Source organism: Haliotis cracherodii, unplaced genomic scaffold, assembly GCF_022045235.1.
Source record: "Haliotis cracherodii isolate W230 unplaced genomic scaffold, xgHalCrac1.p SCAF_12, whole genome shotgun sequence".
NCBI lineage: Eukaryota > Metazoa > Mollusca > Gastropoda > Lepetellida > Haliotidae > Haliotis > Haliotis cracherodii.
In genome coordinates this window covers 38,618,845-38,763,023 of record NW_027266267.1, presented here as the reverse complement: position 1 = coordinate 38,763,023, position 144,179 = coordinate 38,618,845, and the positions used below count along the sequence as shown (strand labels likewise).

The 144,179-nt window shown below is 40.2% G+C and overlaps 7 protein-coding genes and 1 pseudogene across 7 annotated transcripts; 2 read left to right on the top strand and 6 right to left on the bottom strand.

Annotated features, from left to right (window-relative positions):
* Window positions 1-6,142: 6,142 nt before the first annotated feature.
* LOC139457881 (uncharacterized) lies at window positions 6,143-9,680 on the bottom strand. Its single transcript, XM_071239230.1, has 5 exons — window positions 9,579-9,680; window positions 8,497-8,571; window positions 8,052-8,120; window positions 6,898-7,113; window positions 6,143-6,286 (listed from the first exon to the last, which is right to left on the bottom strand). The coding sequence occupies exons 1-5, from the start codon at window positions 9,678-9,680 to the stop codon at window positions 6,143-6,145; spliced, it is 606 nt and encodes a 201-aa protein (XP_071095331.1).
* Window positions 9,681-16,543: 6,863 nt separating this feature from the next.
* On the top strand, window positions 16,544-18,018 carry LOC139457367 (uncharacterized). The gene is made up of 2 exons (XM_071238773.1): window positions 16,544-16,658; window positions 17,204-18,018. The coding sequence occupies exons 1-2, from the start codon at window positions 16,544-16,546 to the stop codon at window positions 18,016-18,018; spliced, it is 930 nt and encodes a 309-aa protein (XP_071094874.1).
* A 16,266-nt stretch (window positions 18,019-34,284) lies between these two features.
* On the bottom strand, window positions 34,285-54,398 carry LOC139457366 (uncharacterized). The gene is given in 12 exon segments (XM_071238772.1): window positions 34,285-34,574; window positions 36,334-36,540; window positions 44,309-44,371; window positions 45,533-45,595; window positions 46,389-46,451; window positions 47,075-47,137; window positions 47,460-47,522; window positions 48,146-48,208; window positions 49,036-49,098; window positions 51,094-51,156; window positions 51,375-51,443; window positions 54,269-54,398. Coding segments are annotated over 12 exon segments (1,200 nt in total).
* A 5,791-nt stretch (window positions 54,399-60,189) lies between these two features.
* Window positions 60,190-78,789, top strand: LOC139457365 (uncharacterized). The gene is made up of 5 exons (XM_071238771.1): window positions 60,190-60,313; window positions 74,647-74,709; window positions 75,759-75,821; window positions 77,352-77,558; window positions 78,500-78,789. The coding sequence occupies exons 1-5, from the start codon at window positions 60,190-60,192 to the stop codon at window positions 78,787-78,789; spliced, it is 747 nt and encodes a 248-aa protein (XP_071094872.1).
* Window positions 78,790-82,710: 3,921 nt separating this feature from the next.
* LOC139457880 (cell adhesion molecule CEACAM5-like) lies at window positions 82,711-91,739 on the bottom strand. Its single transcript, XM_071239229.1, has 12 exons — window positions 91,688-91,739; window positions 91,280-91,358; window positions 90,464-90,602; window positions 89,854-90,014; window positions 88,284-88,538; window positions 87,405-87,674; window positions 86,235-86,531; window positions 85,736-85,891; window positions 85,530-85,545; window positions 85,008-85,045; window positions 84,616-84,680; window positions 82,711-84,184 (listed from the first exon to the last, which is right to left on the bottom strand). Exons 2-11 carry the CDS (start codon window positions 91,353-91,355, stop codon window positions 84,649-84,651), a joined length of 1,440 nt encoding a protein of 479 aa, XP_071095330.1. The 5' UTR covers window positions 91,356-91,358; window positions 91,688-91,739; the 3' UTR covers window positions 82,711-84,184; window positions 84,616-84,648.
* Window positions 91,740-99,184: 7,445 nt separating this feature from the next.
* LOC139457878 (opioid-binding protein/cell adhesion molecule homolog) lies at window positions 99,185-106,301 on the bottom strand (annotated as a pseudogene).
* Window positions 106,302-114,153: 7,852 nt separating this feature from the next.
* On the bottom strand, window positions 114,154-121,575 carry LOC139457877 (uncharacterized). The gene is made up of 11 exons (XM_071239227.1): window positions 121,500-121,575; window positions 120,689-120,824; window positions 119,946-120,106; window positions 118,421-118,672; window positions 117,555-117,824; window positions 116,388-116,684; window positions 115,908-116,063; window positions 115,699-115,717; window positions 115,164-115,201; window positions 114,773-114,837; window positions 114,154-114,341 (listed from the first exon to the last, which is right to left on the bottom strand). Exons 1-10 carry the CDS (start codon window positions 121,573-121,575, stop codon window positions 114,806-114,808), a joined length of 1,437 nt encoding a protein of 478 aa, XP_071095328.1. The 3' UTR covers window positions 114,154-114,341; window positions 114,773-114,805.
* Window positions 121,576-131,094: 9,519 nt separating this feature from the next.
* On the bottom strand, window positions 131,095-136,578 carry LOC139457879 (opioid-binding protein/cell adhesion molecule homolog). The gene is made up of 10 exons (XM_071239228.1): window positions 136,503-136,578; window positions 135,995-136,151; window positions 135,226-135,395; window positions 134,177-134,431; window positions 133,642-133,938; window positions 132,838-133,137; window positions 132,240-132,389; window positions 132,042-132,054; window positions 131,792-131,847; window positions 131,095-131,605 (listed from the first exon to the last, which is right to left on the bottom strand). Exons 1-10 carry the CDS (start codon window positions 136,576-136,578, stop codon window positions 131,565-131,567), a joined length of 1,515 nt encoding a protein of 504 aa, XP_071095329.1. The 3' UTR covers window positions 131,095-131,564.
* Between the last annotated feature and the right edge of the window lie 7,601 nt (window positions 136,579-144,179).

The window sequence follows — 144,179 nt, the reverse complement described above, 5'->3', positions numbered from 1 at the left end:
AGACTCGAATATTTACAGAGCGCCGTCATATAGCTGGAATATTGCTGAGTGCGGCCTTAAACAACAAACCAACCAACCCTATATGTGCTCCTGCACACGTCCAAAAAAAGAAGACTGAAATTGTAAGTGTTCTGTTCGTTTTTGTGGAGCGAGTGTCGCTATCTGAATTCTTTTACTCTGTATTATGCCACTTACGACGATAGTCAGGTGCCTTTCTGATCCGTGCCCTTGATAATTACCCTTCGAATCCAGCATGTAACTATAATAAGGTAAAAATCCCATTGCCCCAGCTCAGACACATGAAAATGTCCTTACACAAACACTTTATTGACGGCAAAAGAATATATGTGACCCACCAGGAGAAAGGGGACCTTATGGGTGCTGGGATACAATTGTGCTGTGACGTCATAAAGACGTGTGACGTAAAGTCGCCATGTATGCGGACTGTACAGAAATATCTTATTTTTCTCTCGTTAGTTCGTAATGTAATACAAACTTTATTCTAAACATTTCAGCATACATGCCTACTTTCAATTTTCAAAAACTTTAATCATTACATAACAGCTACGAGTCTCAAAATGGGACTTTGCTGAAAATTAGTCCAAATGTTGGATGCCATGTATCTCTGTAATAAATAGGAATTGAAGCTTATGTCTTTGCGGTCCCAGGATACTGTAGTATTAAAATACAATAAGAAGTCATAAAGATATTTTTCATCTATAAGGTCCCTTAATGGTGGTTGTTCACGTATATTTTCCTGACTTAACAAAAAGATAGCGACCAAGTAAGTACAATCTGTCCAAACATGTAATATTTGATATAATTCAGTATTCAACATGTTTTCATTTTATCTATACGGTGTAGCCCGGTGTCACCATTCACATACCTGGTCTTGAGAACCGCGCGACCTTGTCCGTGTTTTACCTGTTTATCGGAACTTTCCCTGTACACAGTTTATCGTCGGCCATTATTTGAACGAAATTCTGAACACAGTCGCGGGTTTTATATTCTTCCTTAGGCTCAATAAAATGTCATTGCTGCGTTGTGGTCACAATTACTACAGCCATTTGCTACATTTGTATGGAGCCTGTAAAACTGAACGTTCTGTGCGGCATCACACACACACACAAAACACATACACACACCCTCATACATACACACACACAAACACACACATACACACACATAAACACACACACACATACAGACACACACATACACACAAAACACATACATATACACACACACACAAAAAAACAACATACATACACACACAAACACACACACACACAACACACACACACAACACACAAAGATATACATATATATATATACCGTGCTTAGGATCATTAAATGAACAGTGGACGACAAATGCAAGGTCACTATAACTTTCCCACGCTATATCAGTGACAAAGAGTCCTTTCACACTCAACACTAATATTGTTGCAGAAAATATCGACCTTGACAGCTGAATGTAGAAGATTTCAGCTGTTGTGTATTTGTTTTATTGTATGGTTCTTGTACGCAATACACAGGACCAAAAGTGGTGATTTTCTGACTTGTGTACACGTTGTATATATATATATCGCAAATACAAATGCATTCAAAGTAAAGTTGGCGGCAGTTGCAAGGCTACTTTAACCTTCCCCCGTTCTATCAGTGACCAAGAGTCCTTTCATACTCAACACTAAAGATAAATAAATCCAAAAGGAACAGACCTTGCAAAGACGATATATGTCAACAAAGATGTACATGCAATTGTGTGTCCGTATATCCAAAGACCCGTGAAGATCCGGGGTAGAATAGGTCTTTAGCAACCCATGCTTGCCATAAAAGGCGACTATGCTTGTCGTAAAAGGCGACTAACGGGATCGCGTGGTCAGGTTCGCTGACTTGGTTGATGCAGGTCATCGATCCCAATTGCGTTGATCGATGCTCATGATATCAATCACTTGATTAACCGGTCCAGACTCGATTATTTACAGACCGCCGTCATATAGCTGGAATATTGCTGATTGCGGCGTAAAACAACACACCAACCAACCAAACAACCGTATACCCAAAGGGAGACAAATTACATTTGAAATTTGGTTTGGGTATTTATTGAGGTTATCAATTGCTTTATTGGGAAAGGGTCATCATATTCTGAACCAACTGACCGTGTTAATGGAAAATAGAAATTGAAATTAAGGTACGTTGTGAAAGTGAAAGTTTCAGTCAGCTACTTTATAGATTATGTGATTACTGCAGGAGAATGGTATCAGTTTGAAATGAAATAATTAAATATGTGTTTAATTCTACAGACACTCTCATCACGATTATACAGTGTATAACACAATGTTGACCTGAAGTTTTTGTCATCGGTTTGGCAGCATTATGTGTGTAGGTGTTCTAACTGTTACGTATTAATCAGGGACATAGGATAGCTTGGTGGTTGAGGCGTTCGCTCGTCACGATGAAATTCTGGGTTCGATGTTCCAAATGGATAGTGTTTTCAACACTAATTGTGTTACTCGTTTTAATTATTCTGAAATGTCAGGCATAATGTCTGAGTGAGTGAGTGAGTATGGTTTTACGCCGTTTTTAGCAATATTCCAGCAATATCACGGGGGGGACACCAGAAATGGGCTTCACACATTGTACTCATGTCGGGAATCGAACCCGGGTCTTCGGCGTGACGAGCTAACGCTTTAACCACTAGGCTACCCGTCCGCCCCCATAAAGTCTGGGTCTCTCACACATCGCTGTCCCCATTTTACATTGTTCGGCTTTCTAGGTGTATCAATTAATTTGCTTTTCAGAAAGTCTGAGGTAAATTAGTTGTTGTAGATACGATACCGTTATCAAATGATTATTTCAATGCAGTCCATGGTTTCTGTCACGACTTTCTGACCTGCCTTTCGCCCTAAATGTATTGACAACTTTAAATATTACAAATAAAAAGGTGTTTCACAATAATCTGTAAATGTCACTGCTTCCGATGCCTAGGGATGATGAATAATTTTGGATATCAGGTTCCGCACTGATGTGAGTGTCTAATTAGTTGTTTTAATCAGAAGTGGTTACTGTGAGTTAAAAAGCTGATCGACCAATCCAGATGGTGGCATGTTATGTAAGCAGCTTGGGTCCCCATGTCCTTACTGGTCTGTTACCAACTGGTGGGAAACACATTCATGTTCAGCATTTCGTCAAACACTCCGCCCCTTCAGCCCTTCAGAGTCGTGAGTGTAGAATTATTATCATCTAAGAATTATTACCCCTTCTCATTGTTTAATTTTATGTTTGCTGTAGGACGGCGGTATATACAGTAAACTACGGTTATAACGAACTCAAAGGGACCACGAACTTTAGTTTGTTATAACTGTAGTTCGTTATAGGCATATATACAGCATAACTATAGCAAATAGTCGGGACAAAAAAATCAGTTCGTTATGTCCGTCAGTTCGTTATAAGCGTATTCGTTATAAACGTATTTTACAGTATATATATATATATTATATATAATAGGGTCTGGACCAGACAATCCAGCGATTTACATCCTGATCATCGTTCTACACAATTGGAATACAACGACATGCATCCACCACGTCAGCGATTCAGACCACACGTTCCCGTTAGTCGCCACATTTACGAAAAAACATGTGTTGAAGACCATTTGTCACCCGGTTCTTCTCGGGCCAGACACCGCGTAGGACTACTATGCCACATGTAGAGTGAACTGTCTAATTTATCACATGAGATTACGTGACGTGCAACCAATGGTTGTATACAAAAACGACAACAGTTCGAAACATAAACCCCCGTCCAATCTTATAATGAACGAAAGGCAATATTTTGCGAATACGTCGATGTTTTGATTTTATTAAAGACATGCCTGTATTGCATCGAAAAAACTATCTCTTACTGGATAATGCGTTTCACCTTTTTCAAACAAGATGTGCATTCATCAAATCTTGTCAGGATGGACAATCAGGGACTCTACTGGCCCTGTCCATGTTGTAGGCGAGCTACATTTTGTCTTGCATCTCCTGGGTCGTTTAACACTGTCTTTGTAGTACCCATACAATTGTACGTGAGACATTTTCAAATACAGGCAGGTAAATAACACTCAACGGTTTCTCGGACGTACACTGAGATAACAGAAGTATCGCTGACACCTCGTGTATGTATAATATAGAAGTTGTTTGATAGGCATTACTTAGAAGTTGACGGATGACAAGATAGACACAATTTTTATGGATAACAACTTCTTTAATACTGTGAAAAGCGACGTACATGTATAAGGATCTATACCGAAACGTCGCTTTTCACAGTATTAAAGAAGTTGTTATCCATAAAAATTGTGCCTATCTTGTAATATAGAAGTTGTTGTCCATAATACTCCTTGTGATGAACTTACAAAGTGCACCAACTACTTTCATGAAATAAATACGTCGAACTGTCCTTTTCCGAACCAAAGTTTCAGTTCTTGCTTCAATATACCTACACGTTTTTGTAGGTGAGTGAATGTTGTTTTAAGTCCAAGTCAGCAATACTCCAGCGTTACACAGCCTCTGACAAACCGTGAAATCAAATCAGATTCGAGTATTTGGGTGTTTCGTGCAGTCCTCTAAATATTCAGAAGCGGACAAAGCAGAGATTGATTAAAGGACCATGGTGTCATCACCACTATCACTTGTACGTCTTTGAAAAAGATGTGACTGATGAAATCATAAACTGCATTGGAATAATCGATCAATTGGCAACCTTATCGTATCGACAACAATTAATTTACCTCAGACATTTTTGTAAAGCAACTCAGTTGATAACCCAGAAAACCGATCGATTTGAATGGGGACATCGTGTGCGAGAGACCCATACGTTATGCTTGTCGCAAAAGTTGTTGAAAATGATCAGGTGGTCATGGTGTGTCCATGCTATCAAACACTGGTTTACCTGGCTCTAGCATGATAATTTACAGGCTGCCCTGTAATTGTATTTGCTGACTGTGAAACAGCATTAACTTCATTCACCATAATGATAAACGACCCTCCCTTTCATGATACAGAAACACACAATCAGGTTGACTAGTAACCAACCGATCCTCTGTCATCACCACAAATTAAGCAAACGCAACCGGACACGTATGAGAACCCAAACTTGTATCGTTTATTAAACGGGACATGCTGAAACATATATTTCATTACAAATATATGTTACAGGAATATCTTACAATTATGTTTGTCTCTTTTTTTTGGAGTGTGTGTAAGCAACGAAAAGAGACGAATGGCAGTGTATACTACTAAAACAGTTAAGGACAGATTAGCTACAGATGGTCCTTAAAAAGTATATGCATGTCAGTGCAAACCAATTCGAAGTTTTTGAATATGTCCGGTGCAATAATCACTTGATATGCATCATGGTCCATAACTATGACAAATGTTAACACAGAAAGGATAATTGTCTATTTTTTTATTGCTCAAAGACTATTAAATATGAACGTTCATGGTCGTGATGAACATAGACGAACACAAATGTACATCATTGACTATGCCGTTCAGCAGTCAGTCGCCATGGTAATGGTAACGTCACACTGCAAATACTAAACACACGAATGAAGGCAGGCCAATGTGCAACAAACTAGTCATACGCAGTTTCAAATCCAGGTAAAATTGAGGTTGTTTGAAGTCAAGTTCCGGGGACAGGTCCTTTGAAGCTATATAAACACGCTACATATCGCCTTCTAAACTTCCCTTGGTTAGGGGTATGCATAATCTGATTGTAAAACTGAAGAGCACAGACATAGGCTGCCAAATATTTGTTACTGATGTGTACCAAACAAAAGCGCCACTGATAGGAATTACAAGTACATTGTGTAATTGACATTACCAACTAACAGTAATTTGTAATCATCGGGTGCATATGAATACAGATAGTAGTAGTTCAAAAATTAACCATTAAGAGTTGACGCATATAGATGTAGCTTTTCAAGAGTCGACCAAGGCTGAGATAAAGAGATTTGTATCTAACATGTTTTGTCATATTCAATTGATTGCTTTGAAGAAGTTCATATTTTAGCTTCCGAATGACAGTGGATACGTAGGACGTTTATATAACGTTCTTATATTTCTTGAAAGTGGCATACCAGACCAGGTGCCATGTCTTACGCCAGGCATTGTTTAAGAACAAGGAATGGAACGAAGGTCAAGGCCGTGAACGTGGCTTTTGATTGGCCCGAGTACATCGGGAAGCGCGGGTTGTTGTTCGGCTCCCCCATGTTGTCGATGTAGTACCACATGTCCATGCCCTGCAGAGGGAGAGAAAGACGTTCAAGCATGTTTCAGAATGTTCAAGCGTGGGAAGTCAGATAATGCTCTCTTAGGCGTTATTTCAGTTGCTTGCTATTTACATTTCACAAACCAACATCCTACAAACGTAAAGTAAACTGAATTGAATTGAGAACAGTTGTTTTTTCAATTAGTCTTTAAACTGACGTCAAACCAAAACAGAAGGGAACTGCAGGATGCGACGTTACCCTTCACATGTTCATTCTTATTATAGGTTTGTTTTAAATGCACGGGGCCGATGAGGTTCTATAATCTACTTAAAATATTTCTGAATGTTGTTTTCCTTTCATTTCGACCATCGAACATACGTTTTAGCACCAAACAATCTTGATACATATTTTAACATTTCAGGGACCAACATCCAGGAATAGTTCGATGAGGATGAGGAAGGGTTAATACACCAACAAGCATGGAACAGCGAACGGTGTGCCAGATTAATGATTCTCACACCCATCATGTCATAGACTATTTGGTAGCCACAAAGCACAGCGATGCATACTATTTTAAGAAAAGTGACATGAACTTTTCGTTAGAAGAACCTGATAAAATGGTATAAAAGTGTGATACGTACCGAAATTCCGTTCATTGTGCCACATCTGTTGGCCACCACGTACCACATCATACCACGATCGACGTTGAAGGTAACGCGGCCGTTACAGGTGACGCTGTCCCCCATGGTGGAGTCGTAACGCTGCATACAGCCGGCTTGGGTCATTCCAACGTCAAGGTTCAGGATTTGCTGACCGGTGGCCGCGAATTGTAGAACTGACAACTTCTCGTCGCAAGACTGTGACAAAAAGCAAACATACATCTGTGAGTGTGTTGGGTTTAACACCGATTTTAGGGGTATTAGCTTGATGTGGGAGGAAAGCCCAATTTGATGCATGTTCTAACTGTCAACACTTTGGTGTGAGCCTCTGGTACGTTGCTGATGACAAACCTAATTCATGAAGGGGATGAACGGAGATTCGAATCCACTACCATAGTTTCTGGCAAGCATCTCTGTACAAGGAAAGGAGACACCCATGTTCCAGCAAACATAATCAGTGATATTAGTTTGAGCTTTGTGGTATTTATATAATTGTTTCCCTAAATAATTGTATACGTTATATTCGACCATCGGTCTAAAGCTAACACATTGTACGACCTGATATGTCACGTGACCACTAAAAGGTCTGGTTTTAGAAAAAAACCCAAATGCAACAATATTTCTCATCAACTTTGTGTAAGGGAGACTTTCTCAAAGTTCAAATGGAGAGGGGTATATTTGGAATCATCATTTTGAACACTAAACTGAGAGGACAAACACATTGTATTTTAATATGTACAGCCAATAAGGTGTTGTTCGTATATAAACCATTGGCTTACATTGCATTTAATAGTGCTCCATTAAACATGATCTACCCGTAAACTCAGCTCATTGCAAATTCACCTCAGTCCGGACTAGTACAAGTAATCACACACACGCACACACACACACACACACACACACACACACACACACACACACACACACACACACACACACACACACACACACACACACACACGTCGCTATATAAATGCAACAATCTTGGACGCGACGTTAAACCCAATTTCACCTCACCTCACCTCTTCATTTTTTAGGGTCCCAAAGTCCCTTTCTGGTGTCCCCGCCGCATTACTGCTGAAATATTGCTAAAGGTGGCGTTCAACCCAACTCACTCACCCACTGATCTCCCTCACCTTAGAACCTTCGTTAGCCTGGAAGTACTGGTCTTGTTTGTAGAAGAGCAGTTTCATGGGGGAATAACTCTGGAAGAAGAGAGGATAATGTTTTACAGCCGGCACAAACACATCTCTGTTGAAGACATCTCTGTTTTATATCGATGCCTGACGTTTCGGTAAAGATGTTTTTACCTTTATCAAGAGGATTCATCCATTAGTTAAGTCATAACTAAAATGTAGACTTCAATGATACCAGTGATGTATCAAATGTAACTATTTCTATAAATTTAGAAGAAATAATAATTTTATCAGCTTCATAAATGTCCTGAAAGAGTGGTATTATATCCCCGTCCTTTAGAGTCAACGTATATCTTTCAACAAATGACACAGTTGCACATTTGATAGGAGATTTGCGAGAACACCTTTGACACAAAAATGCTGATATAAATTGATGCGTTCTTACCCGAGGAAAGGTGATGTTGAAGTTGAAGCGAACGTAGCCTGATTCGAACGTCCACGAGTCGATCAACTGCCATTCCTGGAAGGGACATAATGTTTTTATACGTTACAGATGTATTACGATAAAAGTTTTAATTTACTTCGTAGTAAAGATTGAAGGCAACTGTTGTACAGGTATAAGATATTGGAACGCTTTACGAAACAATACGAAAAAAGTTATAGCTAATATTTGAACGCCAAATGTTTTTTGTCATTTCTGTCATGTAAGGTTGAAGTCAAATATAATTGTTTGTTGCTTATCTCCTCACTCAGCAATATTCCAGCTATTTTACAGCTGTCTGTAAATAATCCGGAGCACCCAATCCGGTGATTGATATCATGAGCATCGATCCACGCACTTGGGATACAATGACATGCATCAAGCAAGCGGCTGAAGACCCATTCTAAGCCGGATCATCAAGGGTATGAAGACAAATAGAGAAATATAAGAAGATGTAAATATGTTAATAACATTACAAAACTAGAGTGGGGAAATATAAGAAAATGTAAATATGTTAATAATATTACAAAACTAGAGTGGGGAAATATTAGAAAATGTTAATGTCAGACTAGGTGACGTGTTATATTACCCCATTCATAATATGATACCTAGGGCACGGGTGGCCTAGTCGTCTTAGGCGCCGCGATTCGCTGTGCGTCCCTTTGGTTCGAATCCCGGTTCGCCCAGATTATGTTTCTAGGTTTGTCAGCACCATACCCGTGCTCGTGGGTTTCACCGAAGCGGTACACGTCAGAGACCTGCATCACTTCGGGCTTTCCTCCCACATTAAACTGACACGCCGTGATATAACTGGATAACTGTTAAAAGCGGCGTTAAACCCAACTCACTCTCAAGTATAATACCTGAAGCATTGGTTTGTATGGTCCAGACTGCATTATTTACAAACAGGCGGTATACCGTTCGCATGTTGCTGAACGCGGCTTTGTACCCATGTGGGGAATCGATCTCGGGTCTTCGGCATGACGAGTAAAGGCTTTAATCTTCCCCTACGGCCCGTATCAATGATAAAATACTATTCTACTTACATTAGATGTTTGAAGCCTCCTCTGGGCGACTTTGAAGGTAGCTGATGTGTAGGACGAGAAAACAAAGACGACGCATAGCACGGAAAGGAACGTGGCGGCCATCTTGACGGTACGACGTCGAAGAATTGTAGTGCTTTTCCGTAAATCATGCTTTATAAAGGCACCGCTCGGACAGCATATGCAGCCTTAGTAGCGACTAGTCCTACGTTCCCACAACTAGTGGGGTAAACAACTAAATTAGACTACCGCATGAGAGCATTCATGTCAAATTAGTTTCACCCAAATCGGCTCCATGACGTTAAAACGTCACATTTGTTTCAGTAGTCTCGTTATTTTCGGATTGTCATGTCAGCCTGTCGAATTAAGGAAACGGGTGTGGTCAAATTAAAGAAATAACCAAGCTTGCTGTGCTTGTTACTACTGACGGTCCTCCTGACTTTGCGAGTACGACTGTCAAGTGTTTGTATACGCGTCCCCGTCGGAACACGTCTCCCAGTAGTCCATGCTTGTCACCTGGGCTGTGAAATGGCAACGAGGTGGTCAGGCTCGTTGACGTGCCCGTTGACGTGCCCCGTTGACGTAGGTCCGTATCATTCTGTAATTGTTGTGACTGGTGTTTTCTCAATTATTTATCGGCTTTTGTGATATAGCAAGAATATTGTTGAGTGCGATTTACTCAATGATATGTATGTACATATTGTTCAGTATATACAATTTCATGAGGTTGTATTTATGTATGCAAACTCGTATTGCTGTTGTACATATGAAATCTTTCAAATTTTAAAGGAACATGCATTTGGCTTTTTAGCAGTAAGGGTGTATTATTCTTTGTGATGTTTGTTTTGTGTTGCTTGTTTGTTTGTTGTTTAACGCCGAACTCAGCAATATTCAAGCTATATGTCGGCGGTCTGTAAATAATCGAGTCTGGACCAGACAATCCAGTGACTGATATCATAAGCGTCGATCCACGCAATTGGGATCGATGACAACCAAGTCGATGCATCAACCAAGTCAGCAAGCCTGACCACCTGATCCCTTTAGACGCCTCCTACGACATGCATGTGATGTATTTTAATCCATTTCTTGTCATGTAGTACACAGACACATTTTGGTTTTATGTCACGAATCAAATTTTATCTAAAGCTGTAACATCATGTGCCGCTTGCAATTTATTTGATTCTGTAAAATTCTGGAAGTATACTCAGCAACAAAAGTTCCTGTTCGTGCTGACAACCATTCAGAAAAACAACAAAATTACGCAATTATACAACATTACGAAATGCCACGCCTGTCCGAAAATGAGCGTCTGCGGGCCATTGATTTGCTTGAAGCAGGGTCGAGTCAACGTGATGTTGCAAGACAATTTTACGTCCACAGAAACACCATTGCTATTGATTTGTAAATTGACATTTTGGCATGTTCATGTTTTATTATGAAATCACACATTTTTTGAAGTCAGTATGGCAAATTAAACCATTTGAACACTTACAGGAGTCTTTTATCTGTTGCAAACCGAAATTGTTTCAGATTTGGTAAAAAAAACATAACTATGCATTGAATCTTATTCAATGTCACAGAAACTTTTGTTGTTCAGTATATTTATTTTATTTGAATCGGACGCATTCAAATGATCTAACTTATGGATACATGAAGTGTCGCTTGGAGGCAACCGTATTCGGCAGCAAAATGCGTCAAAAATGCGCCCTCGCTGTTGGAAACATATCTGTCTTTATCGTTTTTGGTTTCAACAAAATGAGTAAACGCGTTATCGTGTGACTGAATTGTCTGGTTACAAACAATTTATGTGTCCATCGTAGAGATATATGTCTATAGGTGAAACTGGCCTAAAATTCAGCTCATCAATACAGGTATTGTAATTTGTATCAACATTAACCTGCACACAACGTGAGTATCTTGCCTTGGATGCGTCTCTCGATAAATCGTAACATTGTCAAGATCCAAATGCTGAATCACGATCTTCACGATCAAGCCATGCAGAGTTATGCCCCTTATGTCGTCACCAGCGGCATCCATGCGCCGATGTAGGGTAGGCCTTGTTTTCATACAGTGTTACTTGTCTCAAGGGCGGCATGTTTGGTTTAGTTTGTTGTTAAACGCCGCACTCATCCATATTCCAGCTATGAAAACAATCGACAGTCCAGTGATCCACATCATAAGCATCAATAAACGCAATTGGGATCGATAACATGCATCTAACAAGTCAGCGAGCCTGACCAACCGATCCCGTTAGTCGCCTAGGCATGGGTTGCTGAAGACCCAGATCTACCCCGTATCTCTACGGAACCAAAAGCGGCATGAACGACATGTGATGTACATATATATTCGCTGAACCCTGTTCAAAAGCAGCATGTACGTCATGTGATGTACATATATATTCGCTGAACCCTGTACAAAAGCAGCATGTACGTCTTGTGATGTACATATATATTCGCTGAACCCTGTACAAAAGCAGCATGTACGTCTTGTGATGTACATATATATTCGCTGAACCCTGTACAAAAGCAGCATGAACGTCTTGTGATGTACATATATATTCGCTGAACCCTGTACAAAAGCAGCATGTACGTCTTGTGATGTACATATATATTCGCTGAACCCTGTACAAAAGCAGCATGTACGTCATGTGATGTACATATATATTCGCTGAACCCTGTACAAAAGCAGCATGTACGTCATGTGATGTACATATATATTCGCTGAACCCTGTACAAAAGCAGCATGTACTTCTTGTGATGTACATATATATTCGCTGAACCCTGTACAAAAGCAGCATGTACGTCTTGTGATGTACATATATATTCGCTGAACCCTGTACAAAAGTGGCATGTAGAGTGTTCAGCGAATATATTTGTACATCACAAGATCGCAAGTTACAAAAAAATATTCTGGAGTGTTTGTTGTGATGGACAATATTGCATCTATCTCGTGACAGCCAGTGTACTCTATATTGTAACTCAAAGTGCTATCAACCAATTGTGGCACCATGCTTGCCGTAAAAGGTGACTGTGCTTGTCGTATAAGGCAACTAACAGGATCGTGTGGTCAGGCTCGCTGACTTGGTTGATGCATGTCATTGACCCCAATTGCGTGGATCGATGCTCATGATATTAATCACTGGATTGTCTGGTCCAGACTCCATTATTTACAGACCGCTGTCATATAGCTGGAATATTGCTGAGTGCGGCGTTAAACAACCAACCAACCAACCAACCTCAAACCTGATGACCTTCCAGGCTAGCCAGGGCAGTCGATCTGAGGTTTCTTCCTATGGGGACGGTGAACAACATAAAGTGTTATACCAGGGAACATGTTGCATTCGTGACCGTGGTATGGCTCCATCAGTTTTGGGTTTTAATGAACTATATTCACGATTGTGTTCCTAAGTTAATGATTTTGGAAGTATTTGAATTGACAATCATCCAAATGCACTGATAGGTATCTGCACGTCAGCATGCTTTTTCTTCCACGATTTTAAAGAGCGTCATACGACTCTTGCTCAGAAGTTGTTTGATCAAGGTTACAACATTCAAGGCCCCAGTAAAGCTTTCAAAAATGTTATGGTAGTCATATAGAGGATATTTCTAAATTTGACGTATTAGTGACAAAAATTATGTCCGATGCAATTCCCTATTTGACTTGTGTTCCCGTTTTTTTCCAGATGAACATTGATTTGCCTTTGTATGTGTTTATGACGGGTGCCACCGGCGGGGCAGGATACGCTCACCTTTTCGCGAACACCTGGTATCATCTCTAGTTGATAGTAATTCATAAACACATGCTCATGATATAGTCGGAATTGAACAATCGAGATTTCTATTAAATATGGAAAGGGTTTTGTCGCTTGTATTTATTCGTGCATTCTAACTGAGCCACAGTGACATATGCATGTACTATGTTTCCCCTCAAACCCAAACGTCAGCATACGTACGTGCTGTGTGTGTATAATGCGTGCTCCATCCTTCCATACACTCGTCACACAAGGCAACATCACTACACACAGGAGAAGAGGGACACTAGATGACTTGGAAGGTATTTATACAGAAATTACTTGACCAAAACTTCTTGCATGATTGATTTTTATCTCACATAAAGATGTTCTAAGACGACGAACATCCAACCGAGAACCAGCGCGGATGCATTTGTAGGTAGATCACTGTTTATATGGCATTGTTTGTATATTCATGATGCTATCGCAGGCGTCTTTGGGTTACATTGTTTGTAAATTCATGACGCTATCGCAGACGTCTTTAGGTTACATTGTTTGTATATTCAGGATGCTATCGCAGGCGTCTTTAGGTTACATTGTTTGTAAATTCATGATGCTATCGCAGACGTTTTTAGGTTACATTGTTTGTAAATTCATGATGCTATCGCAGACGTCTCTAGGTTACATTGTTTGTACATTCATGATGCTATCGCAGACGTCTTTAGGTTACATTGTTTGTATATTCATGATGCTATCGCAGACGTCTTTAGGTTACATTGTTTGTATATTCAGGATGCTATCGCAGGCGTCTTTAGGTTACATTGTTTGTAAATTCATGATGCTATCGCAGAAGTCTTTAGGTTACATTGTTTGTATATTCAGGATGCTATCGCAGACGTCTTTAGGTTACATTGTTTGTACATTCATGATGCTATCGCAGAAGTCTTTAGGTTACATTGTTTGTATATTCATGATGCTATCGCAGACGTCTTTAGGTTGCATTGTTTGTATATTCATGATGCTATCGCAGACGTCTTTAGGCTACATTGTTTGTAAATTCATGATGCTATCGCAGACGTCTTTAGGTTACATTGTTTGTATATTCAGGATGCTATCGCAGACGTCTTTAGGTTACATTGTTTGTATATTCATGATGCTATCGCAGGCGTCTTTAGGTTACATTGTTTGTACATTCATGATGCTATCGCAGACGTCTTTAGGTTACATTGTTTGTACATTCATGATGTTATCGCAGACGTCTTTAGGTTACATTGTTTGTATATTCATGATGCTATCGCAGACGTCTTTAGGTTACATTGTTTGTATATTCATGATGCTATCGCAGACGTCTTTAGGTTATATTGTTTGTAAATTCATGACGCTATCGCAGACGTCTTTAGGTTACATTGTTTGTACATTCATGATGCTATCACAGAGGTCTTTAGGTTACATTGTTTGTATATTCATGATGCTATCGCAGACGTCTTTAGGTTATATTGTTTGTAAATTCATGACGCTATCGCAGACGTCTTTAGGTTACATTGTTTGTACATTCATGATGCTATCACAGAGGTCTTTAGGTTGCATTGTTTGTATATTCATGATGCTATCGCAGACGTCTTTAGGTTACATTGTTTGTATATTCATGATGCTATCGCAGACGTCTTTAGGTTACATTGTTTGTACATTCATGATGCTATCACAGAGGTCTTTAGGTTACATTGTTTGTAAATTCATGATGCTATCGCAGACGTCTTTAGGTTACATTGTTTGTATATTCATGATGCTATCGCAGACGTCTTTAGGTTACATTGTTTGTACATTCATGATGCTATCACAGAGGTCTTTAGGTTACATTGTTTGTATATTCAGGATGCTATCGCAGACGTCATTAGGTTACATTGTTTGTATATCCATGATGCTATCGCAGACGTCTTTAGGTTACATTGTTTGTAAATTCATGATGCTATCGCAGACGTCTTTAGGTTACATTGTTTGTATATTCATGATGCTATCGCAGACGTCTTTGGGTCACATTGTTTGTATATTCATGATGCTATCGCAGACGTCTTTAGGTTACATTGTTTGTACATTCATGATGCTATCGCAGACGTCTTTAGGTTACATTGTTTGTATATTCAGGATGCTATCGCAGACTTCTTTAGGTTACATTGTTTGTATATTCATGATGCTATCGCAGAAGTCTTTAGGTTACATTGTTTGTATATTCATGACACTATCGCAGACGTCTTTAGGTTACATTGTTTGTAAATCCATAACGCTATCGCAGACGTCTTTAGGTTACATTGTTTGCAACTGAACACACCAACCGCAACTGTAGGAACATGACTTTTTCAGTATGATTAAGTCTTCTTGAGGAATATTTAATGCATGACGATGACACGAATGCCCAATAATATGTCAACTTTTTGTAATCTGTGTAGAAACAACTATCAATTTGAAACATGTCCTAGTTGGATGGTCAGTTTGTATGTTTCTTGACGGCGGCCACACACCAATATTTCAATTGTTTGACAATCGCCTGTAAATAATGGAATATGGGGCTTGATGTTACGATCAACGTTTCACACACAAAAAGGTCACCAGATCAACACACGATGTATTTATTCGCCTAGTACAACAAGCATAGGGTATTCATGTCCCATTGTTACGGGATAGGCCCGTGGTGCGTGTCCTACTTTGATCATGAATTCTATCTGCGTACATAACACAAACTGACACCTAATTCGTATATGAAATGGCACGCCCATCATAAACAGATACAGGGGAAGAGTGTATTCTACATTAACACAGCGATTTATCTAGTGTGTACTCGTGATTCGTAAAGTGACGAAGGCCTGGGTTCGATTCCGCATATGGGCAAAATGTGTGAAGCTTATTACTGGTGTCACCAGCCAGTATATAGCTCGGATATTGCTTAAACTGACATAAACCTCTACAGCTTACTCACCCACACACCACCCACTCACTTACTCTTTAAGGAAGGCTCTTGTATTGTAAGTTACACAGAAAATTAATAACATTATATAAATAACAAAAACGTCCTGACAAGCAAGTATAAAGTGAAAGGTTTCTTGAATGCTAGGAAATATGCTGAGTTAGCATAAAATATAACATGAATCTCAAATCGAACTTTATGCAGTGAAGTAATAATGGCTTGTTCTTGTTGTGTTGTTGTTTGCATATTCCGTATATTTCAGACACGGACATATATACAATGGCGAAGTACTACAATTTGGTAGCGCTGAACATCGTCATCATTTTCCTGTTATTCACGTTGCCCATTCTGTCAGCCCTGTTCATTGTCCTATTGTCCCCGCTTGTAAACACAGGTAAGCATCGTTGATAATTCGTCGGAATCAAAGGTCATTGGAACTTAACTGTACATCCCTTAATGGGCCAGTATGCCCCTAACGTAATATCGTAATTATACGTATACCCAATGGTTTCATATAAAGGTCCATGCACGTGTTGATTCATCAGGTGACTGTGTTCAGTGTTGTACGAGTCTCGCTTGTGATCACACCACACTTGATAACCGTCATTGGCATATCTGTAACAGGTTGGTCTATGCCCCAGGTTAGCAAAGATGCTGTAGTGTCAGACATACAAGTACCCTTGTGATTGTTCGGTTTATCGTTAATCAGGACGGTAGGGTAGCCTCGTGCTAAATGCGTTCGATCGTCACTTCACAGGCCCGGGTTTGATTCCTTACCTGGCACAATGTGTCGTATCCAACTCTTGTGTTTCTGGAATATTGGCAAGAAGCGACGTAAAACCTTATCAACTAACGACTTCTAATGTTAAATGCGCTACATTATCTTTTCCTCATTAAGGTCATATAAAATGGTTCCTAATGTGTTTTTTGTAATTGCAGTTTTTCTCCTGAGTATCACCGATGCTATCACCTACACGTACCCCACCGAGGTCAGCCCAAGTTTTTGGGTCTTCTTCATCTGGGCCTTCATCTTCATCTGGCAGATCATCTGGATCTTCTACTCCATGAACTTGAGCTACCGGGTAGTGCGTGGAGGACCACCAGTCCTCCTCACCTCAGTCTTCCTCGGCATCTTCATCCTCAGCCTCCTGTTACACGTAGCCTTGAACATCGCCGCCGTTTTCCTGCTAGTGTTAGCCTTCGTCTTCCTGATGCTTCTCTCTGTAAGCCTCTTTGTCTGCCTAGCACTGTCTTACAAATCCCTGTATGACAATAGACAGATACTGGCTGATCAACGCCGTGGACTGGATGACTCCCTTGTCAGAGGTTTGGTCCACAACGGTCTAGGCCTGTACGCTACCTGGACCTTGATTGCTGCTCTGATAAACATCGCGGTCCTCATGACCTATAGATCTAATCCACCGATTGACCAGAGCACTGCCTCCACTGTAAGCCTGGCCTTCATAGCCGCGTTTTTGGTCCTCTACTTCATCACTGACCTTACCGTGTTTGACAAATATTCCCGCTACACCTTCACACCCTACGCTGCTCTTTTATGGGCGCTTGTTGCTATCCTGGTCAACAACGTTGATTTCAGAAAGCACAACACCATCTTCACCGCCGTGTTGCTTGGGCTGACTGGTTTGAGCTTAATTGTCAAGATTGTTGTGGTGTGTGTCAAGAAGAAAACCAAGCCCTTGTTTCCTGACCCAACTGTTGTCAGGGACACTGTAGTTGGACACAGTGGACTTTAGTCAGTAAGTGAGTGAGTTTGGTTTAACGCCGCTTTTAACAGTATTCCAGTTATATCGCGGCGTGTCAGTTTAAGGTGGGAGGAAAGCTCGAAGTGATGCAGGTCTGAGACGTTTACCTCTTCGGTGAAACCCACGGGCACGGGTATGGTGCTGACAAACCTAGAAACATAATCGGTGCGAACCGGGATTCGAACCCACAATCATAGGTTCCTGGCGTGCCCAAGGGACGCATCTCTGCACAGCGAATCGCGGCGCCTTAGACGACTGGGCCACCCGTGCCCCCCGGACTTTAGTCAGGGATCATTGCAGTGGTACAAACTGTTACAAGCTTCACTACTTCCATAAGAGTTTCAGTTCACAGACCTATTTGGATGATTAGAAATAGTTGTAGTGGTAAAGGGTGAAGCTAGCCATGTTTTAAATGCAGGATGTTTTCAAACGGGATGTGCCCGCTCCCCCTCACAATATTAAATTGTCGGTTCTCGTTGGCCCAGTTGGTGAAGTTTTTACTAATGAACTGGCGATAACTTACAACTTTTAACCCAGTCATCTGCAGGTTCCTCCATGCCCTGCTACATACTGACCCCGTCAACGGAAGCTACGTTTCGGGTCGCATACTATGGTACTCCGACTTACTGTGCTCAAATGTGATACGCACGTATTCATCAACACGTTGGGCGTCAATGTAGCGGCCGTAAAATGTCCCAGTCCGTTAACGAGATTTGAAACACGGACCTTCTGGTCCAAAGTACATGTTCAACCAGCAGTGAATGGGTACCCGGTAGGATGAGATGGCAATGTGGTTGTTAACTTACTAGCGCCTAACAGGCAGCGTGGGTTGTATTCTCCCCAGGGAGGTGAGAATGATTCTTGGGTGCACGTTGTTCCAGTCTGGCACCTTGTCCGTCTGTGGGGAGACTCCACACCCTGCTACACCAGCATCATAGCAACAACCGGATGTCCTAGAACAATTCGTCTTTGTACATGTACATATATGTTCCTTCTTTTACACAGTTTCAGTAGAGGTATCTTGGTTTAGGTTTATTTTGCACGTTTTTCAACCACATGCTAACGGCTACACAAAGTAGTCGATTTATTTGCAGGGGGCAGTTTCGAAATCTACACTATATTGTACACACGCTTTGGGTTTAGCACTCACATTGTGATTAAAGTATGTTCTGAAATAAATACGTGTTGTCTGAAGTGTGATGTATACTGTCTTACGAACAAAGCACATACCAGAGTGCTCCTTGTTTAAATAGGACGACCACATTATTAAGCGTTTTTTTCCGATGAGGTGAAAAGGGGTTTAACGTCGCGTCCAAGAACATTGCACTTTTATAGCGACTTAAATGCACATTTGTGTGTGTGGCTACTTGTACTAGTCAGGACTGTTGCTGATTTATAGTGCCAGCCCTCTGAGATACCATGCCGCAGTTTAACATAAATACCCCACTCAGACACAGTATACTGACTCCGAGCCGACCAATCCTTGTTTAGACCCTTAATGCCGAGCGCTAAGCAGTGTAACACCAAGTTACGTCTTTTGGTATGACGCAGCCGGGGATCGAACCTCGGACCTTTTCACCCTTCATAGAAATGCGTCATATCATGACAAGAAGAGGGCACAGGACGTCCAGTCGTCTACGGCTCCGCAGTTTGTTATGCTGCAAACTCGGATTGGCTGCTCGAATCTCACAATTGCCTTGATTATGTGACCCTGTTTGTCAGCAAGCCAAACTGTATCCCTAATCCAACCACATCAAGCTGACCCACTCAACCTTTGACAGCGAGACTGATATATTCAATTTACAAAAGCAACAGCTTAAGGGGGTCATATAATATGAATCACTTGCTACAAAATGAGTCAGTTTCAAGGCAACAGTAATGCTTTTTGTATCGCAAAGTCATCCAGCGTCCAATGACACTTAGACTCAGAATCATAATTAATATAAAGTTAAACACGGCGTTAAACCAAAATTTCTAACCCATTGCAAGTTAATTCCATATCACCAAAATATATCGCACTCATTGCTGGGGCTGGGACGAGTCCAAATTTACTACTACCTACAGTCATAGTCGCCTTTTGCGGCAAGCATAGGTTGCTGAAGACCTATTCTACCCCGGGTGGGAACAAAGTGTATCATAGTACATACGTGATATGACATGTAATGGTACATATTGGCTGGGACGAGTCCAAATTTACTACCTAAGTGTACCCACCTCCCTATTACCCGACCCTTCCCGGGTACCAACTGTAGGTCTCAGGAGATGTCTCAAAATGTCCGATTGGGAACATTTTTAGCATAGCACTGGCAAAACGTATGTAGATACATGTATTAAACAATCTGGTCATTCATACACTGAAGTTGAAAGTTCTATCTTTATTCAACCATATGACAAATCAGAAGGAATGGGTGCATAGTGAGAAAGAAATGCGAACATTAGTGACCTGTAGTGTTATCATAGAGTTCTAGATAAGTTTTGTCATTAAACATTATATCACGTGACTAACCACGGGTCCGGGTAGTCCTGTGGGTACCCGGGTCCTACTCAGTACCCACCCGTCCCGGGTACCCGACTTACCCGTCCCAGCCATGCTTTTGGAAGGGTTTCTACTATTGTCACAGCAACTGATAACGAACGCAACTTTACGCTACAATTTCAAAACGCATATTTTTTTGCAACACATACCAGTTGTGTAAAACAAATGCATCACAAATTCGTTTCTGATTTATGATCTTTGGAAACATTTTGTAGAATCTTCCTATTTCAGTTAAAATTAAAAGTAACTGAAAGCCTCCCATGAAAGACATTATATTACCAGGATCACATGAACCATCGCTTGAAAAGTATCGGTTATTATTCATAAATCTATGAACTCGACCTCGCACGTTATTTGAATACAAGGTAAGTCGAAAGGGGCATTAGCCATTCCGCTCAGCAGTCGGTCGCCATGGCAATCATAACGTCCCACTGAATAAACTTTACCTGTCAGCCACATACTGAGGTCATGCGAGTTGTGGATATTCGATGTTTTGTTAGTTTGTTTGTTTTGTTGTTTAACGCCGCACTCAGCAATATCCCACCTATATGACGGCGGTCTGTAAATAATCCAGTCTGGGCCGTGTACTATGTAAGGAGAAAGGTGTACCAGTTGACTTCTTTGGTTCACTGCGTTATAGGGACTGACCATTCATGTTTTCTGGGGATATTGGTATTTTTTTTAAAACCCTTATCAGTTCCCCCAATGCTTGAAACATCACTTGTTCACTGGCTATACTGGGTGTTTGGGACAAAAATCTGCAGTGGCGCCCCAAGAAGTCCACAGACATGGAAACTTGGATGTCAAACAACATGCAAAGCCAAGTAACAGTATATTCTTTGGGGGTTTTCGAAACAACAATTCTTTAAATCTTATCATTATTTTGTCAAAACGAATAATTTTCAACTTCCGAAATAACTATCCACCAACATTCCAATATATACAGAAGGACCGCACTGAATTGTATAAGTTAAAGTATACATCCGTCATCAATTGTAATAGAGATTACCTCAATAAGCTTTGGTGAAGCTGTCGGGCTTTATTTCTTTGAATATATTGTTTTGCAAAACCGTGTAAATGTTTAGAAAAATAACACATCATTTAAAAAAAATCTTTCACTAGACATGATCGATGTTCGGGACTATAATTTACTGTGGCGCCCCCCAAATTGTTTTGACTCGACCTTTCAGATCAAACGTATACAATAAGGTAATCAAATATTTTGTCGCAAAACTACTAAAACTACTCGATGATGGGAACTATACAATAACTGGATGGTGGGAAGAATACAATAACTGAATGGTGGGAAGTATACAATAACTGGATGGTGGGAAATATACAATAACTGAATGGTGGGAAGTATACAATAACTGGATGGTGGGAAGTATACAATAACTGAATGGTGGGAAGTATACAATAACTGGATGGTGGGAAGTATACAATAACTGAATGGTGGGAAGTATACAATAACTGGATGGTGGGAAGTATACAATAACTGAATGGTGGGAAGTATACAATAACTGAATGGTGGGAAGTACACAATAACTGGATGGTGGGAAGTATACAATAACTGAATGGTGGGAAGTATACAATAACTGGATGGTGGGAAGAATACACTAACTGAATGGTGGGAAGTATACAATAACTGGATGGTGGGAAGTATAAATAATTGGATGGTGGGAAGTATACACTAACTGGATGGTGGGAAGTATACAATAACTCGATGGTGGGAAGTATACAATAACTGGATGGTGGGAAGTATACAATAACTGAATGGTGGGAAGTATACAATAACTGGATGGTGGGAAGTATACAATAACTGGATGTTGGGAAGAATACAATAACTGGATGGTGGGAAGTATAAATAATTGGATGGTGGGAAGTATACACTAACTGGATGGTGGGAAGTATACAATAACTCGATGGTGGGAAGTATACAATAACTGGATGGTGGGAAGTATACAATAACTGGATGGTGGGAAGAATACAATAACTGGATGGTGGGAAGTATAAATAACTGGATGGTGGGAAGTATACACTAACTGGATGGTGGGAAGTATACAATAACTCGATGGTGGGAAGTATACAATAACTGGATGGTGGGAAGTATACAATAACTGAATGGTGGGAAGTACACAATAACTGGATGGTGGGAAGTATACAATAACTGAATGGTGGGAAGTATACAATAACTGAATGGTGGGAAGAATACAATAACTGGATGGTGGGAAGTATACAATAACTGGATGGTGGGAAGTATACAATAACTGGATGGTGGAGAAGTACACAATAACTCGAAGGTGGGAAGTATACAATAACTGGATTGTGGGAAGTATACAATAACTGGATGGTGGGAAGTATACAATAACTGGATGGTGGGAAGTATACAATAACTGGATGGTGGGAAGTATACAATAACTGGATGGTGGGAAGTACACAATAACTCGAAGGTGGGAAGTATACAATAACTGGATGGTGGGAAGAATACAATAACTGAATGGTAGGAAGAATACAATAACTGGATGGTGGGAAGTATACAATAACTGGATGGTGGGAAGTATACAATAACTGGATGGTGGGAAGTATACAATAACTGGATGGTGGGAAGTATACAATAACTGGATGGTGGGAAGTATACAATAACTGGATGGTGGGAAGTATACAATAACTGGATGGTGGGAAGTATACAATAACTGGATGTTGGGAAGAATACAATAACTGGATGGTGGGAAGTATAAATAATTGGATGGTGGGAAGTATACACTAACTGGATGGTGGGAAGTATACAATAACTCGATGGTGGGAAGTATACAATAACTGGATGGTGGGAAGAATACAATAACTGGATGGTGGGAAGTATACAATAACTGGATGGTGGGAAGTATACAATAACTGGATGGTGGGAAGTATACAATAACTGGATGGTGGGAAGTATACAATAACTGGATGGTGGGAAGTATACAATAACTGGATGGTGGGAAGTATACAATAACTGGATGGTGGAGAAGTATACAATAACTGGATGGTAGGAAGAATACAATAACTGGATGGTGGGAAGAATACAATAACTGGATGGTGGGAAGAATACAATAACTGGATGGTGGGAAGTATACAATAACTGGATGGTGGAGAAGTACACAATAACTCGAAGGTGGGAAGTATACAATAACTGGATGGTGGGAAGTATACAATAACTGGATGGTGGGAAGTATACAATAACTGGATGGTGGGAAGTACACAATAACTGGATGGTGGGAAGTATACAATAACTGGATTGTGGGAAGTACACAATAACTCGAAGGTGGGAAGTACACAATAACTGGATGGTGGGGAGAATACAATAACTGGATGGTGGGAAGCATAGGTTAAAATGGATTGTCGTTTATAATATATACGGGACATTCGTCACGCAATGAAATCGTGAACAAAACATAACTCTCGACCAGGCCAGCATTGTCATGTCACTGTATAGCTGTCCTGAATCATGTAATCAGAAGCTTTGATGAAGAAAGTACGGTCGTAGCTGTTGTGAGTAGCAACACAATGGTAGTGTGCACACCAATGTACTTCTAGCACACTATAGCGTAAACTCATTGTGTGCACCCGCATATATATGCACAAAAACTTAAAGAAAAACTACACTCCATGTAGCGGTATGACTGTGTACAGCGTGTGTGCAATCTGTGTCTGGCAGCTTATGGCTGGGAGTGCAGGAATGGCATTTGAGGTGCCTCCTACTGTCATACGTTTTCCGGGTGCCCTCAAATTAGTGGTACCATTCAGTAAGTGTTACTTTCTCATGTTATCAAATATAACTAACATCAAATATACTTCCTAAGAATATGTTGAGTGATATATTTTACATATAGAAAACTTTTTTTACCGTCAATACTGATGAAGATGATGAAGGTCATGGCACTGCAACTCGCTGCCCGAAGTTGCTGCCTTTAGGCTATCAGAACCCAGTGACCGCTGGTTCGAATCTCAGATAATGTTTTTAGGTTTTTCACTACCAGATATGGTTTCACCAAAGTGGTGAACATCTACAACTTGCAACAGGCTTTCTTCCATCACAAAGCTGACACACAATAATATAACAGAAATACAGCCTGCCCAATTTATGCAATGGACGGTGACGTGTATGGGTTTTAAATTCTTATTCAAAGAAGTCAAAAGGACAAAGTTAATTTACAAGGATCTTTTCACCAAGTTATTTTACAAATATATGTTCACTGATTTGTTTTCACACTCGGATGCATCAATAATGCATAAAATACAGCTCTAAAATAATACGTCTGACGAAATATAGATTTTGATGCGCACCAAATAAATGCGACCAACCACTATTTTATATTTTTATTTATATTTTTAATTACTAAACGATTACCTTCGCTTAACTATATCTACTCACAGAATTGTATTTTCTGCTTACAAGTATGCAAGCATGGGATGGGTTATGTATAACTGACATACAGTATATCAATCTGATATCAATTAACGTGAATAAATGAAACAAGTTATCCAATTAAAAGATGCAGTTGGACAGATGGGGTGTAACATATACTGAAGAGAAACGTCACCCCAAATAACATGAGAAGTTGTCATTTAAATATCTGGGTAATTTTTTTCAAAGTTACTGTAATTTAACATTGCCTTGTCCGGAAAAATGAAATGTGATGATAAAAAAACAAACAGATGACAATAAAACCGATCGCGGCAACGGCCAAGGTAACCCGATGCACGTGAGTTTCGTGCAAATTGAAATGCACATGCGTTCCTCCATTTCTTGCCCTATAAAAATCCACCCAGATCGGATAACATTCATTCGTTATTGAATTGCTACCACATGCCAAGATTGACAAGAAATCAGCGACACCAAGCCCTTGGACGATTGCAAGCTGGACAAACCGCCCTGCAAGTAGCCAATGCATTTCAAGTCCACGTAAGGACAATATACAGGCTCCAGCAATGGTATCAGACCACCAAGACTACAGATGACCGACCACGTAGTGGAAGACCAAGGGTCACCACCCGACGTCAGGATCGTCAGATTGTGCGACAGCATCTTCAAGATTGCCTTGTTACTGCTGCGGAAACTGTTCGACAGACCATGGGGACACACCAGCGACACATTAGTGCGGACACCGTGCTTCCACGACTGACGAGCAGACACCTCCAATGTCACAGGCCACACCGAGGACCCTATCTAACACCAAGTCATCGCCGGGACCGTGGGCAACACAGCACCAGCATTGGCGCCACCAGCAGTGGAGAAGAGTCCTTTTCTCAGACGAGAGCCGTTACTGTATCTCAACAGCAGAAGAATCTGGCGACGCCGTGGGCATCGTTATTCGGATGCTTGTGTTGTTGAGGAGACTCGTGGGGTGGTCCGTGCATCATGGTGTGGGGTGGAATTGTGAGGGTCGGCACTGTGGTCTTCCAGAACATCGATGAAGGGAGAGGCAATGGTGTCACAGCAGTTCGGTACCTTGATCAAGTCTTGAGACCACACGACATACCTCATTTGGCACGTCCCCTCAACCACGAGTTTCAGCATGATAACGCCCGTGCCCACACTGCAAGAGCAACAAGAGACTTCCTCCAGCAGAATGGCATCAGAACCATGCAGTGACCTGCCCTCAGTCCCGATTCAAATCCCATTGAGCACCTGTTGGACGAGATTCAAAGACGGCTGAATGACGTCCGACCAAGGCCGACAACTGCAGCTGAACTGCGTCAGGCGTTCCTCAGAGTGTGGGCTCAAGTATATATGGCCTTCATCAACCGCCTCATCCATTCCATGTATCGACGTTGCACGGCAGTCATCAATGCACATGGTGGACACACTAGATACTGACTTGTGATGCCATTTTTTCAGAGACTAGTGTTGTGTTTCACTTTCAGAACATTTGACACTTTAATTTCAACCTTGATGATCAGTTTTGTCAAGTTTCATCCTTTTTAATATGTCTCAAAGTATGTTTTCAGTGTTTGGACAAATAAGGTTTCTCATATATCTATCCATGGTGACGTTTCTTTTGCGGTTCAGTATATGTGTGTATTCTTCTAAAATATGTTATACACTGTACATGTTATCTGTGAGCTCTTGTATATATTGTGTACATGCTATATGTAAGATCGTGTACATAGTTTACGTTTTATCTGTGGGCACGTGTCTAGTTTAGTTAATGTTTTCTGTGAGGTCTTGTAAATATTTTATACGTTTTATCTGCGAGCACGCGTCTAGTTTAATTAATGTTTTCTGTGAGGTCTCGTATATATTTTATACGTTTTAACTGTGGGGACGCGTCTAGTTTAATTAATGTTTTCTGTGAGGTCTCGTATATATTTTATACGTTTTATCTGTGAGCACGCGTCTAGTTTAATTAATGTTTGCTGTGAGGTCTCGTACATATTTCATACGTTTTATCCGTGAGCTCGTGTATATATTCAGTACATATTATCTATATGGATAACTTGTTGCTGTCTACTTCTTTGCCTCTGTTTATGGCAAACATGGGTTACGGGTACCCATTCTAATCCGAAATCTCCACATGCAGCAGTCGATAGGATTCTTGCTGTTTTACAGAATCCCAAATTCCATTTTCAGAAAGCAAGGCATCAGACCAAGAAAAGATGGACAAGCGTGTAAACGACCTCGAGTGATTGTCCTTGAATCAAATAGCATATATTCGCACACTGTCCTGCGGTCGTCTCAGTGATGTGGTGTATAGCGGGTCTGCCTGGAGAGCCTGTTTCAGTCCCCTGACCGCTTCATACCAAGAGACAATAAACGATGGTACTTGTTATTCTCTGCTGGGCGTTCGGCATAAAGGGATAAAATTCGCACTGACCTGGTCGGAGATGTCCCGTGGGTGTCCGTGTTTACCTCTGGCATCGTATCTCCATGTGCTAGCACGATAAAACCGTAACGTCCAGATTGGAACAAACAGGCACGTCGCTATATGAGTACACTAATCTTTAACGGTAATTTAAATTCCATTTTAGCTCACCTCAACCCATATTGACCGAAAATGGAAAAAAACTTCTCAAAACTCAAATGCAGGAATTGTTGTTATCATGTTGTTTTTAATCTTATTACTTTTCCCAAAAGGATCACATATGCAGTTCACATGTTTCTTTTTATTTTTAAAGCCAGTAAAAGGTTTTAAATATGTTATTCTGAACAATGCTTGTCTCTACAAAAGCTTTATTTACATTGTTCATCATCTTGAGAGGGAACGAAAATCGGAGGTTTAACTTCAACTGGAATTAACGCCTCCTAAAAATGAACTGATTTGTTCTGAAACGTGGTTAGTTCTTCACACAGTTGATAAGACTATCACGACAAAGTCATGATCATCAATATGAATATCAATTTTAAGTTATCAACGATTTGGACCACAGTTACTGTGGGTAGAAACATTTGGTTATGTAACTGCACAATACCAGATGGCATGTTAAGGCATGTTCAAATAGCTAATTCTCACTGATTTACAACATCTGAACTAAAAATAGGTGTGTTAGTGTTAGTGTTAGTCTCTCTCCCTCTGTGTGTGTGTGTGTGTGTGTGTGTGTGTGTGTGTGTGTGTGTGTGTGTGTGTGTGTGTGTGTGTGTGTGTGTGTGTGTGTGTGTGTGTGTGTGTGTGTGTGTGTGTGCGACAAAATGCCGGTTTTTATCAAGCTTGTTAACTGAAATACCTTGCCGCAGGTTTGACATGGATACCCTTTTCAGGCACAGAGTAGCCGACAAGGATATGCGAATGATCGTTCGATGATCCATATGTTCAGCAGAGATTTTGTGATTCTCGAAAGGGTATTGTCGCTTTTATTTATCAAAATAAAGAATACCAATAATTACAATTACAGATCATACCAGGTATGTAATTATATCTCTTTTGTTCTAGAGAATATGTTGCATGGCAACGAAAACAAGGAGGACCGTCTTGGTTACAGCAATAGGTAATCCATTTTGTCAATTTAGTCTTTTTTCATAAAAAAAATCTGATTATCTTCTTAAATCTATTAAAGGTTATATGCAACATCAGTAAGTCAGCACAAAGTGATGATGGTCCCTAAAGATCGATACAACAATATCAACGCGGATCGTTCGTATCCGCAGTTCTCGCAGAACGCACATTTGTTACACGTCAATGGATAGCTGAGCCTGGTATCTAAGTTACATTTCGAAAGCGAGGTCCGCATATTTGCCAAGTTTTTCCTCAATCTTGTCAATCACATTAATGTCAAAGGGGACTGAAAATTCAGTGATATAAATGATTTCATTGGATTGATAAAAAAGGACAAGATCAGGTATGTTGGTCTGGATGGACCTCTGTGTCAAAACCACAAGCAATGCGAAGACGGTAATAAAATGATCGAGCTACACCATCATGTTGCTTAAAATACCGTGTCGGTGCCAAAGCTGGGCAACCACTGACAATGTGTTGGACAGTCTCATTAAATTCATTCCAAAATCTACGTTTCATATTTACATTTTGATGCAAAATCACACATTGACGGTTTCGAGTGAGTGACAGGTCCTGAGCAACGAACAGAAAACCTTCTGTTTCACTTTTCAGGCTAGCCGACTTCATCCAACCGATCTGCACTCTATGGCTCAACATTAAAAAATGCTTGACAAAGAGTTGGCTTAAAACACTTGTAAATAACAGTTACAGCCATTATGCTAAGACGTACAATGGACGTGACGTTTGACGTACTTTAACGTCCTGGGCAGACCCTTCAATAACTCTGCTGATAAGTATCGCATCAAATGTAAGAAACAAGCAATATAATACTATGTTCGTACAGACTTATCTTTTACGATCATATTCCATCTCGCACCGGAAAACAGATCTTTACGATTTAATTTTGATAATATTTCTTCCTTGCTATGTCCATGACAAATGTCATTGGATTACAATCTCCCTAGGGGGCACGGGTGGCCCAGTCGTTTATTGCGCCGCGATTCGCTGTGCAGAGTTCCGTCCCTTGGGCACGCCAGAAACCTATGAGTGTGGGTTCGAATACGGGTTCGTCCCGACTATGTTTCTAGGTTTGTCAGCGCCATACCCGTGCTCGTGGGTTTCACCAAAGTGGTAAACGTCTGAGACCTGCATCACTTCGGGCTTTCCTCCCACATTAAGCAGACACGCCGCGATATTACTGGAATAATGTTAAAAGCTGCGTTAAACCCAACTCACTCACTCACATATAATCTCCCTGTATCTGATATCCACATATACAATTCATTTCAGCGTCGCCTCGTGATTTAATATTTCATAGCTTAGAACATGTTATTCTCTACTTTGATCACTGATTTTGCGTTTGAAATTTCGTGACAAAATTCGTGTGTAACACTATGAACACAAATGCCTTACAATGCTCTAGAAATCTCAACACCTATCAAACACATAGCGGACAAAGAAGGTATTTCTTACATGCGTGTTTGTGTTCGTTTGATGCCGTTTTATGGTGCCAGCCCACTGAGATACCATGCCGCAGAGTGACATGGATATCTGCCAATAATCGGGTCTGTACCGCCGTCGGGTGTGGTGAGGTGAAATTGGGTTTAACGTCGCGTCCAAGATTATTGCATTTCTATAGCGACCTGCATGCAAGCATGTGTGTGTGTGTATTTTTGTGTGTGTGTGTGTATTTTTGTGTGTGTGTGTGTGTGTGTGTGTGTGTGTGTGTTTTTGTGTGTGTGTGTGTATTTTGTGTGTGTGTGTGTGTGTGTGTGTGTGTGTGTGTATTTTTTTTTGTGTGTGTGTGTGTGTGTGTGTGTGTGTGTGTGTGTGTGTGTGTGTGTGTGTGTGTGTGTGTGTGTGTGTGTGTGTGTGTGTGTGTATTTTTGTGTGTGTGTGTACTGCTTGTGGCTGCCTGTACTAGACCGGACTGATGCCGATTTATAGTGCTAGCTCACTGAGATGTGCATCTATTTTTACTTCAATGATCTTTGATTACTGCATTCAGCGGACATATTTTAAATAATAATTGATGTTTTTTTCTTCAAAATTTAAATGCACCTTTACACGTTTTATGTTCAAAAAGGGGCACGGGTGGCCCAGTCGTTGAAGGCGCCGCGACTCGCTGTGCACGCCAGAAACCTGCGATTGTTGGTTCGAATCCCGGTTCATCCCGATTATGTTTCTAGGTTTGTCAGCACCATACCCGTGCTCGTGGGTTTCACCGAAGTGGTAAACGACCGAGACCTCCATCACTTCGGACTTTCCCCCCACATTAAGCTGACACGCCGCGATATAACTGGAATACTGTTAAAAGCGGCTATAAAACCATCTCACTCAATCACGTTATGTTTAAAAAGGTAGAGATACTATAGGGACCATTCAGACAATAAATGACCCTTTGTCACACTGTCCGACTGCAGTATCCAAACGGAATGAAAGACACTTCTCTCAGGGATTTTCTCATAGTAACACCATCCCAAGGAGATGTCTAGAGGTACCAGTCAGTTTTTTGTGTGGAAATGGCCATTGGTTTGAGTCTTACGCTGAATAAGACTTCTTTTTTGTGTTTTCTCACATCGATTCAAAACCTCATTTCTGTTCTATCAATGTAAAAACCCATAGAACAATATGAATGACCCTCCGGTGTGAAGTGTGTTTGAAAGGTAACAGTTGGATACTGTTTATTTTTCTTCAATCATACTTTGTATATTTGTTATATAATTTCAAAATTAAGTGCGTGGTTAAATTATGAAAGATATGAATTCGACAGTTTAACAAGCAATTCATGCATTTCATAGCTGTTAAGTATGTGTGAACGCTAGGTAAGGGTAATGTTTTTCCCTTCTCGCTCGTGTTTTACAGACATACTACTGACCACAAATAGGGGAACTTATGAAATGATAGTGAAGCTTTAATAACTATAAATGTCTGTAAAAATAATTTAGGGCGTGTAAATGAATATCTGGTGTCCACCATGTTGGGCGATACATGCACGACACTTTGATGACATACTTTTGATTAACTTGCGTGTATTGGCTAAGATTCCGCCTGAAGAGCTACCTCACGCTGATCCATGTTGGCGAGTGCTGGATCTCTGGAGTAAACTCTCGGTCTGAGAATATCCAAAAATGCTCTATTAGGGCAGTCCAATTACGATGGAGAGAATCCGTGACCACCTGGGCACGGTGCGGTCTGGCATTGCCATCTTGCATTTTGAAAATTATTGCGATAATTCAAGCTATTGGAACAACGACAGTACGCAAAATGTCAGCATTTTGCTATCCATTAAAATGTCCATCCACAAGAGAGAAATCGGTTCACTTTTCATGTGTGACACTGCACCAAACCAATACTCTACCGTCTCCATACAGATCATGGTCAAGAACTATTGTATACCGCTCACCGCAAACAAAGTTCTGCAATCTGTCTGTGGCAAAACCTTGATTCGTCTGTGAGCATGGCGCACAGCCCGTCCGCGGTGTTGCCTGGACCACCCCAATCTTTGTCGCCTATTGTAAACTGTTAGGAAATTCGCCTTGCTCTTAATTTACGGATTTCTTCTCTATTGATGACAGGAGCAGAGTTGTATAAATTATTCAATTTTTTTTTTCATTTTTTTTTGCCATGTACTGCTGTTGTGTGTCTCGCAATCATTGGTTTATTCACAGTAATATGGCCAGAGGCTCAAGCACATATACATATAAAAGGTAGGTTTACATTGTAACAGGAGACAAATGTAACATGATATTACTGTGTCTCGCATTTGTGTCAAACCCTTGAGTATACCCGCCACGCCCTCATTGCAACCCGCTACACGTTACCCATCCCACAGTCGAGAAATTGCACTTGATTTGTCAATTATTCGTGAAACTTGAGATATTGACGTCCACCCCCTATATCGTACCCACAATTCGCCATTTTGTCCTTTCATTGAGATACTGTCTCAGAGTCTTTTCAGCATGAACTTAGCTCAAACACATCAGTGATTGTGAGATCCCCTAAAGGCGCACACGCGATAGTTTCTGGTGCATGTGCATCACGTGCTGTTCATGAATGATGTGAAATTCCTTTGTGATGAGATGTTGCTTTCCGATGTCGGTAGTATGTATACAAAAATCTTTAACACGTGAGGCAGTCAAACGTCTTTGAATATTGCGCGTGTGTGTGTGTGTCTGATTGCTTTTCCACTAAGATATCATGCCGCAGATAAACATGGATACCTCAACATATGGTGTTTGAGCAGGGGCACATTGTACTGACTCCAGATCCAATCTGACAGTAATTGTTTTATGCTCAGAATGCCGAGGGTCAGGCAGGGTATCAACAAGTAACACCTTTTAACGTATTTTGGTATGACGTGGCCAGGTGATAGAACCACCAGGTTTCCACTCTCTAGGCAGACGTTGTACCCACTACACCATTTTATGACCTCGTCTTTTCGCTGACCTATCTATTCTATTAAAATCTGCAGAAACAGAATACTGTTCAAAACGTTTCCTTACGTTTTTTGTCTGTTGTCTCTGAGCCTAACCGCCCGACCCATGAATTCGCCTCCTGCGACAGGTCAGGGTTGCAGGGGACTTAAACCAACCCTGAATCCTTACGGTTTGCCTATAGGATTTGAGTGAGTGAGTTGGGTTTTACGCCGCTTTTAACAGTATTCCAGTTTTGTCGCGGCGTGTCAGCTTAATGTGAGAGGAAAGCCCAAATTGATGCAGGTGTCAGACGTTTACCACTTTGGTGAAACCAACAAGCATGGGTATGTTACTGACAAACCCTAGAAACATAATCGGGGCGAACCGGGATTCGAACCCACAATCATAGATTTCTGGCGTGCCCAAGGGACGCAACTCTGCACAGCGAATAGGATTTGAAAGACAATACTACTATGTACTTTGGTTGTAAGTGTACATTAAGCAAGATATTATCTTGGATAGATTTAGTCATGGGGTCATTTTAACCGTATCACATAATCATGAACCATCGACGACGACCCCCACACAATGAATGAAAAATACAGTTTAAAGTACTTCTAAGCAATATTACAGGACCATTCTGGCAGGTACGATGTTTGAAATCGATATCGGTACAGTAGGATTGAATCCCTTGTGTAAGGTTCCTAAAATACTTGTCGAGAGTGTGTGTGTAAGTTGGACTTTACCCCTCTTTTACCAATATTCAAGTAGTAGCTCGGCGGGTTACAGGAGAAATGGACTGTACACCTGTGGCAAGACTGACCCAAAATGGTGATTGTGGATGGCTGTGGTTTAGCTGATTGTAAGACATCGTATTGTGATGGCGAGGGCCATGGCAAGATCACCCCATCAGCCATAAAGTTGATGTTTACAGGACGCAGTAATGTAGACGTAAACCAACAAACAGATTGAGTGATTGACATTCACCTCCTTGTGTAGTGTCATCAATACCACACCCTATCCATATAATCCATTAAATAGTTGTCCTCAAAAACGACACTCAAATATATAACAAGACAAGACATTGGAGCAACCTAAAGAGGACATAAAACACCCACATGACCATACTAATTATATGACAAGACAGAATAAAACATGAATACATTGTCACTGAGATAGTTTAATGTTGCAATATCACGAAATAAGAGGTCTTCCATCAATACCATCATCACATCTCGCCACAGAAAAATCCAGAGAACACGGTTCCACTTCCGTTAGGAGGAGATGAGGGAAGAAGGGATCCATTTGGGACAGTATCGTACTTGTAATCAAATCAATTTTCTATTTAACACCGAGGCACGTCACACTTTCCCCAGCGGTCGTCTTTATTCGTAGTGTAACACCACAAATACTTGCCTTGTGATGGGTCACGGCAGTAGTTAGCAGATCCTGTGACAGTTTGGGGCGTATCAAAGCCCGGGATAGTAAACAAGGTGTCTACATCGTAGCTGTGGGAGTGTGGCTTCTTAGTATCCCATCGCTGGCAGATGTGGCCGGATGTTGTTGTTGATTGAGTTCCTGTATATAACGCCCTTCCTTGAGATACCGTCCAACAACCAGATACTGTCAAGGACAACATGATCAAATTCGTCAATAATCTGATAAACTGGCACATTTTTTTCCATTGTTATTCAGACAAATATTATTTATAAAAAACGGTTGCAACTTTCGCCTCTTTTCATGCATTTTCGCTTGGGTTGTATCTTCCCCAGGGAGTGCACTGATCATGAGACCTGGGTGATCATAAATGAGCAGTGAACACGGTGTAGAAGTAGTAGTAGTAGTAGTAGTAGTAATATTGGTGGTAGTAGTAGTTATAGTGGTGGTGGTAGTAGTAGTAGTAGTAGTAGTAGTAGTAGTAGTAATAGTGGTGGTGGTAGTAGTAGTAGTAGTAGTAGTAGTAGTAGTGGTGGTGGTAGTAGTAGTTATAGTGGTGGTGGTAGTAGTAGTAGTAGTAATAGTGGTGGTGGTGGTGGTAGTAGTAGTAGTAGTAATAGTGGTGGTGGTGGTGGTAGTAGTAGTAGTAGTAATAGTGGTGATGGTGGTGGTAGTAGTAGTAGTAGTGGTGGTGGTAGTAGTAGTAGTGGTGGTGGAGGTAGTAGTAGTAGGAGTAATAGTAGTGGTGGTGGTAGTAGTAGTAGTGGTAGTGGTAGTGGTGGTGGTGGTGGTAGTGGTGGTGGTGGTAGTAGTAGTGGTGGTAGTGGTAGTAGTAGTAGGAGTAATAGTAGTGGTGGTGGTAGTAGTAGTAGTAGTAGTAGTGGTAGTGGTGGTGGTGGTGGTGGTAGTAGTAGTGGTGGTGGTGGTGGTGGTAGTGGTGGTGGTGGTAGTAGTAGTAGTAGTTGTAGTAGTAACAGTGGTGGTAGTGGTAGTAGTAGTAGTAGTAGTAGTAGTAGTTACAAATTAAAAAAATAAATGCAGCCAATGCGAATTGGACTTCTCTCAGGAAGCGCTGCCTTGTCGAACCTACCCAGAACCTTTCGAAGAATGTAAAGGCTCCTCAACACTGCAGCCTTCTATACATTACCCAGATTGACAGAAGGAGTGTGTTGCTTGCAACTAGCCAGGGTACTCTCCCAATGTCTGTCATCTGATTTGGGAGGTACCAAACATAAGGCACCGAGAACAATGGGGAGTGGGACAACTTGGTACTTGTGATGCTGGTGTGACATTTCGAAAGCGAGGTCTGCATACTTGCCATGTTTTTCCTGAATGTTGTCAATGAGTTTTATACGCATCATTTCCCATGACATATTCTGTGGCGTACGTGGATGGACCTCTGTGTCCAAACCACAAGCCTGGCAAAGACAGCAACACAAGGATTGAGCCAATCCACCATGACGCTTAAGATACCGTGTTTTTGTCAAAGCTGGGCATCCACTGACAGTTGGACATTACATACATTTCATTTACATTTCAATGCAAAACCACACATTGATGGTTTCGAGTGGGAAATGAGTGGTCCTGAGCAGCAAACAGAAAGCTCACTTTTCAGCCAAGCCGACTTCATCGAAGTGAAAGGCTCTGCAGGGTTTCTGATCCTCTCAACAGGCTGAACATAATCTCGGTCATTCAGAAAAAAATGTAAATTACGGCTCAAATAATATTTCTCTGTTGCTGAAATACTTCATATTTCTCTCTGCAAGGGCCTCAGTTGAAGTTAATTTCTTATCTTTTTTGTTTATTTTTAATATAAATCGAATTAGGGGTAATTTGCAATCGAGATATTGACCAGAACTAAGCAGGGGAGATCAGTCCGTAAAAACTCATACTTTCAACAAAGTGTCAGTTTTCATATATGCATTGAAGTAGTTTATATCCTTACTGTTGGCACACTTCAGGCTGACCTCCGTCCACAGCCCGTCTTCCTTGCAGTAGCTCGTCACCATCTCACCAAGAGAGAGTTTAAGGAAACCCTTTTTGCATCTGTACTGTGCGATATCGTGTATCTTTGTTGAATTGTAGTCAACGTCTGTGCCTTCTACAGGAGTCGGTGAGCCACAATCTCCATTCAGCATAGACGCCAGGTTGGCTGTAATGAAGATGTAAAGGATATACGCGATGTTTTGCTTGACATAGCACTATTTGAGGGAAGCAGTAAGCTGTGACCGAGCTAGTAAAAAGCGAGGGTGTTCCCCTGAAGTTATTCTGCCCGGTCACTGCTGCCGAGGAGCGTGTTTTCTGAAACATATGAAACGTCCAAAAAACATTACCGTATTCGACATAATAAGCGCCCAGGACGCTCTCAAACTTAGAAATAGGCGGCTCATATTAGAATATAGTTTTGGTGAAAAAAAGTGAGTTGAAAGATAAATTTCGTGGTTTATGTTAACAGCCTGAAATTTTCATATACGACACATATATTTTTCCAGAATTTAATTGCCCATAATTAAGGGTGCATATAACAGACGAGGGCTTATTATACGCGAATAAATAAGTTTTGTGTACATTGATCAATCGGAAGGTGTGCTAATTGGAACTGTTCACTCGCCAATATATTAGCAAATATCGCCGTGAGCGCTTATTACATCGAATACGGTAAAAAATAGTTGTTTAATATACCATTTTGGGCCTGTGGCCTTACATTACTGAAATAAATCTACGTCAATGTCTATGTCTAAAACAAGTCGGAGATCATGAAATATCAATGTTAATACCAAGAATTAGAACACAGAGTGTTGACAACAAATACCCTATGCAAGAACATTTATGTTTGTAACTCTTTACATTAAGACACACATCCTATAAGTTGCTTGTTCCCCCAGCAGTAGCGGTTGGTTGGTTTGTTGTTTAACGCCGCACTCGACAAAATGTCAGCTATATGACGGCGGTCTGTAACTAATCGAGTCTGGACGTGCATAGGGTGTCATTCATGACATACACAGAAGGCCGAGTAATCTCTGTCGACCATTATTCTGGTCGATCTTTTTCAATCTGCTCATCAAAATAGTGTGATTTACTTGGTTTCCTTCATTGTTTGTATGTGAACTAGCGATGCGGGGTCTGTACGGAACGTCTACGGCTATTGGCATGCTGGAGTCTGGGAGAAGTCAGCGTGCAGTGGCCATTACCGTCAATATTCAACAGTCTGTGATTAGGAGACTATGGAACAGATACTAACAAACCCAAAATGTTGACGATTGACACCGTTCAGGGTGTGCCAATTCAACGATAAGATTACAGGATGGATTTGTCCAAAATTCAGCTCGTGGAAAACGAGCACAAACGTCGAATTAAATTCTTGCAAACTTTCATCAGGCTACTGGAGTACGAGTTACGATTTGTAATCGACAACAGGCAACTCATACCGACGGCCACGTGTTGTGCCGCCCCTCACAAATCGTCATATTGCCAACAGACGTCATCTGTGTACGTCTACTGGGGTAATCGTGGCTTGTGACGTGTCAAGTTTTCACATGAGTTCCAACTCACTTTGCCCTTCCAGGAAAGGCGTGGTCGTATCTGGCGACGTCGAAATGAACGTCAAGCCAATGTGAACCTGAGACCTCGTGACAGACTTTTCGAGGAAGGGTCAATGGACAGCACTATTGGGTCAACATTGACGCCCTTTGTTGTCCCGTTATGAGTGAGTGAGTGAGTTGGGTTTAACGCCGCTTTTAACAGTATTCCAGTTATATCATGGCGTGTGAGCTTAATGTGGGAGGAAGCCCAAAGTGATGCAGGTTTCGGACGTTTACCACTTCGGTGAAACCCACGAGCATGGGTATGGGGCTGACAAACCTAGAAACATAATCGGGGCGAACCGGGATTCGAACACACAATCATAGGTTTCTGGCGTGCCCAAGGGACAGAGCTCTGCACAGCGAATTGCGGCGCCTTAGACGACTGGGCTGTCCCTTTATGAAGGTGTGTGGGTCGGTAATTTTTCTTTCAGGGCGTCAACGCCCGTGCTCACCATGAACGCAACGTCAATGCCCACCTTCAGCCGCCCCACATCCATAGAATGCCAAGGCCACCAATGGGTATAGATCTGACCCCTGTTGAACACGTGTGTGCGTCAACGTCATAGACCGCCGACCACGTTGGCTGAACTTGGGCAGGCGCTGCAAGAGGTTTGGGCCAGACAACCTCAAATCGCCATTTGGAGATTCATACCAGTATATCTCGTCGAGTGTATGAATGTTTTACAAATCGTGGCTGTATTTCGCACTACAGTTTCAAAAATGTCAACATTCAAATTTCCCATCTTAGCCCCAACGTTCTCCATGATCCTTGACGGCCACAGCATCTACCGTCATACTTAACGTATGTTACCAACTCGTTCATAACATTCAACCATTACCTAACCTTTTTGTATAATTTTGGAAATGTATAATCTAAATAAACGATCGTTAAATGTACCTGGCAAAGAAATATATGTGCCAGGTACAGTGCCAAAGTTCTCATCATGAAGATGTGGGTTCGATTCCTGTCAGCCTTTATTGTCTTCGATTTTAGAAAATTGGATACACGTCTAATAAAGTCTTATGACGTCATTCATTTATCAACTGGCACCAATGACGTCATAATGCAAGGGGCATAATCCATGGTGTGTTTATTATGGAAATAGAACTCTCTGTAAATGTGAAAAATATGAACAGATTTTATTAATGAAATACATTTTATACGTGTGATATTTTAATTGTTTTGCCTCCGCAACTACTAGGTAAATACTTTTCATGATGAAAAAGTACAAGAAAAATAGGTTTATTTTCGTGTGAACAAGGAAAATGTCAAACTGCATACCCTGGATGAGGACTTACTGAGTAAAACCTCCAAAGAGGTTATTTCGAAAACCCAAGTAACGTCCAAAACCATTGTCAATATCCGTGATAGCTTTATGATATACATGTAATCATGACGTTTTTTACGAATGTGCTTTTCTATTCAGGCGTTGATTCGCCATAAAGAGTGAGTGAGTGAGTGAGTTGGGTTTAACGCCGCTTTTAACATTATTCCAGTTATATCGCGGCGTGTCAGCTTTTTGTGGGAGGAAAGCCAGAAGTGATGCAGGTCTGACGTGCTCTGGTATGGTGCTGACGAACCTAGAAACATAATCGGAGCGAACCGGGATTCGAAACCACAATCATAGGTTTCTGGCGTGCCCAAGGGATGGCCACAAAGAGAATCGGGTACGATTCTCTATACGGGTACTGTGTGTGAAGCCGATTGCTGTCGTGCTTTCATTGTCATAGTATTGGAATATTGCTAAATGCGGCGTAAAACTCCTCTTTACCACACGCAGAACATTTTGTTTGGAGAACAATATGTAGACATATGTGCAGAAGTATAGATAAAACATGTTGCGTTGTTAATAGTCTCTGAAATATTAATTACTTTTAAGACAATATTAATTACTGCATTCAGGTACACATGTATACATAATGCAACTGTTTGTATCGGTGTTTGTTTCATTGAAGCACGTGTAATGTAAAGAAGATATTTCTTTCATGGAAAATAGATTTTGTGCCACTACATTCGCCAGATTTACTTTTATTCTGTGAAACATGTTCTTGTATCTTGAGTATTCATTCTCATTTTGTAGTCGAACGCCTCCGTGGTCTAGTGGTAGAGCGCCCGCCCGGATAGCGAAAGATCCGGGGTTCGATCCCCGGCTGCGTCATAACAAAAAACGATAAAGTATGGTACTTGTTGTTACCCTGTTTGGCGCTCGGCATATAGGGGCTAAAACAAGGACTGGTCGGCTCGGTGTCAGTATACTGTGTCTGAGTGGGGTATTCATGTTAAACTGCGGCATGGTATCTCAGTGAGCTAGCACTATAAATCGATGTATGTCCGGACTAGTACAAACAGTCACACACACACACGTGCATGCACGTCGTTATATAATTGCGTAATCTTTGACGCGACGTTAAACCCGATTTCACCTCGACTCACCTCATTTGAGCCATTATTGACATAATATGTTTTTTTACTTTGTGATAAGGGACTAATTGCCGGCAATTTGACGTGCAGAGCTGCGTACCAAAGTCGTGTCAAGATCTGATGTTTTCTATGCTCAAAATAGAACAAAAGCCAATCCACTCACTTCTCAATTCGTTTCACACTCCTTGGATTACAATCTCATATCTGATATTCGCGTATGTACACAATTCATTCTTTGATCTTTGATTTGTCATAGCCTAGAACATGACATTCTTCAAAGTTGATGTGAATATGCGTTTGACGTTTCGTGATGAACACAAATGCCTTACAATGCTCCACATATCTCTACTGCGATACACTTGATAGGGAAGTTGTTTGTCCGATCAAAGCAGGTGGGAGCACGGATGGCAGAAACCTATGATTGAGGGTTCGAACCCCGGTTCACCCCGATTATGTTTCTAGGTTTGTCAGCACCATACCCGTGCTCGTGGGTTTCACCTAAGTGGTAAACGTCTGCAACACTTCGGTCTTTCCTCCCACATCAAGCTGAAACTGTAATATTGTTCAAAGCGGCATTAACCTAACACACTCACTCACTCTAATTAACGACGGGGTAATTTACTTCCATTGTGAAGTGTACATTTGTTTTGCTGCTGGTGCAATTTTCATGTTTCAAATACACAAGTGGCTAAGTCGTCTAATGACCTTTTTTTAGTTGCCCCCCTCAATATCGCCAGGATCCGATGATTCTTCTTGATTATTAGGGGCGGTCGGGTAGTGGTTACAGCGTTCACTCGTCACGCAGAAAACCCGGGTTCGATTCCCGACATGGAAAATCATTTCTGGTGTCCCCCGCAATGATATTGCTGGAATATTGGAATAAAAGCGGCGTAAAACCATACTCACCCATTCACTCTTGATTATTATACTTGAAAAATCAACACCATGTACGTGCTTAGGATTTTCACCAATATATAAAAGTTAATGTCTTTGACCCATCAAAATGACACACCGTGATGTGTCTAGCATGCTGTTCAAAGCAGCATTTACCAGCCTCACTCACTCACTCACTCACTCACTCACCCTTTCACTCACTCACTCACTCACTAGGAGACAAATACACACATAAATAAAAAAAAAATCTTTAGACATTTCAGTATGAACACTCGGGACCGCGTCATTAGTCAGAAACAGGGGACCTTCAAAGCGTTGCTCAGACCTTGGATAAACGCCGCATGTGCACATATCATAAATCGTCATAAAAGTCGATTTACCTCGTGATGTTATTAGAATCCATTCTTTGTCGCGGGGATGATGTCGTGATGCATCGAACTCATCTCGGACCCACATCACGACAGGTACTCATGCTTCATGTGCTTCTTGTTTCCGTACGACTGAGTACGGGCGAGTACGGACAGATCACGATGTCTCAACCGTGCTTCGCGTCAGCTCAAGTATCGAGTGACGCAGAAAACGCATCGAATGCAAGCACATCACATACCCAACTGTTGCCACGGACAAGACCTTCTTGGAGATTACCTCAGGGTCGACGTCAGACACGTCGAAAAACGTCCACGACCATTTCCTCATTGGTTATTATGCTGTTCTGTTTCTATGACGGGTAGATTTCAGCGGGTATTATGGTCTTGACTCTGTCAGACGGGGCAATGACAAACACGTTACACAATTTTTATTTTCAGTATCATTTGTGTTTGTCTGTTGCTTAACGCCGCACTCCAATATTCCAGCTATTGGACGGCGGTCTGTACATAATCGAGTCTGAACTAGACAATCCAGTGATTGACATCATGAGCATCGATCTACGCAATTGGGATGCACCGACCAAGTCAGCGAGCCTGACTACCCGATTTTAATATGTATCATATCGGAATGTCCCTGACACAAGAAGTAAAACATCTCACCCCAAATATACCTTTGTCTAGAAATTCACCCGGGCATGCATCCTTCACATTACAACATGTCTAAACTACCTATCTTTAACGTTGTAACAAACATGTGTGTGACATGCAACTGGAATGCCTACGGATCAATCGTATATAACTAATATGGACCAACTTGTCTGGAGGTTAGGAGGTAAGAGAACATGAGGAACACCAACTCTAAAAAATGCAGTTGTCATCAGCGGTGGCTGCGTGGAGAAGCATCTTCCCGAGCCAAGTGAATTAACTGACTATAAAAGGCCCGTTTCCACCCTTGCCGAACTAGGCTGGTATTATGGAGTTTGGCTGGACTTAACGAGTGTGTGCATAGTCCAATCAAAATCGCGCACCAAAATCGAAATCCGGTTTGTAAACTGTAGTGCAGATTTCGGTCGATTGCAGGATTTGCAAAGCATGCGCACCGCCAACTCGTTGTCAACAGATATTTTCCAAATCTTTTCACGTTTTTAATCAAGATGCTCACATGAGTTGATGCACTTCGCGATGTAAGACCTGTTTTATCACAATATAGATCTTGATTGTTGATCAGATCGCCTTGTCTAGGCGCCGCCATTTTGTTTGAAGCAAATGCAAGTGATACGAGAGGTGGAATCTGATTGGTATAGGGCATAGAAGGGACATAACTCGTAACAGCCACTGGTGGCGCTACGATCGAGCCCAGGAATACCAGCCTATTTCGGCAAGGGTGGAAACTCGACTTTTAAAGTCAGTTAACTCTCTTGCCTCGGGAAGATGGTGGGGAAGTAGGCTGAGCGAGCGAGTTTAGAAAAGTGTTATCCCAAACAAACAGTAATTATTGTCACGGCAATATGTCCATATATTACAGGTGTATTTTTTCGGGTGAACGAGAGAATGTGTAAATCGGTAGACGAGTAAGCGAAAGAGTGCTTGTAGGACTTATCAGATAGGTAATTGAGAATAGCTGTTATGCTGTTATCGGAACATTGCCTTTGTTCCGATTCCCATTTAAAAATAGTTCTTCTGCCAGAATAAAACTGTTTGCAAAATAATAAAAGCCGTAATGTTTCTCATTCTACGTCAAAAGGTTCTAATTGTGTGCCACAACGTGTAAAATTACACGAGGAAGCCCTCGTCACTGTCGTCACTTTGTCACGTGACATGACGGAGTGTAACATTTCATCCGTTTTGAACCACTAATTCAGCATCACGATGTGACAGATGGCACTGCTACAAAATGCAGGAACACCAACGACGGCCGGATGAAGGAAATGATTAACTTCACAAGATGTCTCCCATAGTGGCAGAACAAAAGCTTCAAATCACGCACGGCTTAGTTGCTTCAACGACGGGAGTATAAAGAAGCAACGGAAACGTTGGCTCCGCATCTTTGTTCCGCGAACGCATTCGTGACCAACTCGTGTTATTCCGGGACAAGCCGAATAGCGACTCGTGCCCCTCTCATGGCCATTTCTGCGACCTGGCTCCGTCTTAGCGCAAACGGGCATACCTAAAACGAATGTCAACTCGTTGCGTAATGGTTCACATATATTTCCCCATATATTATATATATTTCAATGCAATTTAAAGCACATCTGGACATGCGGAATTATGCAGTATGATTGAACACATTTAACTGTGTATTGGGTATATTTTAGATGCAAGATGTATGTAAAATCATAAATTATTTCCGAGGGATTCTTTGACGAAGAACTTGAAATAATACGTGCATTCTAATTGGTTTGTCGTATTTTCGCATATAACATGCATCGATAGGGGGACGAGTCTTCTTGCATGTAACGGAAAGGGGCGAGTGATGACGAATGCCGCGACCGCTGCGGATCCAAAAGGGCCACGTTGTTATTGTTGTATCAATCCACTGGGATCATGTAACTTTGTCACGACTTTCTGAAGTTTTAGAAACCTTGGAGAGACCTGAGAGGATGGTGAATCATTAATATAATAAACTTCAAGTGGAGGATAAAAACTCATTACCCACTGTTTTCTCCAGGTCACCAAGACGAACCACTGTGTTTTCACTGTCATGTGACAGGTTCTCTGGAACAAAAAGGATCATATTACAAACATATTATATTATATTTAAATGACACGATACTAGCTGTTTAAAAAAAGGTGAACTTTTCCTAATCCACAACAGCCACACGGAGAAGCAGGTCAAGTGTTCATCTGATAAAACACGAGAACATGTGGTAAAAATAATAAATTGCTTCGGGCATCACCGATGCGTCCAACATTTGAAAAAGTCTTCCATCAAACCTTCTGAGAGCTGTACTAAGGGCTTGAAGGATGTAACCCTGTTGAAATAACTTTTGAGCAAGTCCAACTCAGACGAAAGGCTTATTCTGTAACCCGGTTGACAAACCCTATCCGACTGTACATATATACTGGCTGAGTGACTGACTGACTAGCACTGTTCAAAAAATGGCTGTTTGTCTGCGCAACACCCTCACTCACAACAAACACCTACCCACCCTCTCACGCTCTGGTCATGTGACGCCCACGTTCCACGAACACATGATCACTGGGTCTAACTTTACCATTTGGTCGCTACAAGTCTTATGGCGCTTTTTTGACATCCAGTAGCCTCTGATCGAAGCGACTTTATACCACATCCCCCCTCACATCAACATTTATTTAATGTTTGTAGAACGAGTGTGATCTGAATCTTTAAGCAAAGATCTAAATATGAAACAGGTGAGGCTGTTTCATTGGACTCTTTTATTTCTGCCTGCAGTTATTAATAATATTGTTCATTATTATGACTTTGACAGGGCAGGTTGATTGAAAATGTATTTTTTTAATGTTCTCAACTAGTTTTAAAATCGAAACTGTGATACTTAAGTTATTTTACTGTCCTTCGCTGACAGATATCTATTCGATTCAAACCTATGTATTATATGTCAGTTCTCGTCACGATATGGCTGAAATACTGCCGATGTGATGTTAAATCATAACTCACGCACTCACTAAAGTCTATTAGAGTACAAAACTAAAATTACACCTTGGATTCTCTTCTCATACTGATGTAAAGTGCAAATATATATATTGGGAAACCAAAAAATCACCATTGGTTGTGTAAAGAGCCAAGATCATTGATAGGCCAACATTTTCAAAATTTCGAATACTTTTGTTGGTGAGGTGAGGTGAAGCCAGGCGGGGTAAAAACAAGTACCGTCTGTTTGAGAAAAGACCTCTCACCAAATTTCTTCTCGAGATCATTAGCACGCTTGTCAGCAGCCACTTGGTGTGATGACGTGTTTTCTGAAAATATAATTTCCGGTGAAGTTTAACAACAGTTATACTAATGAACACTGCCCATGGAGATTCCGCATTAGATTTGCTTGTCGGCAGAAGAGGCAACTTAGTGGTTAGCAACAGATAAGCCTGCACTAAGAAGAGATTTAAGAGAATGGTATTACAGGTCTACATCCAAATTAGAACAATAAGACAACGTAAAATGATTTGGTCTGAAACCAACAAACAGCAAATATATGCTATTTAAATTGTATTTAAAATTAACTAGGTTTACAAATCAATACACATTACGTCACATCAATTACAAAAGGCAGTATACATTAGAGCGGAGTATAAACAGTATACTGGCAGTATTAAATGTAACAGAAGTGGTAATAATATTCACCTAGCAGCAACAGTGGTCAAGCATCCAAAATAGGCCTAGGCTGTATATAATGAGTGACAACAATGATCCTCACAAATCCGCTGGTCTTGATGTAATGTCAGATTATAGAGGCACGCTAATGTTCACTTATATAGTCTAAACCCCTTCTAGAAGGTACTATAAGGACTGGATTAGTCTAACTGTTCATGAAGATTCCTGATTACATTTGACTCCAAAAGAATCTAAATACAGAAACTTCCACACCACGGCTTACAGTAGATAGTACTACATTCGCGACAACTAATTGTCTCAACACAAATCTACTGAATCATAACAATGGCAACATTGTTTAACAATACATAATACTACCATTTAACAATAGTAAATAATAAATAACAGTAAAAAATCAGGTTAATACAAAAAAACATGCATTACCCTTTGCTGTCTCCAGTTCACCAAGTCGAACCTCTTTGTTTTCATTGTCATTTAGCAGATTTTCTGGAACAAAAGGCATCACATGTTTTGCCCGGTATTACATGTAATTATATGTATTTACATTCTGTACTTTTCTTCAATATAATGACAAAAATATTTCCCTAATTATTAGAAGTCGCTCCTCAAAAAAGAGACCATGTACAATCCTGACTATGTCAAGAGCATGTCTGAAAGCATCTCTGTAAAGTAAGGATGACACCCCGTGTTCATGAACCTAATCCGCAACAGCAGCACAAAGAAGCATGTCAAGTGTTCACCAGATGAAGCACGGGAACATATGGTACAAGTGAAAACAGGGAATTGCATCGGACATCACATATGTGTCAAACTTTTGGAACTGTCCACCACATGGGTACCATGTTTATTTTTAGAAAGATGTTCTGAGGGCTTGGATGATGTGACCCTTATCAAACAACTTTCGTTCAGTCAGAGTTTAACAAGGCTTTTTGACTTCTTGTTTATAACGCATATGGTCTGGGAGTGTAAGGTTGACTGTTGGATTCCCATACATGTTATAACGAACCTTCCATTCTCTGATCAGACGCCATATCTACTACAATACTGAAGCGATATTAGGACATTTCAAACGACTATAACACAATGTTGTTTGAGAAAAGACCACTTACCCAATTTCTTCTCGAGATCATTAACACGCTTGTCAGAAGCCACTTGGTGAGATGACGTGTTTTCTGAAAATATAATTTCCGATGCAGTTAAACAACAGTTGTATTAATGGTTCCTGCCCATGGCGATTCCGGATTCAGTTTGATTCCCCCGTAACCTATGCTTGTCGTCAGAAGCGGCAATTTAGTGGTTAGCAACAGATAAGCCTGCACTAAGAAGAGATTTAAGAGAATGGTACTACTTTCGCGACAACTAATTGTCATAACACAATTCTACTGAATCATAACAATTGCAACAGTATTTAACAATACATAATACTACCATTTAACAAAAGTAAATCATAAATAACAGTAAAAAATCAGGTTAATACAAAAAAACATGAATTACCCTGTGCTGTCTCCAGTTCACCAAGACGAACCTCATTGTTTTCATTGTCATTTAGCAGATTCTCTGGAACAAAAGGCATCACATGTTATGGCCGGTATTACATGTAATTATATGTATTTACATTCTGTACTTTTCTTCAATATAATGACAAAAATATTTCCCTAATTATTAGAAGTCGCTCCTCAAAAAAGAGACCATGTACAATCCTGACTATGTCCAGAGCATGTCTGAAAGCATCTCTGTAAAGTAAGGATGACACCCCGTGTTCATGAACCTAATCCGCAACAGCAGCACGAAGAAGCATGTCAAGTGTTCACCAGAAGAAGCACGGGAACATATGGTACAAGTGAAAACAGGGAATTGCATCGGACATCACATATGTGTCAAACTTTTGGAACTGTCCACCACATGGGTACCATGTTTATTTTTAGAAAGATGTTCTGAGGGCTTGGATGATGTGACCCTTATCAAACAACTTTCTTTCAGTCAGAGTTTTACGAGGCTTTTTGACTTCTTGTTTATAACGCATATGGTCGGGGAGCGTAAGGTTGACTGTTGGATTCCCATACATGTTATAACGAACCTTCCATTCTCTGATCAGACGCCATATCTACTACAATACTGAAGCGATATTAGGACATTTCAAACGACTATAACACAATGTTGTTTGAGAAAAGACCACTTACCCAATTTCTTCTCGAGATCATTAACACGCTTGTCAGTAGCCTCCAGATATGATGACTTGCTTTCTGAAAATATAAATTCCGATGCAGATAAACGATAGTAATTCTAATGGTAACTGCCCATGGAGATTCCAGATTCCATTGGATTCCCCGTAACCCGTGCTTGTCGTCAGAAGTGGCAACTTTGCCGATAACTACAATTAAGCCCGCATTTATAAGAGTTTAAAGAGAATAGTGCTATGAGTCGTCTTCAAAACAATAAGATGAAGTAAAATAACTCAGTGTGAAATCAACAAATAATAAAGAAATGGTATACAATCTATAATTGTGTTCTAAAATTTACTAGGTTACAAATCAATACACATTACTTCACATCAATTACAAAGGCAGTACACAATAGACTGGTAGTACAGTTTTCAATGACAGTGTAAAATATAAAAGCAGTGGTAATAATATTCACCTAACAGCAACAGTGGTCAAGCTTCCAAAATAGGCCTAGTCTGTATATACTGAGTGGCAACAATGATTTTCACAAATCCGCTGGTCTTGATGTAATGTGAGATTATTGAGGGAACCCCTGTTCACTTGTATAGTCTAAACCCCTTCTAGAAGGTACTATACAGGGCTGGATCAGTCTAGGTGTTCTAGAAGACTCCAGATTACACTTGACTCCAAAAGTATCTAAATATAGTAACTTCCACACCACTGCTTACGATAGATATCATTAGTACTACATTCGCGACAACTAATTGTCACAACACAGTCCTACTAAATCTAAACAGAAACAACGTAATACAGTTGCAACAGTGTTTAACAATACATAATACTACCATTTAACAACAGTACATAATAATTATCAGTAAAAAAGCCAGTTAATAAAAAACAGGCATTACTCTTTGCTGTCTCCAGTTCACCGAGACGAACCTCTTTGTTTTCATTGTCATTTAGCAGATTCTCTGGAACAAAAGAAAACATATTGCATACCATGACAAGTGCTCACGTGATGAAGCTCACCGATGCAATAAAACTTTCGGAAATGTACTCCACCTTGTAACCATATTTATTTTTATAAAGACTTTCTAAGGGCTTGAATGATGTATCCATTATCAAACAACTTTTGTGGCAGAGTTGTATGACGCTTTGTTGTAATCTAGTGGATAAAGCATATTTAGGGTCGGAGAGCATCCCCGTACACGTTTTTACGAAAAAATGTTATAAGATGGTACGTATTGCTGCCCTGGCAGGCCTTCGGCATTGAGGGTATACAAAAGGTTATTTGGCGCATAGCTACTACACTTTGTCTGAGTGTTAAAATTGTGGCATGGTATATCAGAGGAACAGCACCTTAAAACCGGTTTTAATCCGGACTAGTATAAGCACACACACACACGCACGCACGCACGCACACACACACACTCACTCACCCATGCACGCACGCACGCTCACACACGCGATGAGCATGTGTTCATGAATCACTATCAACTGGAGATGGAGGTGTTCGTGAAAAGGTCAGCGTACCCTGCCCGACCGGTCGCACCGGTCCCAAACACATGCAAAGGCAAATCCGTTTTCCACCTTGATAAACCAAGGGAACAAGGGTACATGACAATTGAGGGAATTGCATCAGACTGGTACTGGACGCTGGTACGTCTAATTTGGAAATGTCATCAACATGTTGGTTGGTTGGTTTGTTGTTTAACGCCGAACTCAGCAATATTCCAGCTATATAACGGCGGTCTGGAAATAATCGAGTCTGGACCAGACAATCCAGTGATAAATATCATGAGCATCGATCCACGCAATTGGGATCGATGACATGCATCATCCAAGCGAGCCTGACCACCCGATCCCATTAGTCGCCTCCTACGACAAGCATAGTCACCTTTTACGGCAAGCCTGGGTTGCTGAAGACCTATTCTGACCCGGATCTTCACGGATCCTTCAACATGTCTACCACGAGCAAGAGCTGTTTGAACTCTTGATAGAAAGAGCATGTCCCTGTCTCAGAATATAAACGCCAAAGACTGGAGCTGCTGGAACATTGCTTGACATGAAGGGAAAGTTCAGTATTGGAATCTCGATGTCATCCCTCTTGTCATACAGCCTTGTGGAGAGTGAATGTCACTCTGAATAATTATGAAATTATCTAAATAGGGATCAAATGAGGCGGTCTCACTGGTCTTTATTCCTGGTTCAGGTGGGTAAATCAGTGGAAAGGAATTGGCTATTTGATTGTTATTGAACAATATCAGATCATCAATATACCAAAAATGTAAACATTATCTTGGTTAAACATTAATTATCTTTTTGTATATAACCTCAATATTCCACATTTCTGCACATCACTTGCATAAGAACGGTGTTCGTTTCTACACCAAATCGTCGCACCCATTGTAATAAAGACGCTGCATATCTAAAGATATCCCTTGTTCATCATATACCAACTTCTTAACGCCACGTAACGAAGCTGTGGTTAAGTTTATCCATGAATTCACATTTTATATCAATTTTAATAATAATGATTATGGCCTGATAGTCTAACAGTTCTTTAAGTGTGTAGTTCACTAAATACATTAAAGGACCGATCGGTACATGTTTATGCGTGTTAATACCCGTTAAGGTAAGAAATACAATTATACCGCGGATTTTCCTTTCATACTCATGTAAAATGTACAAAAAGGAAATAGGGATTAAAACTACACAAATATTTCACGTAGCTTGTGTAAAGAGCCAAAACATTGTCAGGATAACTGAAATTATGAATGTTTTTGTTGGTGAGGTGATGTGAAGGCCAGGCCAGGTAACAAGAAGTACCATCTTTCGTTTGACGTGGCCTGAGGATTGAACCAAACGAATTCCGTTTTCCGATCAGATGTCATATCTACTTTAAAACTGAAGCGATCTTGGGACAGTACGATCGAATATGACGTGATGGATAAAAGACCAGTTACCGACTTTCCTCTCGAGTTCATTTACACGTTTGTCCGTATCTTCTTTGTATGGTGACTTGCTCTCTGAAAAAAAATAATTTGCGATGCAGTTAAATAAACAACAATAATACCATCGATTATTGTCCATGGAGATTCTGGACTAGATTTGATCCCCTAACCTATAATTGTCGTCAACAGAAGCAACTATGTAGATCAACAATTAGGCCTGCACTTGAAAGACATTTAAAATGATAGTAAATAAATATCAGTTATAAACGATTTAATTAAAAGAAATACATTACCCTTTGCTGTCTCCAGGTTACCAAGACGAACCTCTTTGTTCCCATTGCCATTTAACAGGTTCTCTGGAACTAAACGGAACATATTGCATACCTGGTACGTTGTCAATATTTCCATTCTGAACTTTGTAAAATTAAGTGACAAAACTCATTCCGTAATCATCAGAACTAACTCTTCAAAATAGAGTGAGTGAGTGAGTTGGGTTTAACGCCGTTTTTGGCAGTATTCCAGTTATATCACGGCGTGCCAGCACGGGTATGGTGCTGATAAACCTAGAAACATAATCGGGGCGAACCGGGATTCGAACCAACAATGATAGGTTTCTGGCGTGCCCAAGGGACGCAACTCTGTACAGCGAATCGCGGCGCCTTAGACGACTGGGCCACCCATGCCACCTCTTCAAAATAGAGGCCATTTACAATTCCTTCTGTGTTTTGAGCATGTGTTTATGATAGCAGGTGTGTGCGAAAAGGTGACCTAGCCTGACCCTCAATAACCATATATAGAAGCAGGCCAAGTCTTCACCTAATCAAAGGTGAGGTGAGGTGAAATGGGGTTTAACGTCGCGTCCAGGATTGTTTTACGAACAAAGCACATACCAGAGTGCTCCTTGTTTAAATATGACGACCACATTATTAAGCGTTTTTTTTTCCGATGAGGTGAAATGGGGTTTAACGTCGTGTTCAAGAACATTGCATTTATAGTGCTTTCACATTGTGATACCATGCCGCAGTTTAACATGAATACCCCACTCAAACACAGTATACTGACTCCGAGCCGACCAGTCCGTGTTTTAGCCCTTAATGCCGAGCGCCAGACAAGGTAACAACAAGTACCATCTTTAAACGTCTTTTGGTATGACGCGGCCGGAGATCAGACCACGGACCTTCCGCTCTCCGGGCGGACGCTCTACCACTAGACCACGGAGGCGGTCGCACCTGATCAGACACGGGAACATATGTCTCAAGGTTTACTGAAGGCCTTCATCAAATAACTTTTGAGCAAGATTTTAATGCAGCTTTCTGACATCTAGTGGACAAATCATCTGATCAGAGAGAATACGGTTGACGGTTCGATCACCGTACGGGAAATGGTAAACAATCAACAACTGTATCATAAAATAAACTAGGTTTACAAATGAACACAAACTACTGCACAACAGACGCTGGGTCTCTAATACAAGCAAGGTCTCTTATACACGTCGGGTCAACGACTCTCGCGCTATGACTAGACAGCTGCGCGCCTTCTCGAGTATATACGTAACGCTTGATATCGAATGGGTATTTGGCGACGATTTTGACGTTCTAGTACGTAACCCGTACTGAGTCGATGATGATATAACAAGACTTAACGAAGGATAATATTTCGCGTACAGATGATAGCGTTTTTGAACAAATATTAATGAAAGTACAATATTACATTATTAAAATGTTTTAACAAAGTGATCGATATTCATTGCCTTCTCCTTAAACAACCGACGTTAAGATTTAGCAGGAGGGGGATTTGAAAATCCACCAGAAAACACTCCTCCTTTCGATAGGCCACGGAAACTCACTCGTTAACAAATGTCCCGACATCACTGAAGTCACAGCACAAACACTTGATCACAACAGCTTATTAAACATTATGAAATTAATTCAGCACATGCTCAATTTAGCAAACGAATCAGTGTGTCGAGTCTGCAACTGTCCATTTCCTTCACATACTGGCGTCGAAATCTTGAAAATTGAGGTCACATCGTGTCATAAAGTGCTCCCCCGCCTGCAGCCTAAAAGGCAGCTGTTCTGTCCATCTCCAGTTCAATTGGCAGGCTCATTCTCAGTAAATCTACAGGTTAATGTTAAACCATATAAAAGACCGGGGTTGTCATCTATCTTCGTGCACGGAGACTGTAAACAACTAAAAGCTCGGAGGTTCGCACAGTTTAACCAGCGCTTTCACACTTCAGTGAATCCATCCAAACTAACGTTCAATTCTTAATTGAATATGTTTACCAGATCACAGATTACATGTATTAAATATGTATATGAGTTCACAGACAGCATGTATAAAATAACATTCACGAGTTCACAGAAAACATGTATTAAATATGTAAATGAGCTCACAGAAAACATGTATTAAATATGTAAATGAGCTCACAGAAAACATGTATTAAATATGTAAATGAGCTCACAGATTACATGCATTAAATATGTAAATGAGCTCACAGATAACGTGTTAGATATGTATATGAGTTCACAGATTACATGTGTTAAATATGTATATGAGCCCACAGATAACATGCATTAAATATGTACACGAGCTCCCAGACAGCATGTATAAATATGTACGCTGATTGATAACACATAACGACATCAGCAACAGATATGCATGAGCTTACAGAGTACACATTATTCACAGAAAAAACAACACATAAACAATATCAGTCTGGACCAGATAATCCAGTGATTAATATAATGAGCATCGATCCACGCAATTGGGTTACGATGATATGCATCAACAAAGTCAGCAAGCCTGACCACCCGATCCCGTTAGTCGTCTCTTGAGACAAGCATAGTCGCCGTTTACGGCAAGCATGGGTTGCTGAAGACCTATTTTACACCGACTCTTCACGGATCATAAGACATTAATATCATCAGAAGCTATACATGATATTAGCGAAGGACTTCAACTTTATCAGTCATAGGTACAAATTGTTTATGGGAGAATAGGCATAAAACATATTAGCAACACTTTGAATTCACACAGAAAGGAAACAAAACATTACACATTACTTTTTCTTCATTTCGGCCTATTGTCGGTAAAATATCTATATATTTGTAAACTATCTCACTCAACTTGTTCACAAACAATGTCAATTATATTTGATTCAAAAGGAATTAGAATTACCACTTACCATGTGATAGTGGAAAACTGTGGGCACCTATAAAACCCGAGAAATCATTCGACTTCAGCACAAAAGCCTTTACTGCATTTCCAGCCATAAGTACCCAGAAACAGATAACACACACACGACACGCGGCCATACTGCCTAAGTGGGGTGTTTACTGAACCTCTTGTATATATACATATTTGAAGGGTGTACACCATGTGTTCACAATGAAGTGTATTTGAAAAATATTACCATTGTGTAACATATTACATAGGCTAGGCCTATATTTTCCTCATTAAAGCTTGTAATTACAGTTATTAGAAGAGCTATCCATTGTACAACATTCAACATACTATCTGATTAGGTCATATTGGCCTTGAAGGAAAATTGAGTTGTTTGCTCTTTTCATGTTCATTGCGTGATGGTTGTAAGGTGTAAACGTTAGATGACAATCACATTCATACTGGCATTGTTATACTTAACAATCCCAAATTTCTTACCATCGATTATTGTTGTACTTTTGTTTGAGACATAACATTTTACTCTGAAATGTCGAGACAAAATATCTCACATCACTAGATTATTTTCCCGAAGATCCGGGATGTCCAGTGAACGATTTCTGTCTTTTTTGTAATACGCGAGGACATGTTATTTTTTAAGCATTTTTCGTTGACTATCCCAGGGCCGCCATAAAATCAAACGGTCATAACGCAGCGAACCAAGGACCAACAGCTACAACTTTCTCCTTGAATAGTTATGTATAGGAGACATTCGTACAAGAGTTGCTGTGATCATCTTATCTCTATTTGTATAGGAATGTCACACACAATTTGTCCTGTTTACTTGAGATCAACTGTTTCAAGATTTGGATGTAACAAACATGGACAAGCAGATAAAATGAATTTCATTCGTTTCCATCTTCCCGGGGCAAGAGAGTTAACTGACTATAAAAGTCCAGTCTTCACCTTTGCCGAACTAGGCTGGAATTATGACGTTTTATTTTGGCTGGACGAACGAGTATATGCTTTGTCCAATCAAAATCGCATTATACAATCTATATCCGGTTTGTAAACTGCCGTTCAGATTTCAGTCGATTGCAGGATTAACAAAGCATGGGTACCTCCAACTAGGCTCACGTGATCGGATTCAGTTCGAGAAGTAAGATCCTTTATATTACAAAAACGAGTTCGATTATCGATCAGATGGTCTTGTCTGGGCGCCACCATTTTGTTTGAAACAAATGCAAGCGATGCGAGAAGTGAAATGTGATTGGTCAATAGAAGGGATGAAGAAGGGACATAACTCTTAATACCTCGTACTTGAATGGATTCATGCGATAGGGATGTTGTGACACAGGCAATTTATTACTACGCCAGTACGACTGCGTTCATCTGAAAAGATATGGACAAACTTATGATTCAGATCTGCCAACTGCCTCTGTTGACTCGGAGTAAGATGAACTGTTCATGAAGATAGTGAACAATTCAGAAATTGTAAGCCTCTCACTCACGTCATCATACTTCATGTTTCTTGTAAACTCAGAACTCCAATCATCTGATTCAAAAGACAAAATCGCAATACATTTTGGTGGAACATTTTCAGATCCATCATAATATTCTTTGATCATATTAAAATGACTCAACCGTTTCTGTTAATGGCAGCCTGGAGTTGTAGTATATGGTCAGTTTCTTGTTATCAGATAAGGACATTCGTACGAGTAAAACTCAAGAGGCATATCGCCTGGTCTGAAATTTCAATCTATAGTTTTTGTCAAAGTTGGCTTTCACGCTGCCTTACGATAACTTCAAACCTTTCCTGGCAGAGACACAGTCATTGTCAAATCTGATTACTCCTAAAGCTACTATTCTTACGTATGCTTAAGTGGTCCTCTGGCGTTGACCAATCTCTAAATCGAAGGGACTTCCGTAACAAAAATCATTAACAAATGATTGTCTTCATCCAACTCCTTCCCAATTTCAAAGCAGGAAATTCTGATTATATTTCTAAAAGTGTGACGACATCTCTCTAATGCACTAAGAGTGATAAGCACTAGATTTGACCTGTCTAATTCCTACATGGACTTCAGAAACACCCCTGAAATAATATTCGGTCCTTGATCAGACTGAACGTCTTCCGGGAAAGCCAAGCATAGTAACAAACTTGATAGAAGCCTTGGCGCTGTAATTTCCCTAAAAGAGTTCTTCTGGGAATCTGGTTGAAGCGCACATAATGCGCATAAGACTTTGCTTTTAGCAAGTGAACAACAAAATAATCAATCGACTGAACGGATCTTCAAATGCTGGTATGGGTTTCAAAAGGGCAGGGAGTTATCTGATTAGGTTGTCCACCCCATTGAAATGCATGGCAAATCTTACAAAACAAAATCATTTCACAAGTTTTGTTAATACTAAGGAGTATTGTGAGCCAAAGTCATTGCTGGTTGACGGAATCTCAGAAGAACAACACTCTGGTGCAATAAAATGAAAATGAGCAGTAGTACTCGAAACAGAAGTGAGTGAGTATGGTTTTATGCCGCTATTAGCCATATACCAGCAATATTGTGGTGGGGGACACCAGAAATTGGCTTCAGACATTCAATACAGAAGTACTCACAGTTGAAGAAACGGTATCCTGGGAAGAATGATCCACTGAAGTACCAATAAGATCATAAGTGACATACTATTTGTCTGACACTTCATGGGAAATTTTGACAGCCACATAACGAGTAACAGCATATTAAGGAAAGGTCCCTGGAATTTGTGCTTACACATGAATTAGCCAAAACACTGGACCCTGCTGAGTCATTACCAACAAGCAAGTCAACACCTGGCTATGTGAGAGTTTCGTTGACATCAACTTTCACCAAATCTGAAACTAAATTTCATTTTAAATCAACAAACGGGAGAAGTGCACCAGGAACTCAACAAATGTCCTCTGCTAAAACGTCCGAATTCCGAAAAAGGCAGGACATCCTTAAACGTGCAACTATGTCCCTTGGAATAGGTATGCGTCGCAATGTTGATTAATCACCTTTAGTACCACAGGTAATCGGCAAATTCTCCTCCCTAACAACAAACTTTAGTTGGCTGGTTGGTTGGTTTGTTGTTTAACGCCGCACTCAGCAATATTCCAGCTATATGATGGCGGTAAGTAAATAATCGAGTCTGGACCAGACAATCCAGTAATTAATATCATGAGCATCGATCCATTCAATTGGGATCGATGACATGTATAAACCAAGTCAGCGAACCAGACCTCCCGATCCTGTTAGTCACCTTTAGGACAAGCATAGTCGCCTTTTGCGGCAAGCATGGGTTGCTGAAGACCTATTCTACCCCCTATTCTTCACGGGTCCAGGCTTTAGTAGCTGACCTTGACCTTGACATATTCATCGTCGGTGTAAATGACATGACAAATGGGCTGGGACTAGACCTCACAAAAGACCGTGGGCAGTTTTAGAGTCAGCATCACAGTAGCGATTAATCACCTTCAAGTGACAAAAAAACTTTTGAAGTAATTCACAAGCACTCCTCCCGAACCACAACCTACTTTGGTAGCTGACTAGGACTAACATATTCATCCTCGGTCTTAATGCCATAAGATGGGCTCGGACTGGACATTCACAAAAGAACGGGGAGTGATTTGTGAGTGAGTATATGACAATCTGAAATATATTTGTTGCAATATCTACATCTTGCACCCTTTTACAAATATTTTCTTTTTCGAACCAACTGGGGTTTATGATTTCTTAGGGAATGGATGGATAGACTTGCTAGGATTCAAACCAATCTGACATGAAAAAGCTGACCGGTCCTTCATTTAATTAATTACCCTACTGACCTGAAAGAACCCTAACCATTCCTGGGAGAGACACCATAGTGCCTGAAAGTACTCTTGTGTGTGACCGCACACTCATCTGCCAAGGTTTCAGTCTGATGTAACCATCTACCTTCTGTTCACCCAAATAAGTCGTAATGTGCACGTTACTTCAAAATCTTCAAATAAAATCAGCTGCCTCAGCTTGTTAAAGTCATGGCCATAATCCTTCGACAAACACCACCTCTCAAACACTTTTCCCAGCATACTCCACATCATTATCATCACCCATTTTCTTTGATTGTCAAACCCTTAGCCTGTATATGTCTGTGACCAATTCACACATGTAGTCCTATAAAATAACATTTGTTTACTTCATCATAGTTTGAATTAACCTCCATTGGTGGTGCTGAATAAACTGCTTTATCTTTCCCATTTAGTGTCAACATTACCCAATGCTCTTGAAGCTATTTCAAATTTGCTGTACTCTTCGAAACCAAATTGTCAACCTCCTGTTCTCGAAAATGAGGGACTGATCTGTCATTCTATGTCGCATCTAAGTAGTGAGAAGAATTATTTCTGATTGATATTTTCATCTCTCTCTCTCTTTAGAATTCTAATGCAAGGATCTTCAATTCCAAACTTTCTGACTTTTCATCCATAAACAATGCCAAAGCGGATTCACCTAAACGTTTCTCCTTGATCAAATGTTCCACAACCCGTTTCTTAATTTCACCTGTTCTCATTGAAGGCTTGTCATGAAGGCGACTTAACAACAGCTTACATTTCTTATTTCTTCCAAACTCTGACTTACCCTTACGTTTGGAGACTAAATAAATGTTTCAAACTTAAGGTCCATGTTTTCATTTATGATTTCACAATAATCCCGTGAAAAGCCATAAGGATAGAATGAAAACTGGAAAATTTAGGCATAAATAATAGATTGTGTACAAATTAAAACTTCTCAGTAAATAGCAGTAGAACAGATTCCGCCAAACCCCCAAATTCTCCAGGTCAACTCAGAAATCAATTCGCACAGAACTAAATTGTAAAAAGTGAGTGAGTTGGGTTTAACGCCGTGTTTAACAGTATTCCAGTTATATCACAGCGTGTCAGCTTAATGTGGAAGGAAATCTCGAAGTGACGCAGGTCTCAGACGTTTACCACTTCGGTGAAACTAACGAGCACGGGTATGGTGCTGACAATGGTGCTAGAAATCGGGGCGAACCGGGATTCGAACCCACAATCATAATTTTCTTGCGTGCCCAAAGGACGCAGCTCTGCACAGCGAATCGCGGCGCCTTAGACGACTGGGCAATATTCCAGCTATATGACGGCGGTCTGTAAATAATCCAGTCTGGACCAGACAATCAATTTATTGACATCATGAGCATCGATCCATGCAATTGGGATACGATCAAATGCATCAACCAAGTCAGCGGTCCTGACCACCAGATCCCGTTAGTCGCCTTTTACGACCAGCATAGTCGCCTTTCACGGCAAGCATGGGTTGCTGAAGACCTATTCTACCCCGGATCTTCACGGATCCTTGGCTCTGTGATATTGGGCTGGCCATTTGGTTGTTGGGGAGATCCTCGCTGTTTTTAGAGTATATTTGTCCAATAAGAGCAATAACTCGTCCTCAGGTACTATTATAGACATGCTGAATGTTCGGGCGAAAATATTGTTGTCGGGCCCCAAAATAACATAAAACAAATGTAATACAAAATTCTGTCTCAAACAAAAACACCCAATAAAGCCTATGCCAGTAAGTATGGGTGTATTTGGTGTAACGTCGCCAGTATGAATAGATTGTCATCTAACGTATAAACCATTAAGTCATCACGCAGTAAAGCCGTGAAAAGTACAAAGAACTCGACTTTCCTTCAAGGTGAATTACCTACTCAGATAGTATGTTGAATGTGCATAATGTATAGCTTTCCTGATAAAGGCAGTTCGAAGCTTTAATCATGAAAGTTTAACCACAGCCTCTGTAAGAAGTAACACATCGGTAGGCAAGATAAGAAGACATCAATATACTTCTAACACACTTCATTGTGAGCTCATTGTGCATACGTTTTATATATATACAGGAATGAACGGATAGAAAATACTACTCATCATTCAGCATGGCCGCTTGCAATGTTTGTGTGATCTGTTTCTGGGTACTCATGGCTGAGAATGCAGTTAGGGCATTTGAGACCAATGTTGTCCCAAGTTTTCTACCTTCAAATCACTTTGCAGATCTACTTAGTAAGTACTAATTCTAATTCTGTTCACTTGCCTTTTCATGAATATTTTGATTGTGAGATTAGTAGTATAGGTAATAGGGGTTCTGGACCACTTCCACTGGAGCTTGATTTATTTACCTATACTGCTACTACAGGTGGCATTTTTTATGCCAAAATGATTATGCGATTCAACGATAGTCATGAGTTGTATTAAAAGAAACATCAATATTAATTAATAATGAATAAAATTTACTATAGTCCACAAGGAAATTGGCAAGGTATAGGAGCAATAAAAAAATTAGCCACCGCGGCTAAGGTATCTAAAGATGTGGCCAAGGATTGGTTAAAGAAACAAGCGTTGTGGCAAATATATTTACCGGCACCGCGTTATATACCAAGGAAGAAGTTTGATATTTTTACAACGAATGAAGTTCATCAGGCTGACCTCTTGTTTCTTCCCCATGATAAGGTAAAACGCAAAACGTATTAATATGCTTTAACAGTAGTGGATGTGGCTAGTCAATACAAAGAGGCTGAGCCATTAACCTTGAAAGATTCAACAGAAGTAGCTAATGCACTGAGTCGCATATATAAACGTGGACCGCTAAAATGGCCTAAGCTATTTCAAGTAGATCCAGGTCGCGAGTTTATGGGATCGATAACAAAACTGTAAACGAAGCACGATGTCGAAATCGTCCGTGGTGAAAGAGAGGCCCACCGCAGTCAAGCTATCGTCGAAAGATTTAACAGGACATTAGCGGAACGTTTGTTTGGCTATCAGTATGGGATTGAAATGAAATCCGAGCGATTGAGATCAAACCGAATGGGTGACACGATTATCAGGCGTTGTATCAGCCCTGAATAATGAAGTAATGAGATTAATAGGGAAGAAACCATCCGATGCTATCAAAATGAAATCCGTGACTTCCGAATCTTCAGCACCGAGGAGAGGCAAAGAACGAAAACTTCCGGATAGAGTAAGGGTAAGATATTTATACCAGCCCGGTGAACTCGAGGGAGGCCTACGTCACGCAACCGATCCCATATGGTCCCTTAAGACGTATAACATTAGTCAATTGGTTATGAAAGAAGGAGAGCCTATTCTTTATAATCTTCAAAATGGACCGGGTAGGGCATTTGTACGAGAAGAGTTGTTCATAGTTCCTGACGGTACGGTATTACCACCATAACCATATGCATAGGTAGTTACACCATCATTATCAATCCATCTATTTGTATCTAAGGGGGATAATGATGTCTTGTTCATTCTTAATCCATATATCCTATGATTGTAACTTCTTAAAGAGTTCATCTCGTGTTTGAACGTTCTACCATTGAATAATGATTCTTCGTGTTTGATATGCTTTTTTACAACATACTTCTTAACGCCCTTAGCTTTTCTTATCTCCCCACTATCGGACTTTTTTATAGAATACATCTTAGGTCTTAATCCTACATACTCTGCTATAGGGGTCCCAGCACATTCATCCTTCATCTTACCTAACACCTTTTTATTTACTACGCTGTGCAGTGGATTATCTTTAAGGTAATCGCTCGTGTCGTACATATCTATTTTTTCTGCCATATCTTTATACACATCCTCGGTTCGTATTTCCATCAACAAAGAATCTGTGTGGGTATATAACACCTCGCATCTATCACCGTATTGCTTCTTAAGTTTGTTGTAATAAAAGTCATACATTAAGTGTTTTGACAAGTCAAGAATACTCATACCAACGTACACCGGTCTGTTGAATTTTATACTACTCTTCTGCATATGCAACGCGGCTAAGTCGTTATCGAATATCTTGCTTCTGTTAAAAGCCGGACTGGCTATGAGTTTCCTGAGTCTTTCTTCCTCATTAGATCTGACTAATTTAACATCAACACGCTTCCTGAGATTCTCCATAGTTTTACCAAATACCGAGTTATTCATGAGCTTATATAGATTCTTTTCGAAATCGCTGGTAGCTATCTTTCTTAAATCTGTGTTCAGACTTATATAGGTCTCCATCCAAGGGCTTTGATCAAACTTTAGAACTCTGTGTATTTTCTTAAGTTTCATTACTAACGATAGATACAACTGGAGATTTCTGTAGTGAACTATATATTTTGTCTTATCCATCAAATTTGGTACGAGTTTTTCTACGTTAGCTAACCTACTATTACCCATCAAGGAGAGTTGATATTCCGACATCCAATCTTTATTAACCATTAATCTTTCGGGAGCTAGCGGATAACTGTTATGGTCTTTATGTAACGAACTTGGATATTCCAAGTCAACTTCTAGTATGTACCCTTTATTCGCATCATTATTATGGATATCAACCCATTGATATCATCGACCCACTCAAAATCACCCGTGGGTAAAGGTTGACTCATAGCCCATCCGTACAAATTATTAGCATCGAGATATAATATATGCGTGTCGGGTTTACTCGGATCGTATCCTTCCACTAAATTTATTATTAGCCTTAGAATACCTTTTCGCTGTCATCGATATACCACCTCTAAATCCTTTCTCAATAAACGAGTGCATATCGTAATCTGTGAGTAGTTTTAGTTCTACGCCGGTCTTCTTCAACAATGCATCCCACGATAGTCCGGGACTGGAATAGTACCATGCCGGGTCCAAGCCGTATTGTTTTCAACACGTATTTCTAAATATCTCGAATATATCGGCGAGTAACAGTACATCGGTTTTTAAGTACAGATCGTAATCGTGTTCATAATCGGCATCTGTTATTTTAGATTCTGTTCAGTTACTATAGAATGATTCGAGGGGTGAAAATTCAGTTTCTTCGAATCTAGACCAATCATCCATATATTCGTAAATGACGAGTTATCTTATCTGTATATTGATTTGTTATCGCAAAGTCAACGGGATTGTTCGCATTAGCTTAATTGTCCAGGGAAGATAACAGAAACTGTACGGAGTCTATGAATCTAAGCCCATTAATTTGCTTTATTCTAGATTTCCCATCCTTGTCCCTATAATGTATAGGTTTAGTCAACGAGAACGATATGTATTTTTCCATATTATTAGGAATGCACGTTAAACCACCGTCAGTCTTTGAGATAGCTTGCATAATGAGATGTGAATCGGGGATTGGTATTGTTTGAGAATTCATTTTTTGTTTCAAGTTACACTCGTTATGACCGGCTCCCCGATAATTACCCGTGACGTGGCAATGATCTCTTACGGAATCCCCATCCAGGGGTTTATTACAAACGTGACAACTCATTGACTTCTTATGAACCCTCCAATCATCCCTCGTCATACGCATGGGTTTCTTACACGATAATTTTTCCCTGATTATTCTCTCTTCGTTTTGTAGATGTTCTAGGAACTTTCCCGCTGCATCGGGACCTCTGTAAATCACGGGAGTGTTTGTTTTCCTACATATCCAAACCCACAAGGAATATGTTCTTGAGTTTTGTACGTAAAACTGCTATCAGTATTGCGTTCAGTTTTTTCTATGGCTTTGATAAGCGCTTCGAAGTCGGCGTAAATTACGTACGGTACTGGCATTTGATTACAATAATGTTCAAATTTTAATATATTTTTTCCCTCTTTAGACATATCGATCCTAATAGCGTTCTGTCCAACACCTCTACAGTCTTCTTTATGCGCTTCTATTAGATCTTGTCTGCTGTACCCATGTAGGCATCTTTCGCAGAAATATTTCTTTCCCTTATATTTAGTTTGATCGTATAATAGCATGTTTAAACTCTTTATCCACGTATAATGATATTTTCCATCTTTTTCAATCAGAAATGAATTGATTCTGGGGATATGTTCTGGAGCGGAGCTTATCCTGTGTACAACAATTCCTTTAGAATGTCCGAAAACATTTATAGCTAAATTTTTTTGCTTTTCCACCTTATCAATTTGTGATATTGGTGTAGGTTCGTCTATACCATCGATGTTGAGTCCATCATTTTGGGGATAGCTAGAAGGTCTATCCGGATGCTTGTCTACGGGGAACAATGCAGATCTTATCATCATTCTAAAACAGTCATCAGATTTATTTTTTACGTTAATTATGGCTTTTTTCTTCTTATAATACGGGGGTAAATCTTTATAAGATCCACCTTTGAAGGGTATATAATTTGCTTTATCAAAATATAGACTATCGATTTTATCCACACCCCAACTCGAACCTCTATTAGTCCAACGTTCTAAAGTTTCCTGTATCCTCTGAATTGATGTATCTAATGATGCGTTTATAATAACGGATTCGGTTATAACTTCTTGATTGCTACGGAAATATGGTTTGGTATATTCGGTGCTATTTGTGTTACTTTTACTCAATAACATTTTAATCGTCAGCTGGTATTTTATACTATGTAAATCATCTAACTCCTCGTTAATTTTACTCGATATGATGGGCTTAATATTGTTAACATCCATGTTGGAATTAATATCCATCTTCCAACCTCTTAGATATTTACCAACGCTGGCGGATATGGGTACAAATATTAATTCTTGTTGTTGTTGATTATTATCAACAACATCATTATTATCTAGTAAAGCGATCAATTCAGCCCTTCTCATTCGAGAATAACCTCTCAGCACATTGTTTCTCGCTCGAGCTTTGAGTTCTCTAACAGTCTGGGGTTTGTTGTATTCCAAACCGAGTAAGGTAATCAATTCAGCTTTTCTCATTCGACAATATCCACGTAGACCACGTTGCTTTGCCATAGCTTTTAACTCTCTGACAAAAACCATTGTGGTTGAATGGTATATGCAAAATGAGACAAATGTCTAATTGGTTGTTTTCATATATCTAAATTCGTATTCTCCCCAACCTATTTTTCTCATTGATGTAATCTTTCTTCCTAGCATAAATAATCTGGTTCCTGTACCTATCAGCACCGTGTTCCTTACATAAACAATAACGACCTTTGACCCCTATCCCGCATACAGAACACGTATAGTTTATGTTTCCGCGCCTGTGTGTAATAATTGTGTATGCCGCAGTAAATTTCAACACAGCGTCGGTTACATAGAGTCTTCTTACCTATGAGTGTAAATTTGCAATTATTCATGGTTATACATCTATCATATCATTTGTCTAAATGCAAATCACATCTACACTGGTGAGATATTGATTAGGCTATTTATAGATTAGCTAACTAGGTCATGGTTTATGCATAGCCACAGCTGTGGTTATTTATGCGTAATTGTAGAGCTGAAAATAAATACAGCAGTCAATCCCATAATCACAAATTTTACCTCGCGGTCTTTCTGAGCCTCTGATGGTGTATAAAACTGACTCATTGTTGGTATCGGTATTGGGTCGAGTTTTTTCCCATAAACGAGGAAGTATTCGTGCATGGCAGATTCGACATCCTTAAACGTTTGAATTGAATGTCCTTCCTTAAGCAGTTTTTCATGATTAAAGTCTAATCTCTTCATTCTCTACCGCATATATTGTGACTGGGCTGCTTCGAGTTGTTCCATTGCTTCGTTATGTCGTTTACGCTCCTCTTCAACTTCTTTAGCGTTTGATTCCTTCATACTAGAAAATAAATAATTACTCCCTGAAAAAGCTAGAGCATTAACAATAGCTCCACCGACCATCATTGCAATTGTTGCCATGGTTTAATAATATAAAATATTCAAATGTTTAATTACTTCATTATGTCTTCCGGGATAAGCCCTTGTTTGATGAGCATATCCTTCGTTGCCATTGCTAATCCAATATCCAGAACCATCATACCGATGTCAAAACTATTAAAATCTAGCTTGGGAGTTGTGGCTTTACTAATCATTTTAGCCATACGAGCATAGCCAATGGCCAAGCAGGTGACCACCGCTGAATGATACATTGCGTTTACCAACATTTTACCGTCTGTAGCTGGAGTAGTCATGCTTCTTATAGCATTATATGAGGGCTAACCTCTAACTGAACTTGTTGTTGCATTGGGGGTGACGTTTTCTCTTCTCCGGTCTTATAAAAGAACCATATAGCCGCTATACCAGCAACTCCTACTAGTGCCCATGTTTTAATCGGATTAATATTTGAATTATTTATTAATTTCGCTTTGCGTGCCGGTCCTCCCTTCCTCCCAGCTACTATTTTTGGGGGGTTCTCTGGGTTGTTTTTGTGTTTGTGGTGGTGTTTTCTAATTCACTAGTTGTTCTTCATTCACATGTTGTTGCGTTTCCGCAATCTGTTGTGCAGTTTCGTTCACAATCTGTGGTGTCTGTTGTGATTGTGTTTCCGCAATCTGTTGAGTCTCCATTATTTATTTGAACTTCGTTCTTTATTTTATTAAGTGGGCACCTATGTTTAAATTGACAATACCTAGCCGTTATTAAAGCTGTGGTGAGTGGAGCTAAAAACATTCCATATCTATGATAAAACTCACAGCTCACTGAGCTTATAGCGTGTTCGATGAATGGGTCTTTCTCGAGAGATTCGCATAAATACATGTGATGTTCAGCCGGGATAGGGAGAAACGTACCAGCTACGACTGTGTATAGTTGTAACATAGCCGACCCTATCATTTTAGTCATGGTAGCTCCCAGTCTAGACTCGTAACACGCGTACAGTTTTTTAATCTCTTCGTCGGTCATGTTATCAATGTTTTCGATGGTATAATTTTCTCCCAAATATTGGGAACATTTTCCACCGGCTACCAAAGCCGCGAGTCTTTCTCTTTGTTTATCTAAAGATTTATCTGTAATTTGTTGATCAACATCAGATTCTTTGAGCATTTGTTCGATGAGTTCGTCGCATTCCATAATGTAATACCTATTTAAGTCTAACATAATATAGTATGACATATCCAATACATCCCGTAATAATGAACTGCTGCGAAAGAATGGTGATTTCGAACCACATTATGTCATATTAACTGCTAATGTTCAATTTGCTACATTTAGCTACATTTTGCTCCAATTTTACTATAATTTTGCTATTTTTGCTACATTTTGCTAAGCAATTGCATAAGCAGCTGGTTGATCAGTTTTTAATACGAGTTTACAGTGCTTCGTTGCCGGTAACAGTTTTCTGACTTTATCTCATTCGAGCTTGGTATAAATGACATCATTTTCGCGTAAACATTCCTCGAATGAATCTCGATCTTTGCAATGAAACAGTGCTACCCATTTGGTCTGCTCTCTGAGATCTTTCAGGACAGAGTTGTATTTTTGAGTAAGAACCCAAACGCTATGTTGAGTATGCCGACCGGAGAATGCTAAATACAAAAGCATATCTTTCTTTTTTGTTAATTCTTTACTAGCGCTGCAGTCGTCTATTACGAAAAGAGTTGATTCTCCTTCGTATCTTTCGTGACATACTCGGAGACAGTCTTGTAAACTATCGCCCGGATCGACTCTGTGTACCCCGGTCATCATTCATTACCCAATCTCTCGATAGGTAGATTTTATTAACACTTATAGTCGGACACAGAATAATAATATGATCGAAAACGTCCCGATAATGACTTTGTAAAATATCTAGAATAAAAGCTGTTTTTCCGCAGTCCGTTTGCCTGCATATGATAGCGCAGTGCGGATCTTTAGGTAAAAGATTATTAGTAGATTGCTTGCAAGAATCGCTCATTCTGTATATTAAGTTGCGCATCCATAATCACGTACAAATATATGTTTAATTTACCAGCCGATTCCTGAAGCTTTGTTATCTGTATGGTGGCACCCTCGCTAGCATTTTCTATTCTCCTCCCACTGCCGTGTAATTGGTCATCGTCCGCTGTTCGCATGTCGAGCCATAGCGCGTACTTCGTGGTGAGGTATTCACCCATCGATACACTCCCGAGAGACAGATCTTTCACGACCGCGTTAACTTCGGGAGAACGTTTTATAGAAGGAAGTTTTTTAATCTCATCCCGCTGGTGATACGCTAGCATTCCTTGACTATATAGTTGATTAGGAACGCCCTCGATAGTCAATTCTACTTTTGTAATCTTGGGATTGTAGAACTTCTCGGTATTTCTTTTAAATGCATCGGAGGGGCCCTCGAACAACATTAAAATACTCGTGGGGACGTTTAGGTTTATATTCCACATCAAATCTTTTCTGTCCCTCGTGATCTTTCGGTGTCGAAGCACGCGATCGTACAAAATGGCTAAACTTCCAGTATAATGGTTACGAACTTGTCTAGCTACTTCGGGATCCGTTATCATATCGTACTCCAGCGAGATATTGTCAATGGAATAGCTAGCATCTTCAGCAGCTCTGATTACTCTACCGTAGTCATTAAAAGTGAGTTCGTATTCTAACCTATCAGCTAGGGATGCTTAATAAAAGGGCATGTGGGAATCTAGTAATTCAAAGTCTAGGGGAACATAGAATCGGTTACCTAATGCGTCGGCAACGGCCTTATCTTTTTCGTTGGTATCAACACCATTTTCAGCGCCCACGCGCAGTCTCAATGTGTTCTTATTACAAATACCTTGGTACTGTAAGTTTTCCCGCTCTTTATCTGTTCTCCAGAGATCCATGTAACAATAGTATACATTGCTATCGTAGATACTCAAAACCTCATTACCGCTAATTTTAATGGCGATTTTCTTAACGATAGCACGACCTATGTTCTGAACGGGCTCCCTGTTAACGTCGGTAGAAGTCAAACTAATCGTAAATGCTAGTCAGACAGTTCCTGGAACTAACACATCGTGTGCGCCGAGATTAGGAAAGCGAACCAGAATCGTTTGATTCTGATCGATGGTACTAGGGTTATTAGTTATAGTTACAGACTGACAAATTGCCTTGACCCCTAATGGATCTCGAAGCCTAAGTTGTGGGTTTAACTTGCGTCCGTATTGCGAAGACATTGTTATATTGAAAACATGTACCCTATGTTTAATATAAAAATGACTGATTTTGATCTTAATGACTTTGATCTAAGTACCTTAGATGATCCGAATCCAATCGAAGAGGGTACTGATGAAACCAGGTTTAGTAGTCTTAAAGATGAACTTTTAAATCAAACGTCAATGATTATTACGATGCCTTAAAAGAAGATAAAAATTATGTTACCCCAATAGGTCGTGACTATTCAAAGTTTACAATAGATGGTAAAGGAATATTGCGAATACACGATGAACCCGATATTGATGTTATGCTTTCTCGTACTCGTAAACCCCTAGCCTTGTCTATGATAGCCAATAAACACGGCATCAGCACTGTTCGTGAAATATTAGGTTTTGTGGACTACGGACGAGCAAAACTTCCCGCGAAGACTACTAAGGTTCTTCAAACCATGCGTGATGAACTCGGTAACACACATGATTTGGAAGCTTCCTCGATGGTGGCCTCAAACGGACTCGAAGAAATCTTGGGTACCTTTTACGATAATTCCACGTTACAGGTACCGGAGTTTAGTATTAGGGAATTACGAGGTCTTGACAAGGCAATGCAAACTATGTGGGGAGAGCTGATAAATAATATAGCCAAGCTATCCAAACTCGACAAACATATAGCTCAAGAGAAAACAAAACTTGAACAGGCGGGCGGTGAGTTTAGTAGACGCCACGTAGCGGAAAGATTACGTAACTTAGAATATGAAAGATCGGCCCGCATCGAAGCAGCTTCCAGTAATAGAAAGGCACTTTGTTCGCAAATCAGTCGAATTCGAGAAACTATCGATCAAGTCCTCAACGATGACACTACACTGGCCGATAAAATTAAAACATTGTTCAGAGAACAGGGAAAAACAATTGCCAGTATTTTAACGGCCATTTATTATATCGACTTTGACTCTCGCGTTAACAGGTGGCACAGGTGGTACAGGTGGTGGTACACCACCCAGTGATAAAAACGGTATAAAAGAGTGGATAAAAAAGCATTTAAAAGCATTAGGTTCAGCACTGGGAAAGCTCGCTGAGAAAGCCGCGGCCGCACTTCCTGGTATAATAGGGAGTGTTGTTTCCTGGCTATTGAATTTATTAGCTAAGACCACAACTTGGCTTAGTCAAAACTTGTTGGGGCTGATCGTAGCAATCGCAGGGCTGTTGTACGTATTCGCTAAGAACTATTTAACCAAATCATGAGTAAACCAACGGCGACTCCACCTAATACAAGCGCTGTTTTTTCAACGATATGTTGTTGATTTTTAGCCGCAATATGCGGTGGTACTTGTGCGTCAGTAGATGGTTGAGCAATAGTTGGTGTTTGTGGCTTGACTATTCCCTTTTCGCCTGTGATTGTTTGCGTTATTAATTCGACATTCATATCTGAATTTATACCTGGTTTTTGTTGATCGGTAGCGATAACAATTTTATTATTACAGCCTATCACTTGACCGATATTAAGTTCCATATTACTCGGAGACATGTATAGTCCTGGCGCATAAACGTAGTCCACTTTGGATTGGGCGTACTGTAATTCATCTTGAAAAGGTTTTATAGACGATCGTATGTCAACTGGTGAATTAATGGCGTCCTCCATATTTGAAACAAACTGTTTTTGCGCATCGAGCGCCGTCCCAGAACCGATAATGGACGTTCGTGTTTGCGATTGTGCTCCGAGAATTGTCCATACATAAGTTCTTATCGATTCATTAACTCTTACAAATCCTGGGTTAGTAAAATTATTTTCCGTTTTATCATTAAGGAATTCATTCCAAGCGTTTGCGGTATCGTTCATTTGTATAAATATTTTAACAATATAGGGCAAGCCACTCTTAAAACTCATAATATCCCCCCTCCAATCATTATTAAAAATTTTCCAGTTGTTATCCCAATAATTAGTTTTTAAGAAAATATTATGTTAACTTATATAAAGTTTGCTGGTACTCCCCAACTTACTAAAATCAACTTTATATTTATTAAGTTCTTTATATAAATAATCACTTTCTTCTTTGACGGTTATTTCCCCTGTGTAAGGAACACCTAGACCATGGTTTGCTCCTTTAATACGCCAATCTTTACTCGTAGAAACATTAAATTCCTGACAAATACGCTCATACGCGGACCTATCATAATTATCATTTGTGGTATTCCAAGCTCGATCCTGCGGTAATGGAGCACTAATTTCTTTAAGTATACGTTTAATCTGATAGTACACGTTAAATGTTATAACAGACTTATTCAGTTCAAATCCTGGAGCGTAAAGAGATACGCCACATCCCGTTGTGGATAAGATATCGGGGAATTTAACGACAAATTCAGCACCAGAGGCAGTTACTATAATCGATTGATAGGTAATGTATCTCGATTTCATATTTAAGTTATGATATAGTATCATTGTATATTTAATATGTATGTTACACTCCCGGGAATAACAAATGGTCAGTCTATTGAACTGCTTCATACTATCGATAACTCGGATGGACAACTCGAAGTCGCCCTCTGTGACGCAACGTATTACCCGCTGTGGATCAATATAAGTGCTGCAAGAGGTAATAATGGGGTAAATTTATTAGGTGAACACTATGAAATTACTAGCGAAATTTTTATACCATTTTTTATACCTTAATTTTTATGGGTATTAAAGCATATGCTCACTCAATGATGAATTTCTTAAGCCTAATGAAGCTAGTCTCACACAAAATGAGTCGAATGGGACAGTGAAAATAGAAACTGGAGAAAAAAAATTATTTCTTTTCGGTGACTTATCAATTACACTTGGAATTACACCACTCCAAGAACATATAGAACTCAACATAACAATACATGGAGATACATTGCCCGATTTAGTTCCCTATAAAGAGTTGTGCATCCATCTTGATCAAATAAGCACGACGGATAATATTCAACTAGAAAGTCCTTCAACTCTGCTCAGATCTGTTCCAGTGAAAAACGTAAAATACAATAGTGGCAGAACGGAATCTTTCTCGTTATTACAATATAAAAAATAGAAGCGGGGTATTAGTTCAGACCTCAAAATTTCTGTATTAGATGTAAAACACCAACCTGTACATATAGGATACTTAAGTGTAACACTCCATATTATAAATAATGGTTGATGCATCAGGCTCTGGAACGCTCAGACAATGTATATACAATTGCGCTTCCCGATCTCGGAGACACAGAAGGATTCGATAAACCCGGTAACAATGGTAAGTTATACGCTTTACACTTATATGATAATGTATACAAGCGGAAAGAAGTTACATTCCCAGAAAATCTAGAAGATTTAAGCAATGTCGACGTTAGTAGACTCCTTAAAAACACTCCGAACAATATTATTCTCAACGGCGAGAATAAATGGACTATGGTCGAAGCAAACATCGAGTGGCTACTGAATATCGTCATTACCCCACATTATGTGATGATGGGTAAGGGACATAATTTAACTAAGATAATAAATAGTGGTATCGTACTCGCAGCCTATATCCCATCAAAACGAAAAAGTGTGTTAGTCACTCCCCTGCCAGAAAAACCAGGTCATATGTTATATAGTCGTCCGGCCTTAAAAAATGTTAGTTTAAATTTGGTTACAGAATTCGATGATATTAAAGTTAACTTGAGTGCAATACCTAATATTTCTACGCTTATTATTGAAGTCTTGTTCGGAGATGTAACGGTAGATGCCTTCGAAATATTACCAGGTCTATCGATTAAATGGCTCAAGAAACACGAGCGTCAACGTTGCAGTATTATTCATGTCGGAGCATCACCCGTTGCAACCCTCGAGGGGGTTCAAATTATTAAAAGTGGTAGTATTTCTCTTTCTAAGATATTCTTGCCGTATAATATACATTTGATAAGGTTGATGTATACTCTCAAAACATTTAAGCAAGACCAATTAAAGACTATTATGAATTCGTAATATACACTATGAGTTTATATCCAGCGCTCGATGAAGCAATTGAAAAGATGGAAACTGTTGATGGATTTCGATTACATCAAATAAGCGACATAAAACATCGAAAAGAGAAGGATAGGGAGTTGAGACTTGGATTGTATAAAAAGTATCGCAGAGCCGTGAATGCTCTGGACGGAGTTGACACCACTCTTGTAGCAGCTGGCATGGGACTCAGTGTAGCCGGTGTCGGTTTACTATCAACTATAATCGCCGCGCCTATCGTACACGGCATGGAAATAGCCGCTGGAGTCTCAGGACTGGCAGGAATAGCGATAAAATTCATTTCTTGTAGGTTACAAAAGAAAGCATTAAAACACGATAGTATTCGAATACTCGCCGAAGCAAAGTTGAACAGCATTGAGGATCATATTTCAACAGCAATGGTCGATTGTAAGATATCCGAGGATGAGTTTCGTTTAGTGATGTCGGAACTCACTAAATACAACGAAATGAAGCAGGAGATTCGATCAAAATCTCATAAGACCAGTGGTATTAGCGAGGATGAGAAAAAAAAGTTCATAGAACAGGGGAGGCAACAAGCGGGTCAATTATTCCGTGCCAAAACCAAAGAACTGGTTGGAGATTAAAAATAGATTGCTTACTATCGTTTGATCAGATTTAGTCAAATGCTTACATATATATATATATAATAATGGAGATCGAAAAAGCTATTAAATGGAGAGAATTACCACAAGGTTTTTATTATATCAGTGATGTCAAACCAACCAAATACGGTTATCAATTGTTTCTTATCAATTTACAAGAAGAGTGTAGTTATATAGTCTGGTCTCCTAGTAAAATGAACGAAGAACTTAATAAAAATGTTGAATATCGCTTTATCAATAAAAATAATGAAGAATATTTTTATTACCATTTAGACTCATCTAAAGCAATGATTGGCCCCAGGTATTGGTGAGCTAGAGCCAATTTAACTTAATCTCATGATTATCGTTGAATCGCATAATCATTTTGGCATAAAGAATGCCACCTGTAGTAGCAGTATAGGTAATAAATCCGGCTCTACTGGAAGTGGTCCAGAACCCCTATTACCTATACTACTAGATTTTATATGCTGAACAACAAAAGTTCCTGTGACATTGAATAAGATTTAACGCAAAGTTATGTTTTTTACCAAATCTGAAACAATTTCGGTTTACAACAGACAAAAGAATCCTGTAAGTGTTCAAATGGTTTAATTTGCCATACTGACTTCAGAAAATGCGTGATTTCATAAAAAAAACATGAACATGCCAAAATGTCAATTTACAAATCAAAAGCGTGTGTGTCCACCTCTGGTTGCGATGCAAGCAACACATCTTCGTATCATGGAATGGACCAGGCGTCACACAAAGTGATATCTGTCCATATCTGCTGGAGCATGTTTCGAAGTTCCTGGAGTGTCTAAGGAACACGTGGTTAACGTCGAAAGCGCCGATCCATCTCATCCCACATGTGCTCGAATGGTGAGAGATCAGGGGAGCGAGCCGACCAGGGGACGACAAAAACGGTAGAACAACAGGGCAGCAATCGTTAGGATTGTTGTTTTAGTACATCCCACATTCTATTTTCAGAAGGCAAGGCATCACAACAAGAAAAGATGGAGAAGCGTGTACAGGACCTCGAGAAGACAGTCGGTAACTGGTCTTGTCTCGTATAGCATAAGGCCGTATCCATGGTCTAGTGGAAGAGAGCGGAAGGTCATGGGTTCGATCCCCGGCCGCGTCATACCAAACGACGTTAAATGATGGTGCTTGTTGTTATCCTGCCTGGTGCTGGTTGGCTCGGAGTATATTGTGTCTCAGTGGGGAATTAATGTTAAACTGAGGCATGGTATCTCAGCATCATAAAAGCGGCATCAGTCCGAACTAGTGCAAGCAGCAACACACACGTGCATGAACGTAGCTCTATAAGTGAAATAATGAATGACGCGACGTTAAACCCCATTTCACATCACCCCACCTCACATAGCATTGTGTCATATTCGTTCACACTGTCCTAAGACCGTCTAGAGGACAGAAAGTCTGGGGAGCGGAATGATGGTGGTTCAATCCACTGGCTGCGTCATTACAAGAGACGCTAAAAGATGTTACTTGTTGTTACCTGGTCTGGGGCTCGGCATTAAGGGGACAAAATCTTCCTTACCTCAACTCACCCCACTTCACACTGTCCCGAGAGGTCCAGATACTTTTCAAATTCCAAATGTAGAAATGGATGTTACCATGTTCTTCATGTTTTATTACAACAATATTATCACCAAGAACGACCACATTGGCATTGGCATAATTGTAAAATAACCTATACAACTACACACACATCTCAAGCCAATACCATTAGCTTCATTATGCCACATCGATGAACACAAAAGACCTACGTTGGGAGCTAGGGTCTTCAGATCCTCATAGTATCGGACCCGTGAAGATTCCGGGGTAAAATAGGTCTTCAGCAATCCATGCTTGCCATAAAAGGCGACTGTGCCTGTCGTAAGAGGCGACTAACGGGATCGGTTGATCAGGCTCACTGACTTGGTTGATGCATGTCATCGATCCCAATTGCGTGGATTGATGCTCATGATATCAATCACTGGATTGTCTGGTCCAGACTCGATTCCTCACAGACCGCCGTCATATAGCTGGAATATTGCTGAGTGCGGCGTTAAACAACAAACCAAACCATTTTGTTCCAGAGAGTCTCTTACAGCTCAACGAAAACAAAGAGGGTCGTCTTGGATACCTGGAGACCGCAATAGGTAATCCATTGTTTAATTAATTTTTACTGATATTTATCATTTACTGTCTTCTTAACTTATACAACATCAGCAAGGCATTACAAAGTGATATGGCCTTCAGCAACCCATGCTCTCCGTAAAATGTGACTATGCTTGTCGTAAAAGGCGACTAACGGGATCGGGTGGTCAGACTCGCTGACTTGGTTGGTGCATGTCATCGATCCCAATTGCGTGGATCGATGCTCATGATATCAATCACTGGATTGTCTGGCCCAGACTCGATTATTTACAGACCGCCGTCATATAGATGGAATATTGCTGAGTTCGGCGTTGAACAACAAACCAACCAACTACAAAGTGATTTGATCCCTTTGACCGATACACCAATATCAACGCGGCACTTTGGAATCCGGATCGGTCGTGGAACATGCACCTGTCACACGTCATTGGATAGCTGAACCCGTCGTTGAAGCAATTAAGATGAACGTGATTTAAACTGTTTTTTCTTCCACGTTGTCTCCGAAGGGAGAAATCGGGTGAATTTAAAACTTTTCTTTTACCAGCCACCGTATGTGTTATTGCAGTTGGTCACCTTGTCATCTAAACATCTAGGTGTGTTATATTTTTTTATAAAGGCCTCTTTTTATACATGTAAAGATGAACAGCCTGTCACGTGTAGTTAAAAACACAGAGAAGGCACGATAGAAATATACTGTTACAGCTCTGTACCCGTCATGCATCGTCATTTAATTCAAACAACATAGGCACACCTTGCATATTGTCGTAATGCTGAAACTACTGGTGTCACAACGAGGTGGAATATTACACTCTTTCATATCAGGGTTGTCTTTTACTCCATTAACTGCAGTTATATCCTTGTGGGGGACACGGGTGGCCTAGTCGTCTAAGGCTCCGCGATTCGCTGTGCAGAGTTGCGTCCCTTGGGCACGCCAGAAACCTATGATTGTGGGTTCGAATCCCTGTTCGCCCCGATTATGTTTCTAGGTTTGTCAGCACCGTACCCGTGTTCGTGGGTTTCACCGAAGCGGTAAACGTCTGAGACCTGCATCACTTCGGGCTTTCCTCCCACATTAAGGGGGTGGTCGGGTAGCCTGGTGGTTAAAGCGTTAGTTCGCCACGCCGAAGACTCGGGTTCGATTCCCGACATGGGTACAATGTGTGAAGCCCATTTCTTGTGTCCCCCACCGTGATATTGCTGGAATATTGCTAAAAGCGGCGTAAAAACATATTCACTCACTCACTCGTACCAGCACAACTAACTTTGGCGCTACTCCTATTGCCTATTTCTTTGCTTGTGAACACATTCGAGATTGAACAAATACTTAAGACACTAGTAACAATAAGCAGAATACGTTTCATACAGTAAAAGCCTATCCCTGGGGTATGCAGTTAAGCTGACACGCCGTGATATAACAAGAATACTGCTAAAAGCGGCGTTAAACCCAACTCACTCACTCGTTGTGACCAGTCAACGTCTCAGCTGAAACGCTAACCGCGCCTTCGTGAAACAGGTGTATATATACTTTACAGCCAATCTGACGTCCAGGCTTGATGTAGACTGTGGTTCACCGACTCCTTATGACGACACAGACGTTGTCTACAGTTCAACAGGTCTATATGCCGTCGCAAACTACAAGTGCAAGAAGGGTTTGCTGACCATCACTCCAGGGCAGGAGGTGATGAGCTTCTGTGAGACAGACGGGTCCTGGACGAAGGTCAATATGAAGTGTGCAAACAGTAAGGGTATAAACTACTTTGAACAATGTCTGTATGAAAACGTCCCGAACAATGCTGGACTCTTTGTGAGCTATTTCCTCTTCACGTATCCATTTCCCCTGCTCATGTCTGTCTAATAATCACACCTGCATATTTCTCTAATTCCTTATTCCGATATATACTATTTGCATATGTAATAATAATAATAATACCCGGGTTTTCTACCAGGACTACAGCCCTTCTGACAATCTGGGTAATGCACTTTATCACTGTGCGCTCAAAAATCATTCTCAGCTCCCTGGGGAGTTTACAACCCAAACTACCTGTTAGGTGCAAGCAGATTAACCACCACAATGCCAGCTCATCCTAGCGAGTAGCCATTCACTGCCAAGGTGAACATTGAACAAAGTCCCACTCACAAGGAGCCCTGATTAATGACCTCTGCACTGTGCATAGGACTACATGCCACCATTTACCAACTATAAAGGGAGGGCGTGGTTTGATTGGCGTGGAGGCCTTCATGATACAACTGTATTGTAAACCTTTGCACACATTTATTTGTATCGTTGCCATGCTGGCTTGTAGTCCAGGTTTGCATCCCTTTTGATGATAAATGGATATTCCTTAAACAGCCACTGATGCATGTTCACAGCAGTACATTTATTATTACCTCTGTTAAATGATCAGAGCTCTCGACTTTCATTCTCAGCTCCCTGGGGAGTATACTACCCAAGCTGCGTTATGATGCGCTAGAAGGTTACCGTCTCTCCCTACCGGTTACCCACCCCTTCACTGATTGGTGAACAGACGCATATTTCGGAACCGTTTTATCTGTCTGCGTACCCTTGGAGATACAAACAACAATGGCGAGGACTGTCATCGAGGTTATGACAGCACTAATGCACACAAAAATCTAAACTTAAAAAAGTTATTTATCAATATATTCGTATTGTTCTTTACAGTATCGAGTTGTTGGTGGATATCTGAAGGAAAAGCGTCATATACTGGAACTCAATCAACAACCAGTTCCGGCAAGACCTGCCAGCGATGGGATTCTCAAGAGCCACACACTAACGAATACACAGACGATGACAAGTTCGTTATCTCTGGCTTTGACGTTCCCCAAACTGTAACAGGATCTGCTAACTACTGCCGTGACCCATCACGTGACGGGTATTTGTGGTGTTACACCACGGATCCCGATGATCGGTGGGACACGTGTGAGGTCCCTCTGTGTAACCCGCAGCACTGAATTGAATAGAAGTACGACACTGGCCCAAATGATCTCTCGTACCGACTTTCAACAACACGTTTGTTCTATTTTCATTCATGTGAAAGGGAGAAAGCTGCAACATTGCTGATGCGTCGTCAATCGATAGTCACTCACTTACTCAACACTTTAACATTGGTGACATTTTTTTAATTTTTTTAAAATTGTTTTTATTCATTCCAGAGGGTACATAGTCATCGTATCACAAGAGGCATCAAATTACATGTTAATTATAATGAGAAAAATGTACAGGAAGTGATATGACAGTAGGTTCACCTTTCATACTTTGTAATAATTGTAAGAGATATAAAGATTAATAGATTAAGGAAGCTAATCCGTCATGGTTTTCTCCATTAAACTCCGTTTTTTAGAGAAAGAACTAATTGTTCCGTTTTGGTGACATTGATGACATTTGTTAAACGCGATACTGCCACTACAATGGAGATACGACAACAACAACGGCATCAGTAGTATCCCAACCATGTTCCATGATGTATTTCTACGGCGAGAGACCTGATAGGTTCTATTGAAGGAAAACCTGTAATTTCGTGATTTTGCAAAATAAACATCTGTCAGTGTCAGTGTGTTTATGTTTTGCTTTGTCGTGTTATACATTTAAGGGTATTTATTTAACTGATAAAGCAAACGGATGTTTTTGGTCCTCTCTCAGAATAGGGTGTGATGTTGATGGCACTGAACAAGGTGGTGAACGTCAATCACTCAAACTGGTGGTTGGTTTCCGTCTCAGCCAGCAATATTCCTTCTGTATTACTGCGTTCCTTAAATAATCGGGTGTTGGATACATCAAATTACTGGTAGGTGTGTTGATATTGCCCCCGCCATGGTAATACGATGAGTGAGTGAGTTGGGTTTAACGCCGCTTTTGACAGTATTCTAGTAATATGACGGCTTGTCAGCTTATTGTGGGAGGAAAGCCCGAAGTGATGCAGGTCTCAGACGTTTACCACTTCGGAAAACCAGCGAGCCCGGGCATGGTGCTGACAAACCTAGAAACATTATCGGGGCGAACCGGGATTCGAACCCACAATCATAGGTTTCTGGCGTGCCCTAGGACGCAACTCTGCACAGCGAATCGCGGCATCTTAGACGACTGGGCCACCCGTGGCCCCCAGTAATAGGATGACTTGCAATCAGCTAAATCACATACATGATCACAATTTTGGTTCACTCTTGCGACGATTTTTTTTCGGAACCTTCTCTGATCCTAAATTCTATGGTCAATCAGTGGCGATTCCGTGATAGAACTTGTCCCCTGCAACATGTCTTGTCCAAGAGTCGACTTCCTGGATTGGGTAGTCCGGTTCGGAGGCTGATAAGCATGTCATCGTGTCCAGATGGCGTGGTGCTTTGCTCTTACTATCAATATCTTGATTATTTACATACCGCCGTGGTACAGCTGCAACACAAACAAATCTATGCACAAATATAACGTGATGACGTCACATATACTATGATGGAGAGAATGTCTTGATGGCCAGTCATGTAAAACAGTAAGTCAAACGTAAGGTTGTCGTGTTCAGTAATGATACAATAGTAAAACTGTCAGGGAAGAGACGAGGAAACTAATTACGCCCGCTAACCTTATTCACACCACTACCGTGTTGTTGTGGATAATACCCACAGAACGGAAAGTCTGGGGTTCGATACCTGCCCGCGCCATACCAAAAGACGTAAAAACAATTGGAAGGGACTTGATGTTACCCAGTTTGGCCGTCGGCTTTGAGGGAATAAACCAAGGACTGGTCTTCTTTTCAAATTCAGCGAACAGTTTCCATAATGATAGAAGAGGTCCGGTAGAATGTTTGATTTAGATAATTGAATTTTGATGGACAATATTTCGTTTTTCATGTTTTGAACTTAGAAATATGTTGGGGTCGAAGTTAGGGGTATAAGACTAGTGAGCACTGCCGCTTTTTAGCCTGGTTGTATCTAAATTTTCACATGGATTCACAGAAGTAGACTTTCGCGTCCAGGCTGTTATTTCTGTTTATGACCGTTTTATAAGTAACATAACATAAGTTATGCCTCCAGCGCATGAGTGACCTCTATAGGTTACAGTTAGATATATATTTGGGCTTAAGATTATAGATAGTAGAATAATAGATAGCAGGAAATGGTCCAATGTAAATATTATGTAAATAGCGTAATGATCGTTGGGGACGGTATCCATAGTCCTTAGTATGGCTAAAAGTACTGGATAAAAGTATTGGATTAAAATACTACATATGCCATCTCACAGACTTCCGCGTAAGGCTTACGAAATGTTATTTTATCTTGATTCAGTAGGTAGACCTTGTGTACACCTGCTCCCGAATTTGCTCTAGCTCGAGTTGAATGTACAAGGCCTAATATTGATACCGGGATACACAACACGATTCCAAAATCTGAAAATTTATGTACACATTGTAACTTAAATACACACCAAATCAATATGTATTTCGACCTTCAGTTAGTATTTGAAACTTCAGGCTTACACCATCAAAGACTAAATAAGAAAGTAACAACAAAGTCTGATAAGAAACAAGACGTTTATCTATTAATTATTATGTTTAGGAAACGGCAACGGTAGAAATATTAGGTACAGTGATGGTCTTTGCCAAAGTTTGTATTAGGATGTGTTGCAGTATCGTTATAAAAAACAGGATACCAAACCCGAAGTATTACAATGTTAATCCTTACTATGGCTGATTCACACAGCTCGGCTCTGACAGTTACAATTACATTGCCATGGAAACTTCCTGTGTGTGCAACTACATGTTAATATCCATCATGAAGACATGATTATCTCTACCATCCTACATTGAGAAGTTTACCACTGGCCTTGTTGAAACATAGTGGGTGCGAAAGTTGAAAGTTAACGTGTCATGGGCAATATTTCAACTATATCGTGACGAGAAAGTTATTTATTCCAGGATAGATTTGCAATACATCTTATATTCATACATTTTGTGTATATCCTTTGGGAACTTTCAAGAGCTTATTTCGGGTGACAGTCTACACCTATTCTGCTGTCAAGGTCACATGAGGTGTTCAAATTAGTTGGTTTGTTGTTTAACGCCACACTCAGCAACATTCCAGCTGTATGACGGTGTATGTTAATAATCAAGTCTGGACCAGACAATACAGTGATTGATATCATGAGTGGTTTCTGATGGACATTCAAATCCCCTCCTGCCATATCCCTAACAGTTTCATAAACGTTATCATTTGTATGCAAAGGATATGCCTGTGTCTTGGAGGCCTAATCTCATCATCTCATCTAGAACGTCAAAATCGTCGCCAAAACATCAGACATCAAGCGTACCGTATTTCCTCTATAAGACGCTCGGCCGTCTATTAATTTCGCGAGAGCCGTTGTCTGGGCGTTATAAGAGTGAGTGAGTGAGTATGGTTTTAGCAATATCCCAGCAATATCACGGCGGGGGACACCATAAATGGGCTTCACACATTGTAGCCATGTTGGGAATCGAACCCGGGTCTTCGGCGTGACGAGCGAACGCTTTAACCACTAGGCTACCCGACCGCCCCAGGCGTTATTAGAGACCCAGCATCTAGAAGAGCAAATACAGTTCTTATGGGTGATCGGCTAACATATTTATGAGGATCGATAAGTAGGCTATCGATGTATTCATACGCACAATTTTGAAGTGAAAAGAGTGAATATATTTTTGAAGCGATTTCTGAAGCAAACAGAACACCACTTTGTAACCAATCACAATCAAGAAATCTTCAATATCATTGTAGAATATGTTATCAGAACCTTAGATTTACTTTTGAAACTGTTATTTTTATAGCAGCATTAGGAGCTGATCTTATTACCTTTTCTTAAACTAAATGCCATAGGAATCAGAAAGAAAATAAGAACAAATTCCATGTGTTTATTAGAAAGCGTGCTACAGCTTATTTCACTTTTTTTAAATTGAATGGTGTTATTACAAACGATTAGTTCACATTAAAAATAATGTGCAATCTTGCCTTCGGAACTGAATTGAACCTTATGTTACTCAAGCCAACAAGACATGGTGCGTTGAGGGTTAACAGTGATCTGTATATCCACATACATGGCGGCATCACGTTCTATAATCACTGAAAAACATTCATAATATATTTACAGAAAATTGATAACTTCTTCATGGTAAGTTATCTTTGCATTCAAATAATTTGACCAGTTTAAACATTGAAGGATTTCGTGTATCATCAGAATATATTTTGAGTGACAGGTAACAAACATTTCACAAGTGAAGTAATTATACTCATCAGCAATGTCATTACAAGATCACAATGGAACTGATGTAACTAATGGTATTTTGTGTCTAGCGACCTCTTTCATAATTAATAAGTTTATAGAATCTGATCTTCAAGATGTGTCTTCAACATACATTTAAAATACATTGGTATACACTGAATTATATTAATATAATATATACAGGTAAAATAATACAGGATATGTTTGACAATTTTCCAGTGATTAGTTTTCAATCATTTTCCACATCAGTGATGTAAAGTGGTTTACTTCGTATTTCTGCATACAGTATATAAAGTGGATTACCCTTTGTGTTAGGCGACAATTTTCTTATAATTCAAGATGAATATTTTCCATTATGATTCATTTTTCACATCCCCAGATTTCTGAACCGTAATTTAGAATGGGGATTATCATGGCATCAACTAATTTTGATTGGCAGGGTAATATTATGTAATCAAGCTTTGGTCAATATGAAATGCATTGCCTTTCATGGTTTATCACACAATAACACACTATATCACACTAAAACCACTGGGTGGAATAAAATACATGGCTTTTGAGAATTACTCCATGGTACATATATTCATTCGCATTTCCTAAAATACTTATTTTAATAGTATACATACAGTAAAATTCTCACCGTGGTCCATAAAATATAAGAATTGTACATCTATCAATATATATTTATGTTTTTATCTATTCAAATCTAATATGTCACACATCTATGGTAAGAATATTGTTACTAAAAGACTCCCATTATCAATATGAGTTAACATGAGTTTACAATATGAGTTAGTAACAAAGAAAATTATGCTTTATGAAGTACACATACCATCGTTATACATCATACTATATACAAGAAGACCATAAGCTAAACATCAACAGAGCATGCAAGTTGGGGATTTTTTCTGGTAAAGCCAACTGGTAAGGATAAATCAAAATTATGTTAAAGAAAGCAACTGTAAGTAAAATTATATTCCTAGTGGGTGAGACAATCTGTTCACAAGAAAACGCATCGTGAGTGACTTGACATTGAATCCTGTATTCTTTGAACGTGAATGGCGACACAATGAAACCGTTTAGAACAGATAAGGCAGGCTTGTGCGGAATCTGTAACACAGGAAAAAGGAAGCTTATCCATAATTGTGTCGGTACGATGGCATCATGTAGAGACACGTAGCTTGCTATCTACATGTCGTATTTTATGTAGATAATGTAAAATTCAAAGAACATTATATATTATGTGACCCGTGAAGATCAGATGTAGAATAGGTCTTCAGCAACCCATGCTTGCTGTAGAAGGCGACTATGCTTGTCGTAAAAAGCGACTAACGGGATCGGGTGGTCAGGCTCGTTGACTTGGTTGATGCATGTCATTGTATCCCAATTGCGTGGATCGATGCTCATGATATCAATCACTGGATTGTCTGGTCCAGACTCGATTATTTACAGACCGCCGTCATATGGCTGTAATATTGCTGAGTGCGGCGTTAAACAACAAACAAACAAACAAAATATATATAATGTCTCAGATGCAATACCTTGCAACGTGGACCGGGTTATTTCTTTCCGTCTCAGCGAATTGACAGTCCTTCGTAGGCATGCTCTGAAGAAAACAATAACAACTACTGCTAAAGAGTTTGTACTCAAATCTCTAAGCTAATATAGCCGTACGTCAATATGCACATTCGACCCAAATATTTGATACATTTTAAACATGTAAAATATTTGTCTACAGCGGACATAAAATCTTCTAAATTCTATTCTAATATAATATCCAAGGTAGTTTTACTTAAGGCAAGTGCATGAAAATGCCTCTTCTACACTCTTTACCCCAAGGACTTTTGTCATATTGACATGTTTGAGATTTGACAAAACTTTGCAAAAACAGTTTGCCGCATATGCGTGCGAATATATGTTTATTGTGGGTTACCTTCTTCTGGAGGGTCTGGGCACGTTTCTGTCTTCTTCCTTAATTTGCGAAAAAAAGAGAAAGTTGTGAGTGAGTGAATGAGTTGGGTTTAACGCCGCTTTTAACATTATTCCAGTTATATCACGGCATGTCAGCTTAATGTGGGAGGAAAGCCCGAAGTGATGCAGGTCTCAGACGTTTACCACTTCGCTGAAACCCACGAGCATGGGTATGGTGCTGACAAACCTAGAAACATAATCGGGGCGAACCGGGATTCAAACACACAATCTTAGGTTTCTGGCGTGCCCAAGGAAGCAACTCTGCACAGCGAATCACGGCGCCTTAGACGACTGGGCCACCCGTGCCCCCAAAAGAGAAAGTAAAGTATGCTTCTGGTTTCATACAAATTAAAGACATGGTACTCTATACATTATGGTTTGTTTTTTCTCTGGACATTGCTTATATTCGTTACAAACTATAAAACGTAGAAAGTGTTTTTCAATGTACATGTACACGATAACAACGACAAATAAATTAACTTACACTTCTGTTCCATTCCCTAAAAAGACAGAAAGAGACAATGTTTAAGCTGCGTCACAAACACATATGATAAATGAATCCACCATAGTGAGTTGTCTACTAAAACACACTTTGGTGCGAAAAGAATTATTTGAGTGTCACATTCAATAAATGGTGCCGTTAGTTTCCATTGTTTATGTATCAACATGTGCCAGGCTAACTGCAAGTACCTTTCATCGGGAGACGCTTCAGTGTCAGCACCACGAGAACGATGACAAGGCAGAGAGCAATCAGCACAAGGATACTCCCAACAACATATACAACAGTCGTCATAGAGTTGCCTCCCTTATCATTTGACTTGGCAGCTACAACTGGCAATGTGGAAGCTGAAATTGAGGAATTTATTAACAAGCATGTGAAAATAAATATACAAAAATACACGATGACATGAACTGTCCAAAACATTTTCTCATATTTAAGACACAAAACAACTTGGTCAATAATCATCAATCATTTATTATCTCAATTGTATTATTATTAATAACAGTAATTCCTGACATGGGTACAATGTGTGAAGCCCATTTCTTGTGTCCCCCTGCCGTGATATTTCTGGAATATTGCTAAAAGCGGCATATTAATAACAGTGACTGACAGTGATATGCATTACGTTCACTGATTTTCAAACAATTCTCATATAGTTGGAGGATAGATGGATATTATAGAGTTTACCTTCACTGGAGGCATGAACGGTCACCCGTATGGTGCACGCCCCGACGCCAACCTCAACGTCGCCACGTCGGTTAGTGATGTTGTTCCTGGCCTCGCACTTGTAGAGGCCGCCATCTGCATGGGAGGCTTCTGGAATACGGAACTTCTCAGTCATGCTGGACACCTCTTTCTGGTAGGCGGTGATGTGCAACCATGTCAGGGTGTGCGGGTCTGGGTAGGCATCAACGTCACACTCTAGATTGAGAGACTGACCCACTACAACTGATACCTCCCTTTCACATTTGACGGAGGGAGCATCTGAAAGTGTAAAAAAGGCTTTTACTTTGGGAATGTTTGTTTGTTTGTATAACGCCGCCCTCAACACATTTCCAGCTATTTGACGGCGGTCGGTGAATAATCGAGGCTGGACGAGACATGAGCATCGATCCATGCAATTGGGATACGATGACATGCATCAACCAAGTCAGCAAACCTGACCACCCGATCCCGTTAGTCGCCTCTTATGACAAGCATCGTCGCCTTTTATGGAAAGCATACTTCGGGGATGGCAGGACCTAAGAGAAATCAGTGTTGTCAATCATGTTCAAATATATCTCCTTCAGTCTGAAGTTTGTGAGATTTCAATTTATCTGTCCATTAAAGAAATTACAAATGTATTCATTGAAACCTCCTTGGTCAAGACAACGTTAACCCAGAAATACACACCTTACAATAAATGCCGAACATGTATAGACAAAAAATAATATAATCTTTATTCATGAGTCGATATTCCGGATATCTAATAATGTAATCTGGACGATTTCAGTTGGAATGCAGTCGTCTTGATTGACCGAGTTTGACTATTAAAAGTATCCATATGATTTTTGTCACATTCTACAGCTTGTGGAGAAACACCGTAGCCAGTGTTCCATTGCGTCAGTGAGTAACTCTTTTCAGTTAATGTGATAAGGTCTGAGTAAAATTAGCAATTAAGTGATAGGTTGAATATTGCGACTGTTGCGGATAGTTGGGGTGTTCTAAAGTAAGACAAAGTATGCATTAGTCGGAATGTAATTTAGCAGATGCAACTGTCGTGTACAACTATACAAACCGAATTACAATAGGTGGCCACAAGTCAATTGATACACGTCGAGTTAATCAAACCGTTTTTGTCAAAAGAATGTGACTTACATGAAACATACAGTTTGATAAGATCCATGCCAGAGTCTGAACGTCCACTGGGAAATCTGTTAGTCACATCCAGGATATAGTCCCCCTTGTGATTGAGCTGTATGTTTGGTATGACAGGAGGTTTGGTGGATTCAGTGAACTCGGAGTCCAGCCCTGCCTGGCGCCATCTGTAGACGTGTGGTGGAGGGAGGCTTATGTCAGACCTGCTCAGGTTCACTGTGTCTCCTCGTTGGGCGTACATTGTTCTCGTGGTTAGACTGAGGGGGTGGTCTAAAATATTATGCACTTTTATAGTATATTTAATCATCAAGTTTTGTTAACTCAAAGAGGCCCTTGAAACGACATTAAGTGTTAACATTAACAAATGTTGTTGTTTTAAACGAAAGCTTGACACAATGTGCCCCGCCTGTTGTTGTGGAAAACGACAAATATTATACATTTCGTACTTCCCTTCGTCTTTTGTAATTTGGTTATTATAAATGTTTGTATTGTAAGCTCGTTTATTGGTATTCGGTTATTACATCGGTATTCTTTTGCAATTCATGACCCCTCGTATAACTGTATATTGCAGTAACAGTACAACATACACAGGCAGTGCTTCTGCTTGTGTCTTTAGGATCCAGGTAAGAATAGGTCTTCAGCAACCCACGCATGCTGCAAAAGGCAACTATACTTAACGTGAGAGTCGGATGGTCAGACTCGCTGACTTGGCTCATACATGTCACCGTATCCCACTTGCGTGGATCGATGATCAGGAGGTCAATCACTGGATTGTCTCGTCCAGACTCGATCATTTACAGAGCGCCGTCATATTGCTGGAATATTGCTGAGTAAGGCGTTAAACAACAAACAAATTTTATGTTTCAGTGCCTTACTTACACAGAACAGTAACGATAACTGAGTCTGATCCAAGAAGTTTGGTTCCAGTACTTGAGTAAACTGTACAGGTCAAGTTCCCAGAGTCAGTGCGCTTCAGAGTGATTGCACTAGAAGCCTGATTAAATTGTATGTTTCCGTTTTTGGTCCACACATACGCATAAGGAGACTGTCTTGAGTACACTGTGCAAGACAACGATCCTCCCTCCTCGATGTCCCTGATCTTCTCGTTGCCAAGGGTTATCAAACCCTCGGTGTCTGTGCCATAAATAAATAAGAAGACGTTAAGCAAACCAGACGGCAATAGTTTTAATGATAAACAACCATAGAGAATAAGTGAGTCAGTGAGTGAGTGAGGTCTGACGCCGCTTTTAGCAATATGCTCTTCGGCGTGACGAGCGATTGCTTTAACCACTAGGCTACCCGACCGCCTCACAGAGAGAATGCACCAAGAGAGTATTAATATGGCGTGATGAGCGACCGCTTTAACAACTAGGCTACCCGACTGCCCAACAGAGAGTACACCAAGAGAGCATTAATATGATTGGTTGTACATGTATATCCGACTCTGGCGACATATGTTTTGCGTTATATTGATCTGTGTGGAGAAATAACAGTTAAGTTTGGTGAGGAAATCTTTAAGCATTTATAAGGGTGTCCACTTTATGTTCGTTTTCAAGTAGCGGTGTTACACAATTCCAATGCCTGTCATACATGTATATGTGGTCGACATATATTTAGAGAAACAAGCCTTGGACATAGACATCAAAACACTTTGGTTAAAGTCTATTGTTCATTTTCAAATTGAGATCGATCGGCAACCGATTCAAACCAGTGGACTCCTGCTTCACTGAGTATATTCGCTAATACCAAGGAGTTTGCGTTTAAGTGATGAACACAGTGTGTTTCATATATTAAATGTTATCTCTGTCTTAATCGATACAAACTTGTGCAACGATTTCCTTATCATTGAAACTTATTTTTATTTTGAACCATGCTGCCATTTTGTTTATAAGATAAAACAACTAGGGGGACTATTTGAATATTGATTCTCCCTGAATACAAAAGGATTTCGGCAATGTCGGACAAGCCCATTTTCTGAACAGGGGGATTAGGTATTTCCTGAATGTTCTCAAAATTCCTACGACTACTATCTGTACCTTTTGTCGCATTACAGAGTGTCATTACTCGCCCACTTTTGATTGCCATCATCTGCTTTGCCCAGCTTCATCTAAGGGTGACAACTCACGTCCCTTTACAAATAGAGTCGTCCAATTTACGACGTCTTAAAGTTGCGAGCGAATGTTCGAATCTCGAGAAATGATGTCATGACAGAACAGTATTTTATCGTGAAAAAAGCAGGCCTCTTTCTTTTCTGTTTCTTTTGCGATTCACAAAACATACACATGTCCTGTGTGACAGTTGTCAGTGTCACTATCGGGATGTGGTATTTTTTGTGCTATTGCACTGTTATATCTTCACACCAACACTACTGATGAACCTTCAGTCCCTGTGCAAAATAACAGTGCAAAGTGATAACTATGTTCGGCTGATAATTGAGTTGCATACATACCACGAAGGCATGCTATTCCCACGGTGCTGGAGGAAGAACAGCGGGTCAAATTAAAATCTGGGCAGTCGTTGAAATTGTTTTCTTTTCCATTGCAACTGAATTGTGCCCAATATTTAACACTTCCAGGTAGTGAACCAAAATCTCTCCGATTATTGTAGGTGCTGAAAAAATTCAATCATTTGTGAGGCGATAATTTGTCGGGGTGTCAAGTACATTTGAATATCTCTATTAGTGTTATCTTAAGGTCAAATCCATGTTTGTTTAGTTTTGGTCTGAAATGGTTACATGCCCTTTAAATGGCATGAGGGATATTCTATATGGGTTTATATCCATCGTATACAGTAAATCCGTGTAAGACAACGCTCAATGATTTCTCAATTTGAAGACCAGGAATGCTCAAAATGCATTGGACATAAGCCGTTTGTCCACAATGTTAGGAATATAGAAATTCTGATACTCAAATGAGAAATATCACATTCTCGCTGTCCCACATTTATGTTCTGTATCACATATATGTGGGGAGACATCTGTAATAGTACACAATCAAGATATACAACATATGGTTAGGATAACAGCACTGAACAGTCTCTCCATCACATGTGGCACTTACGTATTGAATCCCAGGTGTCTGCAGACAACATTGACCTCTCTATAGTCAAAGCTGTAGTGCATACATAATGTTCCCCATGTATTGTTATGTAGAATCTGCAGAACACCCTTGTTTGGTCCAGGAACAAGGCGAAGAACCACTGAAAACATCATTCATGTATCTGTTATAGTGATCAGTGTATATGTATCTAGATCTCAAAGTTCCTATACATGGATTAATTAGATACACGTATTTATTTGTTATATTGGAAAGATGCAGCTGAAAAGATCGGAACTGCTGTATACATGCATAACTTAAAACTTAATGTGAAATATTTTTACTTAATAACTGGTAAATGGTCATTTGAAAGTCACACATATAATCATCGGTTGTTAGTTACGTATCGTATTATTTGTTAAGAAGCGGAGAAAGTTCTGAAACTGGAAAGACTGACCACTGGGTGAAAGACCGTGAGATACAATGAGAACTTTCTTTGAGCAGCATTTGAAAAACAGTGGATATTTTTTAAAAGGGGGAAATTTGTTTTTAATTACAAACTTTCCTGATTTGTGCCTTTTTTCAGAACCTGTCAGTAAGTTGTTACGGTATTAATGCATCTGCATTCCATCCATTCCACACGTTCTGTATCATTGACTTCATTGACTTTAATTATACACAGTGTTGTGTTCCCCCTGGCCTATTTTACCCTTCCTTTCCTCGTTGTGTATTTAGAGGATACATTTAGATTCAATATCAGGTGAACCCATAACAATAATAATATCGGCTACAAGCTCGCCAATGAGGTCATATGTTATATCAGAGAGAGAAGTATAATACCTGCTCCTGTAGTGAGGTGAAGCATGCACAGTGCAACAAAAATCGTTATGTGACGTTGCTTCACTACGGCGAGCATTTTCTGAAAACAAATTAAATGTTTGTAATAAATGCTCTCACAGTATGATACCATGTCTATCTGGGAATAAGTAGGATAGGACACATGTACTTGTCCTTATTACAACCTATTTGTACAGTTACTGATGCCAGTCTTACGAAAGTTTCTAAGCACATCATCCATGTCCATGACAGCAGAGTCTGTCATTATCACATCAAACACTAATCTACGTCCTGGTAAAGATGTTATCAACATTTTTTGTTTTAGATACATATTTATGTTCAAATACTTCTCTATCCTGAAGTGCGAAAGTATCAATTAACAATACTGCAGACATAACGCGGCTGTCTTACCTTAACCGTTCCTGCTGTCGATGCCACTATTCAGCACGATATGATATCTAGACTCACACTGTTTAAGCTCCCCGTTGTTGAGCGCAACGAAGTGAGACTAACGTCTCTTGTTAAGGTCAGCATTCAGGATGTAAATATACTGTTTACGTGAGGTCAATCTGGGAATAGGTAGGATATGATGCATGTACAACCTGTTTGTACAGTTACTGATGCAAGTCTTTTGGGAGTCTTAACATCTTAACATACAAATGGCTGATCAATTACAGCAGAGACTGCAAAAATCAGATCAAACACTGAGCTACTTCCTGGTAAAGATGTATTCAACATTATTAGTTTTAGATAAAAGTTTATATTTAAAGGAAATATTTACTTCAAAATACTGAAGTAAGAACGTAGCAATTAACAAAACTGTAGAGACTCTCTTCAGCCCTTCCTGATGTTACCGCCAATATTCAGCACGGTATGTCCTCTTGACTCACATTGTAGTTCAAGGTCCCCGTTGTTGAATGCAATGAAGTCAGACTGACGTCAAAGCCTCGTCTCTTATCTATGTCGGCGTGCATGAGATAATATACTACTGTATACAGGCGAGGTGATGTGAGTAAATGAGTTATTATTTCAGCCATATTGCAACGAGACCAAGTTAGTATATGCACAATTAAGTCATTTATGCATGGTAATATTTAAAAAAAACAATTTATAAAATATGTTTGAGCATAACAATATCATGTATACAGTTTCAAAACACAGGCTATAGGCTACCAGGTACCAAAGCTAGGCCACCTCGCTGGGGATCATTGGGACTTCCAGTACCTCGGCTTCCTGCATGATACCCAAGCACATTTTACGTCATCACTTATCTACTGGTGGTTGTGAACAATACTAGGCAATATTAAAAAATACTCAGCAATGAGTTGGCTTAAAAACACCAGTTGATGATAGTTACATCAATTATGATAGGATTACGTGCCACACGAGGGGACAATAATTTTACGGTATTTAACCTCCTGGACAGAGCCTTCAAAATGACAGTTGATAATAGCATCGCACCAAATCTAAAACCAAGCGTTTAATTATTCACTTAATTTAAGATGAGATGCCCTGCGATAGCAAAGTCCACACAGTCAAGCAATATATGCTTGACGGTCAATCTTTCATCACAAGGGATACATTTAGGAGGTTCGTCCTTATCTGTCTTCAGCAGATATTCGTTGGTAAACCGACTGTGGCCAATACGACAACGTCGTAAAACGACAACCCAAGTAGGTATGACCGATTGTTGGTTTTAATTCGTGAAGTTTATTGCTTCCTACCTGGGTGTCCCACCTCTTTTGCGTGAGATCCCGAGTATAAGTCTTGATGTTTGTTTTGAAATCACTGTACAGGACCAGTAGTGGAGATAACGGTTTGCCAAGAGCTGCATTAGCTGCAGCATCGGCTTTTGAGTTACCTGTTATGCCTACATGACTTGGTAACCAGCAAAAAACGATGTCACATTGTCCAGTAGAAAGATCATTAAAGATTTCTAAAATGTCTAGAATAATAGGGTGATATGATGAGACACTTTTAAGTGCCTGTAGGCAAGACAACAAATCAGAGAAGATGATAAAAATGAGGAGTTTCTGACTATTTAAGCTGGCTTAGGGTGAGGTCTACTTCTGGCTGCGAGGTGATGTGAAGTGGGGTCTATGGAACCTATGCATGCAGTGTGCGTGCGTGTGTGCGTGCGTGCGTGCGTGCGTGCGTGCGTGCGTGCGTGCGTGCGTGTGACTGCTTCTACTTGCCGGAGTAATGCCGGTTTACTGAGGTACCATGTCACAGTTTAACACGGATACCGAGCCCAAAAGTAACTGTTTTATCAGCCATGCAGGGTATCAACAAGTACCATCGTCTTATTGTATAACAAGACCAACGACGTCCCGAATTCCGGGCAGACTAGACTATCCCTTAGACCACGGATACCGTCAACTAAAATTAACGTGGCTTATTATATGTTGTCGATGATGACCTTGGAAATGTCATACGTATTGTATACTAAGTATGTATGCAGACTTTCCAGACATCCTGAAGGTAACAAGAAATACCATCGTTAACGTCTTTTGGTATGACGCGACTGGGTATCGAACCACCGATCTTCCGCTCTCTCAAAGACACTCTGTTCACTAGACTACGGATGCGGTCAAGGCGATCAAATAAAATAGACTGTCCATATGTGTTATTGAATGTTATCGATGGTGAACTTACAACTGTTGAAATTATTTTATATTATATATGTATGCAGACTTCCATGGACTAGCTGTGTACTAGTTAAACTCACGTTTGCATACGATTAATATTATATTTAGAGAAACGTTGTCACTCAGCAAGATCTCATAGGATACAATATATGTTAGTGCAGATAGTTCTCTGTGTAATATTGATCCATCGTGTGTCTCCTGCTAGACACAGGTTTCAGTCAGTGACGTTATATCTCTACAAAATATCCGATAGAAAAAACACACTTACAACACGTCTCTCAAAGTACTCACACTCAAGTCGTGTGTTAATCGATATCGACAGTGAACTAGAAATGACATCAGTATTTTAATATGTGTATGTACACAGGCTTTCCAGGGACTACTTGACCACTGACTGATTCAGATCCGGGTGCGGGTGGCCCAGCGATCTCGGACGTCGTCGTGATAGGATCTGCGGAGCATAGGTTCGAATCTAAGTTGGGGCCTGTTCATAACGCGTTGTTTGGCAACATCGTATGTTGTTTAAAGAGGTAACTATCTATGATCTGCATCAATATGGGCAAAACAAAGGACGCTGTCTGTAACTGAAACATTGTGAGTAGCCGGAGTAAACCTGACTCATTCACTCACTATCGCATCGTTCTGACATGGGCGTCAACCACATTCCATCGCCTTTAGCAGAGATGTCAGAACATATATATATTATTTCAATAGCAACATGAATGTCAGACTAGAGGAAAATGGCGAGCGGCAAAAACTGATTATGAATATTGTTTATTTTCAGGTTTATCCGCCAGGAAAATCATGGTACAGTATTTGAACAGGTTTCAATGGGGCACTTGATATGACACGAAAATACTACAATGGGGCTGTGGCAGTGTTTCAATGAAGTTTTCCGCATATTGCAGGGAACCAAACTCTTCACTGATTCATATGAATGTATTGTAAATTCAAGGTGTAACTTGGTATCTCTTATCAGCAGGATGTTTTTGCCTTTACGGCTTCAAAGCACAACGTACTTTAGCAGCTGTTTAATGTCACCGTTACAGGAGCATTGAATAACAGCAAATACATACAAGTATAACGGGGTCGAATATGGAAAGGTACGGTTATCAACTGACTCTATTTCGATGCTTTTAGAGTCAGGTGTCAACTGGAATCCTCTAGAGCAGCCGTAGACTAATCCAGCATGGTGTAGAATTGTCTTGAAGGTATCTACACAACAGCGCATGCCCCTCTCTTCTTACATTACATCAAGACCAGAGGTTGTGTGAAAATCCTTTTTCACCCTAATGTCCAACCTTGGCCTATTTTGGAAGCTTGACCAATTTTGATGTTGTTAGTTTGTTTGTTGTTTAACGCCGCACTCAGCAATATTCCAGCTATATGACGGCGGTCTGTAAATAATCGAGTGTGGACCAAACAATCCAGTGATTGATATTATGAGCATCGATCCACACAATTTGAATACGATGACACACATCAACCAAGTCAGCGAGCCTGACCAACCCGATCCCGTTAGTCGCCTTTTACGGCTAGCATGGCTTGCTGAAGACCTATTCTACGCCGGATCTTCATGTGCCGTTAAAAACTTTTACATAAGGTGAGGCAAATGGCCTCGCAATCCAAAATCATGTAAATCTTTTAAAATACCATGTTTACATGTTGAGTCATATCCGTGTTTCCAGGTCGAAAAATATTTGTTTATGTATTATGGCATTTTTAACAAATGATTCAAAGCGAACTAAATCATCTATGGTACTCGCACTTCTGTTTTTTTACGGAAACCATATCTGATATTAGTAATAAGATTCCTAGTTTGAAGGAACCAAACAATACGATTATTTATCACGTAGTCGAATTCCATGGTTTTGCAAACGCAACTTGTCAATGATATTGGTCGGTACTTTGAAGGGTCAGTATGACCTCGCCCGGCTATGGGTATTGGGACAACTATAGCAATTCCATAAAGGAGGAAATTTCCCTGACGTCAAAATTTCATCTAAAATATTCAATTGTGTTTCTTAAGATGATTCTGGTAAGTGTTTGTAAGTGATAATGTATGTTATCAGCTCCTGTGGCAGCATCATGATTTTGTCCAAGGGCAGTATGGAGCTCATGACTAGAAAACATTTTATTATAATCTTCCCCATGATCTGAATAAAAATGTATAGTTTTCTTTTCTTGCTGTTTTTGATAGTTTTGGAATCGAGGTACATAGTTAGAGTGCTGAGCCAATGTTTCATCATGTTAATTAGTAATATTTGTTTTATGAGTCAGCAATTGGTCCCAATTTATAAGATGGTAAATGCTAGATGTATTGCCCCTACCTTTGACGTATTGGATCATGATCTATACCATTTACAAGGGCGTTCGTGAATTTATTTTTGAGACATCATTTCGCCAAAATTTGTGTTTACTTTGCTTACATGATTGCTCATGGTGCTCACGTGATTTGATGCATTTCGCGATGTAAAGCCCATTTCATAACAATATAGATCTTGATTATCGAGCAGATCGTCCTCACTTGGCGCCGCCTTTTTGTTTGAAGCAAATGCAAGTGATACGAGAGGTGGAATCTGATTGGTCCATAGGAGTGGTATAGAAGGGACATAACTGGTAATAGCCACTGGTGGCGCTACGATCGAGCTCAGGACCCTTGCCTAGTTCGGCAAGGGTGGAAACTGGACTTTTAAAGTCAGGTAACTTTCTTGCCTGGGGAAGATGAACTCCGTGTACTTAAAGCTCCCCAAAATTAAATGCAACAAAGCGAGACTTACGTTAAAGCCTTGCGTCGTATCATGGTTATAATTCAGGACATAATATATTATTCGGGTCAGGAGAGGTGACGTGGGGTTTATTGAACTCAACTTATACGGGGCGCTAGCCACCCTGAGTGTATCAACAAATATCATCGTATAACGTGTTTTGGTATGACGCGACCGGGTATCGAACAACCGATCTTCCGCTCTCAGCGCAGACACTCCACTAGACCATTGATGCGGTCAAATAAAATAGATTGTCCATGTGTGTTATTGTATGTTATCGATGGTGAGTTTACACATGTCATAATTATATAATAATATATATGTATGCAGACTTTCAAGTGAACTTTACCACTGACCTAGTCAGCAACAACGATCACTACAGACAGCGATGCACATCGTAGTTGTGTACTAGTTAAACTAACGTTTGCATACGATGTATATTATATTTTGAAAAACCGTTGAATTTGTACTAATGATGTCATTTACGCTAATGCCGACATAAGCCGTTTTACAAGTGTAGGTCGGATACAATATACCATAGGGCTAATAGTCCACTGTGTAGTTTTGATCTATCCTATGTCTCCTGCTACACACACATATAGTCAGTACCTATATATTCCTGCAAAATGTCCGATTGTTCGATCAAAAAAACACTAAAAATACTGCTGGTGGCTAGTCTATCAAAATATTCGCAATACAGTTTAGCACTATCTATGTCATCGATGGTGAGTTAGCACATGACATGATGATTTGTACTTTTTTACTGACTGATTCAGGTTGGGGTACGGGTGGCCCAGCGATCTTGGGTCCAGTCGTGACAGTATGTGCTGAACGTAGGTTCGAATCTAAGATTCGTTCTGTTTATGATGCGCGGTTTAGCAACACCATAGCTTTTATTAAAAGATGTAAACATACAGTGAAGACTAGTAAAGACTAAAACCGTTATAACACATGCTGTGGTATCACTGAAACATTGTTAGTAGCAGGAATATACCGGACTCACTCACTCACTCTATATCACATCGTACCAGCATAGGGGCGGTCGGGTAGCCTAGTGGTTAAAGCGTTTGCTCGTCACGCCGAAGACCCGGTTTCGATTCCCGACATGGGTACAATGTGTGAAGCCCATGTCCCCCGCCGTGATTTTGCGGGAATATTGCAAAAAGCGGCGTTAAACCATACTCACTCACTCACTCACTCACTCACTCACTCACTCACTCACTCACTCGTACCAGCATGACTATCTTGGGCGCGTCAACTAAATTCAGATGCCTTTGACAAACATGTCAGAATATATTTTGCATATATATATCTAACTAGGGGAGAATGGCAAACTGTCACAATGTGTTAAAACTGATCATATATATAGTTTATTTATACCTCGCTCCAACAGGACAATGGTGATACAATATTTCAACCGATTTAAATGTGCAGTACGTATGGCATCAAAATACTACAATAGAGCTGTGACAGTGTTCCAATGCAGTTTTGCGCCACAGTGCATCACGCGTATCTCGGGGAACCCAACCCAAAACTCTGAATTATATTCGTGTATTGTGTATTGTAAGGTTAACAGTAACATGCTACCCTTATCAGGAAGCTATTTTGCATTTACGTCAAACAGGTCAGATGTTATGAATATCAAACTAGAGGTAAATATCGAACGGTCAACATTTGAGGAAATTGATCATGAATATATATAGTTTATGTTTACCTTTATCCACCAGGAAAGTCGTGATATAATATTTCAACACGTTTGAACGTCGCTGGAGATATGACAGAATACCACTACAATGGGACTGTGACAGTTTTTTAATTCAGTTTTCCTCCACCGTGTATCGCAGGAACCCCAACACCAACACTGACTAATTTTCATGTATTGTGTTTTGTAAATGGAATGCTAACTTACTATCCCTTATCAGCAAAATATTTTGCATTTATGGCTAGACGGCATAAATAACCTCAGACGTGGTTGCATTTCACTGCCACAGGACCATTGAATTACTGCAAATATATACAAGTTGAGCGGGGTCGAATATAGCAAATGATGAAATATATCATATCATGATCAAGTTGAAATAAGAACTGATTTTGAGATTGTAATCTCGTGTAGTTACATCAGTATTATACCGATGTACTGGGTCACTGTCACATTCAGCTATTGAGTTTATTAACTGAACCTCGACACGACAGCTTAGAGCTGTAGAATGCGTGTCAAGATAATTATGTGGATGTGCATATTAGATGATCTTAGATATATCCTTAAAATACCTGGTCCCCGCCTCCCGAACTTTCAAGACTTGCTAAACAACACAACGCCACGACACTACAACACAGTTAATCAGAGGTTTTATTGAAATGCATTGTCATGGTAACATGGTTGCTTCAAGAATGCAATTGCCAAATGAAAAACAATAGTAGTTTGAATATTATACAATAACGTGATACATATTTGAAATACATCATCACCAGATAAAATATCTTCTCTTGGATATTGTTTGCATAAAGTATAATATAACGTGAAAGGAAGAAAATGGTTGCAGATGCATATAAACACATCAAAATTGTATTTTTTCCGGAATATTTACATTAATGTTATTTCGTTTGAATATTTCAAGAACACAGTTAAAAACATGTTTTTTGTCATTATTATTCCCCCTTTTTGAAACAGTCCGTCTGTCTGTCTGTGCTCCGTCTCTTTTCCGTGGAATATTATTGGATGAAACTGGCTTTACAGATCAGTCTAGTAGTGAACTGGTGCCTGTTTAACAACTGAGATCTAAAAAAACCCATTAAAGACAAGAAGTTGGACTTCAACTGAAAACGAGGGAAGTGCTCGTTTCCGGAGCAGAACCCCAAAGCCGTTGAGTATTTCGAGACGAAACTTGCATTATAGGTCAGTCTAGTGGTCATCTGGTGTCTTATGACGATTTGGGATAATATAACATTCTGAACAGTACTTGTTTCATCACTGAACTGTAGGCATCCAAGGCAATGAACCAAAAGTGGAGTGTACGTAGTTCGACTCCATTTCTGAATTGCATCAGAACAGGGCATTTGTGTCATCACCTCCTGATGACTCTACTATCATAATGAAAGACACCTTATATGAAACGCATGATTTCGTTTTATGAACATCACTTTTGGGCGAATTTGATCCAGACGTATAAGGCCCTATAACGTGCTACAGTGTTGCGTCCCTGAGCAGTGTAATAAGAAATCTAACTATTATGAGTTCGAATCCTAGATCCTTGGTTTCTTAGTACCATGTATCACGTTCGTGTATCAAGTTTCGGCTTACTCTAACCTATTTGGCTTGCATGCTACAGTTCACCGGTCTGTTTGAAGGATCTTTTGATTATGTACACACCATTGCAGGCAATGATCGTGAAACGAACACAGACATTCTATATCAAGACACATTCTAGGTTGCTGCTGAACATCTTTGGAACTCATTTCCTGGACTCCTTACAATACCCTAGTCTTCACAGAAATCCCCAAATGAACCTTCCACTGAGCAGCCGTATAATTAAAAAATGTAGTAGTAGTAGTAGTAGTAGTAGTAGTAGTAGTAGTAGTAGTAGTAGTAGTAGTAGTAGTATACAGATTAAAATAACAAATGCAGCAAAGATGGTTTTGGTGATCCTGGCACATTCAGGCTGTTTAGGCTCATCATCAGCTCAGGGCCCTTACCCTTGAATAAGTAAGTTTTATTAAACGCCGATTTTGACAATATTCCAGTTATATCAGGCGTGTCAGATTAATGTGGGTTGAAAGCCCGAAGTGATGCAAGTAAAACTTTGGTGACACCCAGGAGCGCGGGTATGGTGCTGATAGTGACGAGGTTGAAAGTAGGAGTGAGTGAAATGAATAAGCGAGTGAGCTGGAATTTAAGCCATCCTGAGCCTACTTAAACAGTATATCAGTTAAAACGGTAGCTCAGCATATATCAGTTATGACGTTAGCTCAGCATATGTGACATGTATGCCCCCAATTGTAGTAGCAGTAGTAGTAGTAAGGCAGAACAACAGCTTGTTCACTTCAACCTGTGATCTTGTGCATTCTCGTACAGAGGACCTGCAATCAATGAAACTTTTATGTTAAGTAACGAGAACATCATGTTTCGACTGCACATGTCAAAGTTGGAATTTCCTCAATTGATTCGTCAATGATTTGCAATGCTCTTTTACTCTTGAAAATTTGAAAATATGGAAATTTGGATGGGAACATGAACAATGTTGCTGAGGTGGGATTACAACATACCGGAAATGGCTGCTACACGTGTCCTATTCACTGTCGTCATCTCAATTGGCTTGTCTCTACAACAGTCACATGTTACAGAACATTGGCACCAATACCTCCATGTATCTTACTGCCAGGTATAGCTATTTTGACAATTTGCTGAATCTATGGATATGTTTCAGCTCTTATATGAAGTGGTATTCTATTTGTGTGATGTGAAAACATTAAAAACAAAACTTACATGAAAAAGATTTTTTTGGGTACACTCACCCATTCGGAACTTCTGTAATAACAAAGTAAAGAAGTGTTACATGTATATATATATATATATTACCAAGCATATGATCTGACAGTTGGAATAAGAATAAATGCTACTTTCATCCGTGAGTTAAGTGATTCATCATTAGTCAGTGAATCATAAACAAGCGTTTGAGTATGTTAATGTTTGGCTATAACAAAAAATCACCTTTTTTATCAGGTTGTCGAATGACCAACACGATAACAGCTACAAGCAGTCCTATGACCACGATTGCTACAAGTGCAAGGCCTCCCCAAACAGCAGATGTGGTCTCTTGATCAGAGGCTCCAATTGCAGCACCTTCAGCCGCGCTTATTCCTATAATACATAGTGCATATATGGATGGAAAAACACAGCACACATTAAAAGATAATTATCATTGTTTTTCAAAGATGAAACAAACTACAATTCTGATGTACTTTTATCAGATACCGACCACCTCATGTTTATTTAAAAAACATAGATCCTCCTTCCAACCCAACAAGCAACTTCACTTGTTTAATGATTGCCTCCAGGGAATTCCCGGTTAGAATAGGTCCCGGCAACCTATGTTGGTCGTTAGAAGGGACTAAATGGATGCGGAGGTCACATGGGGTGACTTGGTGGCTAGGGTGTCCTCGAAGTCCGACAGCGTGGGTGGTTGCTCACAATATGGAGCACTGGGTTGTTTGATCGAGACTCAATTATATACAGGTCGCCATCATAGAGCTGAATATTGTGGTGTTAAACAGCATACAAACAAATTCAATGATTGGTCGCTAAACTTACCACCACTGGGCAGTGTGACCTTCACTTTAATGACACATGTCCCATTGCCTGTCTCGACTTGACCATCCGGGTACGTCAGGTTGTTGGTGGCCCTACAAGTGTACGCCCCTTCATCTCCAGCACTGGCGTTGACAATGTGATAGGTGTCTTTGTGGCTTGACTGAGTTCTGGTTCCAGCTGTTGTAGCCAGCGTCCACGTCATCACATGGTGTCTTGGATAGGAATCAACTTTGCATTGTACTGTTCTGGACTGACCATTCACAACCCGAACAATCTCCTCGCACTGAATGGAAGGCGGGTCTGGGAATATAATTTTAAGTTTTATAAACACTACTGCAAAATATAATGGTAGTGTAATTAGACTAAAATATAGAACAGAAATTAAATCATCATCATGCATGAATATCGATTCAACCACATGCATCACGTCTGCAGCTGAATGTTTACTTGCTTATTGAGTTGATGCAATTGGAAGGACACAATAAAGTGTAAGCCATTGTACGATACTTACTATATTATTAACATGTGTTTAAAAATCAATATCAAATAGTACTGATACCAGGTGTCTCTGCAACACTGGAAGCACCAGTCACAAAACATGATGTTGGTTGGTTGGTTTGTTGTTTAAAAACCGCCCAGCAATATTGCTGCTCTTTGAATGCGGTCTGTAAATAATCTAGTCTCGACCAGACAATCCAGTGATTAATATCATGAGTATCGATCCACGCAATTGGGATCGATGACATGCATCAACCAAATCAGCGGCCTGACCACCCTATCCCGTTAGTCGCCTCTCACCAAAACTTGATGTACTTGACAACTTACATGGAATGCGTATCTTTACCAATTGTACACCGAACGAATAATTTCCTCTGTACGCAGGTGCAGCTGGTGTAAGGTGATATGCATGCTGTTGAATCATAACGATATATTCCCCGGCATCAGCCTGCTGCATGTTAGACATGACAGGCGGTGTCACAGATCTGACGAAGGATGAGTTTGTATCAAGTCTCCGCCAAGTGAACGTCTCCGGTGAAGGAAAGGAAATGTCCGTTTCACTCAAACTCACAGTATCACCGACTTTTGCATAGATCATCTTGCTTTGCATTCGTTTTGGAGGATCTACAAACACAAACAGTACAATGATCTTTTCCACTGTATCCTTATGATTAAATCATAGGACATATGACTCTTTTACAAAATAATACTTCATTAAGAAAAAATTAAACTGCGGACCCAAAGTATTTCTTTTCATGTTATTATGATTATGATTAAATTATATGAACATATGACTCTTTTATTAAATACTAATTCATTACGAAAATTAAACTGACGACAAAAAGTATTTCATTTCATATAAATAGCATATGGTGCTTTCGTTTCATTTCATAGAAATATTCGAAACTACTATCAATCTTTCCCGGTTTCCACATTATTTGTAAAGTTGTTTAAGCCAATGCACGTTACTTACAAATAACATTGATCACTGTGGAATCTGATCCAAGTGTCTTGCTATTTGAAGACACTGAACAAGTCCAGTTACCAGCTACGGTCCTGTTACTCTTCCCGTAAAAATAGCTTCCCGAGTAAGATACATTCTTCCAGTTGTGGTTCCAGTGATAGGACAAGTTTGTTTGAGGTGGGTAGACGTTACATCCAGTGTAGAAACTGAATCCATCAGCGACTGTGATATTGTGGTCCTCAATATCAACTCGTGTCTCATTATCTGAAAGAAGGCAAATATTTGAAAGTACTGACTAGAATCCCAACAGGTTAGGCTTATTGTCGCGGATTCTTCTCCATATTTGTTCCGTAGGTATTAGTGGGTTATAGATTTTATTAAAATTACAAAGATGACGTTGACTAGGAAGATAACACGGTGTTGTGGCAAACGTGCCCAAATCATGATGTCTTGAACTAACCTAAATATGTAAATAGCATGTTGTATATGCGTTACACTACCTGTGCTATTCAAAATTGTGCATACATGTACATTGTCAGGAATACCCAATGCATGTCCAGATAACAAAATATGACCTGTTAAACAACAGGCAAAGTGTATCAGAACGTTTTGAATATTTGATTCAAGTTCACTGTAACTTGCACAATAAGGAAGCAGACAAAACAGAAATAATTTCACGTTTCTGAAACAAGTCTTTCAATATACTAATACAATATAAATATGTTTAACATACCCGATAAACAAGCGATTCTTGGTATGTGATACTCATAGCAGGATGTCGTGTTAGTGACACTTGTTACAAGGAAGCACTGACTCAGATGTCTGTCTCCTGGTAAACAATGAATCCAGGTATACTAAAATAGTCCATGTTGTGTTCCAGTTTGACGCATAGCTACATTGCGTGTGCTGAAGGAAGAAGAATCACGGTTTAATTCACGCACGAACATATGACTAATTCCAACAAGGGGCAAATTGCAAACAAGGTATATATTCACCAACAGGTACCCATAATATCATTACTCGAAAATGCCGAAAAGTCAAAATCATTGCATGTTGAATAGATAGCCGATGGTGGCAGGAAAGCTTGTTGGTTAAAGCATTGTTTCTTCTCGCCAAAGACCCGTGAAATGGGTACACAAGGTACGCGGATTCATACAGTTTGCACATTGGTGTTTCGATTCATACCTCAATTAACCGAAACAAATACACAGTCAATGCTTATAATTAAATTCGACAGCATAAAACATGTTTTATCTACAATAGTTTAACCAAACATAGTTGTATATATCAAAACAGACAAAAATGACGAGATTGATAAACATTCCAGGTGTAGGAATACATACTGTGGCGTGACATGAATCAGGTGATTTAATTTATGCACATAAATTGACACGCCTATGCTGTCAGTAGCCAATCAACGGAGAGCAGGATCAAAACAATGTTCATTGGACCTGTCAGTTAAGACAATAGGCGAAAAGAACTGCAACAGTCAGACTGTAACGAACCGGAAGAAATATGTCCGGGAGAAGGCGGCTGTTTCAAATTACATGGTCAGTTACCGCCAGATTCAAACATTACTTCCCTGATTACGGTAAAACACAGTTGGAAAAATGCTAGTTAGAAAGGAAACCCGAAGACATGAAAGTTGAACCGAGGCGAGCAGAAAAAAAACAGGTGAGCGAGCCTGTACGTTTGCTGTTTCATTCATTCTCGGCCTTCGGTTTCAAAGGTTTGTTTGGACAATGAATATGCACGAAAGTCGCATGTCCTGTGCATGTCGATACACGTGAGCAGAAAGGGAATTCCCTCGGCTGTAATATTGGGATTCCCCGACATTCCGAAGTAATAAAAGTAGTGCGCCTCGGTGGGCGTGGCTTAATTTGTTACATTCATTGGGAAATGAATGCAATAACACGTGACCAATTCAGCTAATCAGAATCCAGGAATTTCAATGAACACAACGAAAATTTAATTATTTTGGCTTGTAAAATGTGTTCCCTTGTTTGAACATATGAACAGTTAACTTCCTTGTGCATATATTTTGACAGATGGACTGGTTGGGCCGGTTACGTTTAGCTTTTCTTAAAAACCAGGGATCATCACCATTTGACAGTAATTCAAAAACACATGCTTGTGACATAGTCGCTATCGTATAATGGACTCTGCCTTTAACGGAAATGTGCAATGATAAAGCAGAGGGTTTTGTCTCTGTTACTTTGTTACCCGTCGTGATTTGGCTGCAATATTGCTCTAAGTGCAGGACGTGCCTACTCACTCACTCACGCACTCACTCTGAAACTTACGTGTTGAAACCAAGCTGCTTGCACATGACATGTGAGACGTATCGACCTTGGTAATGGAAGTCTTCAAGACACGCCCTCTGCCAGGTACCGTTGTGGTACATCTCAACATTGCCATAGTTAGGTCCTGGATCCAGACGCACTTGAATACCTCCACCTGAAATGTGTTGAAAACAAAAGAAAAGAAACTTCACATCACTCTTTCCAAACCTCCAGAATCTGTCATAAGTTTGCATAATTAATCATAGCTACTTTGTTTGTTTAACTACGACACATTTATAATATTAACTCAACGTTTTCCAAACCTGCCATAATAGCAACTAGTTAACTAGTCAATGTCATAATGAAGGAGAAAGCAGTAAGCTGCTCACAGTTTAAAAGCTTCACTGTATTTAAATAAATACACTGATATGTTGCTATTTTTCCACTGTCTGTTGTCATTTGATGTTTTTGTTTTACTTACACAGACATGCAAAGAAGAACAACACTGTGCCGAATGGTACGATCGCTCTCCACAGACCAGGGTTACAATACTCCATCTGAAATGGACCCGCGAAGATCAAGGTAGAAAATAGGTCTTCAGCAACCCATGCTTTCTGGCGATTATTCTTAACGTAAGAGGCGACTAATGGGATCGAGAGGTCAGATTCGATGACTTGGTTGATGCATGAAATCGTATCCCAATTGCGTGGATCGATGCTCATGATGTCAGTCACTGGATTGTCGGGTCCAGACTCAATTAATTACAGACAGCCGTCATTTTGCCGGAATATTTCTGATTGCGGCGTTAAACAACAAACAATCAATCATTCTGAAAGAATGATACTAAACATATAATGCAATGGGGAAATACAGAATTCAAGTTTAAAACATTCCAAGAACTCCTCCATAAATACGATAAATGGGTATATTGTGTATCTGACACCTGACTATATACACATGCCACAAAACAATACACGAAGACACAGAAAAGAGACAATGTATATTATTATGCAATACACTGTCATCTATAGCCCAATCAGTAACTTCTAGTAAAAGGCATCAACCGTTCTGTGTTAGTTGTGAATTGTAACTAAATGTACTGCACCTTTGTTTAAACTGTTGATACGCGTGCTCACATGCATTTTGTTTAATCGTTCTTAATATGTACATGGGACGCACAACAAATACATAAATAAAAAAAATAAATTCATTTTATGTAATTTCTTCTCACATTTGATATTGTTTAATTTCATACAGGTAATATGAACAACATTAGCATACATAGCATAGTATACATAGTATTTCATGTGTGCGACTACATGTGTATTGAACCCTTTACACTTCTCTCTGTTTTGATATACAAACATTGAATGTAGTGTTTCAGGAGGTGCATATTTACTTCGTTTCACGTTACAAAATACATTTTAATTACAACCCATCGGCAAATCAAGCCCTGCACAGTTTAATACCTTGCGGAGGAAACACTTGTTACGTTACAGAACGTTCCAGCCATCGGGGCATACATGTCGTAAGGGCAATTGAGCAAGCTATTACTTTTTAAAATCCTGGCTGCCTGCAAGACACTTGATGGATATGCCGAGGCTTGTTCAAAGCCAAACTGACAAAGTGCATGAGGTACTAAATACCAGTACTCACAGTTTTCGCCTCTGGTCGCAGACTGTGCATGGTGAAGTCCTCACGTTATTAATATCTCTTTTTTTCTCTATCAAAAGTTTAGTTAATTTCGACCATTTCTGATATTTCTACTGACTTGATCATTCCAGACATTTAAGATATATTTATGGTATATAAATACCAACGACAAGCCCTTTCCATAAGCATAAGACATATCTTCTAAAGGCAGACTCCACTCGACTATATAAGAAGCATGTGTTTATGAGCCACCATTACATTGCATATATGTTAGCTTGACAAACATTTACAAACTAAGAAATACTCACTGTAAATGTAGTCGACCATAGATTCAATGCGTTGTCAAAGTTTTGTAATGCTGTGACTGGCTACGCGTTGACGAGCATTTAGGTTAACATGGCCTTCCTTTGTGTATATATATTGGCTTTTTACATCCTGGTCGTGCTGGCACTGTATAACGCCATGCCTTCCCGGGGACGATATTGTAATGTAGCCTTGACTGAAATAGATGACTGTGTAATTATACAACTCGTACACGACTTCAGTGTTTTCAGTGTACACTCGCCAGTTTCTACCCACTATGTTCGACCTGGTAAGACTTTGTAAAGTTAGCATGTTTTTGAGAAATTATATTTCGAAGAAAAATACATATTTAGCTAGTAATAAACGTCTTAATGTCGAGCACCTGTGTGGCACTGGACACTCCTCCCCAACATTTGTATCATAAACATGTCGATAAGTGTAACCTTGTCAATGTATTTTTTCATATTTCTTCAGTATGTTTCGTAGATTGTTACTTAATTATGGATTCTGCCGTTGCATATATAACACAGGGAAGAGATGGGGGTAAAACTGCTTCATTTTGTACTCCTTTCAATCTGTATATACGAATAACTGCAACATGCGTAACGTAACCATGTGCAGAACACATACTTCAGGTCAGGTGTAGTTCAGCAATGACAGCGACGATGTTGAGTAGTTAGTGCGTGAGTGAGTTTGGTTTAACGCCGCTTTTAACAGTATTCCAGTTATATCACGGCGTGTCAGCTTAATGTGGGAGGAAAGCTCGAAGTTATGTAGGTCTCAGACGTTTACCACTTCGGTTAAACCCATGGGTACGGGTATGGTGCTGCCAAACCTATAAACATAATCAGGGCAAACCGGGATTCAAACGAACAATAATAGGTTTCTGGCGTGCCAAAGGGACACGACTCTGCACAGCGAAACGCGGCGAGATTCCCCTGTGTGAGATTCCCCTTCCAATAGAGGTTGAAAATCAGCCATGGTGCGGAGAAAGTTCACGATTGCTGAAAGATGGAAAGTGATAGGCATGAAAAATGGTGAACGGCTGGTTATTACGCCAGAAAACCAGTAAAACGTCCTCAACTAACTGAGAGGCACATGCAGAATCGTCTGATATGGTGTCGTGCCCGTAGTCGATGGAACTTGGCCAACTGGAGAAGGATCCATTGGCCTGACGAGTGTCGAATGCTGCTACGAGCTGTTGATTGTCGAATACATGTTTGGAGGCAACGTAACACTCGTTTTGCGCCAAGGGACATCCAGAAGACCTTAGCATGTGGCGGGGGGTCTGTCATGATAAGGGGTTGTGTTTCCTTCGGCTGCAAACCTCTGCTGGTGACAATTCGTGGAAACCTGAATGGCCAACAATACCAAGAATACCAATGTCGTTCTTTGTCTAGTGGTAGTCCCTCAGTTTAACAACCATCCTCTTCAGTCAAGACCTGTTAACATAGACGACAATGCTAGACCACACAGATCTCGGACAGTTTTGGCTTATTTGCATCAAGAAGCTATTGCCACTCTTCCTTGGCCGGCCTGTAGTCCGGATCTTAATCCGATTGAGCATCTCTGGGACATTCTTGCCCGGAAAATCAGACATCGTGATCCCCCAGTTCAAAATGTCGCTGGACTTGAAGCCGCACTTCATGAAGAATGGATCCGTGTGCCTCAGTGAAGCATTCAACGACTTGTAATGAGTATGAGGCGTAAGGTTGAAGCTGTGGTCAATGTCCGTGGATCATACACACGTTACTGACGTTACTTGCACTCCCTAGGGTGTCTATGTGACACCTTATATGGTCTGCTGATATCATGGCATTTAGATGACAAAAAAGTTTGTCAATGTATTCTAATCCTTCAGTTTCTGGTCTACGGTAAAATTCCATTCTGCTCATATTCTTTTGGAACACAAGATAAATTTGCTTTGTTGGTTGGTTGATTTGTTGTTTTACGCCGCATTCAGCAAATTTCAGCTATATGACGGCGTCCTGTATAAATAATCGAGTCTGGACCAGACAATCCAGTGATTGATATCATGAGCATCAATCCACGCAATTGGGATCGATGACATGCATCAACCACGTCAGTGAGCCTGACCACCCGATCCCGTTAGTCGCCTTTTACGACAAGCATAGTCACCTTTTACGGCAAGCATGGGTTGCTGAAGACCTATTCTATCCCGGAATCTTCACGGGTCAAACTTGCATCACAAAGATGGTGGGTGGCGCTTAACTTTTGTGCATGTGTATATGTCTGATGTATGTGGTGGGTTTCCTGTTGAATCATTTTAGAGGTGTCGGTTTTCACAAGAATTTTTCCAGTTTCCTCCTTTGTGAGCCAGTGAGTGTGGTTGTACGCCACATTTAGCAATATTCCAGCAATGTGGGATACACCAAACTTGGATTTCTCACATTGTACCCATGTGGGAAATCGAACCCGGGTTTTCGGCGTGACGAGGGAACGTCTTAACCACTTGTGAGTGAGAGAGTTGGATTTTTACAGTATCCCAGTTATATCGCGGCCTTCTTATCCACTAGGCTGCCCCATCGCCCAAGTTATCTCCTACAGGTTGGTCTCGTTGTATCTACCTGTCAAAGAGGAAAAGGTTTCCTGTGTACAACGATTTATTCCGACCTTATTCCAGGGGCATACATAGAATTTACCATGACATTCAAGAACTTGTGACCGACATTCATCGCAATCTTCGTCAACAATCATTTGTGTTTCAGAATGCGCTTCCAAAAAATAAAAATAGGGCAGCGACTCACTTTGAGCCTCTTTCGGTTGAGAGATGTGTGAAAATATAAAACAGAAATAAATTAGATGATCGAGGTAGCCTTCAGAGAATGCAAACATTACTATAAGGCAGGCGAGGGACTGAAAATCAAAGTTACCTCATCGCATATCTTTCCCTGGCGAGAACAACAACGTGGGATGCGAGTTTATTACAAGAGTGTACAAAAGCAGAAGACACCGCGGTGACATGCATGATTCACACCAGCCGAACCACGCATATATGCCACTGCAACTGCCTCCTTCCTTCCTGTCCAACGTACACTCAGAAAACACGGCACTCTTCGAAAGCCATGAAAACTAGAACAAATACAAATGCATACACTCACTGGTACACCGAACATGCACTTCCTACCGTCAGCGTATCAAACATGGTGATCAGTTTCAGAACACGTACATTTAAGCACAACATACACAATTCACTGTATCAGGACCACGACAGTGACACCTCTTTCACATGCATGTTGGCGTGAAATGTCGTGAAATCCTGAAACGGACTTGTTGCACAAAATTTACAATCTCTCATGTCATTCCATGCCGACCCGTCTCAGCCGCAAATGCTATTCAGCCATACCTGAGACGGGTTCTGATGGCAATCAGGTTGTCCTGGCAGGCTCAGTCCCAGTAATTCAACAGGTCAATGATGGATCACATCACATATCAGGGGGGGCGGTCGGGTAGCCTAGTGGTTAAAGCGTTCGCTCGTCACGCCGAAGACCCGGGTTTGATTCCCGACATTGGTACAATGTGTGAAGCCCATTTCTGGTGTCCCCCTCCGTGATATTGCTGGAATATTGCTAAGAGCTGCGTAAAACCATACTCACTCACTCACTCACATATCAGGATTCATGCAATTTGTTAATAACAGGTCACTGTCAAAAACTATTATTCCACAATATACAGAAGTGATGAGTAACCGCAAAGTAAGCCATGGGATGGACATGTGCAATGTTTAACATTCGATGGAATAAGGTGGGACAGGTCGTCATCTTAATGCTTTCATCATACATTTAAGTATCAGCCAATTACCTCCGTGTTTCAACATTCTGTGGCTATGCTGTATGATTTATGCTGTTTCATTATACAGTTCATGTTAATGATGTATTAGAAAGAGCATGTGAAACCTACGCCCCCTTCATTTACCTTGTGCATGCTGGTATGAAAACGTTGACTGCAGAAGAAAATGCTCGAGGGATGGTGTTTCATGTTCGTCTTGTTGACTGAGAGTGAATGGATGTAATGAACAGTTCCAATAACAATACATGAGTTATCTCCCTTTCACGTATAACGCAACGACTTTCTGTATGTGTAAAAGGGGTGCAGTGAAATGGGCTTTAACCTCGCGTCCAAGATTATTGTATGCACGTGTCTGTGGCTGCTTGTACTAGTCCGGACTGATGCCGATTTATAGTTCCAGGTCACTGAGATATCATCTATAATTCACACTGACTCCGAGCCGACCAGTCCATTTTCAGCCCCTTAGTGCCAGACAGGGTAACAACAAGTACCATCTTTTGACATCTTATGGTATGACGCGGCCGGGGATCGAATCCGGGACCTTCCGTTCTCCGGGCTAAGGCTCTACCTCTAGACCTCGGAGGCGGTAGTTTCGGTGTACATTCTTCATATATATATTATTGGGGGGAAAACTGACTTCCGGAAATGAAGAATGATTTAATCCCCTCTACTTATATTGATATTCTTCTAGAGTGGAGTGTTACTGTAAATTAAATACCCCAGTCTTATTTAAATATAACGAAGAAGTAGCACATATCACTTATTTATGTGCATGAGTGGCATATCCAGGAGAACTCATCATCTCATCTAGAACGTCAAAATCGTCGCCAAGACATCAGACATCAAGCGTACCGTATTTCCTCTATAAAACGCTCGGCCGTCTATTAATTTCGCGAGAGCCGCTGACTGAGCGTTATTAGAGTGAGTGAGTATGGTTTCACGTCGCTTTTAGCAATATTCCAGCAATATTCCAGCAATACCACGGCGGGGGACACCATAAATGGGCTTCACACATTGTGGCCATGTTGGGAATCTAACCCGGGTCTTCGGCGTGAAGAGCGATGGCTTTAACCACTAGGCTACCCGACCGTCCCAGGCGTTATTAGAGACCCAGCATCTGTAAGAGCAAATACAGTTCTTAAGGGTGATCGGCGGCCATATTTATGCGGATCGATATGTAGGCTATCGATGTATTCATACGCACAATTTTTGAGTGAAAAGTGTGAATATATTTAGAAGCGATTTCTGAAGCAAACAGAACACCTCTTTGTAACCAATCAGAATCAAGCAATCTTCAATGTCATTGTAGAATATGTTATCAGAACCTTGGATTAACATTTGGAACTGCTATTTTTATAACAGCATCAGGAGCTGATCTCAGTACTACTTCTTAAACTAAATGCCATAGGAATCAGACAGAAAATAAGATCAAATTCCATGTGTTTATTAGAAAGCGTGCTACAGCTTATTTCACTTTTAAAAAGTTGAATCATGTTATTACAAACGATTTTCACATTAGAAAAAAATGTGCAATCTTGCCTTCAGAACTGAATTGAACCTTATGTTACCCAAGCCCACAAGACATGGTGCGTTGAGGGTTAACAGTGATCTGTATATCCACATACATGGCGGCATCACGTTCTATAATCACTGAAAAACATTCATAATATATTTACAGAAAATTGATAACTTCTTCATGGTAAGTTTATCTTTGCATTCAAATAATTTGACCAGTTTAAACATTTAAGGAGTCCCTGTATCATCACAATATATTTTGAATGACAGGTAACAAACATTTCACAAGTGAAGTAATTATACTCATCAGCAATGTCATTACAAGATCACAATGGAACTGATGTAACTAATGGTATTTTGTGTCTAGCGACCTCTTTCATAATTAATAAGTTTATAGAATCTGATCTTCAAGATGTGTCTTCAACATACATCTAAAATACATTGGTTTACACTGAATTATATTAATATAATATATACAGGTAAAATAATACAGGATATGTTTGACGATTTTCCAGTGATTAGTTTTGTTGGAAAAGCAATCATTTTCCACATCAGTGATGTAAAGTGGTTTACTTCTTATTTCTGCATACAGTATATAAAGTGGATTACCCTTTGTGTTGGGCAACAATTTTCTTATAATTCAAGGTGAATATTTTCCATTATGATTCATTTTTCACATCCCCAGATTTCTGAACAGTAATTTAGAATGGGGATTATCATGGCATCAACTAATTTTGATTGGCAGGGTAATATTATGTAATCAAGCTTTGGTCAATATGAAATGCATTGCCTTTCATGGCACACAATAACACACTATATCACACTATAACCACTGGGTGGAATAAAATACATGGCTTTTGAGAATTACACTATGGTACATATATTCATTTGCATTTCCTAAAATGCTTATTTTAAAAGGTATACATGTACATAGAGTAAAATTCTCACTGTGGTCCATAAAATGTGAGAATTGTATCAATATTTATTTATGTTTTTATTTATTCAAATCTAATATGTCACACATCTATGGTAAGAATATTGTTACTTAACGACTCCCATTATCAATATGAGTTTACATGAGTTTACAATATGAGTTAGTAACAAAAAACATCCTACTATAAAGCCAACTGGTAAGGGTTAATCAAAATTATGTTAAAGAAAGCAACTGTAAGTAAAATTATATTCCTAGTGGGTGAGACAGTCTGTTCACAAGAAAACGCATCGTGAGTGACTTGACATTAAATCCTGTATTCTTTGAACGTGAATGGCGACACAGTGAAACCGTTTAGAACAGATAAGGCAGGCTTGTGCGGAATCTGTAACACAGGAAAAAGGAAGCTTATCCATAATTGTGTCGGTACGATGGCATCATGTAGAGACACGCAGCTTGCTATCTACATGTCGTATTTTATGTAGATTATGTAAAATTCAAAGAACATTATATATTATGTGACCCGTGAAGATCAGATGTAGAATAGGTCTTCAGCAACCAATGCTTGCTGTAGAAGGCGACTATGCTTGTCGTAAAAAGCGACTAACGGGATCGGGTGGTCAGGCTCGTTGACTTGGTTGATGCATGTCATTGTATCCCAATTGCGTGGATCGATGCTCAGGATATCAATCATTGGATTGTCTGGTCCAGACTCGATTATTTACAGACCGCCGTCATATGGCTGTAATATTGCTGAGTGCGGCGTTAAACAACAAACAAACAAACAAAATATATATAATGTCTCAGATGCAATACCTTGCAACGTGGACCGGGTTATTTCTTTCCGTCTCAGCGAATTGACAGTCCTTCGTAGGCATGCTCTGAAGAAAACAATAACAACTACTGCTAAAGAGTTTGTACTCAAATCTCTAAGCTAATACAGCCGTACGTCAATATGCACATACGACCCAAATATTTGATACATTTTAAACGTGTAAAATATTTGTCTACAGCGGACAAAAAATCTTCTAAATTCTATTCTAATATAATATCCAAGGTAGTTTTACTTAAGGCAAGTGTATGAAAATACCTCTTATACACTCTTTACCCCAAGGACTTTTGTCATATTGACATGTTTGAGATTTGAAAAACTTTGCAAAAAGAGTTTGCCGCATATGCGTACGAATATATGTTTATTGTGGGTTACCTTCTTCTGGAGGGTCTGGGCACGTTTCTGTCTTCTTCCTTAATTTGCGAAAAAAAAGAAAAAATGGAAGTGAGTGAGTGAATGAGTTGGGTTTAACGCCGCTTTTAACATTATTCCAGTTATATCACGGCATGTCAGCTTAATGTGGGAGGAAAGCCCGAAGTGATGCAGGTCTCAGACGTTTACCACTTCGCTGAAACCCACGAGCACGGGTATGGTGCTGACAAACCTAGAAACATAATCGGGGCGAACCGGGATTCAAACACACAATCATAGGTTTCTGGCCTACCCAAGGGACGCAACTCTGCACAGCGAATCGCTGCGTCAAGACGACTAGGCCACCCGTGCCCCCCTAAAGAGAAAGTAAATTATGCTTCTGGTTTCATACAAATTAAAGACATATTGCTTTAATCAGGGCTATATGCATTATGTTTTTTTTCCTCTGGGCATTGCTCATATTCGTTACAAACTGAAACGTAGAGAGTGTTTTTCAATGAACATGTACAAGATAACGACGACAAATAAAGTAACTTACATTTCTTCTGTTCCATTCCCTAAAGAACAGAAAGAGACAAATGTTTAAGCTGCGTCACAAACACATCTGATAAATAAATCCACCATAGTGAGTTGTCTACTTTAATACACTTTGCTGCGAAAAGAATTATTTGAGTGTCACATTCAATAAATGGTGCCGTTAGTTTCCATTGTTTATTTATCAACATGTGCCAGGCTAACTGCAAGTACCTTTCATCGGGAGACGCTTCAGTGTCAGCACCACGAGAACGATGACAAGGCAGAGAGCAATCAGCACAAGGATACTCCCAACAACATATACAACAGTCGTCATAGAGTTGCCTCCCTTATCATTTGACTTGGCAGCCACAACTGGCAATGTCGAAGCTGAAATTGAGAATTTATTAACAAGCATGAGATAATAAATATACAAAAATACACGATGACATGAACTGTCCAAAACATTTTCTCATATTTAAGACACAAAACAACTTGGTCAATAATCATCAATAATTTATTATCTCAATTGTATTATTATTAATAACATTAATTCCTGACATGGGTACAATGTGTGAATGTGCTGTGATATTTCTTGAATATTGCTAAAAGCGGCATATTAATAACAGTGTCTGACAGTGATATGCGTAACGTTCACTGATTTTTAAACAATTCTCATATAGTTGGAGGATAGATGGATATTATAGAGTTTACCTTCACTGGAGTCATGGACGGTTACCCGTATGGTGCACGCCCCGACGCCAACCTCAACGTCGCCACGTCGGTTGGTGATGTTGTTCCTGGCCTCGCACTTGTAGAGGCCGCCATCTGAATGGGAGGCTTCTGGAATACGGAACATCTCTGTCATGCTAGACACCTCTTTCTGGTAGGCGGTGATGTGCGACCATGTCAGGGTGTGCGGGTCTGGGTAGGCATCAACGTCACACTCTAAATTAAGAGACTGACCCACTACAACTGATACCTCCCTTTCACATTTGACGGAGGGAGCATCTGAAAGTGTAAAAAAGGCTTTTACTTTGGGAATATTTGTTTGTTTGTATAACGCCGCCCTCAACAAAATTCCAGCTATATGACGACGGTCGGTGAATAATCAAGTCAGGACCAGACATGAGCATCGATCCATGCAATTAGGATACGATGACATGCATCAACCAAGTCAGCAAACCTGACCACCCGATCCCGTTAGTCGCCTCTTATGACAAGCATAGTCGCTTTTTACGGAAAGCATACTTTGTGAATGACAGGACCCAAGAGAAATCAGTGTTGTCAATCATGTTCAAATATATCTCCTTCAGTCTGAAGTTTGTGAGAGATTTCTATTTATCTGTCCATTAAAGAAATTACGAATATATTCATTGACACCTCCTTGGTAAAGACAACTTTAACCAGAAATACACACCTTACAATAAATGCCGAATATGTATAAACAAAAAATAATATAATTTTTATACATGAGTCGATAATCCGGAAATTTATTAATCTGGACGATTTCAGTTGGAATGCAGTCGTCTTGATTGACGGAGTTTGACTATGAAAAGTATTCATATGAATTTTGTCACATTCTACAGCTAGTGGAGAAACACCGTAGCCAGTGTGTCATTGCGTCAGTCAGTAACCCTGTTCAGTTAATGTGATAAGGCCTGGGTAAAATTAGCAATTAAGTGATAGGTTGAATACTGCGACTTTGTGGATATTTGTGGTGTTCTAAAGTAAGACATGGTATGTATTAGCCTGAATATAATAGTAGTAGCAACCATCGTGTACAACTATACAAACTGAATTACAATAGGTGCCCACAAGTCAATTTATAAACGTCGAAATAATAAAAAAAACCGTTTTGGTCAATAGAATATGACTTACATGAAACATACAGTTTGATAAGATCCATGCCAGAGTCTGAACGTCCACTGGGAAATGTGTTTGTCACATCCAGGATATAGTCCCCCTTGTGATTCAGCTGAATGTTTGGTATGACAGGAGGTTTGGTGGATTCAGTGAACTCGGAGTCCAGCCCTGCCTGGCGCCATCTGTAGACGTATGGTGGAGGGAGGCTTATGTCAGACCTGCTCAGGTTCACTGTGTCTCCTCGTTGGGCGTACATTGTTCTCGTGGTTAGGCTGAGGGGGTGGTCTAAAATATTATGCACTTTTATAGTATATTTAATCATCAACTCAAAGAGGCCCTTGAAACGTCATTAAGTGTTAACATTAACACATGTTGTTGTTTTAAACGAGAGCTTGACACAATGTGCCCCGCCTGTTGTTGTGGAAAACGACAAATATTATACATTTCGTACTTCCCTTCGTCTTTTGTAATTTGGTTATTATAAATGTTTGTATTGTAAGCTCGTTTATTGGTATTCGGTTATTATATCGGTACTCTTTTGCATGACCCCTCGTATACCTGTTTATATAGCAGTTACAGTACAACATACACAGGCAGTACTTCTGCTTGTGTCTTTAGGATCCGTGTAAGAATAGGTCTTCAGCAACCCACGCATGCTGCAAAAGGCAACTATACTTAACGCAAGAGTCGGGTGGTCAGACTGGCTTACTTGACAGATGCATGTCATCGTATTCCACTTGCGTGGATCGATGATCAGGATGTCAATCACTTTCTTGTCTCGTCCAGACTCGATCATTTACAGAGCGCCGTCATATAGCTGGAATATTGCTGAGTACGGCGTTAAACAACAAACAAATTTTATGTTTCAGTGCCTTACTTACACAGAACAGTAACGATAACTGAGTCTGATCCAAGAAGTTTGGTTCCAGTACGTGAGTAAACTGTACAGGTCAAGTTCCCAGAGTCAGTGCGCTTCAGAGTGATTGCACTAGAAGCCTGATTAAATTGTATGTTTCCGTTTTTGGTCCACACATACGCAAAAGACTGTCTTGAGTACACTGAGCAAGACAACGATCCTCCCTCCTCGATGTCCCTGATCTTCTCGTTGCCAAGGGTTATCAAACCTTCTGTGTCTGTGTCATGTAAATGAGAAGACGTTAAGCAAACCAAAGGGCAATAGTTTTAATGATAAAAAAACATAGAGAGTGAGTGAGTGAGTGAGGTTTGAGCCGCTTTTAGCAATATTCCACCAATATCATGGCAGGGGACGACACAAATGGGCTTCACAAATTGTACCCATGTCTGGAATCAAACCCGGGTCTTCGGCGTGACGAGAGATCGCTTTGATCGATATTTGCGTTATATTGATCTGTGGGGAGCAATAACAGCAAAGTGCGGTGAGGAAATCCTGAAGCATCTTTAAGAATGCCCACTTTATATTGGCTTCCGAAGTACCGGTGTAACACAATTTCAGTGCCTGTCATACATGTATATGTGGTCAAGATATATTTAGAAGGACAAGCCTTGGACATATACATCAAAACACTTTGGTTAAAGGCGATTATTCATTTTCCATTAATTGAGATCGGCAACCGATTCCAACCAATGGACCCCGGTTCCATGAAGTATCTTCACTAATACCAAGGAGTTTTCGTTTAATCTAGTTGATGATGAACACGCTGTGTTTTATATTTTAAATGTGATCTCTATTTCTTAATACAATACAAAATTGTGCAACAAAATCTTTATCATTGAAACCGATTTTGATTTTGAATCATGCTGCCATTTGTTTATGAAAATAAACTACGAGAGGGACTATTTTGGGATGTTAATCAAATTTACAAGCTTATAAAATATTTATCCGTATTTGAATATTGATGTCTCCCTGAATACAAAAGGATCTCGGCAATGTCGGACAAGTCCATTTTCTGAACAGGGGGATATAGTATTTCCTGAATGTTCTCATAATCATTACGACATTTTCTGTACCTTTTCCCGCATTACTCATTGCCATATCATGCCTTTTGAATGCGATCGTTTGGTCATTACCTTCACCTGCGTTGCCCAGCTACATCTAAGGGGAAAACTAACTAGAGTCGTCCAATTTATGACGTCTTGAAGTTGCGAGCGTATGTTCGAATCTCGAGAAATGAAGTCATGATAGAACAATATTTTATCGTGTAAAAACAGGCCTCGTTCTTTATTGTTCTTTGTTCTTTGTGTTGGTATCACAAAATAGCAACATATCTGAGTGACAGCTGTGTGTCAGTATTAGGATGTGGTAACTGTTCTGTTATCTCACTATTATATCATCACACCAGCAATATTGAGGAACCTTTGTCCATGTGCAAAACAACAGTGCCAAGTGATAACTATGGTCATGTGATAACTGAGTTGCATACATACCACGAAGGCATGCTATTCCCACGGTGCTTGAGTAAGAACAGCGGGTCAAATTAAAATCTGGACAGTCGTTGAAATTGTTTTCCCTTCCATTGCAATTGAATCGTGCCATATATTTAACACTTCCGGGTAGTGAACTGAGGTCTCTCCGAAAGTTGTAGGTGCTGAAAAAGGATGAAATCGTTTGTGAAGAGATCAGTGATTGACATCTTGGTCATCGATCTACACAATTGGAATACGATGACATGCATCAACCAAGTCCCGCTAGTCGCCTCTTACGACAAGTAAAGTCACCTTTTGCAGCAAGCATGGGTTGCTGAACATGTATTCGCAACCCGGATCGTCACGGGTCGCATGTATTTGGCATGAAAGGATAACAATAAGGATCCAGATTTGAAAGTACACAAATGTTATTAGGCATGCCCTTTAAATAACATGAGGGATGTAATATATGGGTTTATATCCTTTGTATACAGTAAATCCATGTAAGACAACGCTCAATAATTTCTCAGTTTGAAGACCAGGAATGGTCCAAATACATTAAACGTTGGTTTGTTATGTCCACAAAATTAGCAACATGGAAATTCGGACACTCAAATGAGAAATATCACATTCTCGCTGACCCACATTTATGTTCTGTATCACTTATATGTGGAGAGACATCTGTAACAGAACACAATCAAAATATACAACATATAGTTAGGATAACAGCACTGAACAGTCTCTCCATCACATGTGGCACTTACGTATTGAATCCCAGGTGTCTGCAGACAACATTGACCTCTCTGTAGTCAAAGTAGCTCGTGCATAATGTTCCCCATGTATTGTTATGTAGAATCTGCAGAACACCCTTGTTTGGTCCAGGAACAAGACGAAGAACAACTGAAAACATTATACATCAAAATGTTATAGTGATCTATATATATATTTAGATCTCAAAGTTCCTATAAATGGATTGATGAGGTACATTATTTATTTGTTAGATTGGAAAGATGCAGCCGAAAGGATCGTAACTGCTCTATACATGCATAACTTAAAACTTAATGTGAACTATTTTTACTTAATAACTGGTAAATGGTCATTTGAAAGTCACACATATAATCACTGGTTGTTAATTACGTATCGTATTATTTGTTAAGAAGCGGAGAAAGTTCTGAAAGTCACTTGACTGACCACTGGGTGAAAGACCGTGAGATACCTTGAGAACTTTCTTTGAGCAGCATTTGAAAAACAGTGGATCTTTTTTAAAAGGGGGAAATTTGTTTTTAATTACAAACCTTCCTGAATTGTCCGATTTTTTCACAACCTGTCAGTACATTGTTACGGTATTAATGCATCTGCATTCCATCCATTACACACTTTCTGTATCATTGACTTCATTGACTTTAATTATACACAGTGTTGTGTTCCCCCTGGCCTATTTTACCCTTCCTTTCCTCGCTGTGTATTTAGAGGATATATTTAGATTCAATATCAGGTGAACCCATAACAATAATAATATCGGCTACAAGTTCGCCAATGAGGTCATATGTTATATCAAAGAGAGAAGTATAATACCTGCTCCTGTAGTGAGGTGAAGCATGCACAGTGCAACAAAAATCGGTATGTGACGTTTCATAACTACGGCGAACATTTTCTGAAAACAAATTAAATATTCATAACAAATGCTATGACACCATGTCAGTCTGGGAATAAGTAGGATATGATGCATGTACTTGTCCTTATAACGACCTGCTGTACAGTTACTGATGCAAGTCTTGGGAGTCTTAACATCTTAATATACAAATGGCTGATCCATGACAGCAGGGCCTGTCATAGTCAGATCAAACACTGAGCTACTTCCTGGTAAAGATGTATTCACCATTATTAGTTTTTGATACATGTTTATGTTTAAAGGAAATATTTACCTCAAAATACTGAAGTAAGAAAGTAGCAATTAACAATACTGTAGACATAACGTGACTCTCTTACCTCAGCCCTTCCTGATTTTACCGCCAATACTCAGCACTATATGTCCTCTTGACTCACATTGTAAATCAAGCTCCCTGCTGTTGAATGCAACGAAGTCAGACTAACGTCAAAGCCTCGTCTCTTATCTATGTCAGCGTGCAGGAGATAATATACTATTGTATACAGGCGAGGTGACGTGAGTGAGTTAAATTTTAACGTCGCATCACCATTATTTCAGCCATATTGCAACGAGACCAAGTTAGTATATACACAATTAAGTCATTTATGCAGGGTAATATTTAAAAAAAACAATTTATGAAATATATTTGAGCATAACAATATCATGTATACAGTTTCAAAACACAGGCTATAGGCCACCAGGTACCAAAGCTAGGCCACCTCGCTGGGGATCATAGGGACTTCCAGTACCTCGGCTTCCTGCATGATACCCAAGCAGGTTTTACGTCATCACTTGCCAATATTAAAAAATACTCAGCAATGAGTTGGCTTAAAAACACTAGTTGATGATAGTTACATCAATTATGATAAGATTACGTGCCACACGGGGGGACAATAATTTTACTGTATTTAACCTCCTGGACAGAGCCTTCAAAATGACAGTTGATAATAGCATCCCACCAAATTTAAAACCAAGCGTTTAATTATTCACTTACATTTTTAAAATGTATTATACGGACCAATTTCTTTCAAGTAATTTAAGATGAGATGCCCCCATTTGATAATGTGAATCCCCTGCGATAGCAAAGTCAACACAGTCAAGCAATAGATGCTTGACGGTCAATCTTTCATCACAAGGGATACATTTAGGAGGTTCGTCCTTATCTGTCTTCAGCAGATATTCGTGGGTAAACCGACTGTGGCCAATACGACATCGTCGTAAAACGACCTCGTCATGTCTTGACTGACAACCCAAGTAGGTATTGTTGGTTTTAATTCGTGAAGTTTATTGCTTCCTACTTGGGTGTCCCACCTCTTTTGTGTGAGATCCCGAGTATAAGTCTTGATGGTTGTTTTGAAATCACTATACAGGATCAGTAGTGGAGATAACGGTTTGTCAAGAGCTGCTTTAGCTGCAAAATCGGCTTTTGAGTTACCTGTTATGCCTACATGACTTGGTAACCAGCAAAAGACGATGTCACATTGGCCATTAGAAACATAATTATAGAGTTCTAAAATGTCTAGAATAATAGGGTGATAGTTGGCCTTAGCACTAAAGATAGAACAAGTTTTTGAGGAAACAGTTCTGGATCCAATGATGGTGGCATTAGCATTTTTGCCACCATCCTTGGACCCGTCTGTAAAAATGGACCTGTGACAATTTTATTTGAAGCGTAATTGATTATGAAATTGTTGATATACCAAAGGATTAGCTTCTGACTTTTTAGCTGGGTTAGGTTGAGGTCTACTTCTGGCTGCGAGGTGATGGGAAATGGGGTTTATGGAACATATGCGTGCGTGCGTGCAAGTGACTGCTTCTACTAGCCCGGACATATGCCGGTTTACTGAGGTACCATGTCACAGTTTAACACGTATACGGCATTCAGATACAGTATACTGACTCCGAGCCGACCAGTAATTGTTTTATCCGCCAGGCAGGGTATCAACAAGTACCATCGTTTAACGACTTATTGTAGGACGAGGCCACCGACTTTCCGACTTTCGGGCAGACACCCTATCCACTAGACCACAGATGCCGTCAACTAAAATATATTGTTTAAATGAATTGTTGTATTTTGTCAATGGTGACCATGGAAATGTCATACTTATTATATATTATTATCATGCAGACTTTCCAGACAGCCTGAGGGTAACAACAAATACCATCGTTTAACTTCTTTTGGTATGGCGCGACTGGGTATCGAACCACCGATCTTCCGCTCTCCGCCCAGACACTCTGTCCAGTAGACCACGGATGCGGTCAAATAAATTAGATTGTCCATGTGTGTTATTGTATTTTATCGATAGTGAGCTTACAAATGTCATAATTATTTTATATGATACATGTATGCAGACTTTCCATGGGCAACTTATTAGTGAGCTTCACCACTGACTGAGTCAGCAACAACGATCGCCACAGACAGCTAGCGACAGAGTAGTTGTGTATTAGTTAAACTAACGTTTGCATACGATGTATTTTATATTTAGAGAAACATTGTCATTTACACTAATTCCGACATGAGTGGTTTAGCAAGATTAGATCGGATAAAATATATATTATCGCAGAGAAGTCCTCGGCAGGTTAAGTTCGAATCTAAGATTGGACCTGTTTATAATGCGTGGTTTGGCGACATCATATGCTGTTTAAAGAGGTAAAATATCTATGATCTGCATCAATAGGGGCAAAACAAAGGACGCAGTCTGTAACTGAAACATTGTGAGTAGCAGGAGTCAACCTGACTCATTCACTCACTATCGCATCGTTCTGACATGGGCGTCAACCACATTCAATCGCCTTTAGCAGAGATGTCGGAACATATATATATTATTACAATAGCAACATGAATGTCAGAGGAAAATGGCGAGCGGCAAAAACCGACTATGAATAGTGTTCATTTCTGTTTATCCGCCAGGAAAATCATGGTACAGTATTTGAACAGGTTTCAATGGGGCACTTGATATGACACGAAAATACTACAATGGGGCTGTGGCAGTGTTTCAATCATATTTTCCTTCACCGCGTATTGCAGGAAACCCAACCCTTCACTGATTCATGTGAATGTATTGTAAATTCAAGGTGTAACTTTGTATCTCTTATCAGCAGGATGTTTTTTCCTTTACGGCTTCAAAGCACATCGTACTTTAGCAATTGTTCAATGTCACCGTTACAGAAGCATTGAATAACAGCAAATACATACAAGTATAACGGGGTCGAATATGGAAAGGTATCGGTTATCAACTGACTATATTTCGATGCTTTTAGAGTCAAGTGTCAACTGGAATCCTCTAGAACAGCCGTAGACTAATCCAGCATGGTATAGAATTTTCTTTAAGGGTCCTAGACAACAGCGCATGCCTCTCTCATCTCACAGACCAGAGGTTGTGTGAAAATCATTTTTCACGCTGAATGTCCAAGCTTGGCCTATTTTGAAAGCTTGACCTCTGTTGATGTTGTTAGTTTGTTTATTTGTTGTTTAACGCCGCACTCAGCAATATTCCAGCAATATGACAGCGGTCTGTAAATAATCGAGTGTGGACCAAAAAATCCAGGGATTGATAACATGATCATCGACCCACGCAATTTGAATACGATGACACATATCAACCAAGTCAGCGAGCCTGACTGACCCGATCCCGTTAGTCGCCTTTTACGGCTAGCATGGGTTGCTGAAGACCTATTCTACCCCGGATCTTCATGTGCCGTTAAAAACTTTTATATAAGGTGAGGCAAATGGCTTCGCAATCCAAAATTATGTAAATCTTTTAAAATACCATGTTTACATGTTGAGTCATATCCGTGTTTCCAGGTCCAAAAATATTGGTTTATGTATTATGGCATTTTTAACAAATGATTCAAAGCGAACTAAATCATCTATGGTACTCGCACTTCTGTTTTTTACGGAAGCCATATTTGATATTAGTAATAAGACTGCTAGTTTGAAGGAACCAAACAAGTCGATTATTTATTACGTGTTCGAATTCCATGGTTTTGGAAACGCATCTTGTCAATGATATTGGCCGGAACTTTGACGGGTCAGTATGACCTCGCCCGGGTATGGGTATTGGGAACTATAGCAATTCCATGAAGGAGGAAATTTCCCTGACGTCAAAATTTCATCTAAAATATTCAATTGTGTTTCTTAAGATGATTCTGGTAAGTGTTTGTAAGTGATAATGTATGTTATCAGCTCCTGTGGTAGTATCATGAGTTTGTCCAAGGGCAGTATGGAGCTCATGACTAGAAAACATTTCATTATAATCTTCGCCATGATCTGAATTAAAATGTATTGTTTTCTTTTCTTGCTTTTTTTTGATAGTTTTGAAATCGAGGTACATAGTTAGAGTGTTGAGCCACTGTGTCATCATGTTAATTAGTAATATTTGATATATGAGTCAGCAATTGGTCCCAATTGATAAGATGGTGAATGCTAGATGTATTGCCCCTACCTTTGACTTATTGGATCATGACGTATACCTTTGACAAGGGCGTTCGTGAATTTATTTCTGAGACATAATTTCGCCGAAATTGGTGTTTACTTTGCTTACATGTACGCCAGACTTTTGCGTTTATTATTTAAAATTTGTTTAAATTTTGAACCATAGGACGGCGTCGGAAATACTTTTGAGCACATTTCCTTGCCTTCCTTGCTTGTTTGCAATCATTGTTAAACCATGGTTTAGGTATGTCAGGATTCGTTGAGCACTTCGGAATACATTGTACATGCATCAGCTATTCTATTAATTTCATCGGAGATTCGGTGCCTCACTCTGACAGTGTGGATTCGAATCCCGGACGGGACTCAACTCAAAACGTACGAGAATCTGTACTTAACCAAGAAAGTATTATCCCAAATATAGCATATGTCAACATATTGTTTCAATTTGGGAACCGACACGTAACACGGGGGAACATCAGATGGTGTTACAGATATTTAAATGGTAGGAAAATGGTCACTTTGAAAGACGTCATTGTGGACTGACGATTCAAATTCACTTTGTAACAGGGCATGGCTTGACCAGCCTGTTGAGAGAATCGAGCCCACTCTACCAGCCGTCTTGGTGAAGTCAGGGTCAAAAGGAACGTTTTCTCCACCGAAACAATTCTTGAGGTTATTCTTGAGTGACCACTGAAAGATTCATTATGGCAAGTAATCAGGGATACTGCAAAAAAGTTCCAGGATCTGCATTTGGAAAACAGTGGAATGTTCTTTAAATAGGAGAACATTTATGATTTTCAATTTAAAGTTCACTTTTGTGAATTTCAGCCTTGTTCGGCTAGGCTGGAAACTGGACTTTTTATAGTCTGTTAACGCCCATGCCACGGAAAGATGGGTGAAGACGTAATCAATACCATATGAAGTAATATGTTTAAGATGCATGTTTATGCTCAAAGGAAACATTTCCTTGTCTATGCTGAAGTAATAAAATAGCAAATAGCAACATCATAGTCATGAAGCTACTCCCCTCCTGAGGTAACATCATCATTCAGCACACTATGCACTCCAGACTCCGTCATCTTCCCGAGGAAAGAGAGGTAACTGACTATAAAAGTCGAACTAGGCTGACCGATCTAGGCTGGTATTATAGAGTTACAATTTGGCACGACTAACGAGTCTATGCATAGTCCAATCAAAATCGCGTAACGAAATCGAAATCCGGTTAGTAAACTGTCGTGAAGATTTTGGTCGATTTCAGGATTTGCAAAGCATGTGCACCGCCAACTCGTTGTCAACAGATATTTTCAATTTTTTTTCATGTTTGTTATCAAGGTGATCACGTGATTTGATGCATTTCGTGATGTAAGACCCGTTTTATAACAATATAGATCTGATTGGTCCATAGGAGAGGCTTAGAAGGGACATAACTGGTAATAGCCACTGGTGGCGCTACGATCGAGCTTGGAAACTGGACGGCAAGGAAACTGGACTTTTAAAGTCAGGTAACTCTCTTGCCTGGGGAAGATGGACTCCGTCTACTTCAAGCTCCCCAATATTAAATGCAACAAAGCGAGACTAAAGGTTAGAGCCTTGCGTCTTATCATGGTTCAAGTTCAGGACAATATATTATCCAGGTCAGGAGAGGTGACATGGTGTTTATTGAACTCAACTTATACGGGGCGCTAGCCACCCTGAGTGTATCAACAAATATCATCGTTTAACGTGTTTTGGTATGACGCGACCGGGTATCGAACCAGAGATTCTTCCGCTCTCAGCGCAGACACTCTGTCCACTAGACCACTGATGCGGTCAAATAAAATAGATTGTTCATATGTGTTATTGTATGTTATCGATGGTGAGCTTACACATGTCATAATTATTTAATATCATATATGTATGCAGACTTTCAAGTGAACTTCACCACTGACCGAAACAGCAACAACGATCACTACAGACAGCGATGCACATCGTAGTTGTGTACTAGTTAAACTAACGTTTGCATACGATGCATATTATTTTTTGAAAAAACGTTGAATTTGTACTAATGATGTCATTTACGCTAATGCCGACATAAGCCGTTTTACAATCTTAGGTCGGATACAATATACCACAGGGCTAACAGTCCACTGTAGTTTTGATCTATCCTATGTCTCCTGCTACACACACATTTAGTCAGTACCTATATATTCCTGCAAAATGTCCGATTGTTCGATAAAAAAAACACTAAAAATACTGCTGGTGGCTAGTCTATCAAAATATTCGCAATACAGTTTAGCAGTATTTATGTCATCGATGGTGAGTTAGCACATGACATGATGATTTGTACTTTTTTACTGACTGATTCAGGTTGGGGTACGGGTGGCCCAGCGATCTTGGGTCCAGTCGTGACAGGATGTGCTGAACGTAGGTTCGAATCTAAGATTCGTTCTGTTTATGATGCGCGGTTTAGCAACACCATACCTTTTATTAAAAGATGTAAACATACAGTGAAGACTAGTAAAGACTAAAACCGTTATAACACATGCTGTGGTATCACTGAAACATTGTTAGTAGCAGGAATATACCGGACTCACTCACTCACTCTATATCACATCGTACCAGCATAGGGGCGGTCGGGTAGCCTAGTGGTTAAAGCGTTTGCTCGTCACGCCGAAGACCCGGTTTCGATTCCCGACATGGGTACAATGTGTGAAGCCCATGTCCCCCGCCGTGATTTTGCGGGAATATTGCTAAAAGCGGCGTTAAACCATACACATTCACTCACTCACTCACTCACTCACTCACTCACTCGTACCAGCATGACTATCTTGGGCGCGTCAACTAAATTCAGATGCCTTTGACAAACATGTCAGAATATATTTTGCATATATATATCTAACTAGGGGAGAATGGCAAACTGTCACAATGTGTTAAAACTGATCATATATATAGTTTATTTTTACCTCGCTCCACCAGGACAATGGTGATAAAATGTTTCAACCGATTTAAATGTGCAATACGTATGGCATCAAAATACTACAATAGAGCTGTGACAGTGTTCCAATGCAGTTTTGCGCCACAGTGCATCACGCGTATCTCGGGGAACCCAACCCAAAACTCTGACTTATATTCGTGTATTGTGTATTGTAAGGTTAACGGTAACATGCTATCCCTCATAAGGAAGCTATTTTGCATTTACGTCAAACAGGTCAGATGTTATAAATATCAAACTAGAGGTAAATATCGAACGGTCAACATTTGAGGAAATTGATCATGAATATATATAGTTTATGTTTACCTTTATCCACCAGGAAAATCGTGATATAATATTTCAACAGGTTTGAACGTCGCTGGAGATATGACAGAATACCACTACAATGGGACTGTGACAGTTTTTTAATTCAGTTTTCCTCCACCGTGTATCGCAGGAACCCCAACACCAACACTGACTAATTTTCATGTATTGTGTTTTGTGAATGGAATCCTAACTTAGTATCCCTTATCAGCAAAATATTTTGCATTTATGGCTAGATCGCATAAATAACCTCAGACGTGGTTGCATTTCACTGCCACAGGACCATTGAATTACTGCAAATATATACAAGTTGAGAGGGATCGAATATAGCAAATGATGAAATATATCATATCATGATCAAGTTGAAATAAGAACTGATTTTGAGATTGTAATCTCGTGTAGTTACATCAGTATTATACCGATGTACTTGGTCACTGTCACATTCAGCAATTGAGTTTATTAACTGAACCGAGACACGTCAAGATATGTTGATTGGCATATTAGATGAACTTATATATTTCCTAACAATATCAGCCCAAGACTTGCTCAACAACACGACGCCACGACACTACAACACAGTTAATCAGAAGCTTTTATTGAAATGCATTGTCATGGTAACATGGTTGCTTCAAGAATGCAATTGCCAAATGGAAAACAATAGTAGTTTGAATATTATACAATAACGTGATATATATTTGAAATACATCATCACCAGATAAAATATCTTCTCTTGGATATTGTTTGCATAAAGTATAATATAACGTGAAAGGAAGAAAATGGTTGCAGATGCATATTAACACATAAAATTGTATTTTTCCGGAATATTTACATAATGTAACTTCGTTTGCAAATTTCAAGAACACAGATAAAAACATGCTTTTGTCATTATTATTCCCCCTTTTTGAAACGGTTCGTCCGTCTGTCTGTGCTCCGTCTCTTTTCCGTTTCCGGAGCAGAGATCCTAAACCGTAGAATATTTCTGGATGAAACTGGCTTTACAGATCAGTCTAGTAGTGAACTGGTGCCTGTTTAACAACTGAGATCTAAAAAAACCCATTAAAGACAAGACGTTGGACTTCAACTGAAAACGAGGGAAGTGCTCGTTTCCGGAGCAGAACCCCAAAGCCGTTGAGTATTTCGAGACGAAACTTGCATTATAGGTCAGTCTAGTGGCCAACCGGTGTTTTATGACGATTTGGGATAATATAACATTCTGAACAGTACTTGTTTCATCACTGAACTGTAGGCATCCAAGGCAATGAACCAAAAGTGGAGTGTACGTAGTTCGACTCCATTTCTGAATTGCATCAGAACGGGGCATTTGTGTCATCACCTCCTGATGACTCTACTGTCATAATGAAAGACACCTTATATGAAAGGCATGATTTCGTTTTATGAACATCACTTTTCGGCCAAATTTGATCCAGACGTCTAAGGCGCCATAACGTGCTACAGTGTTGCGTCCCTGAGCGGTGTAATAAGAAATCTAACTATTATGAGTTCGAATCCTAGATCCTTGGTTTCTTAGTACCATGTATCACGTTCGTGTATCAAGTTTCGGCTTACTCTAACCTACTTGGCTTGCATGTTACAGTTCACCGGTCTGTTTGAAGGATCTTTTGATTATGTACACACCATTGCAGGCAATGATCGTGAAACGAACACAGACATTCTATATCAAGACACATTCTAGGTTGCTGCTGAACATCTTTGGAACTCATTTCCTGGACTCCTTACAAGACCCTAGTCTTCACAGAAATCCCTAAATGAACCTTCCACTGAGCAGCCGTGCAATTAAAAAATGTAGTAGTAGTAGTAGTAGTAGTAGTAGTAGTAGTAGTAGTAGTATACAGATTAAAATAACAAATGCAGCAAAGATGGTTTTGGTGATCCTGGCACATTCAGGCTGTTTAGGCTCATCATCAGCTCAGGGCCCTTACCCTTGAATAAGTAAGTTTTATTAAACGCCGATTTTGACAATATTCCAGTTATATCAGGCGTGTCAGATTAATGTGGGTTGAAAGCCCGAATTGATGCAAGTAAAACTTTGGTGACACCCAGGAGCGCGGGTATGGTGCTGATAGTGACGAGGTTGAAAGTAGGAGTGAGTGAAATGAATAAGCGAGTGAGCTGGAATTTAAGCCGTCCTGAGCCTACTTAAACAGTATAATAACTTAAAACGGTAGCTCAGCATATATCAGTAAAGACGTTAGCTCAGCATACGTGACATGTATACCCCCACTGTAGTAGCAGTAGTAGTAGTAAGGCAGAATAACAGCTTGTTCACTTCCTCCTGTGATCTTGTGCATTCTCGTACAGAGGACCTGCAATCAATGAAACCTTTATGTTAAGTAACCAGAACATCATGTTTCGACTGCACATGTCAAAGTTGGAATTTACTCAATTGATTCGTCAATGATTTGCAATGCTCTTTTACTCTTGAAAATTTGAAAATATGGAAATTTGGATGGGAACATGAACAATGTTGCTGAGGTGGGATTACAACATACCGGAAATGGCTGCTACACGTGTCCTATTCACTGTCGTCATCTCAATTGGCTTGTCTCTACAACAGTCACATGTTACAGAACATTGGCACCAATACCTCCAATGTATCTTACTGCCAGGTATAGCTTTTTTGACAATTTGCTGAATCTATGGATATGTTTCAGTTCTTATATGAAGTGGTATTCTATTTGTGTGATGTGAAAACATTAAAAACAAAACTTACATGAAAAAGATTTTTTTTGGTACACTCACCCATTCGGAACTTCTGTAATAACAAAGTAAAGAAGTGTTACATGTATATATATATATATATATTACCAAGCATATGATCTGACAGTTGGAATAAGAATAAATGCTACTTTCATCCGTGAGTTAAGTGATTCATCATTAGTCAGTGAATCATAAACAAGCGTTTGAGTATGTTAATGTTTGGCTATAACAAAAAATCACCTTTTTTATCAGGTTGTCGAATGACCAACACGATAACAGCTGTTAGCAGACCTATAACAACAATTGCTACAAGTGCAAGGCCTCCCCAAACAGCAGATGTGGTCTCTTGATCAGAGGCTCCCTTTACAGCACCTTCAGCCGCGCTTCTTCCTATAATACATAATGCAAATAGGGATGGAAAAACATAGCACACATTAAAATATATCTATCATTGTTTTTCAAAGATGAAACAAAATACAATTCTGATGTACTTATCAGATACCGACCACCTCATGTTTATTTAAAAAACATAGATCCTCCTTCCAACCCAACAAGCAACTTCAATTTTTTAATGATTGCCTCCAGGGAATTCCCGTTTAGAATAGGTCCCGGCAACTTATGTTGGTCGTTAGAAGGGACGAAATTGATGCGGAGGTCAAATGGGGTGACTTGGTGGCTAGGGTGTCCTCGAAGTCCGACAGCGTGGGTGGTTGCTCACAATATGGAGCACTGGGTTGTTTGATCGAGACTCAATTATATACAGGTCGCATTCACAGAGCTGAATATTGTAGTGTTAAACAGCAAACAAACAAATTTAATGATTAGTCGCTTAACTTACCACCACTGGACAGCGTGACCTTCACTTTAATGACACATGTCCCATTGCCTGTCTCGACTTGACCATCCGGGTACGTCAGGTTGTTGGTGGCCCTACAAGTGTACGTCCCTTCATCTCCAGCACTGGCGTTGACAATGTGTAAAGTGTCCTTGTGGCTTGACTGAGTTCTGGTTCCAGCTGTTGTAGCCAGCGTCCACGTCATCACATGGTGTCTTGGATAGGAATCAACTTTGCACTGTACTGTTCTGGACTGACCATTCACAACCCGAACAACCTCCTCGCACTGAATGGAAGGCGGATCTGGGAATATAATTTAAGTTTTATAAACACTATTACAAATATGCTATATAGAACGGAAATTAAATCATCATCATGCATGGATATCAATTCAATCGCATGCATCACGTCTGCAGCTGAATGTTTACTTGCTTATTGAGTTGATGCAATTGGAAGAACACAATAAAGTGAAAGCCATTGTACGATACTGACTATATTATCAACATGTGTTTATAAATCATTATCAAATAGTACTGATACCAGGTGTTTCTGCAACACTGGAAGCACCAGTCACAAAACATGCTGTTGGTTGGTTGGTTTGTTGTTTAAAAACCTCCCAGCAATATTCCAGCAATATGACGGTGGTCTGTAAATAATCGAGCCTGGACCAGACAATCCAGTGATTAATATCATGAGCATCGATCCACGCAATTGGGATCGATGACGTGCATCAACCAAATCAGCGAGCCTGACCACCCGATCCCGTTAGTCACCTCTTACCAAAACATGATGTACTTTACAACTTACATGGAATGCGTATCTTTACCAATTGTACACCGAACGAATAATTCCCTCTGTATGCAGGTGCAGATGGTGTAAGGTGATATGCAGGCTGTTGAATCATAACGATATATTCCCCGGCATCAGCCTGCTGTATGTTAGACATGACAGGCGGTGTCCAAGATCTGACGAAGGACGAGTTCGTGTCAAGTCTCCGCCAAGTAAACATCTCAGGTGAAGGAAACGAAACGTCTGTTTCACTCAAACTCACACTATCACCGACTTTTACATAGATGATCTTGCTTTGCATTCGTTTTGGAGGATCTACAAACACAAACAGTACAATGATCTTTTCCACTGTATTCTTATGATTAAATCATAGCTAGGACATAGGACTCTTTTACAAAATATTACTTCATTAAGAAAATTAAACTGATGACACAAAGTATTTCTTTTCATGTAATTAGCATATGGTTCTTTCGTTTGATTTCATGGAATAATTCAATCTTTCCCAGCTTCAATATTATTTGTATAGTTGTTAAAGTCAATACACATTACTTACAAATAACATTGATCACTGTGGAATCCGATCCAAGTGTCTTGCCGTTTGAAGACACTGAACAAGTCCAGTTACCAGCTACAGTCCTGTTACCTTTCCCGGAAAAATAGCGTCCCGAGTAAGATACATTCTTCCAGTTGTGGTTCCAGTGATAGGACAAGCTTGTGTGAGGTGTGTAAACGTTACATCTAGTGTTGAAACTGAGTCCATCAGCGACTGTGATATTATGGTTCATAATATCAACTCGTGTTTCGTTATCTAAAAGAATGTAAATATTCGAAAGTACTGACAAGAATCCCAACATTAAATGCCCGGCTTATTGTCGCGGATTCTTCTCCATATTTGTTCCGTAGATATTAGTGGGTTATAGATTTTATCAAAATTACAGAGATGACGAAGCATGTCAGCCAGTTGCGTTGACTAAGACGATAACACGGTGTTGTGGCAAACGTGCCCAAATCATGATGTATTGAACCAACCTGAATATGTATGTTGTATATGCGTTACACTACTTGTGCTATTCAAAATCGTGTATACATTTACAGTGTCAGGAATACCCCATGTATGTCCAGATACCAAAATATGACCTGTTAAACAACAGGCAAAGTGTATCGGAACGTTTTGAATATTTGATTCACTGTAACTTTCACAATAAAGAGTGAGTGAGTGAGTTGGGTGTTACGCCGCTTTTAACAGTATTCCAGTTATATCACGGTGTGTCAGCTTAATATGGGAGGAAAGCCTGAAGTGATGCAGGTCTCAGACGTTTACCACTTCTGTGAAACCCACGAGCACGGGTATGGTGCTGACAAACCTAGAAACATAATCGGGGCGAACCGGGATTCGAACCCACAATCATAGGTTTCTGGCGTACCCAAGGGAAGCAACTCTGCACAGCGAATCGCAGCGCCTTAGACGACTGGGCCACCCGTGCCCCCTTCACATTAAAGAAGCAGCCTGGACCAAAGAGAGCGATAGCCATCATTTAACGTTTCTTAAACAAGTCTTTCAATATACTGAAACAAAATATATAACTCATATGTATAACATACCCGATAAGCAAGCGATTCTTGGTATATAATAGTCAGAGCAGGATGTCCTGTTAGTGATACGTCCCACATTGCACTGACTCAGATGTCTGTCTCCTGGTGAACAACGAATCCAGGTATACCAAAATAGTCCATGTTGTGTTCCAGTTTGACGCATACCTATATTGCGTGTGCTGAAAGGAGAAGAGTCATTGTTTAATCAATACACGCATACATGACTAATACCAACAAGCGGCTAATTGCAAACAAGGTTATATTCACCAACAGGTACTCATAATAGCATAACTCGAAAATGATGAAATGACACAATCATTGCATGATGAATAGATAGCTGATGGTTTAACACATCCATGGTGGCAGGAAAGCTTGTTGGTTAAAGCGTTGTTTCTTCTCGCCTGAGACCCATGAAATGGGTACACAAGGTGTATTTTGGCTTGTAAAATGTGTTCCCGTGTTTGTACAGATGCGTTCCTGTGTTTGACAGTTAACTTCTTTGTGCACATATTTTGACAGATGGCCTGGTTGGGCCGGTTGGGCCGGTTACGCTCAGCTTTTCTTAAAAACCAGGGATCATCACGATTTGACAGCGATTCAAAAACACTTGCATGTGACATAGTCGTATCGTTCAATGGACTCTGCCTTTAACGGAAATGTGCAATGATTAAGCAAAGGGTTTTGTCACTGTTACTTTGTTACCCGTCGTGATATGGCTGCAATATAGCTTTAAGTGCAGGACGTGCCTACTCACTCACGCAGTCACTCTGAAACTTACGTGTTGAAACCAAGCTGCTTGCACATGACAGATGGAAGGTATCGACCAAAGTGATAGAAGTATTCATAAAGACACGCCCTTTGCCAGGTACCGTTGTGGTTCATCTCTACATTGCCATAGTTAGGTCCTGGATCCAGACGCACTTGAATGCCTCCACCTGAAATGTGTCCAACAAGAGAAACGAAACTTCACTTCACTCTTCCCAAACCTCCAGAGAGCACTGTCTGAATGTATCATAAGTGTCCACTAAAATTTATTATTGCCACTTTGTTCCTTGTATCCTGCCCTGAACTACGACACATCTATTACAGTAACTCAACGTTTTCCAAACTTGTCATAATGACAACTGTGTTCATGCTAAAGGCATAATGGAGGGGAAAGCAGTAAGCTGCAAACAGTGTAAAAACTTCACTGTATGTAAATAAATACACTGATGTGACTTAAATTACTGTTGCTGTTTTTCCACTGTCTGTTGGTGTAATCCATTGGCTGATTTGGTTTTACTTACACACACATGCAGAGGAGAACAGCACTGTGAAGAATGGTACGATTGATCTCCATAGACCAGGGTTACAATACTCCATCTGAAATGGACACGTGAAGATCAAGGTAGAAAATAATCTTCAGCAACCCATGCTTTCTTTCGACTATGCTTAACGTAAGAGGCGACTAAATGGAATATTGCTGAGTGCGGCGTTAAACAACAAACAGTCAATCAATCCAAAATGATCATACTAAACATATGATACAAAGGGAAACAAAAGAATTCAAGTTTAAAACATTTCAAAAACTCCTCACATACTATCAATGCGTTTATTGTATATTTAACACCTGACTATTAACACATGCCTCAAAACACTACATAAAGACACAGAAAAGAGATCATGTGTGTTTATATGCAGCACACTGTCATATATAGCCCAATAAGCAACTTCTAGTAAAAGGCATCAACCGTTCTGTTTTAGTTTTGAATTGTAACTAAATGTACTGCACTTTCGTTTAAACGATTGATACGCGTGCTTACAAGAATGTGGTTTAATCTTTCTTAATATGTACATGGGACGCACAACAAATACATAAATAAAAAACAGATTTCATTTTATGTATTTTCTTCTCACATTTGTTATTATTAAATTTCATACAAATAGGTAATATGAACAACATGGCATAGTATACATAGTATTTCATGTGCGCGACCATGTATCGAATCCTTTGCAGTTCTCTCTGTTTTGACTGAATATAGTGAGCATTGAATATAGTGTTTCAGGAATATTCGGAGGTGAATAATTACTTTGTTTCACTTAACATAATACATTTTAATTACAACCCACCAGTACATGAAGACCAGCACAGCTTGAAACCTAAAGGACGAAACACGTATTACTTTACAGAACGTTCAAGCCATCGGGACATACATGTGGTGAGGGCAATTGAGCAAGCTATTTCTTTTTCACATCCCGGTTGCCTGCAAGACACTGGATAGATATGCCGAGGCTTGTTCAAAGCCAAACTGACAAAGTGCATGGGGTACTAAATACCAGTACTCATAGTTTTCGCCTCTGGTCGCAGACTGTGCATGGTGAAGGCCTCACGTTTTTTTATGTCTTATGTTTGTCCCTATCCAAAGTTAGTTAATTGAGCCATTCCAGACATGTTTCTGGTATATAAATACCAACGACAAGCCCTTTCCATAAGCATAAGACATATCTGCTAAAGGCAGACTCCACTCGATTATATAAGAAGCATGTGTTTATGAGCCACCATTTCATTGCATATATGTTAGCTTGACAAAAATTTACAAGCTAAGAAATACTCACTGTTACATGTAGTCGACCATAGATTCAATGCATTGTCAAAGTTTTGTAAAGCTACGCGTTGACGAGCATTTAGGTTAACATGGCCTTCCCTTGTGTATATATATTGGCTTTTTACATCCTGGTCGTGTTGGCATTGTATAACGCCATGCCTTCCCGTGAACGATATTGTAATGTAGCCTTGACTGAAATAGATGACTGTGTAATTATACAACTCGTACACTACTTCAGTGTTTTCAGTGCACATTCACCAGTTTCTGCCCACTATGTTCGACCTGGTAAGACTTTGTAAAGTTAGAATGTTTTTTAGAAAATATACTTCGAAGAAAAAGACATGTTTAGCTTGTAATAAACGTCTTAATGTCTAGTACCTGTGTGGCACTGGACACACCTCCCCAACATTTGTATCATGAACATGTCGGTAAGTGTAACCTTGTGAATGTATTTTTTTTCATATTTCCTCAGTATGTTTCGTAGATTGTCACTTAATTATGGATTCTGCCGTTGCATATATAACACAGGGAAACGGTGGGGGTAAAACTGATTCATTTTGTACTCCTTTCAATCTGTATGTACGAATTACTGCGACACTAGTAATGTAATCATGTGCGGAACATATAGTTCAGGTCAGGTGTTGTTCAGCAATGACAGCGATGTTGAGTAGTGAGTGAGTGAGTGAAGTGGGGTTAACGCCGCTTTTAACAGTATTCCAGTTATATCACGGCGTGTCAGCTTAATGTGGGAGGAAAACCCGAAGTGATGCAGGTCTCAGACGTTTACCACTTCGGTTAAACCCATGGGTACGGGTATTGTGCTGACAAACCTATAAACATAATCGGGGCAAACCGTGATTCAAACGAACAATCATAGGTTTCTGGCGTGCCAAAGGGACACGACTCTGCACAGCGAAACGCGGCGCCTCAGGCGACTGGGCCACCCGTGCCCCGCGATGTTGAGTAGCTTGACGTGTGACCCATAGCAAGCTCGACTCTTGGGAATATCTTTAGCTTTGACAGACAGCTGGGAATATTAACACTGGGAATGCAAGTTGATATTGGTTGTAAATGTAGTAGTAGTAGCAGCAGCAGCAGCAGCAGCAATAGTAGTGGTGGTGGTTGTTTTGAACATCATTGCGATTAAAGTGAGTGAGTGAGTTGTTTAACCCCGCTTTGAGCAGTATTCCATTTATATCACGGCGTGTCTGTTTAATGAGGGGGGAAAGCCCGACGTGATGCACGAGCATGGGTATGGTGCTGACACACCTAGAAAAATAATGGGGGCGAGATTGCAAACAGATACGCTATGTGTAAACTGAATGAGTGAATGAACTGGGGTTTAAGCCGTATAACTCCACTTGCACAGTATATCAGTTACCACAGTATTAGCTTAGCTTATATGACACGCCAGCGATGTAGGTCTTATATACTGCGTGATAAATCCCATGAGCTTGGGAATGTGACCATTGTCTCCCAAATAGAATATGTCCATACATGACATTAGTCCTTTCCCCTGAGTTCAGGCCGCGTGTGCATACTTCACATTATATTGATCAGATTAATATTATATAGATCTCAAATGACTGCCAGTCACACTCTTCATTGTGAGAGGGTTGTATGCCCGTCAGGACATTTTCCTCATGAGGCCATAGAGTCCATACCTGTTTGTTCTATGTTTTAGGAGTTTCACTGCCTCAAAAGTACGATAGGAATATTCAATACTTCTGAAAAAGGACAATATGTCTGACTTCGGTGTGCTAAAACTGCTATAACTATACTTGTAGTTCCCTTCATTAGGCTGAGGTCAGTTTCCGCGGAGGCTTTTATGTGAGATGTTCTACCGCTGCTACAGTTATGTTCCCTACAACGTCATGCAACAAGTAAATTGACAATAAAATATATACACATGCACAAGAGTTAAACGCCACCATATGCATAGTCTCTTGATTTCACGTGTGGGAATCAGAAATACGAAATATGATGATGTATGACTGAATTAGGCTTCCATAGTTTCATGAACCCAAATTTACCACAAGGAAAGCGTGCTTGCTGCAGTTCCACTACCCTATAAATAGTGAAATTCAAGTTTCAGACATGTGGTTGGATTTTGCTCCTGTGTGAGATTCCCCTTCCAATAGAGGTTGAAAATCAGCCATGGTGCGGAGAAAGTTAACGATTGCTGAAAGATGGCAAGTGATAGGCATGAAAAATGCTGGCATGTCATGCAGGGCCATTGCAAGACAAATGGGTCGTCATCACAGTGTTATCACTCGTTTGATTGTCAAACATGGTCAAACCAATGATGTCAATGACAGGCATAGGTCTGGTAGGCCAAGAAAGACCTCTAACAGAGAGGATGGATGTCTTTTCAGGATAGTCAGACGAAATCCTTTTAACACTTCAACAGATTTAAGACTGCAGTGGATTACCCATCAGAGACTCTCGACGATGACCGTAAAGTGTCGCCTCAGAGCGGCTGGTTACTACGCCAGAAGACCAGTAAAACGTCCTCAACTAACTGAGAGGCACATGCAGAATCGTCTGATATGGTGTCGTGCCCGTAGTCGATGGAACTTGGCCAACTGGAGAAGGATCCATTGGTCTGACGAGTGTTGAATGCTGTTACGAACTGTTGAAGGTCGAATTCATGTTTGGAGGCAACGTAACACTCGTTTTGCGCCAAGGGACATCCAGAAGACCTTAGCATGTGGCGGGGTGTCTGTCATGATAAGGGGTTGTGTTTCCTTCGGCTGCAAACTTCTGCTGGTGACAATTCGTGGAAACCTGAATGGCCAACAATACCAAGAATACCAATGTCGTTCTTTGTCTAGTGGTAGTCCCTCAGTTTGACAACCATCCTCTTCAGTCAAGATCTGTAAACATAGACGACAATGCTAGACCACACAGATCTCGGACAGTTTTGGCTTATTTGCGTCAAGAAGCTATTGCCACTCTTTCTTGGCCGGCCTGTAGTCCGGATCTTAATCCGATTGAGCATCTCTGGGACATTCTTGGCCGGAAAATCAGACATCGTGATCCCCCAGTTCAAAATCTCGCTGGACTTGAAGCCGCACTTCATGAAGAATGGATCCGTTTGCCTCAGTGAAGCATTCAACGACTTGTAATGAGTATGAGGCGTAGGGTTGAAGCTGTGGTCAATGTCCGTGGATCATACACACGTTACTGACGTTACTTGCACTCCCTAGGGTGTCTATGTGACACCTGATATGGTCTGCTGTTATCATGACATTTACATGACAAAAACGTTTTTCAATGTATTCTAATCCTTCAACTTCTGGTCTACGGTAAAATTCCATTCTGCTCATATTCTTTTGGAACACAAGATAAATTTGCTTTGTTGGTTGGTTGATTTGTTGTTTTACGCCGCATTCAGCATTATTCCAGCTATATGACGGCGTTCTGTATAAATAATCCAGTCTGGACCAGACAATCAAGTGATTGATATCATGAGCATCAATCCACGCAATTGGGATCGATGACATGCATCAACCAAGTCAGCGAGCCTGACCACCCGATCCCGTTAGTTGCCTTTTACGACAAGCATAGTCACCTTTTACGGCAAGCATGGGTTGCTGAAGACCTAGTCTATCCCAGAATCTTCACGGGTCAAACTTGCATCACAAAGATGGTGGGTGGCGCTTAACTTTTGTGCATGTGTATATGTCTGATGTATGTGGTGGGTTTCCTGTTGAATCATTTTAGAGGTGTCGGTTTTCACAAGAATTTTTCCAGTTTCCTCCTTTGTGAGCCAGTGAGTGTGGTTGTACGACACATTTAGCAATATTCCAGCAATGTGGGATACACCAAACTTGGATTTCTCACATTGTACCCATGTGGGAAATCGAACCCGGGTTTTCGGCGTGACGAGGGAACGTCTTAACCACTTGTGAGTGAGTGAGTTGGATTTTTACAGTATTCCAGTTATATCGCGGCCTTCTTTTCCACGAGGCTGCCCCATCGCCCAAGTTATCTCCTACAGGTTGGTCTCGTTGTATCTACCTGTCAAAGAGGAAAAGGTTTCCTGTGTACAACGATTTATTCCGGCCTTATTCCAGGGGCATACATAGAATTTACCATGACATTCAAGAACCTGTGACCGACATTCATCGTAATCTTCGTCAACAATCATTTGTGTTTCAGAATGTGCTTCGAAAAAATAAAAATAGGGCAACGACTCACTTTGAGCCTCTTTCGGTTGAGAGATGTGTGAAAATATAAAACAGAAATAAATTAGATGATCGAGGTAGCCTTCAGAGAAAGCAAACATTACTATAAGGCAGGCGAGGGACTGAAAATCAACGTTACATCACCGCATATCTTTCCCTGGCGAGAACAACAATGTGGGATGCGAGTTTATTACAAGAGTGTACAAAAGCAGAAGACACCGCGGTGATGTGCATGATTCACACCAGCCGAACCACGCATATATATGCCACCGCAACTGCCTCCTTCCTTCCTGTCCAACGTACACACAGAAAACACGGCACTCTTCGAAAGCCATGAAAACTAGAACAAATACAAATGCATACACTCACTGGTACACCGAACATGCACTTCCTACCGTCAGCGTATCAAACATTGTGATCAGTTTGAGAACACGTACATTTAAGCACAACATACACAATTCACTGTATCAGGACCACGACAGTGACACCTCTTTCACATGCATGTTGGCGTGAAATGTCGTGAAATCCTGAAACGGACTTGTTGCACAAAATCGACAATCTCTCATGTTATTCCATGCCGACCCGTCTCAGCCGCAAATGCTATTCAGCCATACCTGAGACGGGTTCTGATGGCAATCAGGTTGTCCTGGCAGGCTCAGTCCCAGTAATTCAACAGGTCAATGATGGATCACATATCACATCACATATCAGGGGGGCGGTCGGGTAGCCTAGTGGTTAAAGCGCTCGCTCGTCACGCCGAAGACCCGGGTTTGATTCCCGACATTGGTACAATGTGTGAAGCCCATTTCTGGTGTCCCCCGCCGTGATATTGCTGGAATATTGCTAAAAGCGGCGTAAAACCATACTCACTCACTCACTCACATATTAGGATTCATGCAATTTGTTAATAACAGGTCACTGTCAAAAACTATTATTCCACAATATACAGAAGTGATGAGTAACCGCAAGGTAAGCCATGGGATGGACATGTGCAATGTGTAACATTCGATGGAAGAAGATGGGACAGGTCGTTATCTTAATGCTTTCACCATACATTTAAGTATCAGCCAATTACCTCCGTGTTTCAACATTCTGTGGCTATGCTGTATGATTTATGCTGTTTCATTATACAGATCATGTTAATGATGTATTGGAAAGAGCATGTGAAACCAACGCCCCCTTCATTTTCCTTGGGCATGCTGGCAAAAAAACGTTGAATGCAGAAGAAAAGGAAGATGAGTATTTCAGAAGCAAGGACATGTTGAACACAATATCATTGCTGGAGAGTGTACTTATGCGTTGCTTGAGGGATGGTGTTTCATGTTCGTCTTGTTGACTGAGAGTGAATGGATGTAATGAACAGTTCCAATAACAATACATGAGTTATCTCCCTTTCTGTATGTGTAAAAGAGGTGCAGTGAAATGGGCTTTAACCTCGCGTCCAAGATTATTGTATTTGAATAGCGGTGTTCATGCACGTGTCTGTGGCTGCTTGTACTAGTCCGGACAGATGCCGATTTATAGTGCCAGGTCACTGAGATATCATCTATAAATCACACTGACTCCAAGCCGACCAGTCCTTTTTTTAGCCCTTGAGTGCCAGACAGGGTAACAACAAGTACCATCTTTTGACATCTTATGGTATGACGCGGCCGGGGATCGAATCCGGGACCTTCCGTTCTCCGGGCTAAGGTTCTACCTCTAGACCTCGGAGGCGGTAGTTACGGTGTACATTCTTCATATATATATTATTGGGGGGAAAACTGACTTCCGGAAATGAAGAATGATTTGATTCCCTCCACTTATATTGATATTCTTCTAGAGTGGAGTGTTACTGTAAATAAAATACCCCAGTCCTATTTAAATATAACGAAGAAGTAGCACATATCACTTATTTATGTGCATGAGTGGCATATCCAGGAGAACATGTTACTCACCCATCGAGCGGCGTAAAACCATACTCATCATCTCATCTAGAAAGTCAAAATCGTCGCCAAGACATCAGACATCAAGCGTACCGTATTTCCTGTATAAAACGCTCGGCCGTCTATTAATTTCGCGAGAGCCGCTGACTGGGCGTTATTAGAGAGAGTGGGTATGGTTTCACGTCGCTTTTAGCAATATTCCAGCAATACCACGGCGGGGGACACCATAAATGGGCTTCACACATTGTGGCCATGTTGGGAAT

Excerpts from the sequence above, each read along its gene's own strand:
- LOC139457881 (XM_071239230.1), bottom strand. The coding sequence starts at position 9,680 with ATGGCCGCCACGTTCCTTTCCGTGCTATGCGTCGTCTTTGTTTTCTCG. Across the intron at positions 8,572-9,578 it reads GGAGGCTTCAAACATCTAAT|GAATGGCAGTTGATCGACTC; the intron begins GTAAGTAGAATA and ends TGTCCCTTCCAG. Across the intron at positions 8,121-8,496 it reads TCAACATCACCTTTCCTCGG|AGTTATTCCCCCATGAAACT; the intron begins GTAAGAACGCAT and ends CTCTTCTTCCAG.
- LOC139457367 (XM_071238773.1), top strand. The coding sequence starts at position 16,544 with ATGGCGAAGTACTACAATTTGGTAGCGCTGAACATCGTCATCATTTTC. Across the intron at positions 16,659-17,203 it reads GTCCCCGCTTGTAAACACAG|TTTTTCTCCTGAGTATCACC; the intron begins GTAAGCATCGTT and ends TTGTAATTGCAG.
- LOC139457365 (XM_071238771.1), top strand. The coding sequence starts at position 60,190 with ATGGCCGCTTGCAATGTTTGTGTGATCTGTTTCTGGGTACTCATGGCT. Across the intron at positions 75,822-77,351 it reads ATACCTGGAGACCGCAATAG|CCAATCTGACGTCCAGGCTT; the intron begins GTAATCCATTGT and ends TATACTTTACAG. Across the intron at positions 77,559-78,499 it reads CAATATGAAGTGTGCAAACA|TATCGAGTTGTTGGTGGATA; the intron begins GTAAGGGTATAA and ends TGTTCTTTACAG.
- LOC139457880 (XM_071239229.1), bottom strand. The coding sequence starts at position 91,355 with ATGCTCGCCGTAGTGAAGCAACGTCACATAACGATTTTTGTTGCACTG. Across the intron at positions 90,603-91,279 it reads TCACCTCACTACAGGAGCAG|TGGTTCTTCGCCTTGTTCCT; the intron begins GTATTATACTTC and ends TGATGTTTTCAG. Across the intron at positions 90,015-90,463 it reads AGACACCTGGGATTCAATAC|CACCTACAATAATCGGAGAG; the intron begins GTAAGTGCCACA and ends GAATTTTTTCAG.
- LOC139457877 (XM_071239227.1), bottom strand. The coding sequence starts at position 121,575 with ATGTTCGCCGTAGTTATGAAACGTCACATACCGATTTTTGTTGCACTG. Across the intron at positions 120,825-121,499 it reads TCACCTCACTACAGGAGCAG|TTGTTCTTCGTCTTGTTCCT; the intron begins GTATTATACTTC and ends TAATGTTTTCAG. Across the intron at positions 114,838-115,163 it reads CCCAGACCCTCCAGAAGAAG|AGCATGCCTACGAAGGACTG; the intron begins GTAACCCACAAT and ends TGTTTTCTTCAG.
- LOC139457879 (XM_071239228.1), bottom strand. The coding sequence starts at position 136,578 with ATGGAGTATTGTAACCCTGGTCTATGGAGATCAATCGTACCATTCTTC. Across the intron at positions 135,396-135,994 it reads AAGCAGCTTGGTTTCAACAC|CACACGCAATATAGGTATGC; the intron begins GTAAGTTTCAGA and ends TTCTCCTTTCAG. Across the intron at positions 134,432-135,225 it reads AAGAATCGCTTGCTTATCGG|ATAACGAAACACGAGTTGAT; the intron begins GTATGTTATACA and ends ACATTCTTTTAG.